This window comes from Pleurodeles waltl, chromosome 2_2 (assembly GCF_031143425.1).
Source record: "Pleurodeles waltl isolate 20211129_DDA chromosome 2_2, aPleWal1.hap1.20221129, whole genome shotgun sequence".
NCBI classification, from domain to species: domain Eukaryota; kingdom Metazoa; phylum Chordata; class Amphibia; order Caudata; family Salamandridae; genus Pleurodeles; species Pleurodeles waltl.
Window position 1 is genome coordinate 372,703,951 of NC_090439.1, and position 144,179 is coordinate 372,848,129.

Genomic DNA, 144,179 nt, shown 5'->3' on the forward strand with positions numbered 1-144,179 from the left:
AGAAAAGCCACCATTACAATACAGCTTTCTTTTTTGTGTGTCAGACATACACAAAGGTACAAGATTCAATTGGAACAAATTATCTTGCTGACATCTGATACTCTCAGGTCTGGTTGATAGACTTGAAGCTATAGCAGTGCTTAGAAGCAGATTTGCAAGCCCTTTCTTGTGCTCAATCTCTCTCTCGTTCTCTATATCTGTGTTGATGTGGCTGAAGATGTTTCCCTTACTTTAATCTGCTTCCTGTACTCTCACTCTATCTGCATTCCTGTGCTTCATGACCCTTCACTTCTATCAGCTCATCTCATGTTCATTTTTTTGAAAGACCATCTCTCTTTCCTATCATCTCACTGTCCATTGGTTTCTATTAACCTTTCATCTCCCTTCTTCGACCATCAAACATTTCTAATGAATATTTCCCCATTTTGATCGCAACAAAATAATAATGTATCTTCACTGGCATTTTCACTGACATTGTCCACTCAGATATTGCAAAACACCAGTTTTTCCCCAGAAAAGTCATTGCAGTAGGGCCACAGTGACATGTTCAATGAAGATGTACTCCGTGCAGGTTAGGGTGCTTATAGAGAGGGGCAAAGTGAGAGAAAGGTGGCAATGGAAGTATTCTGCTTCACATTGGCGGAAGTAATAGTTTGGGAAATAACCCAGCTAACACCAGGAATGTTTTACCCGAAAAGGGAGGAAAGCATATGGAAATAGTATGTCATGGGACAGATTGATGGGAGCTATGGAGTATAGGATTGTTGAAATTTACCCTTTCTGCAGGATCACCCCGAATTGTTGCCTTCTGTAGATGAACCCATTTTGTTGGCTGTAGGACTCTGTACACTTTACACCTGCTAAACTGAGGTTACGTGTATGTGCTCTCCCTTTTAATCATGGTAAAATTGGTATACACCTGATTGGCCCATTTAATTTACTTATGCCTCCCTATCATACGGTACTGCATGTAACCAGGGCCTGTAAATTAACAGCACTCATTGCACTACTCACTTAAGTAGCACTGGAAAACATGTCTTAGGCTTGCCACTACAGTCTCTAGTGTAGTCTTAAAACTGCTATTTTAACCTGGCAAATGAAATATATTGTCAGGCCTAAACCTCCCTAATCATTACTTAAAATTCATCCTTAAGGTAAGTCCTAAAGTATCTTATGGCAGAGTGTATGACATTTCAAAAGTACAACAGGTGCACTTAGGTTTTGCATGCCCTGACAGGGTAAGCCCCAAAGTCATTTTTTCACTGTGGAAAGGCTGGTATTCCATAGACAAACACTGGGTTACCTTACTAAATTAAGTAGGTGAAAACTTCAGTTTGGGAACAACTGGATAAATAGTTTCCCCACTCATTGAATTGCAATTTAAAAACCTCTTTAATGGTAATGATGGATTTTAAATTACTATTTTGAAAATACGACTTATATCATTTCGCTTTCCATACCACATTTGCCTCCTGCCAGTATCCAGGATGTTAGTGAATCCCCCCTAGTGTAATGTACATTCCTTCCACACAGGCGATAAAAGGTCCTTGTGTGGGGGAGGGTATTCTGCTCTTGAGCAAGGCAAGATGGCCTGGTGGGTTATACCCAGCCCCTTCCTGACTTCAGAAGATGCCTGCCTTGTCATTGGCAAATGCTGCTCACATTTATGCCTGCATGCCCTTTGTTTTACTACCCATGCTAGATCCAAGTCCAGGATCCCAGAAGTGACTTAGTTGGGTGACCTCCTGTTTAATCTACATGGGCAAACCAAGCTTCCAGAGGCCTTACCTTCAACTTCCCAGCTGATCAGCACTAACTGGACCTGCCTGGACCCTGCTGCTGGCCTCTGCTGGAGTGAGTCCTATCCCCTAAGAGGAGCTCCTTGGTCCTGGATCCTTTGTGAAGTTAGAGAGTACTCCCTAAATCTTACAATTCGCCTCCTGGTGAAAAACCAGATGGTTGGAGTGCTTTGCATTGAGAATAACTGGCCACAGTCTCCTCACAAATGCACTTCACTGAGGCCATCGCAGAAGCTGCATACGACTGCTGAAGAGACCTTCCCAGATACAGACCCTGGACGTCTCCTGTATGGATCTCTTCATGTCAACAACAACCCTCCCATATTACCTGCTAATGTGAAAATCCATTCATCAACCAGCTCTTTGGGCCAAAAACAACCACCCCACTGACTCCTGCCAAAAAGGAAGTTCCAATGAATCTCCAGGACATTAGCATTTCACCAACAACAAGACCTGTCTGGACCCAGCTTGTAGCTAGCTGCTGTTTACCTCATTGAACCAAGCTTCTTCCAAGAAACTGGACTAAGAAAGAATGTAAATTATCCCTGCATACCGCCTGCTCTTCAATGCATTTGGCCTTAACTTTTAACCAGTCCGGTGTAACCAGATAACACAAATGGCTCTTTGTGCTTTTTGGCACTATTTCTATTGAGAAAATGGAACCTTCATATTTACAGTTCTACTTATTGGATTTTTGTAATTTCACTTACATTCTATATATTAAAATATTCTCTATTTTACTAAATTAGATTTGGAATTTTCATGTGATCTATTTTCAATGTAATACTATTTGAGTGTTGCATAAATACTTTACACATACTAAGTTGAGCTTGACTGTTTCTGTGCCAGGGTACTGGAAGGTTAAGCACATGTTTATTTATTGTCCTTTGTGGTTCAGCCTGAAAAAGATTGTTCTTATAATTTGAATGGGGCTCACACTCTTCTCAAATAATAGCCCTGTTTCTTACACTGGAGATAGAGTGAGCATTCAGTACTTGTGTTTGTGCAGTGCCACTCAGTGAAGTGGATAAAACCAATAATATCTTATAATAATATGACCGAAAAATAATTTCTTTTAATTCTCCTCTTTTTTATTTGAGAACATTTTCCCCATTTCCAAATTTTATTCCCATCTCATACTTTGTGCCGCTGATATTCTTTACTAAACATAAAAGTGGAAAGAAGCCTCATCAATGTGCTTGAATGAGCTGACAAAGTGGTGCAAGGACAGGGGGGGCTAAAGATAGCAAAAGGTTCCAAGAAAATGGAGTACGAAGTAGCCCTCAGAGCCTGGGAGGAGGGCTGCCTGCTGCAGAATACATCACAGAAGCAAGAGGATGATGATGATGTAGAAGGGGAGGATGAAGTAGAGGAAGAAGAAGAAAATATCCAGGGTATGGTCTAGGAGGGTGGAGGACCCACAGGAGTTGAGGCACCTGCCAAATCCACAGCAAAGAGATAACAGAGCTTAGAGAGAACTGAGGCTGCAGCTGGTCAAGATGAAACTGGCTGCAGATGAGAAAAGACTTAGGAGGAGAGTGCTACAGCAGATAAAAGGCTGAAGCAAAGAGAACCTTGGCAGAGAAAAAGGCTGAGAGGATATTAATTGAAAGAAAACTAGCACTGGAGAAGAAGACAATGCTGCTGAAAGAGCTGGACCTCATGAGGCTGAAAGACTCCAGTGAAGATGGTACCATTGACACAGAGGTGCCTAGAGGAGGTATAAGGACCCACATTCCCAAAGATCTAGTGCCTCGATACAAGGTTTGGGATGACATTGATAAATGGTTTGGAGCATATGAGGTAACCATGCATATGTATAGGGTCTTTTAGGAGGATGGGGGCAAGTCTTTGGAAGCACATGACAATTGTTGGGAGGGCTACCCTATGATCCCTACAGGTAGTTAAGCAGATGATAAATGCCTGATAAAGTAAACCTTTATCACAAAGTTGAGTCAGACCTCTGAGAAGTATCACCTGAAGTCTAGGGATAGGTAGACACTGTCTAACCAGTCTTCTGTAAATTCTTTGGATTATTCCAGTAAGGTACAAAATGGCTGGGTGAAGGGCAACAAAGTGAGTGCCTATGAAGGGCTGCCAATATTTGTTTGAAAAGAACACATGATCAGGAGTTTCTTTATAGAGTTGCACCACCACCTTATTGACTCCAGGCTCACTGTACCAAGAGAGCTCTGAATCAGCACCAGTGTCTATAAGAAGGTACATGGGAGTGACACCAAGAATGATGCTTCAGGTCTCCCCCAGCAGAAAAAGGGGGAGATCCAGGGTAAAACAGATCATTCCCAAAAAGGGCTCCAACTAGGAGGAGGAATCCTATGACTTTTCTGAGAATAAGGGGAAGGATCTGCTAGGCGGTGCATCAAGGCAACCTTTTTCAAGCACACATGCTTTGACTGTGTACAGTTAGAGTACAAATGGGGGATGCGGTCTCTACCAAGAAACCATCTACCTGTGGGAATTCTACAGGACTGGCAAATTTGGCCTTGGAGGAGATCATTCGGAGCAGCAGGGGGATAAGCATGTCCTAGTGCCCCTTAGTTAACTATTGCGCCGCGTCATAAAGCAAAACGACATTAACGGAGGGAAAAGGACTCTAATCCGGTTTGCGACGTTGCAAACCGGATATGCGCCATTTTCCACCACATTAGCATCAAAAAGCAACGCAAACACAGCAAACAGTGCTAAGGAGCCCCAAAATGGATCCAATCAGCCAGTCGAAACCCCAGGGAGACCCACAATCTACCAGGAACCAGCCAGGAGGATACAGACAAGACCCAGGGGAGAGACAAGAAGAAAAGGAAGTGTTGTTTCAGTGCAGAGGAGCATGAAATACTGTTCAGAGAGTTGACGGAGCACCAGCATCAACTTTTCATCACCTCAAAATTGCCAATTGGGAGGAGAGAGGCAATTTGGCAAAACTTTGTCGACAAGGTAAACAGTGTGGCAGAGGTCAGGAGAATTGTCACAGAGTGCAAGAAATGCTGGCATGACTGCAAGCGCAGGACAAAGAAAAAAATGGCAAGGGACAGGAAGGCAGCACTGCAGACTAGAGGTGGGAGTCTAGCACCGCAGGAGGCCCTGGACGAGATGGAGGAGATGGTGGCAGCCGTCACCCCAGAGGAGATCATCACAGGAATCGCAGGACAGCGCAGACTACCAGGAAATAACACATATGGAGGGTAAGTTGCATGGGGGACCAAAATGCCTAAATGTTAGTTGCAAGCAGGGGGAGGTGCATACCTACTACACAATGCATGTCAGCCATAGAAATCAGGCAGTGGAAAGGGGGAGGGGGCACAGCATGGGTGCATGGGCTGTAGCAGACCAGGAGGGTAGGGTAGAACATAAAACTGGGCAGCCATCACAGGACAGCTGGTATTGTCAGAACGTGAACTAGGGGACAATTCCCAGTCTCAGGCCATTTCCTCAAGCGGCATTTACCATTGACAAAAGTTACCACTACCACCTGTGCTGTGTGTGCTGGTCAATTAGGAAATGGTAGTTAGGTGCGCATGGAACAAACACACCCAAAATGAGGGTTCAGGATGAAGACGTGATCAATCCCCTTCAATTCCTAAGAAAGTGTAAATCCTGTCAAATGCTCATGTCTATAGGTGCAATAAACATCATGTATTGTTACTTACATTATGAAGGACACAGCAGTAATGTCATACCCATGCTGCCCATTCCGGGGTCTACCCCGTGCCTGTGTTACAATAGGTGCAATGCCACCTTGCAACATCTCAACTGTCATACTGCTAAGACAACAGCATTGAGGGGGAGGACATATGTGTCTAGCTAGTGAAACACACTTGCACAGTCATAAGAGGAAATGGAACACTTCCAGGCCCATCAGTGCAATCCAATGTAGCACACATTGGCTAACATCAACATGACACACTATCAATGTGTCATGCCAATGCATGCATGGTATGTGTTAGGTCTCAGCAACGTATAGGTGCATGTGAAATATCATAGACTGGGTCAGTTTCATATTGGTATGTGTGGTGCAAGTGGCAGTAGAACACCAACAGGCATTGCAAGGCCTCACCATGATAATGGAAGTAGAGGGAGGGTTGAGTAGGACAAAAAGGTGGCAAGACACAATTTTGACAGAACCTACACCTAGAGGATGTGACCCAGACAATTCCCCAAACTGCCCACACTACATGTGACATGCAGGTGGGGCATGGGCCTGTGAGAATGCTAATATTAATGACAGGAACCAAGATTACAATGTTCCACTAATAGGAATTCAGTGATGTCACATTACATCTGCCACAACACAAACACACTAATTGTACAATAGCTCATTGCAGAGGATGATGGCTCTCCTGTGGATATGCCTGTCCTGGACTACCCTGATGACTTGGATGACGAGATGACAACCATTAGCTAGAAAACCCACCAAGATGTCCTGGGAACACTCCAGACCCCACCTTCAGTGGTAAGGAGGAGCACAGATGTAGCAGCCATCACAGAGAGCCCACCCACCACCCCAATAGTACGACCTGCCAGCTCAAACACAGCTGAGGACTCTGATGACACTGGGACCACCTTTGAGAGGACAATTGTGGGAGTCCAGCGGGAGCTGGCCAAGGCGGTGCGGGTGGGGATGTAAAATATGGCAGCCAGCCTTGAGGGGATGCTCATGTGCACGTGCATGATGTCAACAGCAATGCAAGTCCAGCAATCCCTACTGCAAGGACTAGCAGAGTGTGAGGGACTTTACCACTGCAGTTAGGGAGTTGCCACAACACCTGGCATCCCAAACATTTCACTGCATGCATGACTACAATCATGACCCACTCAGGGCCGACCTGGCTGCCTACCACAGCGATGTTACTGCTATACTCAATAACCAGCAGCTCCTCCTTGCTGCAGTTTTGCCCTTAATAGTTCCACAGATGGGAGCTACTGGGAATTCAGAGTCCACTTCTCCAAACACTGAAGTGTGTGTTGCCCCCTCAAACCCACCACTACCAATGGCAGAGGAGACTACACACACATCAGAAGATGAAGACGTGGAACAGATCTCCTTTACCCGTAGGAATACCCAGTAGCACCAGTCCATGCCTCATGGGCAGTGATTTTCCTATGTCCTGTGCTTTATAACATGCCAGTCTTGCTATGGTTGGTAACATGCACTGTTCTCCAACACACTGTTTACCTTACCACTATAGTCTGCAATTGTCTCTCACTACCTAATTGGCAATTAATATTCCTCTGCACTGAATGACACTCCATCACAGCATGTCCAATGACATGACCCTCACCTTTGCACTTGTGTTGCGTCACAATATAATGCGTCACACTAATGGACTTACAATCCTGGGCTATGTAAATATTGCACTACAGCACTTTAAAATCAACAACACCTACACAACCACTTTGTCTCTGTGTAATGTGACACATCAGCTGTGCAGGAGTTTTGTGATGCATGTAACATGTCAATGGCCACAGAATGTTAATACAGTTGTGTAGAAAGAATGTGGGCTGATATCTATGCACAAGCGTATGGATTTTATCAACATCTGTGCTGCTTCTTGCTTATTTCTGAAGCTAACGCATCACAAACAGTATAATGCTGTGTAGAAAATGTGTATGTCAGGCCCAAAGTATCTACAAGATGAATCTCAATTTTGCCCATATCCCCCACAAGGCAATCATTGTGTATGTGACATATGACTCTAAACTTAAATCCCACACCCACACCATAGAGCAGGAATGGATGTGTACGAGTGTTTGGACAATATCGTTACCTGAGAGTACAATGTAAAAAATCATAGGTGTAATTTATGTATACTGAGCTTCATAAGATTATGACACCACTCAGTTTATCAGGGTTCACATGAACATCAGGCTGCAGGCAGATGTCCCACAGTGCCCAAGATTCCAACACAGGACTCAAACGATGACTGCTTTAAAATCAGACCTACCTTTACAATACATGGGAACCATAGTAACCTTGATTAGTGGGTTCAATGGATGGCAGATGCATAGACATGTAGCTTTGTTGTAGCTGCCAATGTAACAGCTCATTTGGAAGTGGGAATAACCATGTCAAGAATGGGATGTGGATACAGGATGGAACAAGCAGGCAAACACAAATTTGACACTGTACACTCATGCAAAGGCCCAGATTCCCAAGCATATGACACATACCGTTAAGGAGTTCATAAAACCGTATTATATATGTATGAAAGGAAACTTAAACTATGTCAAACACCTATACTAACCTAACCTATCCTAACTATACATCACCCAAAACTGGCCCTAACTACCCTAAGCTAAACTTACTTACACATGTAACTAAATACTCTAAACATTAACCTCCCCACCCCCTTATATGACGGGATACATGTAGGACAACATATACTAACCTAAATGCATACTAACTAATCCTAAACAAATATATATTCTTTTGTACTTTTTTAAATATCTTTTTTAAATACACATAAACCCCATCATCAACATACAAACCAACATGTAATATTATAACTCCCCCTACCCCTCAACCCATGTATCCTAACTAAACTAATAGCCTACTCTAACCTATCACTAAACCCCCTAAACCCACTAAAAAACAGTATGAGGAAAGAGGAGGGAGGGGACGGAATTAGGGGTGAGGAACAATGTACTCAAAGGTTTGCCCTCCTCAGAATTTTTTTGATTGACTTCAGTCTCCTGCTGTTGTGGGCCACCTCTTGCTGGAGACGGTCCATGTGCCTTATTATCTGTTGCATGTCCCATTCGAGGTGGCGCAATACTGCCATGTCCATAACACCTGCTGTAGTGGTTTGTGTTGCACTCAATGTTGCAGGTGCTGGTGCCGTGGTTGGAGGTGGTGGTAGAAATGGTGCAGCAGTTGGGCCTTGTGCTGCTGATGGTGAGGGCCCAGCTGGAGTGGCTGTTATCCCAGGATCTCTGTGGCTGCAGTTGGTGCGGTGGCGGCTGTTGTGGCCAATGCTGGCCCCCCTTGGCTAAAAGCCCTCCATGCACCTGTGGCTCTTTCGTGACGATACTGCCTTCCCATCATGCGGTACCCAGCCTCCACATCGAGGATGTGCCTGCACCACACTGCCCACCTCTAAAACTCACAAAGTTCCTGGCCAGTCATGTGGGCAGCTGTTTAAAAGAGACAGGCAAACATTAGTATCATCATTGTGTGATACATGTACAGATGATAATCTAACACTTCCTCACAAATAGCACATGCAGTCCAAATCATAGTACAGATGATAGAATGTCCCTGAGGAATGACATGTCAACGCAGCCTACCCATCAACTATCTAACTGCACAGCAATGCACAACAACGTGTGTACCAAATTAACTGATCTTTGCATATATGTAGTGCTATTGGTCACATTACAAATGCTGCAAGTACTCAACATGTGCCAGGCCAGCTGATCCTTATCTTCTGGATCAACTTCAAGGCACATAAGACCCGTGATTTGTAAATGGAACTGGCAGGATGATATGCAGTTGGTAAGCATAAGGGGTCATTGTAGTTTGGCACACATGAATGCTTGAATTACATGTCTATCATCTACACTTTGACTAGCACAGCTAGCTATATATATTTTCTCCCCCTAACCCTGTGCCTCTGAAGGGGATGGGCATGCAATACATTTTTCAAACGTCAAGGACAACCACGAAGCTTTGTCCAGCTGTACATGGATTTAGTCAGTGTGACACAGGCAGGGAGGCCTGCCAACAAGGAGTGAGTCAACAATTGGTCAATCACATCTACATTCATGTTTCCATTTGTGGACAACCATCAACATCAGATCTGACTGACACATTTCCTAAATGAACCACATTGATGAAAGCACACATCTGACCTTGACCTGCATGCACGCCTATAACATATCACTTAAGTGCCAAATAAATGGAGTACAACATGTGGGGTTAGATGCTGGGGGATAGTCACCCATACAGTCCTACATGTTCATTATATTACAGGGATGCACACGTTTGTGTGTAAAACTGATACATCACTGTTTTGTTTGAATTGGGATATAACTTGCTGACTAAATTATGACACTGGCCACCTCCAAATCAATTGTGGGCCACACATGTGGCTACAAATCACCTTGTTCACCTGCCCATGCCTATTGCACAGCACTAAACTCCCAATATTTGACTCTTTGCCAGTGAATGTCTAACTCTTACATGGAAGACTATGTCGACCTCCAGTCGTCACATCTTAGATCATGTACCATCTCATCATATCTTGCATTGAGTCCAACACACAGGAGTCAATCCCACAACAGCTGCAAACACAACACAGGACAAACATTTTCACACTTACTGGATATGTCTGGATCCTCGAATCGAGCCACTTCACCTATGGTGTAAGGGGCTGGTCCACCTATAAAACATGGAAGGGTGATCTATGCTCAATGTCTGATCACTGTACAAACGTGGGAACAACAAACCACGTCTGTGACATTTCATATGATAGAGCTGCACATCAGGCATATAGACACTCCAACACACATACCACTGCAAACATGCCTTGACACTGTCACTCCAGTGAGTGATAGACACACATATGCACACATGCACTGGCCCTAGCAATCATATGGTGTCAAACCTGACTCCACAATTTTGTGGATAATACATTCCATATGGTACTCCATGTCATCATTTGTTACTGGGAGACAAATGCAATGCCATATTCCTCGTGCACTGCAATACCAGTGACTCAGGTATTGTGGCATGTGCATCAAGGGACAATTAGTAACTGTGTGATAGTCATGTGGTTTGATTTGCTTTCAGGAATTATTTTGCTTTCAGTGGTTCATAATAGGTGTGCCAGTGTTGTATGTAGGTCACATATGCCCCCCTTGTCAGTTTCCCCTAAGCCGTATATGTCCCCTATCACAACATGATGGCAGGGATCCCGAGTGTGAAATATTGACAATGCAGCGCTAAACATGGATTGGCCACTTTTCTGTTCCAAAACTGCTAAATAATGTATGCTGACATTGTCTTATTTGATCATTGTTGACAGAATTCATGGGCACAGGTGTAATCATTGCACCTGAAATGTGTCACTCGCGGCTATGTGTACCTATATGGTGATCAGAGGTAGAACACACCCGAAATGACACTGTTTGCAAATAAAAAATGGGGTAGCAAATGTCCTACTTCTTCAATCATGATGAGGTAGGTCTCTATTTGGAAACCCCTTGGGAATAGCGGCACCCACAGGAATGCTGGCCTGGTGAGCTCAGCAGGCCACCATGTCTGTGACTGCCTTCATACTGAGATCTTTACATTTGTAGAAATGAGGCAATATTTCAGCAGGGGTGAACAGAAAGTAATTTAACAACCTATTTCTTCACCGCAATAGTATTATGGAAGCAGTCAGTGGTCCCTTGCACAACATCATGCTCAAAAATAGTTTGTGACCATGCATTCACAAAGATCAGGGATCCCATGCTGACCCTTTCACTTTCGAAAATGGGTTGGCACCAATGTGACACAGATGGTAACTGCGATAGCTCAGTCCCGGCAATTGTGCCAAAGCAAAAAATGTCGTAGGGCCCTGCTACTCAATGATAGGATTTCAACGCCTAATCCAAAATGCCACTAGGTGACCCTGTTTTGTGATAGTGCAATCTGGTAGCATAGTGGCCCGTTTGGGTTGGAATGAGTATTTGTCCTCACGTAAACACAGAGATAAGTGAACTTAGGCCCAGATGTCTTTTTTATTTTGTGTCGCATTTGCTTCATTTGTTGATGCAACAGCTGCACAAATTCACAAAAGAAATTTGTATGTTGCAATTTTGCGCCCAGAAATTACGCAAATGCAGCATGAAAAAAAGTAGAAATATGGGCCTAAGATAATAGTGCAGGTTATGAAGAGCTTGGTACATATGGCCCTGAATAAAGTTCGGACATTGTTGAACAAAACTAGGGACTGCATTGTTACCATGTATTACCATGTGTAATACATCCCATTCCTGGTACACTTACAGTTTGTTCAACTTGCATTCCACATGTCCACAAACATTGCATGCAGCATGTCACACCCTCTGCTACTGTCAATCCAGAGCATTGTACTGCACACATTAGTCAATTTGGAACTCACCAACAGGGCCACCAATCACCTCACCCAGGTGTTCCAGCAGGCCCTGCTCTCGGGCCACCAGGTCAGCCCAGCGATGCTTCAGCTGGTGCTCATTCCGTTGTGTGTTGAAAATCCACCTCAGATAAAACAGCACCTTTGCCACCTCAGCTGTCTTGCCTCCGCATGATATCCCTATATCACACGGCCCCCAGCCTCCACCATCATGGGGAGGAAGTGGCACACCAGTCACACAAATGCCCCTAGCTCCTCCTCAACCATACGCCCAACCTGTGGCGTTCCCGACATCACACAAAACAGTATTTCAAAAGTAAAGGGTGAAAAACAGGAAAAGGAGGTAGAAAAAGGAAACTTATCTAACCCAATGAAAGCCCAAAACTACCCGAACTAATCTTACCCATAAACAGACTCCCAACAGTACAAATACAAATCTAATTACAATTAAAGACACAAAACACTTACACAGGATACCAAATACACTCACTAAACACCAAAAGACAAAATATAGACCACACAGGAGACAAAATCACAAAATCCACAGAGAAACAATCCAAAACACAGCCACATGTCCAGAAAAATCACAGTCTGCAAAGTGAAAGTGAAAGTACACCCACTGTACCACTTCTGTAAACAGGATATGCTATTAATCACTTCCTGTCTCATTTGCGGCCCATTTTTTGTCTTGCGTGTAACTTTTTGACACTTACGTAGTTTGCGTCAACATTTTTTGAAGGATATGCAACAAAATCCCATGCATTCATGGATCAATACATTTTCAATGGATATTGGCATGCCTAGGGTGAGCTGGTGGAATTAACGCTAGGGACCCATTGATGTGTATTGTGCGTTTGCGTAATATTTTGATGCGTTTGCGTAATTTTTCAAATTTTAACATGCATGCATCCTATAACTAGACAAAGATAGGATGATATGACCAGCAGTGTGTGTTCTAGTGTTTGGGCACATGTGGCAGACCATACTACTGAGGCCTTTAATACTCATATCCTTGTGTAGGATTAGCTCTCTTAACTGATGCAACAGCAGCACAAACTTTGGAAATTAAAATGGATTTTTAAAGTGTGTGCAGGTGTTGCATCAATAGAGGACAGCAAGGCTATGCTACAAAAAAGGAATGAGTAATGGCCTGTGTGTTTTGTGTGTGAATTGACTGTTAAAACTATTTGTGTGCCTCTGTCGGAACGGCATGCAATACATTTGGCATAATGTTCATGTATGAATATGTAACAAATGGGTGTCACCATCAGATACCAATCAATGAGGTACATCAGTCATGATATGTGTCTGTAATATCTGTTGCCTCTTTTGCTGTGTGTAGTTGCTTGACTTTGGGGACAATACATTTCCCATGACAAACAATACACAGGAAAGATTGAGGATGACTGATGAGGGCTATGTCAAATATGTTACCCCTCACATCTCATGAAATGTTGGCTACCACTTCATGGTCATTTGTGTGTATACTCCCCATGAGCCAGGCATTTGAACATGTTAGGTAGGTACAGTGTTTGTGACACAGAGCCTCAAATCCAATCATAACATTGTTATGTACACCACAGTTTCACTAATGCAAATGACCTATGTTCCTCCTGTGGCTGTGGTGGACCAGCAGCCCAGGCTGCGGTGGACCAGCAGCCCAGGCTGCATGTGTTCACATATTTCCAGTGGTTCATTGTACAAAAGCGTCTAGTTCAAGTGTGTGGCCATGTGTACCCTGTGTCAGTATTGGCCTCCATGGTGTAACGGTTACGTGCAGGTCTAGTCATGAGTCTGTGGAGCCATCCCTTGAAATAACAGAGTATCCTTCAAAGCAGATTTGACCTAAAGATCAGCTAACGGCATACAAGGGGATAGGGCAGATATGGTACAGCAGAAATTACAGAAGGGTGACGACAGAGCAACCTTGTTGTGGTCAAATATGTCATGAATCAGTTATAGATGAACAGGCAGGTTTCATCACTACATTTGTACACAGTGTGGGGCTCTGAACTTCCCACAGCAACAGGAAACATCAGTGCCTCGGTGCAGATTAATCTCACAGCTAGTTAACACACAAGACCCATCAAAAGATGGTGACAGAAGTGAATCTGTGTCTGGACCGTCAGAGCACACACATGTATTGTCCTTACATACACATTAGCTGCCCTTGTTTGTTGGGCTGGAGGCACAGTACCAAATCCAGGCAGGCTAAAGCCATAGCACACTGTCACTCTTTGGCACTAATGAATACATGCAAAACCAGACAAAGGATGGGGGCTGGATTTGCCCCCTGGAAAACGTGTCCCGGTACAAAAAAAGATAAGAAAACTATTTAAACTATTCTATACAGTTGAGGACTGATTGTAGACTTGCCAGATACAGTACCCCAAGAGGAAACGGAGGGCATGGAAACCAACTATGAGACAAATGTAGCCACAGGGAATGTCTCTGGTTAACGCAAAGACTGGAACCAGTCTGGCTAACAGGATGCAGGCTCTGTCAAGAACAAACATGAACAAGGCAAAAAAAACATGAGCAGAGTCTGACTGGAACAAGCAGGAACTACACTTTGGAAACGAAGAGCAGTTTAAGGTGTACTCAGCACTGTAACACAACCCAACAAGGGCTCTGGTACACAGGGCAGATTCAAATGGCTGGGCTGCATGAGAGTGCTCACAGATGTGTGCAGCTTCAGTCTCTCACAAGTCCTGGAGTTGAGAATCCAGTATAAGGGGCCAACCGGACCTTTCCCATAGGAAGCAATGGACAGCAGATTACAGGTCTTACCGACTACCAGGCAGTGTATTATGGGACCTGAAGTCCACACAGGCTTATGAAGTAGAACTATGGCATGCCATACTGAAAAGGGAAGCACACTGGAGTCAGAATGGGAGTCTGGGTGAGTATAGATGATGATTCCCAGGGTACAGATAGTCCATTTACAGTGCCCTCTAGAGAAGAGTGGGCAGAGACTTAAAACATGGCAGTGGCAGGACTTATTACCTCGAATGGACTGCGCAGGGCATGTCTTGTGAGCATTGCTTGTCATACTTGGGACACTCGTTCTATCCATTTACAGTATTGATGCTCCACTTGTCACCCAAGCTCCCTCAAAGGTGTGTGCAGCTTCAGTCTCTCACAAGTCCTGGAGGTGAGAATGTAGTATAAGGGGCCAACTGGACTTTTCCAATGGGAAGCAGTGGACAGCAGATTACAGGTCTTACTGACTACCAGGCAGTGTATTATGGGACCTGAAGTCCATGCAGGCTGATGAAGAAGAACTATGGCATGCCATACCAAAAAGGGACTCACACAGGAGTCAGAGTGGGAGTCTGGGTGAGTGTAGATGATGATTCCCAGGGTACAGATAGTTCATTTATACCCACTCCCACCAGAGAAGGGTGTCAGAGACTTAAAACATGGCGGTGGCAGGACTTATTACCTGGGATGGACTGCACAGGGCATGTCTTGTGAGCAGTGCTTGTCATACCTGGGGCACTCGTGCTACCCATGTTCAGGTTTGATGCACTTCTTGTCACACATGCTCCTTTCAGAGATAGCTGATGTCACACTTACTGCTGTCAAGGGTCTTGTCATACATTCCCGTTACTAATGCAGTTTCAAATCCCATGTGTGACTAGTTCTATGCAAACCTGTTTTTGTTCCCTCACCCAGTTGGCTCATGTGCAACCATTCACCTACACTACTGAACTTGCTCCAGGTGAGCTGGCTAACTTGATTGTGGGGATGGATGTTTTTGTGTAGGAAGGTCCATCTCCCTGTACATCTGTTATGTAGATGGGGAATTGTCTCTTTCAATATGTGTAGCAGTGTGCACTTTGCATTAGTGTCACATCAACATGTTTTCATAGCACAGTCCACTTCCTTATTGCTAGCTGGCAATGTCACCCCAGGAGTGATGTGGGATGTTGGTACTGCCTCAATAATTCCATGTCACCTTCATTTGAGTCAGCGTCATCATGCTATGTGTCTCATGGTGTATGACCTGCAGCAACACACATTGCACACCACCTACACAGGACATATTGATTGGAAGGGTGTGGGATTGACTACGTGGCCTTATGTGATATTGAATGGTTAATCTTCCAAGTTGTACTGCCAGTTAAGGCCATGTCATTGTCACTGTGTGGTTTTAAATTAGTCCCTTGTGGCTTTAGAGTGGCATCTATTGTTATTGTCAGCCGTCATTTGTCCATAGGTGTGAATCCCATTGGGTCAGGATATCAAACATAACTACCAGTGTCACATCTCAGTTTCTTCCTACCCACGTGTCAATAGTGTCACACCTCAGTGTCTTCCTGCCCACTTGTCAATGTAGTGGTGTATGTCTTGTGTGTCCTACAGGGTTGCTGTGCTGTGTGCATATTACTAGGTTTCTGGACTTACCAACAAGAAGGCCATTGACATGTCGTCCATCCTGGAATTGTTGATTGATCATGCTGTGGCAGAAGATGAAGAAATCATGTACACTCCCAGGATACTTTGCTATGATGTTAGTGAACAATCCCTTGTGATCAACAATGGCCTGCACATTGATGGAGTGGGTGTGCTTTCTGTTGCGGTATAGGTGCTCGGTTGCAGCAGGTGGCACGATCCGGACATGTGTGCAATCAATGGCACCAAGCACGTACGGGAAGCCTTTAATTTAGTAAAACCCCTGTTTGGTCTCCTGCTGCTTCCGCTGTGTGTTGGGGTAGCTGATGTGGCGGGGTGTGAGGGAGCTGATGGCATCAAGTACCTTGGGAAGGAAGGCAGAGAATGAGGGCTGAGAGACCCTGGCAACCAAGGCACCAGTAGTTTGAAATGAGCCACTTGCCAACATGTGCCTCACAGCTAGCAGCTTAGTCTCCGGTGGAATAATGTGGGGTGTCTGCAGGCTGGCTGTTAACTGTGGCTCAATTTGGTGCAGCAGCTGCTGTATGGCTTGCTAGTTGAGTCTGTACCTCTGGATTATATCATGTTCCCTGAGGCACAGGAGGGTTGTCCTAATCCTGAATAGCCTCTCCTGCCTTCTGCATTGCTTTTAGGGGCCACGTTGGTGTGGTGGTAGCTGCTGCTGTTGGTCCTGTGCTCTGCGTCTTCTGGCATACTGCATGAATAGCACCTCCATGTCGTCCTTCTTCAGCAATGATGTTGCTTGTGTGAGTTTTCCTTAAGTAGTGGTGTGTTTGCCCCATGTTAACGCCTGCCCTGACCCAGGTGTTAATATTTGATGCAAATTGGGATTTGCAGCATTTTCCGGGTCCGCTTCTCAGCCGTGCGTCATTTTTGCCTGGTTGGATAAAAATGGTGCACAGGTGTATGAGTCATTTTCTGGAAGGGAACACCTACCTTACATCTTATTGACGCAAGGCTGTTTCACACATCCAGAAAATTACGCAAACTCTGACATTTTGATGCTAGACGGGTCTAGCATCAAAATAAAAATATTGTGTTAAGTTTGCACCGGATTAGCGTAAAACAAATTACGCTAATCCGGCACAAAGCACAAAGCCTAAGGCCCACATTCAAACCCTGGCGGTCGGTGATAAAGTGGCAGTAATACGGCCAACAGGCTGGCGGTAAATACCGCCAAATTATGACCATGGTGGAAAGAGCTCTGATATACAGCAACTTTACCACACCGACTGCCAGGGCGGAAACAACAGACACCATGGCATAGCCGCCTACAACCAATGTTCTGCCCACCGTACTATGACAACCCAATCTCCCAGCTTTTCTGGGGCGGTACTAACGACATCAAAAGCCTGGTGGAAACAGACCTCAGAAGGAAAAGGACTCACCATTGGAGACACAGGGAAAAACCACGCCACCATGGAGCCCAAGCTGCAGATGATCTTCTACATCCTGCTCCACCACGGATACCAACAACGGCGAAGATGACCACAGTGAGTACAGCCGCCTATTACACAAGGGAGGGGGGAGGAAAAAGAGAGTTACACACACGCAACACCCCTACCCCGAACACCATACACTCAATCAGATGCAGTACTAAAACATATTTACCCTGTACCCCTCAGGAATAATGCAAGGACAACACGACTAGATGAAAGTGATGGTAATAATATAAATATAGTAAAAATACAAACATCCAATCTAAAAGTATATACATGTGTACAAGTCAAGGGACACTGCCCAGTCCTCAATGTGCGTGGGCCAGAGGGTCACATGACAAAGTCCAAGGCCCCACTTGTCTCCTGCACCAACACGGAGAGAACACAGCAGGGGCATCAGTTGGAAAACAGGCAGCCACCTCAGGGGGACAGGGAACAGGGGGGCACCTCAGCCGGCAGATGGAACAACACCACTGGTCCTGGAGGGGGCAACATGCCCTGTGCTTGGTCCTAGGGAGTGCAAGGCCACAGTCTCTAAAGTGGGTGACTTGCCCACTGGCTGTGGAGGGGGCAACATGCCCATTGCTCTCTCCTGGAGAGTGCAAGGCCACAGACTCTCAAGTGGGTGACTTGCCCACTGGCTCTGGAGGGTGCAACATGCCCTGTGCTCTGTCCTGGGGAGTGCAAGGCCACAGTCTCTCAAGTGGTTGACTTGTCCACTGGTTCTGGAGGGGGCATCGTGCCCTGTGATCTTCATCCTGGAGAGAATGGGGTGAGTAGGTTTCTTCCCTCCTGGTTCTGGATGGGGCATCATGCCCTGTGATCTTCATCCTGGGGAGGATGCGGTCAGTGGGTGTCTTCCCCACTGGTTCTGGAGGGAGCATTGTGTCCTGTGATCTTCATCCTGGCGAGGACGGGGTGAGTGGGTGTCATACCCTCTTGTTCTAGAGGGGGCATTGTGCCCGTGATGCACATCTTGGGGAGTGCAATGTCAGAGTCTGTCAGCTGGGTGTCTTAGCCACAGGATTTTGCACAACAGCAAATGGAGGCAGGTCTACAGAATGTCCGCCGCCGGTGACGGCTGTTCAGTGGTGGCAGTGGTGGTGATGCTGCTACTGCTGCTGCTGCTGGTAGTGGTGGTGGGAGGTTCCAGCCCATCCCCTGCACCCTCGGACAGCTGCCCTCTGGAGGTGGTGGTGGAGCTGCTGCTGGTGGTTGTTGGGGGAAGCTCCTGCCCATCCGGGGCAGCCTTGGACAGCTGCCCATTGGAGGTGGTGGAGGTGGTGCTGCTGGTGGTTGTGGGGGGAGGCTCCTGCCCATCCCCTGCAACCTTGGACAGCTGCTCACTGGAGGTGTGGCTGCTCCTGCTGCTGGTGGTTGTGGGGGGAATCTCCTGCCCATCCCCTGCAGCCTTGGATGGCTGCCCACGGGAGGTGGTGGTAGTCCTGCTGCTGGTGGTAGTTGTTGGGGGGACGCTCCTGCCCATCCCCTGCAGCCTCGGACAGCTGCACAACCATGGTTGGTGGTGGGGGCTCCGAATGAGTCCCAGCACCAGGCCCCTTGTCCTACCTGCCTGCTGGTGCAGGCCCCTTGCCCTTCCTGGAAGCAGCTGGGATGGCTCCTTGTCCTTCCTGGCAGCAGCTGGGGATGGCTCCTTACCCTTCCAGGCAGCAGCTGGGGATGGCTCCTTGCCTTTCCTGGTAGCAGCTGGGGATGGCTCCTTGCCCTTCCGGCCAGCACTTGAGGTAGGCACCCTTTCTGTGAGGCTGCCTGTTGTCCTGGATACTTTACCACCACAAATTGCTGTGGACACTACTGGGCTCGTGGACTGGGTGGCTGAGGTGCTTGCCTGGGTTTTACCTGCCCTGGCCAGACATGAAAGACAGGGGGAGTGGTAGGGAAGAGGTCAATGGTGGAGAGGAAAAACTTCTTAGGGACGCTAGGGTGTGGAGAGGGAGAAGGTTTGGGAGTGGAGGAAGAGGGAGTGGTTGTGGCAGGTGTCTGTCTGCTGTGTTTGGGTGCAGGTGCATGGGCTGGATGTAGTTGTGAGGTGGATGGCTGATGGGTGTCTGAGTGCTTGCGTTAGTGTACCTTTGGAGGGGGGACAGACATAGTGGGAGAGGACACAGGGGATGTGCGCATGGCTGTGGGGTTGGTGTCTGCCAGTGAGGTGTGTTCTGATAGGTGTGCTTGTGATGGCAGTAGAGGATGTGGATATAGTGCATGCAAGTGTGAGTGTAGACACAACTGGGAAGGAGGTGGAGGAGGAGGAGGAGGGGGACACAGTGGAGGCAGTGGATGTTAGTATGTGTGCATCTGGATGGTGTTTTATGTGAGTGCCTGTGGGATGAAGTGTGGTGTTTGTGTTTGCCTGTGCCACCTTTGTGTGTTGTCTTGTGTGTATGCTGGCTGTTTGCTTGGGATAGGTTTGGGTTGAGGGGAATGGGACTAGGAAGAGGAAGTTGGAGAGGGGAGGGTGGAAACAAGGACAATGGCTGCCATCAGAGAGGAGGACAGAGCCTGGATTGATCTCTGTTCGGCCGCTAAGCCAGTGTGAATGCCCTCAAGAAATGCATTGGTCTGTTGCATTTGGGCTGCCAGCCTTGGATGGCTTTTATAATGGTTGAATGCCAAACAGAGATGGATCTCAGGAGGTCAATAGCGTCCTTACTCAGGACAGCGGGCTGACTGGGGCAGGGCCTGAGGTGCCTGGGGCAAAGGAGATGCCCACCCTCCTTAGTGAGCGGGCACAGGAAACTCGCTATGGGGCTGCTGGGAGGGCGTTGATGGTATGGGGTGGAGGTTGTTCCTGTAGCTGGGGTGGTCACAGAAGTGTCCACCACCACCAGGGAGCTTCATCGGAGAAGGTATCTGTGTCCGTACTGTCCGCTCCAGTCTCCGCTGTGGTGCTCCCCTCACCCTCCGTCCCACTGGTGCCCTCACCGTCGGTGGACTCTGCCTCCTGGGTCATGTGGGATGCAGCTCCCTCCGTTGCCAGTGCCTCTGCTCCTCCGCCAGATGATGCTAATGCACATAAGGACAGGATGACAAAACAAAAAGAGAGACAAAGGATACACTTGGTCAGTTGCTGCACCAACACCACCGTTGGTGTACACAGCACACTCACACACAGGGAACAGGCGTACGCACTATGCAGTGCACTACCAGTAACAATGCTAGTCACCAGGGCATGGGGAAGGAGACATACCGCCAACTGCAGCATACCTGGGACCCACACAGCCCTGCCCAGTAGTGGATGCCTACAGGGTATGTAGGAGGAATATCACATCAGAACCCTGCCTAACATGGGACCTACTCTACAATGTCAGGCCTGGCCTATGGGCATCCACAGACACACATCCCCCACCCGGATACCAATCCACCAGGATTAGGTAGTAATGATGGGCACTGTACTCACTCCCTTCTGGCTGCTGTGATGCCCTCAAGCGCCCATCCAACTCCGGATAGGCCACTGCCAGTATGCGGGCCATCAGGATGGTCAGGGTTGGACTGGCACCTCTTCCTCATTGGGAGGCCATCCCCAGCTGGGACTCCGCCGTCTTCCGTGCCCAGCGTCTCCGGTCCTCCCACCGTTTCCGACAGTGGGTGCTCCACCTGCCATAGACCCCCAGGGTCAATACGTCCTTGGTGATGGTACACCATATACTCTTCTTTTGATGGACGCTGACCTGCAGAGGAAATACACATAGGGAAGGGCATGATTCAGACCGTCCTCCCTGTTACACTCATGGCCCACCATACCCCTTCCCATCCAGTTATATGTCGGAACCACAGGTGCCTAAACCACCCGTGGCTCAACAACGAGGTCGGAACAACGACCTCGTTCTAAACACTAATGCCTTTACCACGAATGTGTTTACAACAATTTTACCGTTGTAAACGCATTCCTTGTAGCGGCATTACCAATCAGCATGCACAACTCAGCATGCTTCCACCCCAGATACCCACCCCACCCCTTAAACCTAAACCCTGACCCCCAACCCCTAATCACCCCCAGCCCCCACCCCAAAAATTAAAAATACCCCGATTCCTCACCCCGCCCCTAAAACATAAACCCTGCCCCCCTAAACCCTAATCACCCCCAGCCCCCCCAAAACAGCCCCAGACCCAGCCCAACTTACCTCCTCCTTCAGCGCATCCACTCCGATTCCCTTCTGTACCTTAACCACGCATGTGCGTTGTTCAGACATGCGTGGTTAAGGTACCAAAACCAGGGAGTCATGGAAAACGAAAGCGTTGATTCGCAACCTGTGGACCCGGACTCGTTCTTCTGGGTGTCATCCACCTACCCCCATATGAAGGCCTATGGACATTGACTACACAAAATGGCCCCCGACCACATAGCATGGAGGACAAACAAAGACCAATGGTGGCCTATGCAAACACATACACACAGTCAAATAGACACTGGCCAGACAAAGGAGGCGTGGTAAAAATGAAGAAAGCACTACCATTAATTCAGCAATGTCAAAAATGAAAATTAAGTGAGCTATAGAGGTTTTACAACAGCACGGTTCCTCCCAAGGCATCAAGGCCCATATTTATACTTTTTGACGCAAAACTGCGCCAACGCAGTTTTGCGTCAAAAAAATTAGCGCCGGCTAACGCCATTCTGAAGCGCCATGCGGGCGCCGTATTTATTCAATGACGTTAGCCGCCGTTAGCCGCCGGCGCTGTCTGGTGTGCGTTAAAAAAAACGACGTACACCAGGCAGCGCCGGCGTAGGGGGAAAATGGCGTATGGGCGTCCAGAAATGGTGCAAGTCTGGCTGAGGCAAAAAATTTGCCACAACCCGATTTGCGCCATTTTTTTACGACGCCCATCCCCCATTGAAATGACTCCTGTCTTAGCAAAGACAGGAGTCATGCCCCCTTGCCCAATGGCCATGCCCAGGGGACTTCTGTCCCCTGGGCATGGTCATTGGGCATAGTGGCATGTAGGGGGGCACAAATCAGGCCCCCCTATGCCACAAAAAAAATATATATATATACTTACCTGGACTTACCTTAATGTCCCTGGGGTGGGTCCCTCCATCCTTGGGTGTCCTCCTGGGGTGGGCAAGGGTGGCAGGGGGTGTCCCTGGGGGCTTGGGAGGGCACCTCTGGGCTCATTCTGAGCCCACAGGTCCCTTAACGCCTGCCCTGACCCAGGCGCTAAAATCCGGCGCAAATGCGGGTTTTTTAGTCCCGCCCACTCCCGGGCGTCATTTTTGCCCGGGAGTATAAATACGACGCATATGCATCGCAGTCATTTTTTAAGACGGGAACGCCTACCTTGCATATCATTAACGCAAGGAAGGTGTTCACGCAAAAAAATGACGCTAACTCCATGAACTTTGGCGCTAGACGCGTCTAACGCCAAAGTATAAATATGGAGTTAGTTTTGCGTCGAATTTGCGTCGAAAAAAACGACGCAAATTCGGCGCAAACGGAGTATAAATATGCCCCCAAATATTATCACGCCAAATTAATCTTCCTGCAGAAGGAAATAAGGAAATGCAAAAAAAACACATTTGTAATTCAATCCAGTGCTATCCCTGGCCTAAATTATGCTTTAAAACAAAATACCACAGAAACAGCTGTACTGGATGGATGGTCCGGGAGGAGACTAGGTTGCATAGTAAAATAAAAGGAATAATGCACACTTAACAAACATGGAGAAAATGTACTGAACTGTGCAACCTTTTCCCTTACAAAAGATCAATAAATTAAATAAAAAATAATGACTGTGCCCCTACTGAAACTCCAGCCTACCTACCACAACCAAAATCAAATAAAAAAAACAAATACACGCACAACTAAATACTGGTACATGCTCTCTATCAAACAAAGAACACCCTTATACTAAGGTTTTTCAGCTTACTTGTGATGTTAGAAAAACAAAGGCCCGTATTTATACTTTTTTATCGCCGCATTTGCGTCGTTTTTTGACGCAAAAACAGCGCAAACTTGCAAAATGCCATTGTATTTTGTAGGTTTGCGCCGTTTTGCGTCAAAAAGCGGCGCAAATGCGGCGCTAAAAAAAAGTATAAATATGGGCCAAAGTCTTTAACATCCAATGGTAGATATGCAACAGGAATTGCAGACAGAGAGAGCAATTGTTCCACCTCAATATCCAAATAAAAATTGATCAGGAGATGGCCAAAGCACTGGAGGAGGCTGCAGGACAGGAGAAGAAAGTTGGAGTCTCTGGGGCCCTTCATTCCTGTTGAAAAAAAGTTAAATAAAAAAAGTGCCTTTTGCACTAAAAAATAAAGTGAAAAGTCAGCGGGAATAGAATATTCACTCAAAAATGTCTAGTGTAGATTTAGCTGTTTCTTGAGTAAAAATTCTGCTCAAGAAGCAGCCCTCACCTCTCACGCTTGCCAGCATCATGAAAATTTCAACAGAAGGCTCTGTGGCAATTGGAAGTCGCACGAGGGGGCAGCAAATATCATGTGCACTCACTAGCAACTGGCAAATCTGATCATGCTCATCAGCACATGCCAAAACAAGTCCCAAGCACTCCAAAAGAAGCCTCACCATGCACCAACAGAAAATAATTCTACCACATTCCAGATGGACGAATTTAGCAGTAACCCCGTATTATACATGTAGCACAAAGTTTCCAAATTCTGCTAACTTCACAAGTGGATTTTCTGCCCAACATACACAATTCTTGTAACTTTTAGCCATTTGAATAAAAAGGCGCATTTTATTCCCCTTAAAGGAGTAAAATCTGAAAAGAAATGTTAGCAGAGGTCTTCATGCAATCTGTAGTTGTGTTACATGGAATCCTTTCAGTACTTATTTTATGCAGGGGTTCACAATTTAGTTCACATTCCTGGAAATTATTCTGTAGCCTCATTGGTATCGGAGTTAGATCATCTTCCAGTCATCACCTGCAGACATATGGTCAATCTGAGAGAATAAATAAATGTCTCAGGCAATATGTATGATGTCAGTGTCAGAATTTACAGGACAGTACTGATTGGGGCACATAGTTATGAAATGCACAATTTGCATTCAGTAATTCTACTGGCAAATCTTTAGGTTTTTCACCATTTTTATGTACCTCAAAATGATGAATACAAGCACTCAGACACCCCACCTAGTACCTGCAGTTCATGAGTTCCATGATCACCTAATTAACATTCAAACAACTGCTCAAAAATCTAGAATAAGCCAAGGTAAGGATTAAGGAGTTTTCTGACAAGCATAAAAATGTTGAACGTCATTCAACACTGGGGATAAGGTTTGGCTACCTACAATATATCTATGCCTTAGAAGCCACAAGAAATGTCAGCCAAAGTTCATAAAGATTTTCAAGATCCTAAAAGTGATTGATTCTGCTGCAGTAAAGCTAAAGATTCTCACCACACTACTGGTACATCTAGTTTTTCATACTTCACTGATAAAAAGTGTCGCTGAAGGAACCCGCTTGCCAAACACATCTCCTCCAGTGGAAATGGGGGTCATGCTGAGTATGAGATTAAGGCTATGTTCGACTCTAATCTAGTTTCCTAGTATCTAATCTAGTGGGGAGGACCTTATGAGGGGGTCTACTGTCATGACTGCTGTGTTTTTTCTGTGAGCACTCCCATGCAGTCATGACCCAGAAATAGGCAGCCGGACATGGCACAGAATAGTCCTTTCAACAACTTCCTGTCTGCTGGAGGCCATGACGATACTGGAAGACCATGGACTTTGCGATGTTGGTGTTTAGACACAGAAGGAATAAAAGCTGCATCCAGACTCCAGCATTTTGCCTGCTATACATAATACTTGCCTGTACCTACTCACTATGCTTATACGAATATTACAGATACAATTTTGACTGGTAACCTCTAAATCTAGTACTAATTAAATATGGATATATATTCCTCACTGCATCTAGAGCCGTGAGGAAGCCCCAGATTTATGACCGTTAAAAGGGGAAACACCTGTCGGCTGGCTGTTGTTTTTTGATAAATACTGTTAGATCACAAATACGATTCTGTTTATTGATTGGATACTTGTCCCTGAAAATTTGGATCCTTTTGCTTGAACCTGGGTGGGTTCACCAAACTTTTTCTAATATGATGCTCATACATACCTGCTGGATTTCTTTCTTCTAGTTTGTCATCTCACTGTTAGCCTGACCCGGGCTTAGGTGGCTGCTTGCATCCTGATAGCTGCAAGTCTCCTGCCTCTTGTAGATCCCTGGAGCTAACCCATTTCTTTGACCACCTCACCACTCCACAGAAGGAACTTGGGGACCTGCAATAAAAGTTCAAACCCTTACCAAGAGAATACTATTGCTCCTATTTGGTAAGGTGGAATGCACAAGTGTGATATGGAGAAGCACTTATCATAATTTGGTATCTGTTTTGGAGCATGATCATGTCTGAAGTTCCTGAAATTATTATTTTTTTATTTATTTATATATCGAGGGATAAAAAGCCAGACAAACTGTTGTAATAGCAGTTAATTAGTAGGATATTTGTCACTGTAGCTCATGATGCAATGAATTTATTCCTCCGTACATAGCATACAGTAAATCATTAGCATAAATCTGCCTTTAACTCTTTCCTTATTCCCCACCTCCCAAATACTCCAAATTCAATCCATACAAGTGATTGAGCCCATTTTCATTGAATGCATAATTTCTCGAGCACAAATCTTTTCCATCTGTAAAAGTCATTGAGAAGTAGAAGGAATTTCATTTGATTTCCATTTAGCCAAAATTAACAACCTGGCCATGACTGTTGCAATAAAAATCAACCAACACTTTGATATTGAAATCTCAAAACGAGTGAGCACAATACCAAACAGTGCCCCATGCATATTCGGAGCCATATTATACTAAAATATTAAACTTAATTCAGCAAATATGCCAAGCCAAAAATTCTTAAGTACATGCATGTGAATAACGTATGCAGGAAATCCTCATTTGCCTGCTTGCATCTAAAGCAGCAGGAATCTGCCTCTTGAAACATTTTTTTTTTTTACTTTGGTGGGCATATAGTAGAGCATCCATTTGCTGATGAAATCCATCCTTCTTAAATTTGCAGCACACAGTGCCTTCTGGCTTATATGGTTGTATAGCTGCCATTGATTGCTATCTAGTCGCTACCATGTTGAGTCTTCTATACAATGTAGCAAATCTCAAGTCAGTGGCTCTTTCTGCTTTGGCTGCCATTGTCTATACCTATTGCCTATACCCCATCGCTTTGTAAAAAAATGTTTAATCTGAATAAAACTAAAAAACAGGGATTGACTTGTTTTAGGGTTGTTCTCCACCAGCCTATTCCACCTGATAAATTCACCATTAAAATAGAAATCCTGCAATGTCTTGCAGCCTAACGGAAACCAATAAAGGCATGTTGAAATTGATAAATGTAGCCATAGTGAGATAAAATCCATAAATTTAATCTGAGAATGGAGCCTAAGGATCGCAAATTCCTTCCAAATTCTAACAAAATGCTTCATTATTATTATCACGGTCTTATATCTAGTTTTTTAGGAAGCCTCATAATTTCTATAAAAGGGAACAATTATTTTGGGAGCCATTTAACATAAGATTAAGATAAGTATTCCCTATCCTTGAGATGGATGGATGGAGATAATCGAGAAATGCTGCCTGATAATATGTCCTAACACTAGGGAGTTCCAAAACTCCATCTTCCTTATCTAGTTTGCAGTGCATGGACTTTCAATCCAGGCTTCTTTTTGCCAGATAACAGTCCTGATTTCTGAATTCACAGCATGAAAATGGACTGAAGAACTTTTATCATAATATTCACAAACAAAACAAAAGTAATGAAAGGATACTCATTTTGACTAAAGCTACTCGTTCAATAATCTATAAAGGAATGTTCTGAAATTACAAATATACTATATGAGAAATAGAAACATAGATTTTTTTGCAAGAGTGTTTTTCTTAATTCTATTTTTTGACACTTGAGTTCTAATGCAAATTCCTGTATTTATTCATTATTCAAAATAATGAGGCAACAGCAATTTAACTTACTGGTTCATTTGTATGGTTGCTATGTAGTTAAATAGGTAATAGGAGAGTTTTTTTAGGAAAGTCACTTAGCTTACTTGATTTCCTAGAATTATTCAGTGATGGTTTTGTTTGATTTTACAGGGGTTATCTTATGCATACACTATTTGCATAAAAAACAAAGTCTTAATTTGAAAAGAAGGATGTCTTCTGTAATCTGAATTCAGGGAGGTGAATAGGATTGTTATTTAGACCTATCACTTCTTTTCCATTTGTTTGATACACACAGACATATTCTGTAGCGACCAGAGAAAGATCCAATGTGAAGTCCCTGCTTTCAGAATGACCTCACTAATAGAGGGCATTGTTTTTGCTTTTATCTACTTCCCCTTTCATGTGAATATCAGCATGGTTCAAGTCTCCTTCCAGGATTCAGACTGAGTCAATGGTTTCATGAGGTCGGAAACAAGCTGCTGGGATCACATCTCCCTTCTACGTGATTTAACAACATGAAGAAGAACTAAAGAACAGTTAGCTCCATAGTGTTACACTAGCCAACTTACATCTAGGAAGCAAAAGACTGTAAGGATATGTCTGTCTCTCTCTATGACCAACTCTTGACCAATTGGCAAGCTCTCTGTTAAACCTAATTTTGTTGATTGTGCTCTCCTTTCCTTCCATCTTCCTATGGATAGTATTATCATGAACCATGAATCTCTAAGGATACTGTGGGAAGGCTGCATATCAAGTGCTGCACCAATCCTCAATGGATTGCTTTTGGTAAACAAATCAAGGGCACTCTTTACAGGCAAAATGTCCTTCTCGAGTCCCACCTTTTACAGTTTAATCAATGCTTCTTTATGCTTATCTGTCTCTCAAGATTGTCTCCTGGGACTTTGCCATCTGATTAGTGTAATGGAGTCATAAGACTAGAACTGTTGGCCAATGTTTAGGCTGCTTAAATGTCCATCATAAACTTGCAACAACAGAAACATTGTCAGTCGGCACTGAGCACAGTATTCTATCTCCACAGTTTAGCCCTCAGTGGTGTTTGAAGCCTCAAGCACCATAATAAAAACTATTCACTGAAAATATATATTTTTTTATACCCAGATCAAAGCCCCTGGTCAAGGACATTTGAGTAATGGATATTTTTAGGTAGGAATTCCTGACTTACCGTGGAACACTTGACTACATAAGTTAAAGGTATTAGGATGTTTGTTCTGATGATGCTGGTTTAAGTTTCCCCCGCCCACAGTGTCTTTTGGAAAACTCCTTTTTATACTCTTTTTCACCTCTGTTCAAATTAGACTGTTATTACCAATATACATTTTCTCTGGTCTGCCCCATGGGTTTTTCTGGAAAATTTGCTGCTCATCCACCAGCCAGCACCATTGACAAACTCCATTTAGGTTATGGAGCTTGGCATCAACCACATTGCTTACCTTAAATAATCTAATAATTTATTTTAGATCAATAGGCATGTAGCTTCCAAGGTCTGTTGAGACTTTTGGGAACTGCCTGTGAATTTTGTTATATAATTCTTAGGTGCCAGTGTTAACATCTTAATCAGTGCTTCTATAATGTGTGAGTATTGTGTGTGGTGCTAAGAATAATCATGTAAATTAACTTCAATGTCCTTAACAGGTAATGTTCTTGTTACCACCACTCCATTGTGTTCATACTCTGTCTGTGCATAGGGCAATATGCCTCAATTTATTGTACCCAATTGATTATATGACCATGAATGGCATAACTATTTATCACCTATTACATAAGGGTGGGTTTCGGGTTTACCTGTGCCTGCATCCCTCATGAACATGCTGTTGTACTTGTTTCCAATAGGGGCCTTCTGAACCATCATATCAGGTTGCTTCATTTTTCACCAAGACAAATATTTTCTATCCAGAACTATCTGCTTCTCCTCTTGAACCAGGCCAAAGACATCTTATTGGCAGTAAGGATCTATGCAGAGACTCTACTGAAGGCTCTGAAGAGTGAATGGGAAGAGTCCACACTCTGAGGCCCTTATTATGAGTGTGGCGATCTCAAGACCGCCACTCTCGCGATGGCGGTCGGAACGTCGCAGACAGGGATGTCCAACCGCACTATTGTGACCGTGGCAGATGTGCCATGGTCCGACGCCGGCACCACTGCCCAGGGGATTGTGAGTCTCCTTTCTGCCAGACTTTGCATGGAGGTCTCACCGCCATGCAATGGCTGGCAGAAAGGGGGTGTTGGGGGCCCCATGGGAGCCCCTGCACTGCCCATGTACTTGGCATGGGCAGCGCAGTTACCCCCATGGAGAGCCCCATCGCATGTTTCAATGCCTGAATTAGGGGCAGTGAAATGCGAGACGGGTGCTGCTGCACCCAATGCACCAAAGCATTGCAGCTGGCTCGATCATGAGACAGCGTCAATGTTGTGATGAGTTTTCCTTTAGGCCAGCAGGCGGAAGCACTGTTTTCACCCACTGGCCCAGCGGAAAACAACTAATGGGGTGGGCAAAAGACCTCCTGTAAAAAGGACCGCCAAAGTTGTAATGAGGCCCTGAGTGTTTTCTCCATAAACAGCGACTTCTCCTCTTTTCCCAAAAGACCCATATTAAAACACAGCATAATTGACTTGACTGCCTTCCTGCTACAATAAATTATTGTCACTGTGTTCTAGATGATAGTTTTAGCAATCAAAATTCACACCAAGAACGTGTTGAATCAGTCAGAACTAATCTGAAAACTGTATCTACGCAAGGCTCTAGGGTAGTTGGTGCTGCAATCTGGGAGCCTAAGCAAAACAAGTAACATCTGATTATTCATATATAGTGTGGGTTAAGATGACTAAGGCCCTCATTATGATATTGGCAGTAAAAATCACCAACTGCTGCGGCGACGGCCTCCAAAAGACCATCGTCGGAGCTACCAGCCATCCACCGTACCATGACCACAGCCAGATTTCCACCAGAAGAATGGTGTTCTGCTGGTGGACGCTGCTGGTGGCAGCAGCGCCCTGTCCCGTCTCCTGCCGGAGGACCCCCTGAACACAGGTAAGTGGGTGCTCTGACAGGGAAGGCAGTGGGGGTGTTGTGTGTGTGGGGATGTGTGTGAATGTTTGTGCGTGCATGTATGCGGGTGTGTGTTTCGTGTTGAATGTGTGTGCATGTATGGAGGTGTTGGTGGGTATGCAGTGAACTGAAGTGTGCTGCATACCCTTCTTAGCCCTAAAATAAGTATGTAAGGGCAACAAGGGGTATGCACTGCAGTGTAGTACATTGCATACTCCTCAGTGCACTTACATACATATGTAAGGGCACCAAGAAGTATGCACTGGAGTGGAGTATGTAAGAGCACAAGACCAAAATGACAAAAATCCAGTCAGTAGAAATGGAAATATTGGAATTTTAACATTTCAGTAACAATAGCACCAAAAAGCACAAACTGCCAACTGTGGATATTTTGTTACGCCAGATTAGGAAAAAGTCAAAAGTTCAGACTGACCATGGTGGAGTGTGGGCCAGCTAATGGGAACTAGTTAAGTATGCTGAACATATAACTTAAATCCTGTTTTGCAGAGCATTGCAGGGATCTATATAGGACATGTGTTGCACAGCCAAAGGAATGTGTTGGTTCTTAGATGGGGTGAGGCTGCGATGCGAAGACCTGCATCATACTCAAGGATACCATTGAGCGGGTTTGTGATGCGAAGTTTAGCATCAAGAGTGTGGCATACAATCAGGGCACAACATCAGTTCTGAGGACCTCCGAGGCTGTGATGTGGAGTCCGGCGTAGTCACCAAGGCTGCTGTCACTGAGAGATGCAAGGGTCTGAACAGAGGATGTATTGCACAGTGGTTCCAAGGGCAATGTGGGTTCCGGTAGTGATGCTGGTTATTGAAAGACTTTTAATCCGTGCAGCAGCAGAGATGTGTTAGATCTGTTCGGGGATGCAATGAGGGACACAGTAGATGTGTTTTTTCTGCTGAATCCACAGTGACTGACTGAGCATCTTAAGCCCACCTCTGTAGTGGATCCTATTTAGTTTTAATGGGAATCAGGAGTTTGCTTAGCTTTCTGGCTTGCAGACCTGTGCCCCCATCACTTGGTGACTTTGAACCTACTTAGCCTGCTCTGTTTTAGCTCATTTATTTAATTATTTCTTCCAAGATGGCTACTATGTTAATAGTTAGGAAGACGTTCTGATTTCACATCATCAGCGCCACTCTGTGAAGGCATCACTATCATCGTCAAAGACAAGTGATATACGTAGGTATTCACATCATGTTCCTTTCCCACTTACGTGTGACAGAAAAATAATGTACTTTTGGAGGGAATTGTTCATATAATTGCCACCTCAAACATGCCTCCTTATCTATTGTTTATGAACTTACCTGTGTCAGGGATACTACAAGATCTGTATAAATACATCTCATGCAGACAGGGTTATAGGAGGGATTCCAAACAGATGCTATTGATACCATCTACATTGCACGTTGCTTTCATGCATACCAAGCCTCTGTGTCACCACGGAGTCTGAGCTAGAAACCTCATTCCAAGATAAAAAAAGGGTTGGGGGTGCATCTCGTGGACCTGGTTCTGGCAGATTAGGTTTAGCACACCTAGCTCTTTTTAGGTTAGAGAGTAGGTTCTTCACACTAGGGTCTAAGGGATATTTTACATTTCATGTTATTGCAAGATGGTGAAGGTATTTGTTTTCACGACTCGTGATTTTACAATTCAACTTCTTTCATTGTTTGTTGTCCTAATCATTGAAGCTCATGCATTTTACAAAAGATTTCAGTCTTGTGAATAAAACCTATTGAAAACTTTACTGCATCTCCGTCATTGCCTGTGTGTGACAGAGACATGTGAGAAAAGGTTACTCTCTGTTTAAACACAAACCCCAAGATGTTGCCCTCCTGAGTCCATGCGTGAAGGCTGTCAGAAATTACCTTTTTACTGTTTGGGTTTTTGGGGAGGTACTGCTTGTGAGCTGGGAGGTTTGGGCACAACAGTTGTGACTTGTATGATTGGCTTAGTTGCCTACAAACAAAAGTGTTGTCATCCCTAAACCAGCAGTCTCGCCTAGGAGCGAGAATCCAATTACAACACTTCCAAGGGCCCAGGACTGGGGTGGCAACATGATCCAGAGATGGAAGAGTCCAGGTGCAGATGCAAGGTTGTTGAAATCCTGTTGGTGCTTGAGTCTTAAAATAAGAAGGCCAGCTAATTAGCCCTTGAAGTCACTCATGGGTCTGGGTTTAAGAGAAGCATGTCTATTTTTTCTCAATTAGGCAAGGAGGACAGCAGGCAACATATCAGTATAATAGAGATGCAGTCTTTAAGAACAGCAGTCCAGCAGTGTCAATAGTCCTTTCAGCAGCACAGCAGTTCTTCTTCCTGGCAGTGTATCCACAGGTCCAGAAGGGTACAGAAGAGGTGGTGTCTAAGGGCCAGTATTTATACCCAGTTGAGCCTTTGAAGTAGGAAGAAGCTTCTAGAGGCATGCCTTTGATGTGCACAGGTGCCCTGTCTTCCTGGCTCCAGACTACCTACAGGGTGTATGCAGCCGTTTGTATGGAGACAGGACACAGCCTCTTCAAGTGTGAGTGGGCCATATCCTCCCTCCCATCCTGCCGAGTGATGGCCCACCTAGTCACTCCTAAGCTCCCTATTGTGTGTGGTTATCTAGGAGGATTACACAAAGCCCAACTGTTACCCACACCGAGTCATATGACCCAGAGACGAGCTGCAAGCACCAATTGGTTGAGGCAAGAATATGCCTACTTTCTAAAGGCGACATTTTAAAATCCAACTTCATCATAAGTTAGCATTCTAAATTACAATTTCAGAAACACCAAACATGCACAATCACCTGTTCACATATATCACTTAGACAGTATAAACTGAAATAAGATAGCTCCAATATCACCCTCTGGGAGGGATAGGCCTTGCAGCTGTAAAAAATGACTTTAGACGTTTTTCACACCCAGGACAGGTAAAACTTGAAAGTACATGTGCTACTATTTACAAACAATGTACTCTGGGCTGTCCAGATCCTAACTTATGGGTGACTGATATGTATTAAAAAGGAAGGTTTGGGCCTGGCAAAAGGTTTATTTTGTCATGTTGAAAAGGCTGTTTCAAACTGCACAATAGATGCCGCAATCACAGGTCTGAAACATGTTTAAAGTGCTTCTTAAGTGAGTGGCACAATCAGTGATGCAGGCTCACTAGCAGCATATACTTTACAGGCCATGGGCTCCTGTAGTATCACTTCACTGGGGACTTACAAGTTAACTAAATATGCTAGTAGTGTTGACCCCAAACTAACATGTTTTAAGGAAAAAGTATAAGCACTTTAGCACTAGTTAGCAGTAGTAAATTACACACAGTCCTAAAGCTTACTATCAATCAAGTGTTGGTGTGCATCTGGCAAAAAGTTACTGAACATGTGATGTTTTGCAAGTAGATCATGCAGCCCTTTATACTCATTTCTCTAACTGTCCTTCACTCAATCATCCTGTGCCTTGCAAAATTAATCTATGAAATCAACCAAGGAATCCCGGGGCAGTTTTTGCCTGTCCCTGAACTTCTGTCAGTACTTCACTGGATTCAGGTCATACTTTCTGACAAGGGACTATTTCATAGGGGAACCCTCCTTTTACTAGGGCTGTGCTTCAACAGACTAGCCCCACAATCCACTCCAGGGATCCTGTGCATCTGTAAAGGAATCTCCTAAGCCTAGAACCACTTATGAATCTCTTTGCTTATAAGAAAATCAGGCAGCCAACCTTTGTGAATAATGATCCTTTGGTCTCCGGAGGGCACTGTAGAAATGCTGGTACCATTACTCCTCTCAGCTCTCTCCGCCTCAGACTTATTCTCCTCCATGGCCAGTTTCCTTTCCTCCTTTCTTAACTGGGCCATCCTCAGCTTGAATTCCATCTCCTCCCTCCATTCTGCCAGCTCCTGGCAGGCTACAGGAAGAGACACTGCTCCTTGCCCTAGCAGAAGGTTCCACTTCATTGGTCAAAGAAATCCCCCTCACTGCAGGTGGTACCCCAGGAAGGTTCTTTTCAGGCCCTTCCATTTTAGTATCCGCTCCTGTGGTATCAACAAGTAACTGATGGGCTTCTGCCCAGGCCCTCAGTGCCTTTTGGAGCTCTACCTTATACTTAATGCTCTTTGCTTGAAGTGCCCTCTCCTGGCAGATCTCCTTAAGCTGTACCTCAACTAAGACTCCATGCTAGCCAGCTCAATCTCCATATTTGTAGCGGTGGATTAAGGCACAACCGTCAAAGACAGAATTTAGCAAAAAGGCCAATCTGGGATGGAAGTATACAGCAAATCACTGAATGGCACTGCACAAACAACCGTCCTGATCCTCACATCTAATTGCCATTGTGAGAAATTTGGTTGTTGGTTGACTGCGGTGTGAGCCCTGGTCAAGCAGCAACCATAGTCCTTGTCAAGGTGAAGCACAAGTCAACCCTAACTTAACCTGTGTTCAACCATCTGATAGATTGGCACAGAGCAACCAAGCTGAACTTAGAGGCAAAGTATTTGTAGAACACTTAACTCAGTAATAAGTTGAAAACACCACACAAAATGAATCACACACAAGTCAGAAAATAGCACTTTCTGTAATAAATTAAACAAGACCATGGTGCACTACATACCTCAGAGCCGTGACATAAGTATGCAAGGGCACCAATGGGTATGCACTGCAGTGTAGTGCACTGCATACCCCTTGGTGTCCTTACATATATATTTAAGTGTATCAAGGGATATGCACTGGAGTGCAGTATGTAAGGGCACAATGCCAAAATTACTAAAATCCAATTAGTAGAACCAGAGATATTGGTATTTGTGGAAAATGCACAAATCAGAGGTGAGGATTTGAGTGGAAGATGTGTAGTGCAACTGAAGTGATGTGTTGGTTCCGAGATGGGGCAAGGACCTCTGTTCTCATTGAGGTGACAATGACTCTCATCAAGTCTCAAAAGGTCCCCCAGGGGCCAATTACTTTAAGGGAGAGAGGCTGTGTGCCCCCTAAGCCACAAATTGCCCCACGGGCCACATCCCCGGGGCTGGGTCAGTAGCTATGTCTCGGGGGCCCCCTCTCCTCCGGGACATAGCAATTTGTCAGCAGGAAAACCTCTGTTTGTTATTGCTTGATGGGAGCATTTTTTAATTTCCCACTAAGTGATGTCAAAGAACAAGTCCACTTCCCCATGGGTGAAAGCTTTAAAAATGCTCCTGTCTGCCGGGAGCAGACGTTTGATCTGTCTCCTTGTCCACACTTGAGCAGGCAGGGAAACAGATCAAAATATTGTTCCTACCTCCAGGGAGAAGCATTAGTAGGTGCTCTCTGTGGCTGAAGGCATGACTGATGTTCCTGCATGCAGGGAGACTGCTGGGATTAGACAGGCTTTCGGGCATCAGGGCAATACTATCCCTCCTGTTGTGCTGATTGGAGTGGGAAGAGTAAATGTTATCCCTCCACTATCCAACATTTTCTCTACTGTCGTCACACAGGCTAGAGGGGGTACAGTAAACTTCACCCCATCAAAAATTCAACACTTCCTTTTCTGTTGCTCTGATTGGAGTTGGAATAGTAAATTTCATGCCTCCGAAATCCAACACTTTCCCTACTATTGCAGAGTTTTAAGTGGGAATAGCATAGTTAATATTATAGACTGAAATAGTTTTAATAATGTTGGTTAAGTTTACAGCATTAATTGTTATATTTGTTTTTATTTGTTATATTAAAAATTATCTGTTTGTATTTTTAAATGTATTTTAATGTTTACAGTATTTTTTATAAATGTGTTTTTGGACCTTCCCATTTTTAATGTTTTATTTCTTGTGTATAATTACGTATCTATTTTATCCTATTGTTTTATATTTTTGTGTTTTCATGGTATATGTATGTTATATGTATATGTATTTATGTATATGTATATTTATTTATATAGATATATATACGTGAGCAAGGCTGCTTGTCAGCCGAAACGCGTTGTGTTAAAATAAACAATTTTTACTTCTGATCTCCTGAGTGTGCGGCTACTACGGAAGTTTTTTGATGTTCAATATATATATATATATATATATATATATATATATTAACTGTGAAGAACAAACTCCACTGTGCCACAGAGGAATACCTTCACCATTAAAGTACTATATTAGAGCACAGCAGTAAGTCGGGTGCTCCGACAGGGGAGGGGGTGGGGGGTGTTGTGTGTGTGGGGGGGTTTGTGTGTATGTGATTGTTAGCGTGTATGTGGGAGTGTGGAATGCGTGTGTGCATGAATGGGTGTGAGTGTGCATGTATGTTGTGTGGTGTGAATGTGTGTGTGCTAGAATGCATATCAGTGTGTGTTAATGTGTGTGTGAATGAATGTATGCATGCATGGGTGAATGTGGGTATGGGTGTGTGTATGTGTGTGTATGTTGGTGCTTGAATGTGCATGTATGTCGGGGGGTCAGGAGGGGGAGTGGGAGGGTGGAGTTGGGCTCCTTAGCAGGGGGCGGGGGAGACCCCTATGAGTATCAGGGGAGGAATTCCCTGACACTGATAATGCCTACTGCCATGGTTTTTGTGGCGGTAAGATTGCCATGAAATCCATGGCGGTAGGTGGGGTCATAATCCCATGGGTTGGACAGTGACGGCTGCCTGGCTGGAGACTGAAGTCTCCTGCCTGGCGGCTGTTACCGCCCTGGGGGATGGAGGGGTAGATTTGCGGTTTGGCTTGGGTCAAACCTCCAATGTCAAATTTTAGGGAACGGTACCGCCAGTCTGTTGGCAGTACCTTTCTCCAAAATACCCCCATCAGCCACGGTCATAATTAGGGCCTATATTCACTGGCATGTGCTCAAACAGAGCTCATATAATTTCATCTGCTATTATTGCACACCTGCTGTTTTGACAGTCAATTTAATTTAAGAGGATTACTTCTTTATCTGATAGACACAAATACTGCTAACTCAGTCTTTTAGTATGGAATTCAAGATATCTCCCACTGGAAGGACGGTCCGTGCAGCTTGTGCACCGATAAATTTTGTCCCTCAACAATCACCATGGTTACGATGTGGCTTCGGGTATGGTGACACAAGTATTTGTTAGCATTTTCAATAGGCAGCTTCACAGAAGTGAGACTACGTTCAAATACACATTATTTACATGGTGCACCACACAAAACAAATTGTTCATAGGCAGTCATTGTATAAGTGTTTTATCATCTAACATAGGATACTTATTTTATCACCACCAGAATGCTAATAATGGTAGTAACCTCTTAATATGTGGTGTTCACCAACTCTGTTTTGCCATTTCATAGCAATTCGAATAACAGGTGTTACTATTGCCCAAAGCAGTAATATTCAAATGGTTGACCTCAAAAGGATGAATGGCTGAGCTGGTGAAAATCAGATTGAAATAATACAACCACACAAGACGCACACAGATCTGGGCAGTGAAAGGTCATTCAACTTACCTTACCTGTGGATTCATACCTGCAACCATCAGACTGTATGTAGCTCTAATAATGTATGCCCTAAGTTAACTATAAATCATGCTGCCACCATGCACGTTTTTTCTCAATTTTTTTTTACTGCAAATATTACATTGATATTATCAGTGATGTTATCAAAGATGTCATGAGTAACATAATTTGTATGGTAATTAGCAGTGCATGGCGAGGGCGCGAATTATAGTTACCTTAGGGCATGAGTTAAATTTACTTGAGGTAACTAACTGTAACTGGTGAATTATAATGGTCTTGTACGTTTAATTTGTGAGCTTAACTGTAACGTCCTTGTGACCTTTGGTTTTTTAAGTGAATATCTGTTTTTTAAAATTCTATTTCCTACCTATAACGTCCCTGTAACCTTTGTTTTTTTCAGTGAATTTGTATTTTTTTAACGTATAGTAATTTTCATTACTATACGTTAATCCAACAACTGCTGTGCATGGAAGGGCCTGGCTCGCAGCTAGGCCCTGAGGCTAACCCCCTATAAGCATCCCACCTAGCACTGTGCATGGCGTTCACCTGTGTGCAATAGGGGTTACCTGAAAGGGCTAGCCTGCAGCCAGTAGCAGTGGTCAACCCCAGTAGGTGTGTGAGTGGGAGAAAGATATTGAAAGAAAGAGAGTGGGAGGGAGAGAGATAGAGATAAAGACTTTTTTAGGCTTTGTTGTCTGATATACTAAGAATGACATATTTCTGTACAATTTAAAAATGAAAACGTATTTTCTTTAAAACAAAATAAAATCTTCTTTCAATGTATATTTAGACATTTGTAGTTTTTTTTTTTTTTTTTTTTAAAAAGGGAAACAAATCCAGCTGGACTCAAACACTCAGGGGGTCATTCTGACCTCGGCGGTAAAAGGCCCTTACCGCCGGTCAGAAGTCCACCATTCTACCGCCGCGGCCGCGGTAAACCGCCATGGTCATTCTGACCACCAACTGTGAAACCGCCAACAATCCGACATCCAAGGAAGGCCGCCTCATCAGCGGGCCGCGGAAAACTGGAGATGACCAAACCTCCACCGTCACGCCAACACAAACACGCCCATGCCACTCTGACCCACGAATCCACGCGGCGGTCTTTCAACCGCGGTATTCCATTGGCGGTACACACCGCCGCGCTCAAAATACACACACAGCTCCAAAACACAGCCACATTGGACAATTTGAAATACACACACCTGACACACATACAAACAACACTCCCACACATCCAATCAACTATAAAACACACACTCACATCACCCACAAACCCCCACTAGTTGGAAATCGGAGAGAAGGCGATAGAGATAGAGATAGAGAGAGCGAGCACAGCAATCGAAAACCCCAACACACACAGGAACCCAACTTCATCACCTACACCACATCTACGCACACATCACTAAATATCACCACGCACATCACCACAAACACCACCCCACACCTCATCCACACCACCCCATGGCACCCCAAAGACACCCCAGCTTCTCGGACCAAGAACTCAGGGTCATGGTGGAGGAAATTATAAGGGTTGAGCCCCAGCTCTTCGGCACACAGGTGCAGCACACCACTATAGCAAGGAAGGCTGAGCTATGGCAAAGGATCGTAGACAGGGTCAACGCTGTGGGACAGCATCCCAGAAATCGGGAAGATATCAGAAAGCAATGGAACGACCTACGGGGGAAGGTGCGCTCGATGATCTCAAGGCACAACATCGCTGTGCAGAAGACTGGCGGCGGACCCCCACCCACTCCACCCCAATTCACAGCATGGGAGCAAGAGGTGGTAAACATCCTGCATCCTGATGGCCTCGCTGGAGTACACAGAGGAATGGACTCTGGTAAGTCGAATCTCAACTACTTCACCCCCCCCAACCACCAGCATGCCAACCCCCCCCTCACCCCCAATCTCAACCCCCAGCACACAACCTCCCTGCCAATGTCTCACCAGCACAACCCACCCTAAACAACACCAACCCCTGAATGCCAACACAAACCATAGACAGCCACCACCAAAGCATGACCATTGCACATACCCATACACCCCCCCCCCACCACCCTCACAACACCTCCCACAATGGAATGCCAGCACTGGGGGACAAGGGCACTCAAAATGCACGCCATGGCACACACAGAAACAATAACCATACTCCTTTACCCCTGCAGGGCCCGAACGCCAACACACCGCCACGGAGGGTCCAGATTTGTCCATCCCACCCCCAGAACAGGCCCCCAGCGAGGACAGCAGCTCTGTCGACCTAGAACCTGATGACCAGCCCGGACCATCGGGGACCTCTGGACAGTCGGTTCCCCACACACAGACACAGGCCACAGCAGACCCAACCCCCTCTGGGAACACCAGCACAGCTCCCACCCAGCGGGCCCATGCCTCTGTATCGCGGACACGTCAATCAGCGGTGTGTCCGCCACTACAGGGCACCCAGGCTGACCCAACACCCCAACAACAACAGGGACCTGGGGGCAGTGGTAGTGGGCACACCGTCCAGGGGACAGAGTCCCGGAGAAACAGGGCAACTGGGAGGGCTGCTGTGCCAGAGGGGGTTGACCGGCCCAGGGAACCCACTCTCCAAGAGGCCCTCACCACCATCATGGGAGCATACCATCACTCCCAGGAGACGATGGCGACGGTACTGGCCAGGTTCACCGAGATCCAGGCACAGCAGGAGGAACGGTACATGGGGTTCAGCAATGAACTCAGGAACATCGCTACAGCTATGGGGACCATAGTCCAGGCCCTCAACCGGATAGAAACCACATTGCGGGACCATGTGGCACCACAAAGGGCCCCTGTCACTAGCCAGGAACAGCCTACCACCTCTGCCGGCGCTTGTGGGCAGGAGGCCCCCACAGAACGACGGCCCACCAGAACCCCACCTCCTGCTGAAGAACAACCACCCCGCAAGAGGAACCTGAGATCTCAAAGGAAGACAGAGTAGGATGCCAAGACCCCCGACAGCCTAATATCCCCCCGGATGTCATTCCACTGTCCCACAGTGTCACCCTGTCCAACCTTGAACTGCCCCTGCTCCATCCTTCCACAGGCATATGGATAATGCACCTGTGCGACCGAGAACTGGACTCTGCCATGGACATAACTCCACCCTCACCCATCACCGTTTTAATATCATGTACCAATATCTAGCACTAAAAATAAATCACTCATTGCACTGAAATCATTCAGGAGTCAGCCTGTATTATTTACAAATGTATAACACATTACTGATCAATAATGTTCTGTTATTTTTGTGATGACAACATACCGATGTCAATAAGCATTAGACCATGGGCTAACCAAGCAGAAGTCACGCAGTGGGTCAAACAGCACTGAAAAGGGAAGGGAAAATCAAACATCAGTTTAAAAGAACTGGGGGGAAATACACAAAGTAAAGATGCAGGGAGCTTTCAGTAAGTGTTAAATGGCGTGGGTGATTCTTACCTGTGTGCTACTGAAAATACTGTTGGATAACTCTGTCCCTGTTGTCTGGGTCGTCATCTTCGTCTTCCTCCTCTTCACTCTCCGCAGGCTCCACAGCTGCTTCAACACCACCATCTGGACCATCCTCCTGCAGGAAAGGCACCTGACGTCGCAATGCCAGATTGTGAAGCATACAGCAGGCCACGATGATCTGGCACACCTTCTTTGGTGAGTACATCAGGGATCCCCCTGTCATATGCAGGCACCTAAACCTGGCCTTCAGGAGGCCAAAGGTTCTTTCTATGATCCTCCTAGTTCGCCCATGGGCCTCATTGTACCGTTCCTCTGCCCTGGTCCGGGGATTCCTCACTGGGGTCAATAGCCAAGGCAGGTTGGGGTAACCAGAGTCACCAATTAGCCACACACGGTGTCTCTGTAGCTGTTCCATCACATAAGGGATGCTGCTATTTCGCATCACATACGCGTCATGCACTGACCCAGGGAACTTGGCATTCACATGGGAGATGTACTGGACTGCCAAACAGACCACCTGGACGTTCATAGAATGGTAACTTTTCCTGTTTCTGTACACCTGCTCATGGTCTTTTGGGGGTACTAAAGCCACATGGGTCCCATCAATGGCACCAATTATGTTGGGGATATGTCCAAGGGCATAAAAATCACCCTTCACAGTGGCCAAATCAACCTCCTCAGGGAATACAATGTAGCTCCGCATGTGTTTCGTCAGGGCAGACAACACTCTAGACAATATTTTTGAAAACATAGGCTGAGACATTCCAGATGACATGGCCACTGTTGTCTGGAATGAGCCACTTGCCAAAAAATGGAGGACTGACAGAACCTGCACTAGAGGGGGAATTGCTGAGGGTTGGCGGATGGGGGACATCAGGGCTGGCTCCAGCTGGGCACACAGTTCATGTATAGTGGCTCGGTCAAGTCGGTATCGTAGTATGATATGGCGTTCTTCCATTGTCGACAGGTCCACCAGTGGTCGGTACACGCGAGGATTCATCCTTCTCCTCGCAAGTCCCAGCGGACGGTGCCTAGGAAGGAAAACATGGAGCACAGAGTCAAGCAAATCACAGGTACGTTCACCACAGCATGCATAGCACACGATTATCTATGTATTGAAAGGCGTGTATGTGTGGCAATGCAAGGCCTAGGCCTGTGTGACGCAGTACAAATTATGCCATGTGGGCCCTTGAAATGGCGGCTGCCTGACCTGTGAAGTGGGACAATGGGATGTGAGGTCAATGCGCTGGCGTGGCACACCGTGGCGGTAGGCGTGCGAAGACCGCTATACGAATCCGCATTGGCTAACATTGAAGCCTATGGGTTTCAGGAGCCAATGACGAGGTGCGCCGGCGGTCGCGGTACGCACCGCCGCGGGCGTGACCGCCATTTTCTATCTGCTTAATCACTCGAGACCTGATCATCCACAGGAGAGGACCTATACTGCAAGTGCTGCTGTGACCTCGGTCTGGAAGTGACAATGGCTGCTGCGACTGGGGAAAGGGCCTCTGCCTTCATGTCTGAGGAGTTGGAGAAACTTGTGGATGGGGTCCTCCCCCAGTATGCGTTACTCTACAGTCCTCCAGACCAACAGGTAAGTACACTGGGTGCACATTGAATGGGCTATGCCTGTGTGGAGTGGGGTGGATGTAAGTTGGTGGGGTGGGGGGCGAATGAGGAGTGCAACGCACAACAGATGAGAGCATGTGCCATATGGCAAGGTTGGGGAGGGGGGGCCAATCGCATCTAACATGCAGAAAATTGATGAATTTTTCCTTCCCACCCTGTACATGTCAAATCGGTCAGCGCCCATCCGAAAGTGGACATTTGGCGTGCCATCGCCAAGGAAGTCCGGGCCCTGGGTGTCCACGTCAGACGGGGCACCCACTGCCGCAAGAGGTGGGAGGACATCTGCCGCGGGACCAGGAAGACCGCCGAGTCACTGCTGGGGATGGCCTCCCAACCTAGGAGGGGTGCCAGTCATACCCTGACCCCCCTGATGTCCCGGATCCTGGCGGTGGCCTACCCTGATTTGGATGGGCGCTTGAGGACATCACAGCAGACACAAGGGGGCGAGTATCAGCACATTCTGCTATCTCTCTGCGCAGTGGAGGCGTCTGGGTGGGGGAGGAGGGTTGTGGGTGACATTAGGCCAGGGCGCTTTCTGTAGTGTAGTCCTCTCCTTTAGGCATGGCCCTGTGCTCCCGGCCCCCACCTCTGTAGGGTGACAAGTACAGCTATCGATGGTCCAGCATCACACATGTGCGCGTTTGTCGTCTCTAGACCTGTTGTCCTAGTCAGAAGTACTGAATAGTGTACCCCGAATGCGCGGCTTAGTGCATGAGGCTCCTGTGTCTGTCCTCTCCGCCAACGGTGTTGACATTGCATGCACTCAACCTGGTCTTCGTTATTCTCCCCCCACCCTTCTTCTTCATCTTCTTGTGCATGTGTGCATTAGCATCATCAGGCGGAGGAGAATTGGCATCGGAGCACGAGGGAGCTGCAAGTCACAAGGCCCCGGTGGGACCAGGAACAGACACCGAGGGCACCAGTGATCCGGAGGGCGAGGGGAGCACCACAACGGGGACCGGTGGTGACACCAGCGACACCGACACGTCCTCGGATGGGAGCCACCCAGCGCACCAGCCCCGCCCTCCCAGCAGCCCCTCAGCCTACGCTCCGTGCCCGCTCGCCCAGGAAGGCGGGCGTCTCCTTCGCCCCAGGCACCTCAGCCCCTACCCCTGTTACCCCTGCTGCCGTCAGTGAGGAGGTCATTGACCTCCTTCAGACCATCATTGTTGGGCAGACTACCCTTTTGAATGCCATCCAGGGGGTAGAAAGGGAGGTGCATCGGAGCAATGCCTACCTGGAGGGCATTCATTCGGGTCAGGCTGCCCATCAACGATCGTTCAATGCTCTGGCCTCAGCACTGATGGCAGCCATTGTCCCTGTTTCCAGCCTCCCTCTTCTGACTGCCTCCCCCCTGTCTCTGTCTCCTGTTCCTCAGCCTATCCCATCCACACCATCAGACCAGCCTGCACACACCTCAACACCCAAGGGCAGCTCATCCAGACACAAGCACCACAGAACCCACAAGCATTCACGCAAGCAACACCCAGATGCAGACATTCCAACAGTCACTACCACCTCTGTGTCCCCCTCCTCCTCGTCTCCCTCCTCCCTGTGACGTCTACACTCACACCTGCATGCACACCACCATCAGCCAGTGCTTCCATCACCAGCACATCCTCCAGTACAGTCCGCACACGTGCAGTCACCACCCCCACTACCAGTTACACGTCCCCTGTGTCCTCTCCCACTGTGTATGTCACCCCCTCTTCCAAGACACACAAACGCAGGCAGACACCCACCCAACAGCCATCCACCTCACGACAGCCTCCAGCACAAGCACCTGCACCCAAAGAAAGCACACCTGACTCTCCTACAACCACATCCTCTTCCTCCACTCCCATCACCACTTCTCCTACCTTTTACCTTGGTCCTAAGAAAGTTTTCCTGGCTAATCTTGACCTCTTTCCCTCCACTGACCCACCCCCTCCATGTGCAAAGAGTCCCAAGAGCACCTCAGCCACCACCAGCCCAGCTTCGAGTGTCACTGTGGTGCATGGGTTCTGGAGTCCACCCTTTGCCAGCAGTGACACTTCAATCAGCAGCAAGGGGACAGCCAGCCCCCCCCCCAGGCAAGAGGACCAGGAAACAAAAGGGCCGCCGTGAGAGGACTGACACGGCTGCCCCCAAGGAGCAAAGTTCGCCCACTTCACCAGCCACAACATCTAGGGGAGGCAAGGGCCCGAGAGCCCCATTTAAGGAGCGAAAGGGCAGCAGGGTGGAGAAGTCAGCCAGCAGGAGCGCGGAGCAGGAGGGGCCCACAATCCCGATCCCGGGTGTTAGGGAGGACACCAAAGGGCCCAGGACTCCGTCACCGAAGGGTCCAGCAACAGCACGGTCGGAGGGCGACTGAGCAGGGAGTCCAGGCCAGGTCTGGCTCCCTTGACTTACTGGACGAGCACCGCTGAAGAGGGCCCCGCCGTGCAGAAGAGCACCGCTGAACAGGGCCCCGCCGTGCAGAAGAGCACCGCTGAAGAGGGCCCCGCCGTGCAGAAGAGCACCGCTGAACAGGGCCCCGCCGTGCAGAAGAGCACCGCTGAACAGGGCCCCGCCGTGCAGAAGAGCACCGCTGAACAGGGCCCCGCCGTGCAGAAGAGCACCGCTGAACAGGGCCCCGCCGTGCAGAAGAGCACCGCTGAACAGGGCCCCGCCGTGCAGAAGAGCACCGCTGAAGAGGGCCCCGCCGTGCAGAAGAGCACCGCTGAACAGGGCCCCGCCGTGCAAAAGAGCACCGCTGAACAGGGCCCCGCCGTGCAAAAGAGCACCGCTGAACAGGGCCCGCCGTGCAGAAGAGCACCGCTGAACAGGGCCCCGCCGTGCAGAAGAGCACCGCTGAACAGGGCCCCGCCGTGCAGAGGAGCACCGCTCCGCTGGGCCCCGCCGTCTCAAGCACCGCTCCGCTGGGCCCTTCCTGTCAAGCACCGCTCCGCTGGGCCCCGCCGTCTCAAGCACCGCTCCGCTGGGCCCTTCCTGTCAAGCACCACTCCGCTTTGCCCTTCCTGTCAAGCACCGCTCCGCTGGGCCCTTCCTGTCTAGCACCGCTCCGCTGGGCCCTTCCTGTCAAGCACCGCTCCGCTGGGCCCTTCCTGTCAAGCACCGCTCCGCTCGGCCCCGCCGTCTCAAGCACCGCTCCGCTGGGCCCTTCCTGTCAAGCACCGCTCCGCTTTGCCCTTCCTGTCAAGCACCGCTCCGCTGGGCCCTTCCTGTCAAGCACCGCTCCGCTGGGCCCTTCCTGTCAAGCACCGCTCCGCTGGGCCCCGCCGTCTCAAGCACCGCTCTGCTGGGCCCCGCCGTCTCAAGCACCGCTCCGCTGGGCCCCGACGTCTCAAGCACCGCTCCACTGGGCCCCGCCGTCTCGAGCACCGCTCCGCTGGGCCCGCCGTCTCAAGCACCGCTCTGCTGGGCCCTTCCTGTCAAGCACCGCTCCGCTGGCCCCTTCCTGTCAAGCACCGCTCCGCTGGGCCCTTCCTGTCAAGCACCGCTCCGCTGGGCCCCGCTGTCTCAAGCACCGCTCCGCTGGGCCTCGCCGTCTCAAGCACCTCTCCGCTGGGCCCTTCCTGTCAAGCACCGCTCCGCTGGGCACTTCCTGTCAAGCACCGCTCCGCTGGGCCCCGCCGTCTCAAGCACCGCGCCGCTGGGCCCCGCCGTCTGAAGCACCGCTCCGCTGGGCCCCGCCGTCTCAAGCACCGCTCCGCTGGGCCCCGCCGTCTCAAGCACCACTCCGCTGGGCCCCGCCATCTCAAGCACCGCTCCGCTGGGCCCCGCCATCTCAAGCACCGCTCCGCTGGGCCCCACCATCTCAAGCACCGCTCCGCTGGGCCCTTCCTGTCAAGCACCGCTCCGCTGGGCCCTTCCTGTCAAGCACCGCTCCGCTGGGCCCTTCCGGTCAAGCACTGCTCTGCTGGGCCCCGCCGTCTCAAGCACCGCTCCGCTGGGCCCTTCCTGCATGCACTGTTAACGGTTCACTGTGCCCACCATGCCTCCTCCTTGACCAGTGGAGACTGTAATCCACCTGATGGACTGTGGCTTTGCACTCCCCAGGATGGAACAGTGGGCAACCCACCAACTGTAGAGACTTGAGAGACTGTGGCTTTGCACTCCCCAGGATGGCACAGTAGGCATGGTGGCCCCTTCGTGGATCTGGCGTCGTGGACTCATGTGGCTGTGGTGCCCCCCCCTTCCCTTCCCCCTGAGGTGCCTGTAGTTTTTTCATCAGATGCCCCCGGAGTGTTCTCTCCAGAGGACTCAGGTCTCCTGTGTGGGCTTTGCCCTTGTGTTGTTACACTTTGGCCCACGGACACTTCGATTTTCTTTTGATGTGCAGGACTAATTGCCTCGGTTATCCATTGCACTGTATATGGTATTATTTTGATATTGATTATTTGGCTAGTTGACCATTACTTTTCAGAGCCTATTTTGTACATAAATTTTTATTCACAATTTAATTATGTCTTTGCATTTTTCTGGGGGGTTTGGGTGGTGTCACTGTGACTTGTTGCTCTGCATTGGTGTGTACATAGTTTGGGTGGGTGGGGGTCGCATATGTGTGTGCCGTAAGCTTTCCTCCTCCCCCTCCAGTGTGTCGTAGGTGCAGTACTCACCGTTGTCGTCTGCGCCGGCATTTGTACTCGTGGTAGATGAGCAGGTAGATGAGAGCAGGTAAGATGTTTAATTCGGGTTCCATGCTGTCCTCCTTCCTTGTGGAGTGCGTAGAGGTGAGCGTTTTCCCGTTCGTAGTCTGTTTCCGCCGTGTTTTTATCGGCGGTGCTCCCGCCCCGGAAAAGGTGGCGGATTGGCCTGTCATAATAGTGTGGGCGGTACATTGTCTGCCGCCTGTCTGTTGGCGGTGACCGCCGCGCTGTTTGTTTGTACCGCCGTGGCGGTCGGAGTGTTAATGTGGCGGGCTGTGTTGGCGGTTCCCGCCAGGGTCAGAATTCCATTTTTTTGGACCGCCGGCCTGTTGGCGGGTTGGCCGCCGCTTTATCACCGACCGCCAGGGTTAGAATCACCCCCTCAGTCTTCAGTTTGAAAATCCATGACCTTCACTCTGAGCTATTGTTTTTTTTAATTTCTCTTTCTTTAGCCCTTTATGGGCTATCTGGACCACGGTGGAGCCCACAAGGGCTCTCCAGTGGTCCCTACCTGTATTTTTTTATTTGAAACAACCCCTATATAGTCTATCTGGGACTGGAGGGGAAGCCTCAAAGCCTCACCTGCGTTCCCATTGCTTCAGCACCCAAGGAGGTGCTTTAACCAGCCGTGCCTTGGTTGCTGAAGCAAACCTTTCATCTCTGTCCCCTGCACACACCTGCTTGACAGGTCCCACTGTCAAAAATCGGACTGCTTGCTGTGCTGTTTCCTGCAGCTGCAAAGCCACCGGGACCTGGCCCACCTGAGGGATCTTTTAAAAACAAGCTTGGAAATCCTTGCTTGATTTTTTTTAAATTATTTTTACCACAGATTTGGGACCCCACTGTGATTCTGCTGTAAAAAAAAAAAAAAAATGCTTATTAGCCCTGGGGATGTCCTGCTGGGACCCCAGAACCAAGGCTAAGGGGTCAGAGTGTTCTTGCCCTGGCCCTTTTTATAAGTTTTTTTTTTTCTGGGGCTCTGCTCAAACTAAATCCCAAGATGGCTTCCAAAGCTTCCTGGTTTAAAGTGTTGGCAGCCAATCAGATCTCAGCATGAGTTCAGGAGGGGTTGCAAATCTTTTGTGTCCCTTATATACAAATTAGCATTTCCTTTAAATTCTTACAAACTACTGAACGGATTTGCACCAAATAACAAGAGCTACCTTTCTGACAAAACTGGTGTAATTCAGTCCAATTGTTTTTGCACTATCACTGTTCAATTTGGCCATGCCTTTGGCCTTTAGCCCTGCATTGTGGGGGTTGGTAACAGGGCCTACAGCCAAGCCCTTAAAACCATCCATTCCCCTGCCATGCATGGCCTTAGGCCGTGCGCATAGCTGGGTGGCCACGGGGCCTGTCTTTGTCAATGGATGTGAGTGGGTACATGAGGGTCTGAGTGGGTCTGAAAGTGGGTGTGTGAGTCTATGTGTGGATCTGAGTGGGTGCATGAGTGTCTGAGTGGGTGTATGAGTGGGTGCATGAGTCTCTGAATGCATATATGCTGGAATGAATTAATGTATGAATGAGTCTGTGAATGTTTTTTTTAATTGTTAACTGCTTATTTGTGAATATTCTCAAATATTCATGAATATTGTGAATGAAGAAAAATAATTTTAAACCCATATTTGGACCCTCAGACACCCCCATATCCCCCCCCCCCCCCTTGTGTGAGGGTACCTTCACCCTGACCCCTTATGCTACTTTTCCTTTTGTTTTTTAAGCCCAGGGACTGTGTCCCAGGACCTTAAAAGGGCAACCACAACTTTCTGTTCAGGTTGTGGCCAGGAAATTACAGCTGTTCTATTTGCGACTCTAGATATACAAATTTGGATTTTTCTTAATTTCTCCCAAACTACTGAACGCATTTAAACCAAATAGCAAAAAAAAAGCCTTCTGTGGATCAAAAGCTAGTTTTCTGTCAAATTTGGTGTAAACCCATCCGGTGGCTTGGGCTGCAGTCTTGTCTAAAGAGTCAATGGGAAATTAACATTGGAAATGCAACATTTTTGCCACCCACCTTTTTCGTGGCCCCCGCTTGATGTATCACCCTGAAATTTTCCATGCCAGCAATAATCACTGGCACACTTTTTTTGGCATTTTTGTGGCGATTCTTCAAATGGTTCTAAAGATATAGGCAAGTCAAAAAACAATTTTTCTATGGAAACATGGTTCTAACTATAACTACCTATTGGCGAAAACCAGTAGGTAATGTGGGTATGTGTGTATATATATGTGTGTATATATATATATATATATATATATATATATTACCTCCTGGCGATTGCCTGTAGGTATTTATATTTAGGACCTAGGTCCTATAGAAAGTGTGATTTTTGTTTAACCAATAATTTTGGCGCCGCTTGACGAATCTTAATGAAATTTTTAGAACTTATACTTTTTCAGTTCAGCTCCTGTCTTTATTGTTTCAGGGTGATCTGTCAAGCGGGGGTTGAGAAAAAGTGGATTCCCAAATGTGTTTTCCTCATTCATTTTTCCCTAGGGTCTTTCGACACGCTTACAGCCCGAACCGCTGAATGGAATTACACCAAATTTGACAGAAAGCTAGATCCTGTCCCAAATACTGTATTTTCTATGTTTGGTGTAATTCCACTGGGTTGGGTGGTTATAGGAGGTTGGCAGAAGGTTGTGCACAGCAGTGGATGGATTAACGTATAGTAATAAAAATTACTTTATGTTAAAAAACATAGAAATTCACTGAAAAAAAGGTAGGTTACAGGGGCATTATAGTTATTAAATAGAGATAGAAAAAACTTAGAAATTCACAAAAAAACAAAGGTTGCAGGGACCTTATAGTTAGGTTCTGCATTTACTTGCACTTCCTAAGGTAACTATACCTCAAGCCCTCATGACCCCAGATAATACAGCACTCATGACAACCTTTATAGTGTCAATAAAAATATCAATGAAATATTAGAAGTCAAATTATTGAAGAAAAAACTGTGCTTGGCGGGGGCGCAAGTTATAGTTACTTGAAATAACTCCAAAACTGCTTAATTTCTATGGTTTTGTGCGAGTAACCACAGAATCTAACTATAACGTCCCAGTAAAATTGTATATATATATATATATATATATATATATATATATATATATATATATATATATAGATATATATAGATAGATAGATTCACTTAAAAAAACTAATGGTTATAGGGACGTTATACTTAGGCTTACATTTTAAATGTGCAAAACCATAGAAATTCACCTGTTATAGTTCTAGTTATCTCAAATAACTACAACTCATACCCTAAGGGAACTGTAGCTCACACCCTCACCATGCACAGTTTATGGTCAAACATTTTACTCTAAATATTGCTTTGAGGTTATCAATGGTGTTATTAAAGATGTCATGAGTGCTGTAATTTGTGGGGTAATTAGCTGTGCATGGCAAGGGCACGAGTTATAGTTCCCTTAGGGCCCAACACTGGAAGAGTTTTACCGGCTTCACAGATGAGGGAGACAGTTAGGAAAACAGTCTGCACTATTGCAGGTCCTACTCTGCTTTATATCCGCCTGTCAAGGTTCCCTCTGAACAGTTGATCCATCCCAACAGTTACTGGATCCACTTTAAATTGGATCCTCAGTCTTGAGGTGTCTTTCCCCTCTCCCTTTGCTATTTTGGGTAGTGAGGTGCCCACCTCCTCTATCTCTAACTTTGCTAGGGCAACACCTCTTTGACCCACAGAGGTTACCCAGCACTTGAGTAACCCCAGCACGACCAACAGGGTCAATGGGCCCACTCTAGTTTTGTCTATGGGGTCTGCCTCCCAGGCCAAGTGCAGTAATGCTATGAAGGGCAGCACCAAACAGAGGCAATTGACAGCTGTCAGAATCTGGAACCATACCCTAATCTCTCAAATGGCATGTGGGTGAACTGGTTTAGGAGCAACTGTGGCACCGTAGCACCACATCCTATGGCAGACACACTTCCTCCACTGTCCCTTCTGTCAGTGCAGGGTCGACACCCTCTGGCTGAATAGTGGCTTGACTACTTAGGACTTCCTTGGGGTCAGGTGAGGCCATACGAATGTCAACTCTAGGCTTTCCCCTTACTGGGTCACTGGACCTCTCTTTAAGAGTGCCCTACCTCTCCTCTTCTTCCAACCTTGAGAGACCCCTGTCTCCTAACTATAGGGACTGGCTCCCCAGGATCTTTGGTTGGAGGGGTGCCCTGGGCAACCACCCCATCTGGGATAAGACCAACACCTGGGAGGTCATTGCCCAGACTACAATCTAAGGGAAGGTCAGCACTGACCACCAGTTTATACCGGCCAAGGGTACCCTCTCTCTCTAGGGGCACTATGGCTACATGTTTGGTTGTGACCTCACCTAAGACTGCATTTACATTCCTGGCTACTCCTGGCACATATATATGCCTGGGGGCACCAGCCTGTCACTAACTATGGTGTAACCGGCACATGTGTCTCTTAGACCAGTCAAAGGGATCCCATTCACCTGAAATTGCCTACTCCCACCCTCAGAGATCACTAACTTAACATCTGGACTCATCTCCCAGCAGAAGGATATGAGGACCTCATCATCTGAGGAGTCCTCCTCTATGGCTGCACTGGACAGGCCATGCTAACCACCTTCTTGGGACAGGCTGCATCGCCTCTGAAGTGTCCTGTCTGACAGTCAAAACAGGCCCTGTTATCCAAGATCTTATTTAACGCTGGGTCTTCCTGCCTCTGCTTGTCAGAGTAGAGTGGGAATCTAATCTCCTCCTTTTTAGGGTACTGGGATACTGAGGGAATTGCTGTAGTGGGCTTACCACCTCCGTCTTTACATTTTTGTGGACCTCACCCCCCTTCATATAGTCTCACCCTTGCACTTGGTAAATATTCTGGTTTTCCACCACTCATCAGCAGCCTCTCCCATGTCTCTGGTACTAGACAGCTTAGAATGCACTAAATTCTGGTGTAACTTCTCTGAGATACTATTAGTCAAGATGTGTTCCGTCCTGATCAAATTATATAGCCCCTCATAAATGCTTATTTTGTTACCCTGTATCCAGCCCTCCGGTGCCTTAAATGAGGACTGGATATTTACCTTTGGGGTGTTCCTAAACTTCATCCTAAACTGCTCTGGGGTGAGACCAAACTTCTTGACGAGGCATCTCTACATATTGGGCTAGGAATCCATCTAATTCTCCCCTAGGGTCAGGAGCCTACCCTTCCAAGTCACTGGGATCAGTTTCCATAGAAGTGAACCCCTGTGCTGAGGACTAACCCATCTCATCCTGAGAGCCCTCTCAAAGGCTGTCAGCCACTTGTCTAAGTTGTCACCCTCCTGGTAGTTAGGGACAATCCCCTCGGGTAGTGTGGGGCAACACACACCACCCCAGGACACCTCACATTCTACTTTTCTGCCACCATCACTCTGTTGTTCTACTATTGCCCACTTCTTCCCTGAGGAGCAGTTCTGCTTCCTCTTGGGTGGATACCAAAGACCGTCCCCTCCCACTAGCACAAGCCTGGGCCACAATCTCTCAAATAAGGGACAGGTGATCATCATCATCCTCCTCCTCCTCCTGGAGGCTAGAGGACCCTTTTTTCCCCTCCCCTTCTATTTCTGGGGCATCATCTGTTTCAGCTATCACTACTCAGGTTTCAAGGGACCTAACCATTTCAGCCTTACTAAGGTTGTTAGCACTATTTAATCCCCTCTTTCTGCACAGCACCATAAGCTCAGCTGCAGTGAGTATAGGTAGGTTAACCAGATCAAGCTCCATGTGATCTCTAGTTTTGGGTCACAAAAAAAACATTGATACCAATTGATCAGAACAATTGAGAAACATCAAAACAAGTCAATTTGGAGGAATTTTACTTTGCTTCACATAAACACTGTATGAAGATTTTAAAAACACATACTAGATCCCAGCACTGCGCATCAAAAAATTTAGAAAGTTGATTATGAGTAAGGGCAGTTAGGTAACTACACTTAGTAAAAGGCCACAATCCCACACTAGGCCTAATCAAAGTCTCAACCTTGCTCAACCCTTGGCATATTGGCCCACGAGCAGTTAGGCTTAGCTTAGGAGACAGTAATGTAAAGCATTTCATATCAACAAAACAGTAAATAAGTAAAACACAACACACAACAAAAATCCAACAATAATTTATAAAATTAGGAAATATTTTTTTCTCTAAAATGAGACCAAAATGATAAAAATCTAAAGTAGGGAATCAGAGATATCAGTTTCTAAAGATTAAATGTAAAAATGTACTTTCTATTGCCAAAAAGCAAAAAGTGTCAACCGGGGGAACCTGGTCGTGTTTGACCATTGCAAAGTCAAAGATTTAGGCTGAACGTGATGCAGCCCAAGTCAAATACACTGAGTAGTAGTTGTTGGTCAAAATTTTGTCTCGCTTTTGTAGTTTTTTCTCTCAATGTTGGGTGGGTTTCCACCTCAGGCCAGCTTGCGATGCACCTTGGCTCAGCGGAAGGTCTAGGTCAACTCCTGGAAGTCTTGTCGATGAGGAGAATCTCTGGAATTTCAGTGGGACAAACCTGAAATTTAGGCCGGGTAGCGGTTCGATGTTGCCATCTTGTAGACAGGTCGGTCACCCTATCGAGCTTTTTGACAAAGTTGTTCAAAAGTTCTTCACACTTCTGGATCTTCTTCCAGAAGGCCTTTTTAGTCATTGAAGTGTCCAAAAACTTGATCCAAGGTTCCAGAAGCTCTGAGTTGCTCTCAAAGTTTAGAGTACAGTTCCCAGAATGCACCTAGTCAGAATTGTCAAATGTCCACTGGTCTCTGGTCAGATGTCACATTTCTTGTTGAGGCTCATCCAGCCTACAGAACAGAAATATTTTATTCTTGGGTCAATTTTACAACAGTTGATGGGAACACAAACACAATTCATCACTATACACCTACAAACATACCTGCACAATTTAGAGCTTATGCATATTTAGAAATACCTTTATCTTATCAATATGATAACAATTGGCTTTGATGACACCCAACCACATACAATATTACACATTAGGTTAGGTCCTCTGAGCTACGATGGCCTGAACTGGCCTTTATTGGCCACATATACACAGCACCCTGATGCATCAACCTTAGCGGTAGCTGAGGATCAACACTTATATATAGAGCTCACTGAAAATACAGACTGTTAGTACAGTTTGTAATGCAAACATTAAATAATAAGCCAGCACATGCTGCCCCAGTGCAACCATGTACAGTTACACCAGGTATTACATTCGACCATGGGTAAAGCACCCGCCAAGAGGGAAGAAATTCCATTTTAGTTAGCTCAAAAAATAAATGCGCTGGAAGCACTCTTTCCTCATACCGGTCCTCAGGACAAAAATAGAATCCTCAGTATGAACTTGCCATTCGGGAGGGTTCCCACTGTAGATAACTGTGATACATGGGCCACAGTATTTGCCACGCTACCACACACGGTACACCAACACTTGCCAACCTTCCCGCGGTTTTAAAACAAATTCAAGATGACTATGGGGCTGCCCCGGCCCTAGATTTGGGGATGCAATTAATTGGAAATTCTGCCACTGTGTCTTCAATCACACTAAGTAACCTTAAAGGGGAAGCAGTTGCACTAGCAGTGTGCATGGGGCTTCAGGACATTCCTGTACAGGATCAAGAAACTGAGCTGCCAAAGATTATCACTGAGACCTACTCAAATATTGGTCAAGATAGTCTGGGTGCCAGACCAATTAAACCACAATTACAAGGTAGATCTAATAAAGATTCTACTAAGCAAGCACCTGAAGGATCTAAAAAATGCTGGGACATAAAACAACAAACACCTAAGAAAGAAAGGGTAGAATCTCCGCATTTGGAGATCCCTCAAAATAGATATAAGTCCTCATTTTGACTTTGGCGGTCTTTTTCCAAGACCGCCAAAGCCACGGGCGTCAAAAGAATGACAGTGCTGGCGGTCTTCCACACACCAGATCATGAGTACTGAAGAGTTTCTGTCACATTTTGGGTGAAAATCCTCCGATAGTTTTGCTGGCGGTCAGAGGAGCATGGGCGGCTCCACCACCGGCCACATCCCACCAAAGGACTCCACCAGCCCTATTACGAGCTGTAATACGGCCTGGCGGTGTCCTGATGGTGGAGTGCTGCCAGTGGTGGAAGGATCCAACTGTCCTGACGGTACACACTGATAATGTGGCGGTCTTCACCGCCGGCCCATAGGTAGTCCCACTGCTACTGTGGCCCTGGTTCTCAGAAGACCACCTGGGTTATAATGAGGGCCAGAAACTTAGAAAGAGATAATAGAAAAACACCTGACAGATATCAATATACTGATACATGCCAATCTCGTTCTTTTCAAGACTCACCGGAAAAATGCAGTGAGAGAAGTGGGCGGTCAGAGCAGCGAACAGAGTACATGAAACCGAGAAAGGACTCACAATGCTTATCTGATGTTTCTGTGAAGAAAGAAAAGAAACTTCCCCAGCAAAAACCCCAGTTTAAAAAGAAAAAGGTGGCAGCAGTTGCAATATGACATGCCACTCAGGAAGAGGGCTTTACTGAAGAGCAGGAAGTGGGCACTGGCACTGCTAGACAGTACAGCAGAGGTCACAATAGTTTGCCGGAATCTACAAGAGCATCTGGGTGTGAAAGCAACTGATGACTTCTTACAAGTTGAGACTGCAGACACGCGTGTCACCGCACCAGACAGGGTGTACTAAGTAACTCTACAGTTAGAGGGAGACATTGAACGCACAATAGACGCTATCTTTTCAGACCGCGTTGTCACTATTTATGATATTTTACTGCCTAAAAAAGATTGGCCACCAGAATTTGTGCGTGATCTCCCTTATGGAGAAGAGATTATTCAAAAATCCTTCTCACCTCTGTTCCCAGAAATCTCATTGAAATACACGCCATTGATCGGGCAGTGGCGCAGGCACCTGCATATTATCACAACGACGTAGGGTGGGATAAAGATTCCCACTATCATGTAATACCAATTAAATCACAACCTCAAACTCAACCTCAATATCCAATAAAACATGGAGCTAAAGCACCTGTGAGGGAAATCCTTAAACAATTAGAATACCAGGGCGTAATTGAACCCTGTGTCTCACCAATGAATAATCCAGTAGTCCCTGTCGCTAAACCCGACCATTCATATAGAATAGTTTTAGACTAAAGACATTTGAAACAGTCACACATACACATTTGCTATACAAAATGCACACAGCACAGCACAGCACTTATGAACAACATAGTGTGCAAAAAATACAAAACGACCCTGGATATTTCCAATGGGTCCTTCTGCCAAAATATAGGTGGTCATTATGAACATGGCAGTAAACACTGCCCCGCCGGCGGTGGCGGTAACCATTGCCAACAGGTTGGCGGTCCGGACCGTCAAATAATGAAGCAATTGAAAAACAAGTAGCGGTCCATCCACACACCATCATCTTTGTAGTCCTGACGAGGATGGAGGAGGCCGCCCACAGGCCTGCGGAAAGATCCTACCCACCCACCAAATAATGAAACACAAGACTGCCATCAGTTCCAGGGCGGGAATCTCCACCAGGCAAAGCGTGGCAGAAGCGAACAATATAAAAGAACACACTCACTGGAGGCACACAGAACACGCTGATGCAGACATGGAGAGAGAGTTGGAAATAATGCCAGTGCTGCTCCTTGCCATATACCTCCGGGACCGTGACCGACAATGAAGATGATGACAGTAAGTACTGCAGTCTAGTAAACATAGAAAGAAAGGGCACAGTTACACAACCACCCCACCCACCCTGTAATGCACTCCCAGCCCCTCCCACATCCCAAGCCAAACATACCATAACAAAATCTACATACCAGACACAAGCCAACAAAGACCTCCACCAAAGTATACACATGTGCACATCATCCCTCTAATGTGAAACGCTGTACAACGTCACCATATTGTGCCAACAGCAATACTGGGCACTGAAACTTTATTTACAAAGACAGTACTTCATGTCCAAATAAGACTATTGGCCAGTCCATAACAAATAGCCTGAAGGGCCAAAACACGCCGAACTTGACTCCCACATGTGCAAAGGGTACTCCACTCAAAAGGGGCTTCAATGGGGCAGCCAGGCACCTCAGGGAACAGGGGCATGGGGTGGCGTGGGTGGGGACTTACGTCTGGAAGGGGGGCTTGGGCTTAGGTTTGGAAGCATCACAGAGCATCTTCCTCCTTGGAAAGGGGAATGGGAATGAGAAAGGCGGACTGGGGCAGATTTGGAAGTGGAAAGAGTGGACTGGGTAAGGAGATGGCCACATTTAGGGACAAGACGTGGTGGGACAGTGGGTTCGAACAGGTCAACACAGGAGAGGAAAAGCTTCTTAGGGGCAGTTGGAGGGGATTTGGAGGCAGGTCTGTGAGTGGAGGTTGAGGGAGTGCTTGTACCAAGTGTAGATGTGTCAGATGTGGATGCAGGTGTCTAAAGTATGCTGATTTGTGGTGGATGTGTGTGGTGTGGATGTGTGTGAATGTTTGTGTGTTTTGGGAGGAGGGGGAGTGGACACAGTGGGAGAAGACAGGCTGCCAGTGTCTATGGATGTTGTGTGGGTGTCTGTAGGTCTGGTGAGTGTGCTGCAAGTGTCTGTCAATGTAGTTGTGGTGAGTGCAGGTGTGGTGTCTGGGGTGCATGTCTGGATGCCAGATGTTGAGGTGACTGAATGAATGGGGGCAGCAGCAGTGACTGAGGGTGCAGTGCGTGTGGGTTTGCATGGTGAGGTGACAGACAGGGTTGCAGGGGAGGCTTACACACTGGCGGAAGTGGATGTTGTATGTGCTTTGGTATGTTGGGTGTCCTCATGTGTGTGGTGGGAAGTGTGGTGCATGTGTTTGTCAGTGTGATTTTTTTGTGTTGATCTGTGTGCATGGCTGTCTGTATGTGTGCTTGGGATGGGTGAAGGGAGTGGGGTGCTGGAAGGGGTAGAGGTGGTGGGAGGGGGGAACGGAAAGACCAGGGACACTGGCTGCTGTCAAAGTGGAGGCCAGAGCCTGAAAAGATCTCTGTAGGCCAGACATGGCACCGTGAATGCCTTCCAGGTATGTATTGCATTGCTGCATCTGGGATGCTAGCCCCTGGATGGCATTCACAGTGGTTGTCTGCCCTACAGAAATGTCCTCAGGAGGTCAATAGCCTCCTCGGTGAGGGCAGCAGGGCTGACTGGGCAGTGGATGAGATGCCTGGGGCGAAGGAGACGCCCACTCTCCTGGGTGAGTGGGCACAGGCAACTGGGTGGGGAGAAACTAGGAGGGCTGTGATGGCATGGGGGGTGGCAGAAGATGGTATAGAATGGGTGTGCCCAGGAGGGTCCACCACCACCAGGTAGCTCCCATTGGAGGAGGTATCAAAGTCACTACCTCCAGTGGTAGCTGCCTTCCCAGTGGTACTCCCCTTGCCCCCAACCCACTGGTCCCCTTGGCATCCACCGACTCTGCCTCCTTGGAACCGTGGGCTGCTGCATCCCCACTCACCGGTGCCACTGGCCCCTCGCTAAATGATGCAGATGTACACAAAGGACACAAGAGCACAGGGGTGGAGAGACAAAACAAAGGAGAACCTTGTCAAAACCTGAATATATGTATATGTCTGGTTCACCCACACTCCCATCCAGGTCACACACTAACACGCAGCACATACAACATACGTCATGATTGTGCCCCTGACTAGTGGCCATTACCCTAGAATACACCACAGAACTTTCATGAAACACGGATCTGATACACTGTGTGAAGTACACACATGAGAGACCTTGCCCAGCCAATATACTTACAAGTCCATGAGGCCACAAAGAATACAAGAGGACAGAAAGGGGACCCCCCATGGGCCTATAGAGACTGCCCAAACTAGCCCTCACAACATCCCAGGAACGTTGAGGGGTCAGAACTGCAGGAACACACCTGTCCAAGTGCCTGGCACTAGAATGCATACATACCACAGCACCAACATAAATCCACCAAAGTAGTATCACAACAGTGTTGGTACTAAACCCCTTTTGGCTGCTGTGCTGCTGTCAAGCGCCCATCCAAAACTGGATAGGACACCGCCAGAATGCAGGTTATTAGGGGGATCAGGGTCCAACGGGCACCCCTTCCTCGTTGGGAGGCCTTCCACAGCTGGGCCTCTCCAGTATTCCTGGCCCAGCGCCTCAGCTCCTCCCACTGCTTCCTGCAGTGGGTGCTCCACTGGTTGTACACCCTCAGGGTCCGCACCTCCTTGGCGATGGCTTGCTACAGGCCTTTCTTTTGATGGGCGCTGACCTGCATGGGACACACAGTGGCAAAAAACAGACGTCAGTATGTGTTCACCGAATACAGATGATATGTCGTTCCCTATGGAACGGCCATTGTTGAAAGGCATGTTTTCTACTCACATACAGTACATGCCAGGCAGTCTACATCTGGGAAGTTACACATCGAACCCACATGCATACAGGCATCCGCCCCAATCACACACATCTAAGGATGACAGATGCCAACTCACTTGCTCCTCTGGTCACCCATACAACTTCGCATACAAGGGTAGGACCCCGTCCACCAGCTTGTCCAGCTCCTCCATGGTGAAGGCCGGGGCCCATTCCCCTGTAACCCGTGCCATCTCAGGGACCAGAGTCAGGACACAGCTGCACATGCAGTGGAGTACTGCCCTGCACAGGAAACAGAAGTCAAGTGTCAAGGTTCTGATAAAATGGCGTAGCTATCGCAGCGGTGTTGTCTGTCACCGCCAGAGGCGATCATGATTGGCCCAGGTTCCCCATTGACAAACATGTAATCCAATGATCGAGTGTACGGCGGTGAACATCGCCTTCCGCCATGACAACTAACGCCAGCAGAATAAAGCCACTTCCACTCTATCATACCTGGATGGCAGGAGGCTGCCATTTTGCTACCACCACATCATCATAGACTGGCCCGGGGCATCATCCAGGGCCTCAAACTCTCAGCCCAAGGTTGCTTGCTGACATGGGTCTATGATCCTCACATGTACCCTTCTTTGGAAGTGTGTCCACTCTGGGATGCCATTATGACAGAGTTAACTCAGCACACATTTGCCTGACGGTGTACTTCAAACTTTGTGTTTGTGTGTGTCACCTACGTGTCGCACTTATAAAATACAGTGACATCATGGGATGCAAGTGTAAGTTGACACTCAGATTGTGTTCTTTCCTCCCCATAGGTACAGACCCATGTGGCGAGGGAGGGCCCCATCTGTATACAGACCCTTGGTTGATCTGGAAACTATAGAGGAATGTCACATCATTATAACCCACAGACTGAATAGAGCTACTATCCATGACCTCTGTGCATTAATGGATCCTGTACTGAAATCAGAAAATCAAAATCAGCATGCCATCCCTACAACTGTGCAAATGCTATCTGTACTCCATTTTTTGGCTATGGGCTCATTTCAGGTGACAGTGTGCATATGTGTGCAGGGGTCTCACAGCCAATGTTCAGCCTCATACTGTCAAAATTCCTAGATGCCTACGTTCATCACTTGCAAACATAGGTCCAGTTTCCCCAAAGGGCTGAACTTCCCGCAGTCAAATCTGGACTTTATGCCTTTGTTAATATCCCCCATGTAAGAGGTGCCATTGATGGAACCCACATAGCTCTCATACCCCCAAGGGTGAATGAACAGGTGTACAGGAATCGGAAGAACTATCACTCCATGACTGTACAATTGATGTGTACTGCTGACCAGTACATATCACATGTCAACGCCAGGATCCCAGGGTCAGTCCATGATTCTTTTGTCCTGAGAAACAGCAGTGTGCCACACATGATAGAACAACTACAAGGGGACAGAGGATGACTCATAGTTGAGTGTGTATGACACTGGATCAGCATATTGCTGACAGCCAGGCTATATGCAAGAAAAGTCAGTTTGTTAAGGTCCTATTTCACATACTTTTGCAGGTGATTCTGGCTACCCCAACTTGCAATGGCTCCTGACACCTGTGAGGAATCCCAGGGCAGACGCAGGGAGAATTATAATGAGGACCATGGACGTGCTGGGAGGGTGATTGAGCGCACTATAGGTCTCCTGAAGACAAGATTTTGTTGCCTCCATCTCTCTGGGGGATCCCTGTGCTATGTCCCTGACAAGGTGTGTAAGATAGTGGTGGCCTGCTGCATGCTACACAACTTGGCTGTGAGGAAAACTATCCCCCTTCTGGAAGAGGAGGGTGCTGTCCCACCAGCCCAGCAACCTCAGAGAGGAGATGAGAGTGATGGAGAGGAAGAAGAGGGGGAAGATCTCAACTCTAGGACCCAGCTAATCCGCCTGTACTTCCAGTAACTCTAAGGTACTGTTTAATGATGCTGATGTATTCACTGCATAGTTTCAGTCTGACTTATGTGATTGGTAATGTGATGTCTATAGTCAGTGACAATGCTAACTGATGACTGAAGTGGCAGGTGCCAGGAAACCCACTAATATGTACAGTATGACATACTTCAGACACTACAGTCCGTTGAATCCCCTCCTGCAATAAAGGTATGATTATGAAATTGACTGGCTAATGCATACACTCTCACAATTCATGTCTCATACTGACGAGGGACATACGATTTGAGTGCAGACGTGTATTTTTAAATGGCAAAATATACATAAGTGTTGGGACAGTGAAAGGGAGGGGACACATGGTGCACATACATACTCAGGTACATATGCTCAGCTCTTGGTAGCACTAGGTTTTGGTCCATGTGGCCACTGGAAGATGGTGTGATGGCAGCAGCATGTCAACAAGGTAGCACAGTGGCATACAAGGTTCAGGGCAGAGTCACTTCCTAGCGCTGGGCTCGGTCTTGGCTGGTGTTTCAGTGGCATGTTTGGTTCTGAGGGCACGTTTGCGAAGCTGGGCTGCAGGGGTAGGTGTGCTGGTTTCCTGTGCGTCCTCTGCCAGTGTCACCAGTCCAGTAGCTGCAACAGTTGTCGAGGGCAGGGCAGTGTCCTGGCTAGTGGTTGGGGCTTAGAAGTGGGTGGAGGATTCAGGCTGGCTGTGGTACTGGTGCTGCAGCACCCCTGCAATGGAGGCCATGGTGGCATTGAGCTGTTTCCATTGCTCCATGGCCTCCTGGTGGTGTGGTACCTGCAGCCTCTGATTCTGCTCCAAGGTGACCGGGATCTGGCCCATCCTGTCCTGTGTATGGTAGCATGCTCCCAGGACCTTAGATATCACCTCCTGGGCTGCTGCATCCATCCTTTGGCCACCTCCTGGGCCACAGATGCCCTCCCACACGCCCTAGCCCCCGTGCCAGTGTACCCTGCACAGGTCTGGCAGTTCCACTTACAGTTGGTCCTTCATCATACTGCCTGTTGGTGGGTGGAGACTCTGGCCTCTGTACATGTGGGCCGCTAGTCAATGGAAACACTGGTGTGTGATTGTTTGGCCAGGGCTGATGATGGTGACTGGGTGGGAGGGCTGTCAGTAGTATCTTGGGTGGGGCTGCTGAAGGGTGACAGTCCAGGACTGTGTGATGGGCCAGGGAGTTCCTCTATTTCCAGACATCCCTCTGCACTCTCCTGAATTGGGCCTCTATCTTCAGTTGGGGTGCTGGCACTCCTTTGTGTTTCCGTCCGGATGGCATGGGTGGTGATGCTTATGGGGGGAATGGACATGTGGGTGTCAGTTACTTTTTCAGCTATTGCTGCACTGCTCTGCCCTATTTGATGGTTATATTCTCTGTTGTGGCATGCAAGGTTCCTTCGTATACATTTTTTTGCATTTTATGTGGGGGGTGGAGGTGCATTGTGGGTGCTGTAGTGCCACTGGGAAATCCATGCAGGGGTAGGTGACTGTGCACAGGGGGCTACAGGGAGGTCTGTTTGTGGGATAGTGGGCATGCAGGGGAGTTGGATGTGGGTGTTGTGGACTGGGTAGGGGATAGGGTCCTGATGGTAGTTAGACGGGTGGGGTTATACATGCATTATAGGTGGGGTGACTGTTAAGGTATTGTAGTTAACTTACCTGAGTCCAGTCCTCCTGTGAGTTCACTGAGGCCCTCCGGGTGGAGGATAGTCAGGACCTTCTCTTCCCAGTCAGTGTATGCAGGAGGACTAGATGGGGGACTGCCACCAGTCTTCTGTACGGCAATGTTGTGCCTGGATGCTATTGACCGAACCTTCCTGGGCATGTCATTCCATCTCTTCCGGATGTCATCCCTTGCGCGTGGATGGTTTCCCACTGCGTTGACCTTGTTGACTATCGTCGGCCATAGTTCCTTCTTCCTGGCAACAGGTGTCTGCTGCACCTGTGCCCTGAATAGTTGTGGCTCGACCCTGAGTATTTCATCCACCATGGTCCTTTGCTCCCTATCTGTGAAGCGGGGTGTTTAGGGGGTTCCATGGTGTGTATTGTGGGTTGTGGGCTTTGGGTTGTGGGTGTATTGGTGAGGGTGCTGTCGTGTGGTTGTGTGTGTGGCTTATAAAGGTGTTTTGGGGTTTGTATTTGTTTTAGTGGTGTATTTGTGTGTGAGACTTGTATGATGTTGGGTTCAGTGTATGTGTGTTGTGTTGTCAATCTCTGTTGTGCTATTGGTGATGCAAAGGATTGTGGGATATGTGTGTGAGTGTTTTATAGTCTTATGGATGTGTGTCCGGTGTGTGGGTTTCAAAGTTGCCAATGTGCACTTTGGTTGTTGGTGGGTCCCATTACTGGCCGTGGCAGTCCATACCGCCAATAGTCGTTCGGCATTCACTATCCACCATGCTGATTTGTGCTTCATTATTTGGTGGGTGGAGGATTTGTCTGTGTGGCGGTGGCGGGGTGGGGTGTACTGCCTCTCTGCAGTTGTGGGCCCTGGGAGAGGGTGGAGGTTGCAGGATTTTTGGAGGTTTGACTTTTTGGCATCATTATTCGGCGGTGTGCAGTCTACCGCCACTGGCGGTCTTCTGTTCACCGTCGCCACGGAAGTCGGCGTTGATTACCGCCAAGTTGATGATGAGGGCCATAGTGCCTGAAAGTAGGGACTTAAAAAGTTTCAGTGCTTTAGGCTCTCATGAAAAATTCTGCTCACTCCCAGAAGGGTACAAGAACAGTCCAGGACTGTTCTCAGCTCGTGAGGAATTGTCATACATTGATGACATTTATCTTACGGACAACGACCTCATGCAACATATAAGACTGTTAGCCAACATTGTTGTAGGATTTGCCAAATTCGGCTACAAATGTAATTTGCAAAACAGCAAAGATAGCCACCTTCCTTAGTGTCCTGATTTTGGGATACGAACTGTCGGATGAAGGCAAGAGCCTTGCGTCCCAATTTTTTTTAAAGTGCGCACAATTACAATCACCAAATACAATGAAGAAGCTCAAGTCCTTTTTGGGCTTTTTAAATTTTGGCATAACATAGATTCCAGCCTCTGCACAATGCATTAAACCATTATATGACTTAATACATCCGGAATTTACCAGCAAATACTGGACATTCAAACACACACGCATTCTCAGAGCATCACAAAAAGACATGCTTGAAACGAAACACCTACATACAAGGGACAACAAAAAATACCTGGTCATCAGAGTAATTGCTGATGCCCTTGGTTTCACCTACGTAACATGCAATGGGGGTGAGACATTCTGATTGCCTACAAATCACACTTTTACGCTACAGCTGAACAACGCTTTGCTCCCACTGAGAAAATTCTCACTGCTGTATAGTTGGCTGTCATCAAAGAGAGACTACTGGCCCAGGGGAAACGCATCGTTGTTGTATCTCCATCCCAGGCCTTGAGGCTGTTACCAAAGATAGAGTCCCTAACACTAAAGAATTACATCCACGTTGGATTCAATAGGCAATGTCTCTGATGGCCACTGATGGAGACTTTATTTTTGATTCAAAATTACAAACCCAAGAGTTTTTGCAATATGAACTTGAATATCCAGTTCCAGCAAACACATTGCCTATCGAACAATGTCAGACAATTTTGTACACTGATGGTTCAGCCCAATCAGCTATAAGCACCAATCATCAATAATCTGCCACTTGTGCAGTAGTGAGTGGATAAATGAAGGATGGCAAGTGTAATCCACAACATACCTATACTCAGACCGTAGAGGAATGCACTGCACACCTTGCAGAGCTCCAGGCTCTGGTGATGGCACTGGAACCTACGGATCCTGAGCAGATGACGCTGATTGTCTGTGATTCGTACTACTTTGTCCAGTCCTTCAATGAATATATGCATGACTGGCACTAAACTGGGTTCAGAGATTCAAAAGGAAACACCATTAAACACAGACTTCTGTACGTCCATGTTGTACATACACTAGAATATCGGTGTGTTAGAATACACGTTGCAGGCAACACCTTGGTTGATGAAGCAGCCAAATCTGCAGTAGCTACGGTTTCTGTTGCCGCAGTAACTCGTTCTGGATGAAGAAACACTTGCATCTGTGAAAGCTTCAGCTGACGGCACACCCTGACCAAAAGCATATCCTGCTAAAATTCCTACAGTATAGGATGCCTCAATACAGCCCTAGCAGTTACAACAGGGGTGGGAAATCTTGTGATTCCCAATAAAAAACAAAGACCAGAATTGATTAAAGTAGCACATGAGGGAGTTGCTTCTGTCCATGCTGGTGTGACGGCTACAATAACATTGTTACAAGCATGTTATTGGTGGCCAGGCTTCAACAAACAGACAAAGCAATATGTCCAATGTTGTGACATCTGCCAGCAAATTAAGGGGTCCACCGTTAAACGCCCACCTCAGACGCCCCTTCTATTTTCCAACAGACCATTACAATGTGTGTACTTGGACCATTGTTGTCCCTTGACACCAGATGGTGTATACAAATACATTTTAGTCACTGTTGACTCATGCTCCAGATTTCTGAGGGTTTCGTCACAACGCTTGGCTGACCCTAAGCTGTTATTAAAGATTTGCAAGTCTTTATCGACACATGTGCTGCTGCGGCTTTCCACTCGGGCAAGGGCCCTTCTTTTGCCTCAAGGGCTTCCAGGGACACCATGGCTTAATTAGGGGTCCAACAGCATTACTAGTCTTCATTTCATCCCCAGTGAAAGAGTGTTGTGGAATGACAAAACCGAGATTTAAAGCAATCATTAACAGCCAGAGTATTAGGCACTGGTTGTAGTTGGCTTACACTCCTGTTGGATTCCATACAGCACTTCACAATCTTCCCAGAAGTTCCCTGGGCGGGCATACTTCATACGAATGCCTGTTCGGAACACAAATGTATGTTTCAGAGCTTGATGATCCTAGCGTAGAGGCAAAAAAAAACACCTTTTGACATAAATGAACGTGTCACTGTCTTGCAGGACTTACAACAGTTCTGTGATGATAATGAATCTGCCAGTGCTGCCTCCTTGGGAACAAGGGATGTAACAGTAAGATCTACTGGCTGGATTCCAAAAGTTGGGGATCTAGTGCGTGAAAAGATTGCTGTGAATCTTCTTATCATGCACCGGTTCCAGTCCTGGGAATACACAGTATCAGAACTGTCATTCTACCACTGCTGCCCGGTTCTAAAGAATATTGCGTTGTCTCCATTGACAATGTCAAGTTAAACCATATGGCCGATCCTGCTCAGCAGACCTAGGGGACTCCTGGGTAGTACCCAAAACCCTCTCACTATAGACCAGGATGTTCCTCTACAGGTTTTCAGCAGCAACGCTGACACCTCTCTGAGCTTGGGGAGGGTGGAAAATGAGCTTTCATTGATTCCACTACTAACTTCTACTACTACTACAAATAACACCAATAATAGTGATTAATTTTATTCAAATTCTACACAAACTGATGGCATAGTCTACTATGAACCACCGAGGGAGTCTTTTGCAAGTTCTCCTCTTCCAAGCAAGGCTCCAGTTGTTGCACAAACTGCTTCTGGATATTTTCACGACATCATTGCACCTTCATAGACTCATCTGCCTCTAATGCAACTGAACTGTCAAGAGCATGCAAGCTGATAATTTGCCTCAAAATTAAGTATTTCACTCTTCCATGGAACTATCTATGGATTTTACTAACTGAACTTGCCTTTGTCCTTTGGATTGGGTTTGTCATTGTTTTCTTATTTCTTCTACATGGTCATTATGTTACTGTACACTCTACAGTTGAACTGGTGGATGAGGTCTTAAAATCACAATTTTCTACACACAAAGTCCGCAGAGACTTGTTCCTAGTGAACATTTCTGCCATACCAATTCCTGATGAGATTGTTTGGGATAAAGTCTTATTTGATATAAATGGGCTGACTGAGGTCATTCACATTCCATATGTATTTAAACTTTCCATGAACAATGTATTTACACCTGGAGTGGTTTCTGATGATTGGGATGTGAAAACAGTTGATTCTATGATGTCTGATTTGCAGTATTACACAGTATTTGAAAATTAGGATGTGTATCAATCAAACGTAAAATATGAAGATATGTTCTGTTATAATTTTTCTGGACATCATTTCATTCACAGAGCAAGTACCCCAAAGACTATCTCTAATTACACACAGTGGGAACGCTGTCCTACTCTACCAGTGGGGAGTTCTAAAACATATACTAAAAGGTTTGCATATTTCTCTGAGCACATTGTTAAAAATGCGGAGTTGTATTATTTTAAATTGCCAGAGATGGACAATCAACATATTTTATTGACAAGCACAAAATGTATTTATTCTGATTCCTGTGTTTCCCGGTTAGCTATAGAAAGCATTGAATACAGGTTGAAGTCGATAGACTTGAAAAGTGTGTGGGGAACTAAAAATTGGAATATAAGGGGAAAGAAAGCTTTATTTAGAGCATGCCTGATACCTGTTCAAATTATATTTTTAAATGAAACAGTACAACAGACAAGTTGTTTAGGCTTAGCAAAAATTAAGGAATTGAATGTGCTCAGTATTCCTACCCCAAATTTTTACAAATGGCAAAAGTCTAAATGCATCTGAAAATCAGCTTGATGAATGGGTTCTGAATGGAACATTAAACACATAACTTTCACATCCTGGTGGGTGGTTATTGTGGCCTGTAGACACTAATGGGTGCCATATACGTTTTGTAAACTCCATGGGTGGTTTAGAACAAATAGGCCAGACTCTCACTATGTGTCCTCAGAACACTCCGGTATAGTAACAACATACAGCATAGGGAAAGTATGCCAGCAATTGTTGAAAAGTTTCCCACTAGCTGCTGTCATCAGTCTCCTGTCTGATGAAACAGATCTGCAGGATTTCCTGTTAGGCCCCAAAAGACAACACAGAAAATGCTTCGTATATGCAGTTTAGTATGAGATTTGGATACTTTCCCAACAAGAATCAGCTATCCGGACCACGAAAATTTACAGAAAGCATTAGCCATTGTAGATAATGGTATTAACACCTTGTTCGACTAGATATACACTTTAAATAACAGTGTATCCTCTGCAATAGAAACACTACAGAGTGACATGTTATCTTTACAGCATGGATAGAGTCACCTAAACACTGAAAGCAGGTCACGTTACCTGGCAACAGGTTAGTGCACAGGACATATTTTCATCACTTAATTTTACAAGACGACAACAAATAACGGCTAGGAAGGAAGCGACTTATATCATGCTAAACATCAAGAAATTAGAAAAGTTACCTTTTATTGTGGCTGAAATACCATCTGCTATATAGCTAATACACAGGGTTATAAATCTGCCTATTTGAACACTTCAATTTATATGTGGTTTGACACACATTCCAGTAGGCGGATTTGAAAGGCGGGGATATAGCTATATATACCAGGTGTTGTAGCTCCCCTTGTCATACAACTGTTTCAATGGCATGAAAGAGGTCTTTCTTAGTGGTAGTGAATGCAAGACTTCAGTGAGCTATTCAACCATTTGTAAAGAGCTGTCATTGCAGCAAGCTTGGCTTGTTATCTGAAGGGAGTTCCAGTCCCCCTGATAAGATCTGTACTCCAGGTGCTCTCAAATGGCAGCTATGTGCTACTTAACAGTGAGAGCTGTTGTGGAATGGGAGCCGTAATTGCTTTTGTTGTTTCAGTATCCCAAATTGTCACATGTTGCAGGAATGTCCTATTTCCTGCTACACAACAAGAAGGAGTAGCAGACATTTGGCCCCATATTGCTACTTCAGATGTGAATTTTGACAAGTTGAGGAGACTCAAGGCTTAATTGTTTCAAAAGAATGTGGCATGTACATCTGCGTGCAAGACCTGTGTGCTTTAAGTTGCGAGCTCATCGGCAGAGATTCATTCCTTTTTAAGCACAAATTTTCCAGGACACTTTGGTGAACTCATGGGATGAATATGCAATGCGTCCAGTACTACTGGAATCACAAATTTCTTTAAGGCTGTTGGTTCTGGTTTCGTTCACACATTATCCTCTATATTTGGCTTAATACCTTCAGCCATCCACTCAATATTTTCAAGTGTTTTCAGGGGATTTCCGATTACTGTGGCTATATTAGGTGGCATCTTGCTGTTGCTAATTTTTCTTCTCAACGACTGTCCTATCCGACAAAGGAGGACTGAAAGCGCTTCCACCCTCGCAACTGTGTCGTCAACGCATGATGCAGTATTTTGGAGCACCACTCCTGGAACAACCGGAGTGTGACTGGTCTTTGTCATTCAGACCAGTTTTGATGGTGCCTTTTTGAATGTGCACTGAAAATCTGTCTTTCTACGCAGCGCCTAATTTAATTGGACACTGATCTGTGTATGTTCTCGAAGAAAGCTCATTACCAGACATGCGCTTTGATGGTGAGTTTGCTGCAAGAAGTTGTCTATGAGTTGCCCTTTGTGGACAATGCAACTCTTGACTCAACATTGGGCACAACACGGAATGCTGCTTCCTCAGCTAGAGGTCAGGCTTTCGTACACGAGTGCTCTATGGTTTTCCTTGGCAACGATTTGGATACTCTACCACCTGTCAAAGTGGAACATTTCCTGGCTTCAATTGCCCTAGATATAATTGGCGATTTTAAAAATGACACTGACTTTTGATTTTTTTTTTTTTTTTTTTGGCACCAGTACTGAAGCTTAAAATTGACTTTATTTTTAATTCATGCTCCAGTGTCTTTTCAACTTGTCTTTCTTGACATGTGTAGAAGGCTGGCCTGGCTTATAGTGGGTACCTGATGGTACTTACACCTTGTGCCAGGTCCAGTTATCCCTTATTAGTAGATTAGTAGTGTTCTAGCAGCTTAGGCTGATAGAGGTAGCTATAGCAGAGCAGCTTAGGCTGAACTAGGAGACATGCAAAGCTCCTACTATACCACTTATATCATATGGCACTACATCAAAAGAATCACAATACTCAGAGTTCCTAAAAATAAAGGTACTTTATTTTAGTGACAATGTGTCAGAAATATCTCAGAGGATATACTCCCTTAGGAGGTAAGTAAAATACACAAAATATACACACAAACTAAAATCAGGTAAGTAAACAGTTAGAAAAGTATTGCAAACACTGTAGAATACAATAGTATGCAATAGGCCTAGGGGCAACACAAACCATATACTAAGAAAGTGGAATGCGAACCACTTAGGGACCCCAGGCCTAGTGTAGTGTGTAGAGGGTCACTGGGAGTGTAAGAAAACACTAAGGGTGTCCAAGATACCCCACCGCAAAACCCTGAAAAGTAGGAGTAAAGTTACCCTACTTCCCTAGAAACACACTAAAGTTGTGATAGGATATTCTGCAAAGACAACAACTGACTGCAAAGCACTGATGACGGATTCATGGACCTGAGGACCTGTAAAGGAAGGGGACCTAGTCCAAGATTCACGAAAGTGTCCGGGGGGCAGGAGCCCACTAAACCCCGGATGAAGGTGCAAAATGGCAGCCTCTGGGTGGAAGAAGCTGAAGATTCTGCAACAACAGAAGATGCCAGGAACTTCTCCTTTTCATAGAAGATTTCCCATGGCGTGCTGGAGGATACAGAGTTGTTTCCATGCAGAAAGACTGCAAACAAGCCTTGCTAGCTGCAAAGGTCATGGTTGAAGAAAATGGGTGCTGCCCGGGCCCAGGAAGGACCAGGAGGTTGCCCTTTTGGAAGAGGAGATAGAGGGGGCGCTCAGCAGCACAGAGAGCCCATGCAGAAGCAGGCAGCACCCTCAGAAGCACTTGAACATGCGTTCAAGAAATCTGAGCATGGCGGTCCTCTCAACACTACAAAGGAGGGTCCAACGAAGCCGGTGGTCAACTCAGCAAGTTGAGCAATGCAGAACAGAGTGGTGGGGACCTGGGCTATGCTGTGCATGAAGGATTCCTTGCAAATGTGCACAGAAGCTCTAGCAACTGCAGTACACAGGATTACTGTCTGGCGTGGGGAGGCAAGGACTTACCTCCACCAAATTTGGACAGAAGGACAACTGGACTGTCGGGGTCACTTGGATCCAGCTCCTGTGTTCCAGGGACCACGCTCGTCAAGATGAGAGGGGACCCAGAGGACCGGTGAGCAGAAGTTTGGCGCCTGCATTAGCAGGGGGAAGATGCCGTCGACCCACAGGAGATTTCTTCTTGGCTTCCAGTGCTGGGTGAAGGAAGACAGCCCTCAGAGCATGCACCACCAGGAAACAGTCGAGAAAGCCGGCAAGATTAGGCGCTACAATGTTGCTGGTAGCCGTCATGCTACTTTTTGCACGCGTCCTGGAGCAGTCAGCAGTCGATCCTTGGCAGAAGTCAAAGAGGGAGATGCAGAGGAACTCTGGTGAGCTCTTGCATTCGTTATCTGAGGAGAAGCCCACAGGAGAGACCCTAAATAGCCCTCAGAGGAGGATTGGCCACCTAGTCAGGTAACCACCTATCAGGAAGGGTCTCTGGGGTGGTGATCTTGTACAGTTTCACGCCAAAGCAGAGGCTGGAGGATCCCTGAACCAGTGTGGACTGGTTTATGCAAGGAGGGCACCGTCTGTGCACTTCAAAGCATTTCCAGAGGCCAGGATGGGCTACTCCTCTCAGGCCCTTAACACCTATTTCCGAAGGGAGAGGGTGTAACACCCTCTCTCAGAGGAAATCCTTTGTTCTGTCTTCCTGGGACTGGGCTGCCCAGACCACAGGAGGGCAGAAGCCTGTCTGTGGGTTGGCAGCAGAGGTAGCTGCAGTGAAAACCCCAGAGAGCTGGTTTGGCAGTACCCAGGGTCCATGCTGGAGCCCCGGAGCTGCATGGGATTGGCACCCCAATACCAGATTTGGCATGGGGGGACAATTCCATGATCTTAGACATGTTACATGGCCATATTCAGAGTTACCATTGTGAAGCTACATATAAGTATTGACCTACATGTAGTGCACACGTGTAATGGTGTCCCCGCACTCACAAAGTCAGAGGAAATTGCCCTGAACTATGTGGGGGCACCTTGGCTAGTGCCAGGGTGCCCTCACACTTCGTAACTTTGCACCTAACCTTCACCAAGTGAGGGTTAGACATATAGGTGACTTACAAGTTACTTAAGTGCAGTGTAAAATGGCTGTGAAATAACGTGGAAGTTATTTCACTCAGGCTGCAGTGGCAGTCCTGTGTAAGAATGGTTTGAGCTCCCAATGGGTGGCAAACGAAATACTGCAGCCCATAGGGATCTCCTGGAACCCCAATACCCTGGGTACCTAGGTACCATATACTAGTGAATTATAAGGGTGTTCCAGTGTGCCCATCAGAATTGGTAAAAATAGACACTAGCCTGCAGTGACAATTTTAAAGACAGAGAGCGCATAAGCACTGAGGTTTTGATTAGCAGAGCCTCAGTGACAAAGTTAGGCACCACACAAGGAACACATTCAGGCCACAAACTATGAGCACTGGGGTCCTGACTAGCAGGATCTCAGTGAGACAGGCAAAAACAAATGACACACAAGTAAAAATGGGGGTAACATGCCAGGCAAGATGGTACTTTCCTACAACATTTATGTATATATGCTTTTTTAAATAGATGTTATTACATTTTATTTTATGTTAGGCTTTAAAACCACCTTTGAACCGGCAAGGGGAAGGTGTTGTATAGCAATTTTAGCCATAATTTAGACACATTATTTAAGCAAACTAGGCCTGCCTTTGTGTACTTTAGCCCAGTTACATTTTATTCAGCATTGCTTTATTTTTTTAGCAATACCCACATTTGCGCTGTTGTTTTATTTCTTCCATGTAATTGTTCTTTCACCTAGGAAAGCATCAAGTTCATAGCATTTCACTTTGTGCTTTCCTCAAGGCTGCAGTCAGATAGGGTTGCAAGCAGAAATGGTACGCTTTGTCTCCAAAATTCACAGAAACATACACACTCATATGTGGGGAAAATTTCTTAGAATGCCAGCTGTTCGATTAAAAAGGCACTCCTTTGTCTCATACACGTTAGAGAGAGATTCCCTCCAGATGACCACGTCTGCATGCTGATTGCCTTGCTACAGCTGCTTGCTTAGACGGTCAAACCCTTGGCTTACATGGGGACGGTGTCTCTCTAGACTACAGGCTTCCTTACTCAGGTATGAGGGATGATGTCTTCCCGGGGGGAAACCTGAAGGGTGTATTATGCTTATTATGCAATGCTCTAACATAGCTAAGGGAGGAGAACTATATATCACTCCTAGTCACAGTATGGTGTGACTATTTTTGTGTTTCACTCTCCTTGTCACAATTTTGCTTTTATTGTGTTTTTTCATCCTAGTTACTGCAATAAATTCCATTTTATCAGGGATGCAGTTACTTCAATAAACCCTTATTGATCTATACTCTGCCTCTGCTTGTCTTTTCCTGTATGAGACTAATGCACATGCGAGAAAGGGCTGTGATCTGACCAACCACAATTCCTCTGAGGAGTCTTTCTTGTCATGCGCCCGGTTGCCACAATTATCCCTCCATTGAGTAGCGATTAGGCACTGCTAGTTAGCAAGAAAACCCGTATTAGGCTGACAGGTGACACATGGGGGCATATTTATACTCCGTTTGCGCCGGAATTGCGTCGTTTTTTTTTACGCAATTTCGACGCAAAACTAACTCCATATTTATACTTTGGCGTTAGACGCGTCTAGCGCCAAAGTCCATGGAGTTAGCGTCATTTTTTAGCGTGGACACCTACTTTGCGTTAATTATATGCAAGGTAGGCGTTCCCGTCTAAAAAAATCGACTCCGAGGCATGTGCGTCGGATTTATACTCCCGGGCAAAATTCACGCCCGGGAGTGGGCGGGTCAAAAAAAATGACGTACGTCCGCTTTTGCGCCGTTTTTTAGCGCCTGCAAAAGGCAGGCGTTAAGGGACCTGAGGGCTCTGAAGGAGCCCAGAGGTGCCCTCCCATGCCCCCAGGGACACCCCCTGTCACCCTTGCTCACCCCAGGAGGACACCCAAGGCTGGAGGGACCCATCCCAGGGACATTAAGGTAAGTTCAGGTAAGTGTTTTTTTTTTTTCTTTTGTGGCATGGGGGGCCTGATTTGTGCCCCCCTACATGCCACTATGCCCAATGACCATGCCCAGGGGACAGAAGTCCCCTGGGCATGGCCATTGGGCAAGGGGGCATGACTCCTGTCTTTGCTAAGACAGGAGTCATTTCTATGGGGGTTGGGAGTGAAAAAAAATGGCGCAAATCGGGTTGAGGTGAAAAAATTGCCTCAACCTGACTTGCCCCATTTCTTGACGCCCAAGCCCCATGTCCCCCTACGCCGGCGCTGCCTGGTGTACGTCGTTTTTTTTTAACGCACACCAGACGGCGCCGGCGTCTAACGCCGGCTAACGTCATTCAATAAATACGGCGCCCGCATGGCGCTTCAGAATGGCGTTAGCCGGCGCTAATTTTTTTGATAAAAAACTGCGTTAGCGCAGTTTTGCGTCAAAAAGTATAAATATGGGCCTTGGTGTGGAACTGTACTTAGTACCTACAATCCATACGATCCTACTGCCCATATCCAGTAGCCTTTTTCACCGTCTATAAATTCAGACAAAGGCCTCGGAAAACTATTTCTGTGATACATACTAGCAATGACGTAACGAGAAACCTTTATGGATATATGTGTACATTATAACTCCCTCAAAATATATCCCTTGTCTCCACGTCTTGTTTTATAAAGTACAAATGAAAGAAAATTTAACTTTACTTCATTTGTCACAGTAATCAACCCCCACTTTCTTAAATAGTTTTGCCACAGTTTTTTTGCTTAGTGACTCATAAAATGAGCATAGCATATTTTCTTTATTCCTGCAAATGTATGGCATTTTGGGGGAGATTTAATAATTTATAGAACAATGCAACACTGCAAGCAAACTCATTTCACTGCATTGCTCTAGGAGAAGCGAGCAGGGCAGAGACATATCTACTGAGCTACAATGCTGCTGCTCTCCTTTACTGAGTTGACACATTTTCACACATCCTTGCACAACAGTACTGAGAGAGAGTAGTTTAATTATTACCTATTCTAGATGTGAAATGCTTATATTTAACAAATGCTGTATTAATAATATCATTCATTGAAACGTATTTTAAACGTGGAGAATTTTCACATGCGTAAACTAATGTCGACTGTAAGTAATAATTGTTTGTATTATGATTAATTGAAAACATTAAAAGACTGCATTTATTAGAATTCATAAGCCTTAAGTTAGCGTGAGTCGAAAACTGGCTGTGTAGCTCTCATATTAAAGTGTATTTTTCTGTTTCTCCAGTGTACTGATTTGCAAAAGGCCATGAACCAGCAATTGTTCTTTTCTTCACTTATTTGCAACAATGCTAAATTTTCTCATCCACATGCTAGCAGCTTTAGTATAAAAATTATAAGCTTTGCAACAATTATGGACACTTTCAAGGACATTGAATCACGGAGAAGAGAACTCTTGACTCGAAGTGTGTGCCAGAAAATGAAGTAACCCCGGATGTGCCACCTACGAAAACGTCAATTATAAAGACCAATTAGAAGCACGAGCAATATCATAGAATGACAAATGTATTACTTAATGTATAAATTGATAGGTTACAGATAGTGGGGTATAGTGACTGACCAATAGGATTTTGGGGGAATGTATTTCGAAAAAGGGATAAAAACTCATGACACAAGGAACAAAGGGCATTAGGTAGGGAATGATATCGATTGCATCCAGAAACTCTGTCACTCTATTTGGTGATCTGAGACTTAGACAAAACTATCCTCATCCATAGACTACCCTTTACATTTTCCTCCTTATGAGGGAAGTGTCCCCTGCCCTTAGCTTAGATAGACTGACGGCGATTTAACTGATGTCCTGAAGACGAAGACTGAGCCAGTATGCTGACCTATTCCGAGGAGGGTAATTATACCGTTGCTAATGGAAATTCATTTATTTTGCCTTTCCTTTCTAGGTACCAACTGCTGCGTGTTTTGATTAGAGACCTTAGTTAGACGTTTTCCAAATTGATGTTCTAAATTGTTTTGCATGAAGCCCAACATGCTAATGCTAATCAGTGGCTAGATGAGGTGTTCATCTTAACTGACGTAACTGACGTGACTGACATGGTGTTATGCTGAACTAAGACCTTTAGGAGGTTCTATGTATTTTGATTTGTTATCTTCATATGGTTATCTTATATTTGTGATCTTTGCATTGATGAAAACTTACCATAGTCGCCGCTTTGTGATAATGTTCTTTGCTTCTTGGTTTTGAGATTAATACATTTGCTATTAGATTGTAATCAATAGGGAATAAAATTCACAAAACTTCAATAAGGTGTGGTTATTCATGACTGAAAGGTCATGGTTGCGTCGAAGATTTATTAATGTCTAAAGTGAAATATATTGTGGTGATATATGTTAAAAATATTATTAACATATGGTTTGATGTATTGATCAGTTGTCTCGTCTAACGGTGTCTCACCTCTGGGTCCAAAGATTCATCGACTAAAAACGAGTCCCGATGTGTATAAATTAACATAGACGGACGCGTTAGCAGTACAAATGTGTGTGTGTGTGATGTCTAGCTGAGGTTTTGTACTGGAAGGACACCTTCCAGTACAAAATACTTGGACATAATTTAAACTTTCCCCACCTTGTATTAGGCTGCACTGTGAAGAACAGATGTCATGATGCAAAAACCAGGTACAATGGCAGGAAAGCCTGCTTTGTTCAAATCATTATTTCGATCCTCGAGTTAATGGAATGTAAGATAATTTCTTCTCTCTAGATAAATTAGAAATTATAATGTGTGCAGATACATTGACCAGTTATATTTTTCACAATCAGGTCTCACCTGTTCTCCAAGATTGGCTGCTAATATCTGTCCTTAATGTGGCGAAACACAGGGTAGGAATGTTATAATCTGATTTAGGTCCTGAGTCATAAACAATTTAGAAAATCCAAAAGTGCAGATATTTTGTGTGTGTATATATATATATATATATATATATATATATATATATATATATATATATAGAGAGAGAGAGAGAGAGACACACACACACTTAGGGACAACTTTACAAAAAAGTGGTGCATCGGTCCCGATGTGCCACTTATTCTAGGACTCCATGGCTGCACTGTATTTACAGCATGGTGCACCAAGGCAGTAGTTAGGACAATAGTGTCCAAATTTGTGCGAGTGCAGCAAAGCACAGGGAGGCCATTGATTAAAATGATGGAAAAAATGGTGCATTGAAATGTAAATTTCACTGCACCATTTTTTCAGGTCTCCCTGCATTGAAACGCCCCCTTGCATACAATATGCCCGGCGCAGGCATAATGTGGCGGAAGGCTTTACAAAGTTGTGCAATGCGAGCATTGCCCCACTTTGTAAATATGGCGCAGGAGAAAGGCCTCCTGGCACCTTAATGCTGCCTTAGCGTAAAACAAATGATGCTAGTGTGGCCCAAGATGACGCTAGGGGCTTGTAAACATGCTCCTTACTTTTATGTCTCCTGTGACTATGAGGCTGCCATATTTCGGTTATCACCTGCAGCTTTCAAGCTGATTGTTTGAATCATTAACATAACTCCATTGCTAACCTCTCAATATTCAGATTAAAGTGACCCTAAGTACACTGACTGTCCATAGTATCTTCAGTAACCGCCTACCAAAGAACGTTTAGACACACATCTCCATCATAAAAACTTCCTTAGCGCCAACTCCCTGTCAACTTCAATGTCTGTTGTGAGAAATATAAGGCTCCCAGTTTTCAATTTTTACTGCTTTTTTCAGATAAACACAGACATGAAACAATGTTTCCTGTCTGCATTTACTTATAAAAGTGGAAAAATACAGATAATTAGGCTTCTTTTAAGTGACGTTTAATGTTGTCTTTTATTTGTTCGAGGCTAACAGCTCGAATGATAGTCAGCATGGGTAGTCAAAAAGGAGGACTAGAACTCCTTAAATAACAGCACGTCAGCTAATATTTGAAGTTAATGCTAATATTTACCTGTGGATGTATTGTTTTGTTATATTTGATTCCTTACTTTTTTTAAAACCATCAGGCATCAAAGTATGAGTGCACGATTAGCAGTTAAATAAACTGAGAAACATACAACTGTGTGTATCATTTATTCAAAAAGCACAAAAATAACGGATAAATACCGATAAGATATCAAACAAATATGGATCAATACAGACAGAAATGTTAAAAAATAACTTCAATAAAACCGGGAGCCCTTGTGATTTATAGCACATTCCTCTGGAGTAAACCTGAATAGCACACCCAAAGTTAAAACAAATGTGTTTTGTGGTACTTACATTTCAATTAGACTATCCTCTGCAGGCCAGAAAATCTGAAAAAAATGGAAACATGCACATGATATCATGGTGTTCTCTGTATTTGGAGCAAGGTTCTGGAAAAAAATATTTTTGAATCTACATGCTTGTACCTTTTTCGATGAAATTGAGGTAAGGTTTTGATATCCACCCCTTGATAATCCTAATACCATCCAAGACTGTATCTCTCCCTTCCACCACCTCATCATATCACCGTACCGATCTCTTCTGGTTATCTAGGCACATATTATACTCCATTTTCATTATAATATAGGCGTGTGTCTCTCTAGTCTCCTAAGTTGGCCATATAATGTGTTGCTAGGTATTTTGCTGTGCTGTCATTTGGTTCTAGGTTTGCACTTTACAAATAATCCGAATACAAAAATAAATAATGTATGTTCTTACCAATCTGCATACATTTACTGGATTTTGGGATTCAGAAAAGTTAGACCTACATTGTCTTATTTTTCTTTATTTTTTTTCTAACTTTGGCAACACTATTTTGCCCAGCAGAGAAAACTCCTCTCCTAAACTGTGATCAAAGGCGATGGTGTTGAATGTTTTGCAAATTTGTTCCTGGCATTTGTGGAACACGAACTACACGTGCCAAGAGGTTTGAAAAAGCAATGGGAAGTTTTGTGAATACCCAAAAGTTTATAATTGTGTGGGTGCCTACTAACCTTCCAATGGCCACCAAACCATACTTGGCAGGTTGATAGGTTTCAGAAAGTGTAGGGCACACTTTGCGATATTTTTCATCATGCAGCTTACTAATAGTGACACATGACATAAGCCATTCAACATTATAGAAATTATGCTACATAAAATAAATTAAGTACTTTAGAAAACATCTCTATTATGAATAATTTTTGGTTAATCTTTAGCTCACACAAAAATAAATGATATTGCACTATTGAAGTCTTGAAGCAAACTAAACCATAAAACTTTAGCAAATGAACAAAGCACAGTTGTGGCTTGGGCAGCTGGCCTTTGAAATGTTACTTGTGTGGCACATCTCCTGAAAACAGCTTCTTTCTCGAAGAAAAAGTGAATATATTCTATTTGAAACTTCTACAGCATCATGAAAATTAAATATATTTGGTTTTATTTTCTGATACAGATAAAAAACCGGCTACAAAGTGAACGCTCTTTCATGGACAACAAACACAACACATTTTCTTTCTTAAAAATGGATGCCTGCAAGCAATCTTAGTCAGTAAGGTCAATTTGCAGCCTATTTCTGCTAACCTCTAGCAGTTAAATAAACATTATTCATAATTGGCAAATAATCTCTCATTTGCAAGAGGCTAAATGTTAGCACGCTCTTTATTCTAACCTCTCTCAGAAGTAAAGGAAACTATTCATTACATTTCCTGACCACAGTTAGCCTACTGGCTGCCAAAGTGCTAAAAATAACTGAGAAGAATGAAATCTAAAGGCTTCTTCTGTGTTTATAGTTGGAATTTGGTGGTGTACATATGCCATAAAATGTAGAATGAGACTGGAAGTGAGTTACCTCACTATCATTGGCAAAAGTGCAATTTATTGAATAAATGCAACAATTTGACCTCCCTTCGACGAATTCTTGCATTCACCCCCTTGACATTCCACAAGACCGCACACACAAACTTATCAATCAATGAAGAGCCATTTTTAATTAAAACCTGAACTATTGCCTTGGAGATAAAGGTATTGCATGATAAAGAAATTAGATAACTTCATAAAACAAGGTACTCTTCATTATCTCCTTCCTTCCACCTTAGTCATACCTGCTGCCAGAGCTACAAATGTATCAATGAGGGGAAAGATGTACATTGAGGACATTTTCTGAATTCCAATAACGGTGCATTTGATGTCCAGAATAAACATTTAAGCTAATTCAAGACTTTTAGGGGCATATTTAAGTAAAGTGGAGCTGCACTTATTCACCCATATGAATATTATTTGTATAGTAAAGTACTGTGTTTAGAACGTTATATTATTGATTGTTTTGAAGAAATGATGAACATTAATTAATTTTATATATCAGTCCAACATCCACCACCTTTATGAGTAATTATGCACATGAGCAGTTCAATTTAAACTTTTATGAACATCATTGTGTATCTCCATTTATTAATTGGAGTTCCTTTACTGTACTTTACATTTTTAGATGATTATTGGAAATTTAATGACATGTGGAACATGAGGACGAAACTTGAAGCAGTGCAGGTGGCGGTGCTGGCCGCAGTGAAGGTGCCGGAGCTGCCAGTGGTGTGGTGAAGCTCTGGCCCTTCTCCTGCAGCCTCGATTGGCTGCCACTGGGGCTTCTGCTGCTGACAGTAGTGGTGCTTGTGGCAGTGCAGGTGGCGGTGCTTGCGGTTGTCCTTACAGCGGTGCAGGTGGCGGTTCTGGCGGTTGTGCAGGTAGCCACCAGGCCTTCACCTGCAGGCTTGGACGGCTGAAGTGCCTTTTCTGGTGTTTTGTGCCCCTTCCTGCCCTTGGCAGATGGTGGTGTCACCTTGGGTCTGGCAGCTGGAGTCTTTGAAGTGGCCTTGATGGGTGGTTGTGGCTCCTTCTCCTTGCGGGATGGTGTCCCCTTCTTGACCTTGCCAGGTGATGGAATCTTCTTGGCCTTGGCAGGGGTTGGTCGCACACTGGCTGGGCTGATGGGTGCCCGATTAGAGCCTCTGACAGCTGCAAAAACCATGGCAGACGTGGACTTGGTGGCTGAGGTGCTGGGCTGAGTTCTGGCCACCCTGGCCTGAGGTGAAGGACGGGAGGAGGGGTAGGGAAGAGGTCAGTGTTGACAAGGAAAAGCTTCTTAGGGACCATGGGGCGGAAAGAGGGTGAAGGTTTGGGAGTGGAGAAAGAGGGAGTGCTTGTAGGAGGTGTCAGTCTGCTGTGTTTGGGTGCAGGTGCATGAGCTGGATGCTGTTGGGAGGTGGATGGATGTTGGGTGTGTGTGTGCTTGTGTTTGTGTACTTTGGGAGGAGGGGTCACAGACACAGTGGGAGAGGACACAGGGGAGGTGTGCATGGATGTGGGGAAGGTGACTACCAGTGAGGGGTGTGTAGTGATGTGCGTGCCGATGATGGAGGTAGTGGATGAGGATGTAGTGCATGCAGATGTGAGTGGAGACACTACTAGGAGGGAGGTGGATGACGAGGAGGAGGGGACACAGTGAAGGCAGTGGATGTCGGTGTGTCTGAATGGGGATGGTGCCTGTGAGATGAAGTGTGGTGCTTGTGTTTGCCTGAGCCACTTGCGTGTGTTGATTTGGGTGAATGCTGGTCTGAAGGTGTGCTTGGGATAGGCTGGGGATGAGGGGATTGGGACTGGGTAGAGGAAGTTGGAGGGGGGAGGCTGGAGACAGGGACAATGGCTGCCATCAGTGCAGAAGCCAGAGCCTGAAATGCTCTCTCTTGGGCCGCCACGCCAGAGTGAATGCCCTCCAGGTATGCACTTGTTTGTTGCAAACGTCTCTTGACACCCTGGATGGCATTCAGAATGGTTGACTGCCCAACAGTGAGGGATCTTAGGAGGTCAATAGCCTCCTCACTCAGGGCAGCAGAGCTGACTGGGGCAGGGCCTGAGGTGCCTGGGGCGAAGGAGATGCCCACCCTCCTGGGTGAGCGGGCATGGGAAACACACTGAGGGGCTGCTGGGAGGGTGGTGCTGGTAGTGGGGTGGTGGCTGTACCTGTTGTTGGGGTGGGCACAGAGGTGTCCGCCACAGCCAGGGAGCTTCCATTGGAGGAGTCCCTGTCTGTAGTGTCCCCTCCTGTCTACGGCCTGGAGCTCCCCTCACCCTCTGTCCCACTGGTGCCCTCACCGTTGGTGGATTCGGCCTTCAGGCCCATGTGGGATGCAGCTCCCTCCGTCGCTGGTGCCTCTGCTCCTCCGCCTGATGATGCTACTGCACACAAGGACAGAGTGACAAAACAAAAAGGGTGGAAGAGACAGAGGATACACTTGGACCATGCCAGCAACAACACTACTGTTGGTGTACACAACACACAGGGAGCAGCCCTATGCACTAGGCCATGAACTACCAGTTACAAAGATAGTCACCAGTCCATGGGGTACATAGCATAACGCCATCAGCTGCACACCTGAAACAAACAGGGCCCTGACCAGTAGTAGATGCCCACTAACACCATTGGGGTTGGAGTGCTTCAGAGCCTGCCCAACAAGGGACCTACCCTGCCATGTTCGCCCTGGCCTAGGGGCACCCACAGTCCACATCCCCACCCAGGTAAAACCTTAATGTGCGCACAGTCATGATTCTGAATCTGTACTCACCCCCTTGTGGCTGCTGTGATGCCCTCAAGCGCCCATGCAACTCCGGATAGGCCACCACCAGAATGCAGAACATCAGGGGGGTCAGGGTACGACGGGCACCCCTTCCTCGTTGGGAGGCCAGCCATAGCTGGGCCTCCGCCATCTTCCTTGCCCAGCATTGCAGGTCCTCCCACCATTTGCGGCAGTGGGTGCTCCGCCTGTCAAAGACCCCCCAGGGTCCACACCTCCTTGGCGATGGCACGCCAAATACCCTTTTTCTGATGGGCGCTGACCTGCAGGAAAAATACAGCAGAAAAGGGATTAGTCATACCATCCAGACTGTCATACTCATGTCCCACCATATCCCTCCCATCCCCTTATGTGCATACATTGACCACCATACATGCAGCACTCTGCCCAGGACACCTCAGCCCCCCCTCACACGTGGCTTACACACACAGCACTCCATGCATTCATGCCCTACACATAATGCTCACAGTGTACGCACCTGTTTGTCTGGAGGATCATAGAGTAAAGTGTACTGGGGTAGGACCCCATCCACCAGTCTCTCCAACTCCTCCGAAGTGAAGGCAGGGGCACTTTCCCCAGACACACAGCAGACATTGGCACATCAACTGACTCTCAGATTCCACATACTGGTTCTGTAAAGGAAAAGATGCATCATTATTTCAATAGATATGTGAATATGACCCTCTGCTCACCGTTTTCCTGCCTAGACTTCAACCGCTGAGGATGAATATGAGATGGAGACATCCTCCTGTGTGCAGACCCCTGGTGGACCTGGCGACAATGGAGGACAGACACATTATCCTATCCTAACCTGCAGACTTGAGAGGCCACAATCCAAGAACTGTGTGCCCAATTGGAGCCAGACCTGATTTCAGCTATCCTCCACCCCACAGGTATCCCCCCCTCCAGTGCAGGTCCTGTCAGTGCTCCATTTCATGGCAAGTGGTTCCTTCCATCAGGGATGTCACAGCCTATGTTCTCCAATGTGTTGACCAGGGTGTTGTCTGCCCTGCAGAAACACATGTGCAGCTACATCATATTCCCACAGGTGGAGGATTTGGCAACAGCGAAAGCTGACTTCTGTGCCCTGGGACATATCGCCAGCATCATTGGTGCCATTGTAGCATTTGTCCCCCCCAGAGAAATGAACAAGTGTTCAGGAAAAGCTATCACTCTCTGAATGTGCAGATGGTGTATTTGGCAGACCAGTACATATCCCATGTGAATGCCAAGTATCCTGGCTCTGTGCATGTTGCCTTCATCTTGAGGAATAGTAGCATTCCATAAGTGATGTCTCAACTACAGAGGCACAGGGTGTGGCTAATAGGTGAGCCCATGGTCCCCACCCAGTTGATGTAGCTATATGGGTGTGGGGCTGTCCCTAAGGGTGAGTGTATGTCTAACAGATATCCCTTGAATATTTGCAGGTGACTCTGGTTACCCCAACCTCTCATGGCTACTGACCCCAGTGAGGAATCCCAGGACAAGGGCAGAGGAACATTACAATGACGCACATGGGCGAAGAAGGAGGATCATTGAAAGGACCTTTGGCCTCCTGAAGGCCAAGTTCCGGTGCCTCCATCTGACAGGTGGATCCCTGTACTACTCACCCAAGAAGGTGTGCCAGATCATTGTTGCATGCTGCAGAGCCTGGCATTGAGACGCCAGGTGCCTTTTCTACAGGGAGATGGTCTTGTGGCAGCGGTGGAGTCTGTGGACAGTGAAGAAGAGGAGGCAGAGGAAGAAGATGTGGACAACAGAAGATCACTCATACAACAGTACTTCCAGTGACACACATGTAAGACACTGTAACTTCACTTTCCATTGCAGTTGTGCGTTTGACATTGAACATGACAGCCTGATTTCCAAATTTCTATGGCCACTTGCTGTACCCTTTGGCATCTCTATTTTCAGATCTCTGTGCCCCACTCTGGCTCCTGGTGTGTTTACTGATGCCCACTACAGGTTATACCTATGTTAATATTACAGTGCAATGTTTACAGTTTGTGAAAGTAATACATTTGTCATATAATCCACAGACTCAATTCTCAAATTTGTTCAAAGGGTGTTCATATAGGTGCTAATAAGTGGAGCGGGTATTGCAATGGACTGGGTTGATGATGGAGGAAAGTCCAGGGTAGAGTCCAGTCTATTGGTATTACAGGTACATTGTCCAATGGGGCATAGGAAGGGGAGCAATAGCAGTTCAAGGTGGTCAGGGTGACAGAGTGGGACAAAAGGGTGACAATCAGGAGAGTCTTATTTCCTGGTGGTGGTCTTAGCAATGTTTTCTGGCTTCTGCCTGGATCACAGGGACCGTTTTGTTGGGTGGTTCTCCTATTGCAGGGGGGGTGCTGGTGGCCTGTTCGTCCAGTGGCGGGGCCTCCTGTCCACTAGCACCGGCGGAGGTGGAGGGCTGTTCATCGGTGTGGCCAGTGTCAGGGGCCCGTTGGTGTGCCACTGCCTCCCTCATGGTGTTGGCCATGTCAGCCAGCACCCCTGCAATGATGACCAGGATGGTATGGATGTGTTTGAGGTCCTCCCTGATCCCCAGGTACTGTCCCTCCTGCATCCTCTGGGTCTCCTGCAACTTGTACAGTATCTGGCCCAAGGTCTCCTGGGAATGTTGGTATGCTCCCGGGATCCCTGCAAGTGCCTTGTGGAGAGTGGGTTCCTTGGGCCTGTCATCCCCCTGTCGCACAGACGTCCTCACAGTGTCCCTGTTGTCCTGTGTCTCTGTCCCCTGAACCTTGTGCCCACTGCCACTGACCCCACGTCCCTGATTGTCCTGTGTTTGTGGGGTTGCCTGGGGTCTCTGTAGTGGTGGACACACTGCTGATTGACGTGTCCTGGGGACAGAGGTATGGGTTCTCTGGGTGGGTGCTGTGCTGGTGTTTCCTGAGGGGGGGAGTCTCAGTAGTGGTATGGGACTGTGGCAGGGTAACCGACTGTCCAGAGGTCCCTGATGTGCCATGTTGGTCATCAGGATCCAGGCGTGCAGAGCTGCTGTCATCACTGTGAGTCTCTTCAGGGGGGGCTGGATGTGGCTGGCCCCTCCTCTCCGGTGACGTTGAGTGGGGGTCCCGTGGGGATGTAAATGCAGCGTTATTGTATCTGTGTGTGCCATCTTGTGCATGGGTGTGTTTCCCTGTATGGTTGTAATTGCCCTGTCAGCTTTGCCTTGTGTGAGTGGTGATTTTGTGGGCTAGGTGATTATCTCTAATGTGCATGCTTTAGTTATGGGTGTCCATGCAGGTCTGTGATGGGTGTCCATGTATTGGTGTGGCATGCAGGGCTTGGTTTAGGGATGGGTGGGTTGTGATAGTGGGGTATATGTGAGGTGGTGGAGTGATGGAGATGAGAGTAGTGGTAGGAGTTTGTGATGGCATGCAGGTAGGGTGGGGGATATAATAGTAAAGATTTGACTTACCAGAGTCCAGTCCTTCTGCTACTCCTTCGAGGCCCTCAGGATGCATTATTGCCAAGACTTGCTCCTCCCATGTTGTTAGTTGTGGGGGAGGAGGTGGGGGTCTACTGCCAGTCCTCTGTACGGCTATTAGGGGCCAGATGTAGGAAAATTGCAAATTGCGGTATGGGGTCGCAGAGACCCACCTCATTAATATTAATGAGGTGGGTCGCAAATTGCGGCCCCATACCGACTATAGGCACTCGCAAACATGGAGGCCTGCTGTAGTCAGCAGACCTCCATGTTCGTGACTGCTTTTAAATAAAGCATAAAGGAAAACGAGCTGCACTTAAAAAAAAATCCGAAACCTTTAGTTTTGGTATTTTTTCAGGGTAGGTAGTGGTCCCTTGGACCACTACCTGCCCTGAAAAAATAATTTGGGGTCCATTCACAAAGAGGAAGGGGTCCCATGGGGACCCCTTCCAATTTGCGAGTGGGTTACCATCCACTTGAAGTGGATGGTAACTGCGACACCATTTGCGACCGCATATGCGGTCGCAAATGGTATTGCATACCACTAGGAATCGCAAATAGGAAGGGAACACCCCTTCCTATTTGCGATTCTGAAATGCATTTTGCGAGTCGGTCCCGACTCGCAGAATGCATTTCTGCATTGGAAACAGGCATTTGCGAGTCGCAAATGGCAGATTTTGCCGTTTGCGACTCGCAAAGTGTTTCCTGCATCTGGCCCCTGGTGTCTTGCCACCATGGAAAGCACCTTCCCCGTAGGTCATTCCACCTCTTCCTGATGTCATCCCTTGTTCTGGGGTGGTGTCCCACGGCGTTGACCATGTCCACGACTCTCCGTCATAGCTCTATTTTCCTTGCAATCGACGTCTGCTGCACCAGTGATCCGAATAGCTGTGGCTCTACCCGGATGATTTCCTCCACCATGACTCTTAGCTCCTCCTCTGAAAACCTAGGGTGTCTTCGGGGTGCTATCGATGTGGTGTGAGTGGTATGTATGAGGGTGTGTGGGTGATGTGTTGGGGTGTGTGCTGTGAGGTGCGTGGATGGTATATGGGTGATGGTGTTCTGTGGCTCAGAATGCGTGGGAGCTCCTGGCTTGTCTCTCTCTCTCACTTAGCAATCTTTATTTTGTTGAAAGGTTTGTGGGTAATGTGGGTGTGTGTTTTATATTGGATTGGGTGTGTGTATGTGGTTTGTGTATGTGTTGCAGGTGTGTGTATTTTGAATTGTCCAATGTGGTGTAGTTTTGTTATTGTGTGTGTATTTTGAGTGCGGTGGTATGTATCACCAATGGTTTACTGCGGTTGAAAGACTGCCACGGTGATTCACGGTCCTGATACTGTGGGCGTATTTCTGTTGGTGTAACGGTGTGGGTTTTGGTACCGCCAGTTTATCACTGACCGTTGGGCTGGGGGACTTGTGTGTGTATCTGGAAAGTGGCGGATTTCTTTGTGTGGGTGACAATACCCATATTGGTATACCGCCGCGGTCACGGTATGTTGGCGGCCGTCACCATGGCGGTAGGTGGCATTTACCGCCAATATTGTAATGAGGGCCAAAGTCTCACACCCAGAGACCCAGTCTGACACTCATCCTCATATGGAGACATACAATATCACATTCACTCTCACAGCAGAAGAGACACTGTCACAGCTGTCTCACAGATAAATATATGCTGTAAAACCCAGTATCCAGACAGACAGTACAAAATGATCCTACGGGCACTCCTGCATATGAGTGAGTTAGGGTATGAGTATTATTTTAAAATAAATGTAAATTAATATAGCACCTTGAAAAAAAATGTGTACAGGATGTTAGAAATAGATTTTTATATTTGGGGATTTGCGGGTGGATCCTCAGATCTATATGACTTTAAAAAAAAGTATTTTAAAACCAAGTATTTATGTATGATGGATGTACTCGCTCTGAGAAGAGCCATTGTGTTTATGATGTGTGGGTGACTGCTACTGATGATGGACGATGCAGTCTCTCAAGTTATGCAGGAACACCTTTTCACTTTTCTAGTTTAGGTGACCTCTGTCATTTATGTATATACCCTCCATGTCAAATCATACGTTTTTGTGATATAGAGCACATATTATGGTTCCTGAGGATTCCAGATACAGTTTTATTAACATGTTTCCTGGATTTGTCTATTTATGGGCAAAACTGAGTTGACCAGTTCCACTCCTGTCTTTGGCAAATGTTTGAAAATACAAAGACAGTGTGTGGAAAAAGTGTCATTAATTTTCAAAGGAATCCTTCTTTAGGATTTCCAAACTAACCCCAGTAACTGTGCCTAGGTCATTGCCACAACAGTGCACAATCATAGGTCTGAATGTTGGCAATCCTTAATGGTTTCAACCAAAGGGAGTAATTGATGCCACTTTAACCCTCTCTGGCAAACCCAAGTAATAGCCACATTAGATAAACCCAGGTCCCTGTCAATACCTCTTCCTTGTGTACTTTGTCTGTCCCAAAACACAAAGGGGCATATTTATACTCTGTCTGTGCCAAATGTGCGTCAAAACTTTTGATGCACATTCAGCGCAAACCTTGCCCCATATTTAAACTTTGACAACTGATCCCACGGACGACAAAACTCTGCCATGTGTGTCATTTTTTGGATGCGGCAACCCACCTTGCGTTAATGATATGCAAGGTAGGCGTTACCGTCCAAAAAATGACTTAAAGGGCCGTGCGTTGTATTTATGCTTTCGGGCAAAAATGACGCACGGACAGAAGGCGGAGCAAGAAAATGACACACAGCCCGTTTTGCATCAAAATTTAACGCCTGGGTCAGGGCAGGCGTTAAAATGGGGCAAACACACCTGTATTTAATCAGAACACACAGAAGCAACAGCAGAGCAGCAAAAGGAAGACATGGAGGTGCTTCTCATCCAGCGTGCACGCAGACGCAGAGCCCAGCAGCAACAACAGCAGCTACCACAACACCAGCAGGGACCCCAAAGGCAGCGCAGAAGGCAGGAAAGGATATTCCTCTCCAGAACAACCCTTCATGGCCTCAGGGAACATGACATCATCCAGAGGTACAGGTTGAACTGGCAGGCCATTCAGCAGCTGCTGCGCAACATTGAGCCACAGTTGGCGCCCACCTTGCTGACACCCCGCACCATCCCAACAGAAACCAAGCTGCTTGCCGTACTACACATGCTGGCAAGTGGCTCTTTTCAAACAACTGGTGCCCTGGTTGCCGGAATATCACAGCCATCATTCTCTGCCTTTTTGCCCAAAGTACTGGATGCCATCATTGGACTCACACCCGCCACATCTGCTTCCCTAACACACTGCAGAAGCAGCAGGAAACATAACAGGGGTTCTACCTCATTAGTGGCTTCCCACACGTCCTTGGTGCAATCAACTGCCACCTGCTACAACTGAACACCTCTATCGTAACAGGAAGCACACACATTCCATCAATGTGCAGGCCATTGTCAATCACCAAGGATTGATCACCAACATCGTGGCCAAATATCCTGGGAGTGTCCATGACTCATTCATCTTTCGTCACAGCACCATCAATCAACACTTCCAGGATGGACGGTATGGCAATGAACTACTTGTTGGTAAGTCCAAAAACCTACTTATATACACACTGCACAGCAATCCTCTAGGACACACAACACACACACCACAACAGCAACATGTCGACAGGAACACACTGAGGTTGTGACACCGCTAGCCATGTTTCTTAGGTCACCATTGAACCTGTCACACATCTGAAATTACTGTACAGCCTAATGTTAAGACATCAATGATCACAACGTTTGGAGTGGGTTGCCTAAATGTCACCTTGCAAATTGTAAGTGTCTCAATTATGTTTACATTAATCCATTGCATAAGTCTAAAGGTATGGGATGTCCAGGGTACATTGATATGAACATGTTACCACCACTGTAAATTTTAACCTGTGTATGGAACTATCATCTCACCCCCAGTGAAGACACAGGGACACATGTATCACAAGTCACAATGCTAGGGAGGGCACACTGTACTGCAAATCCCTAAACATACTGCTGACAACTGGTTAGCAGCCAAACACTCGTTCAGCCAAGGAAACAACACAATGTAGATGGTACATCCTACAAGCCTAGGATGCAACATAATAACACAAAAGAGTCACAGACAACACAAGACAACTACTGCCATGCAAGGTGATTTCAATGGGGCTAGCTACATCAACATGATCCCATTCATTTTCTCTTGCAGCTGATCAGGGGTATGGCATCCAGCCATGGATAATGACACCTATTGGCAACCCGAGTACTGCAGCAGAGCGTGCCTACAATGACGCACATAGGAGGACACGCACCATAGTCAAGAGGACCTTCGGCATCCTCAAGTCGAGGTTCCGGTGCCTCGACATCACTGGTGGTAGCCTCCTATATTCCCCGGAAATAGTCTGTAAGATCAATATAACGTGCTATTCTGCACAACATTTGCATAAAAAGGAACATTCCCCTCCTGGAACCCGAGCCACACATGCCTGAAGAGGAGGAAGAGGATGATGGTGGCCTGCAACATGAGGGGGAACAACAAAACAAGGCCGCTGGTTTACGTAGGCGGCAACATATAATGAACAATTTCTTTTCAATATAATCACCATCACCACTTTATGAACTAATTTAAATAAACACCTATAATAATCACCATATCATGGTTTGGCTATTCATTTTGCACACCTTTATCTCTAACTATCAGATTAAGAGTGTTGCCTAATGGAGCATTGCTGATATACCGATTAGGACACTGAAAATCCTGAAAAAGGGCACTAGCAGAGGACCACACCTATTTCAAACATACATGTTGGAAACATGGTTCATTGTAGAATATGGCACACACGTAAGACATAATCACTCAATAAGGGGAAAACAAGCCTCATACATGAGGCAGTTGATGTGCTTTTGCATCAGTAACAGGAATGTATGACCAGACCCTTGACAGCAGTAAGTCCAACTGCATCCAATCTTTGCAAGGACTATCTGTGACTAGAGTTCCATATAAGCAGAACATAGACAGCACAAGTGCCACACATATGAGCAGCATTGCGCACATGACATTCCATGTACATGTCAGCCCATTTCCTAACTCCTGACACACCCATACACCTGGTCACAACCCACCTGTCTGAAGAGGTCCCTGGAATAGTAAGATGTGTACCCTGATATTCCCTCCTCTACACACACACCTTGTCAATAGCAATCCAGTGTGCTACACCCTTTCCTATGGTATACCATTGTCATAGAACATCTGACTGCATAGACGCCAGGTCAATTAATACACTGGCTTCTAATTTCTAAGCCCTGTTAGCACTGTAGATTGCTTCCCGTGTGAAAATGTCTGTTGGCCATTAGAATGCAAATCTCACCTACAGGACTTTTGAGAAACTGATGCAGCCCACACCTGTGATCACCTCCATGCACACCACCCATTTCAACAAGCACTGCCCCTGTTGATGCATGGAACAGCATAGGAGTTGCCATTTTGTCAAATATACCGTTAAGCATTGCTACTAATTAAGCTGTGTATCACAGCCCTTGGGTTCCTTTGTCACCTTCAAACACACAGGACATACACAGTTTTACATGTCAACTGCCTAGTTGGTCCTCCAAACAGTCTTAGTCAGACCACTGATTATGTAACTTGTGAAATTGCTGGATCCTGATTCGCCCTCCATCCTGTCAGTCTGACTGGCATCTGTCTGTGCGTCACCCTAAAGTTTCCCTGTGGCTACATATGTAGCCACACTTGCGTTAGCAAACCTCTCATTCCTCAGAGGGTATTTGGGCATGTGCTTCATCAATGCATACCCAAATACATTGTATAGCATTATCTGCCTTTTAATTGTACCATATGAGTTAAATCCTCTGTGAATACCAAAATTCATGACCCATCCCTTGTCTGGGTCTCATTTATGCATGAACGACAAAGTGTGACAGTGTCCCAGGGCCGTATGCAGGGATTGGGTACGGGGCCTTCAGCAGAACCAGCAACCTCTGATAATGTCCATGAAAAATCCACACGTCAGGACCCTGACAGTTCACACACAGCATTACATTGCTCACAACATTTTGATGGGCCGTGTGTTGTGAATAGCTGCAAGAATAATCAGCACAGAGGCTATGATGTTCCCAGATGCAGTGGGAGTTGCAGAGGCTAACCTGTGTACCACTGTTGTAATGACACCTGCCGGAACATGACACCTGAGATATTATCTCACTCAGCACACCAAGGTTGCCCTGTTGACAGTCTCATTACATGTCTTCAGTGTTTGGGTGGGACCATCCCCATGTAGGTTCTCATGTCCTCATCCACTTTACTCACATTGATCAACAAAGGATACTCAGTAGATACAGGAATAGCTGCCACTGACTCATGATGAGATCTGGACCTAACTGTGACAAATTACACCCCTAAAAATATACAGGATCAACATTGGACCATACACATGAACAGGACACCTCTGTGCAGTTGATCACTGGAAATATGTGGACACTTGCTGCCTCGTATGCTGGTCCACCAAAAGCCACTGGAGAGTTGTGGCTCGGTTATATGACCTCAACTGTGGTGTCATCATACATTTGTGGTTCACCTTTGGCTGAATGGGACAATTACATGGTACCCACTTCGTCAAAGCATGTGCCTGACTCACTGTGGGATTCACCAACAAGTGCCTAGGAAGCTGTTACCAAAAATCTAGGACATAGGATGGTGAAATTGTGGACCATTGACATGAAAAAGCATCTGCCATCTATCTGGTGGGTGCTTTGTCATCTGTGGTGTCTACATTACCCACAATCTTGGAAGTGGACATAATGGATGTTGCTACGTGTATGACTAACACATGTCCTCTCTTATTTCCACAATGACTTACATATAGGGTATGGACACATTGACTTCACATTCATACAAGCATATGTTCAATAATGCATCATGTGATGCACACACACACACTCGGTCAACAACTACATCAGTTGCCACTGCACACACATTGAGCCATAGACATTGAGGTATTGTACATATGTGCGTCACATTGCTATCCTCTCCTGATGCCAAACATGCCCAAATTGTGCAATACATATATGTAGGCCACACATATGGCCATCTAGTGCGTCAGCCAACCGTCAAAATCCTGTTAAGGAAGTAGCGGGTCATGGTCCGCTGCAGTATGATGTCTCACATGTGAACATACACCATCAACACCATAGTGGGTGCCATCAGCCTATCTCTGATGTGTTCCAAATGTAACATAACATAAAAACAGAAAAAATGCGCAAAACCAGTTCATGCACTGAAATTTTGACGTTGCTAGCGTTATGCGCCATTTTTTTCCACCAATACAGATTGTGCGTCATATTTTTGGACACACAGGAGTGAAAATTAGGCCGCATCCAAATAATTGTACAGACTATTTACTATTATTTGGATGTGGGCTAATTTTCACTCCTGTGCGTCAAAAAATATGACGCACAAACTGTATGTGTGAAAAAAAATTACACATAACGCAAATAACGGCGGCCATGTTATGCAGGAAGTGATGTAATAGACTATCCGGTTTACAGATTATGTACAGTGGGTGTACTTTCACTTTCACTTTGCAGTCTGTGAATCTTCTAGGCTGTGTGGCTATTTTCTGAGTGGTGTCCAGTGATTTTGTGCTTTTGTGTCCTGTGTGCTATCTCAATTGTCATTTTGTAAAATAAATATTGTTGGTGTATAGTGTCCTACTGTGTTTTGTTTACATTTGTCCAGTATTCTAGTGTTTTTGTTGTTTGAGGGATTCTGTTGTGGGTAGTGCTAGTTTGGGGATAGTTGGGCTCTTTTAGTGGTTAAGTTTACTTTTCATCTGTTTTTGTACCCCTACTTTCCCCCTTTTCCCCTTTCTACTTCTTTAACCCGAATTCCACTTTTCATTCGCAAGATATCTGGTAGGTCACGTCTTGGCAGGATGGGTGAAGAGGAGTTGGGGGCTTTATATGGCTTGTGTGTCATTTCCTACCACTGATGATAGAGGCAGGGGCAGGGTGATACAGGGGTATCACACTGAGGCGGGCAGAATCCAGTGGGAAATGGTGCTGCATCACCTGCAGCACGTGTATGCCAGCCAGAGGAGTGACCACCAGCTGGAGCACCTGTGGGCTGACCTCATCACCAGGGAGCAGGATCTCTTGGACCACCTGGGAATTGTGATTGGTGGCCCTGTTGGTGAGTACTAATCATGTAAATGTGCACGATTAAATGCTCTGTAGTGACATCAGATGATTTGTACAATATCTGCCAGCTAACTTGCTGACTGTGTGTAATGCTGTGGAAACATACAGGGTACTTGATGCACTATGTGAAGGATCACAATTGCTAGCTGTCAGGAAGCACGTGCTCTGCAAACTTACAGGATACTTTTCCGTTAAGTAAATTGGTGCTGCCTTTGTGTCAGACAACCAAACAAAATAGGAGCCAATCATGTCTATATAGGCCACATTTGCCAGAGAAGTAAAGATGTACTAAAATATTGGCTAACTTTGTTGACGCAATAGCTAGACTGACTTTAGAAACACTACATGATGCAGAAAATGAGTGCTGGCTTCACGTCACTTGATGATAGCAAAGTGGCCAAGACATATGTCTCATGTGAGTCTGGTGAGTGTGGAAGGAAAGCGTTCACGGAAGTTCTATGAATGTTAGGGATTATTGTGGTCCTTCATCTTTTTGGATACATGTCAGATCAGGGTTTGAAAACATCGTGAAAAGGTGTAAGGTGCCCTCAGCTAACATCTTACACTGGTATTTGGAGTTAGTTGTGCCACATTCCAATTAGGGATGGCAGTCCAAAGGTATGCACATGGCTTCACATCTCCATGGTTGGTGCAAATCACCATTGCAGGGCCACATCAAATGAAGAAACTGTAACAACAGGAGGGCTTACAAAAGTCCCTGCCCCTCTGTACATTGTACCTATGTGTATGAAATGTGTCATGGCCACATAGGCTTTTTGACTGGTAATGCAGTCCTCAAGTAACCAGGCTTTGGATGTCTCTCTTGGATGCACATGGTGAGACGATTCCATTCCATTATTATTTCTGATCACTAATGACGGGGCATGTTTGCTACCACATGATAGTTAGGGCCAACACATGTGTGCAGATGTGTGTAACTGTCACAGGAGACCCATGCTATGTACATGTTGACCGTGATATATCAGATGCAGTATCATCATGTCTGAATGGCTGTCATTTCGTTATTGAGCTTACACATTGTATTTGTCTTTGAAATTGTTGGTCAGTGCACAGATTTTGAGCACATTTCTTCCTTCCATGCCTTACAGGTGGACCACCACCCCACACTGTGGGAGAGGTGGCTACATTTGTGGACCCCGACCACTCCAGTAAGTGTTGATATGTCTGTTATGTGTTGTGTTTGCTGGTGATGTGTGATGGACTCGTGTGTGTTGAACGCATAGCAAGGTGTGATGCTCTGGCTTATAATTTGTCTTGTTCCATGAGTGGGATTTCAGTTTCTCAAAAGTTTTGAGTTGGCCAATGCTTATCCTATTGTATTATCTAGGGATTGTAGGTCATTCCTGTCGGCCCCACAATGAGTATTGGGGTGAGTCATGTGATGGACACTTGTATCAACAAGAATCGCACTGGAAGTCAGCTCAGATTTAGTCAGCCTGTCAGACCACATTCTCCCAGATTGGTACTGCAAATCACTTTCCAACAGACTCCTGCTTCCCTATTCACCAAAGTACTTATTAAACTGTAGTTAGAACTTCCTAGTAGCATGTACTTCCACGTGTAGTGCTACAGGTATGTAGAACTTGAGTGCAATGGCCTAGGTGTGCATGCTGATCATGATCATGGGTGTTCTTGCAACTTTGTGTCTGGTGCAAGTCATGCCTTACTGGAAGTACATGTTGTGTACCAAGCTCTGCATGTCCTGACATGTGTGGCGCTATGATTGGTCAAGGGTTTTCTAACTCCTAATTGTTGATAGACCTTACCTGTGGTGTGTGTGTAGAGCCAAACATGTATGGAGTTTTCTATACACTCCTCGGTGTCCATGTTGTTTGGAATTGGTAGTTGTTTCTCCCCCCCTCAAACACAGGCATGGGTTTGTAAATAGGGTACCTAGGACTGATGCTACCAGTATGTTACACATACATGTGAATAAGTGACTGTTTGGTCGGAACATAGTATACACACTCAGGTATGGCACATGGGTACTATACTGGCAAGTCCAGTTACAACTTGCAGACCATGTGGCTTTAGTTTTGCATTCCGTACACTGACATTTGTAGCCCAGGTATTGGCGGAGGATATGCAGCATGATTGTTAGCTGATAACTGGCAGAACTCAGATGGCAAGTCAATGCCAGTTGTTACCCATCTTGTACGTTTTGGATGTGCTATGTGTGAAGTGATCTTTATAGGCTGGCCTGCCATGTACTTCCTCAGGGACATTCAATGATCTGTATGGTGATATGAGCTGTTACAAGTACATTAGATGTATTGTCTGATTAACTTCTTGTGCCTTTCACACAATGCAGTTCCTAATGTAAATTATTTGCATTTGAATTCACAGCTGCAAACATGACTCCCAACCATGTCCGTGAGTTCCAGCGGCGGGCCATGAGATACCAGCATATCCTGCGGGTAGAGTCGGGGGTTCAGGAGGATGGCCCGTCGATACCGCCATGAACGGGCCTCCGGGGCATGGAGGGCTTTCCCACAGGGTGGCCCTACTTTGCCCACCACAGCCACCACCAGCACAACCACCAGTTCTACCCAGGTGGCCCCACCCACAGCTGGGACTGTTGTCCCTACGTCTGCTGTAGTTCCAGGCCCCAGCAGTGCAACAGCATCAGGACAGCCCACTGGCCTTGGCTCCACACGCCCACAAACCTCCTCCGCCGGTACCCAGACTGCCCCAGCTCCAACAGTGGACCCTGCAGCATTCCACTAAATGGAACGGAAGATGGACCGTGTCTTGAGGAAGATAATCAATCTGAGCCGGGATGTTCGCCACATTAACAGGCGTGTGAAGTCCATAAAGCGGACCCTCCGCAGGGCCAACCTCTAGACTTTGGTGACAATGGACGTGATTTCCTCTCCTCTTTCCTTGTTCTCATACTTAGTGGGCTTAGGGGGCTTAGTGTTAGGTTAGTATAGTCTGTTAGTTTAGTTAGTGTTAGTTGGTGGGGGTTGAGGGGTCCTGATTCTTTCTATTTTTACTTATTAGGTGTGTGGGTGGGTGGGTGGGGGACTATGATGTGGTTCTTGTGTGTTTAATAAAAAAAAAAAGAATAAAATAAAAAAATACAAAAAAATATATATTTGTTTAGGATAGTATAGTATGTGTTTAGGATTGTATGTGTTGTCCTCCATGTGTCCTGTCTCATAAGGGGGGTGGGAGTAGACGTTTAGAACGTTTCGTTACATGTGATAAGTAAGTTTAGCTTAGGTTAGTTAGGGACAGTTGTGGGTAATGGGTAGTCAGGGTAGGTAAGACTTTTCCCTCAGTTTCCTCTTCTGTGATTACCATTTAATAAATATATAGTTAACCCTTTACAGTATGTGTTAAAAGCTACTTGATCATGGCCTTGGCATTAGTATACATGAATTTTGTTCTATTACATTTGTGTCCTATGCTACGAACAAATCCAAACTGAGCTGTAAGATTGGCAGCTATCCCAGAGGTACCTTGCAAAGATTCCACCATTCGTTTCAACCACCAATCACAGGTAATATGGATCCCAATGTGTTTTTGTCGATAAGTATGTTTTCTATGTCACAAGCAGTGCTTCCAGACTTGGTATTGGGGGAACAGTTTTAGGTCTGACTGTAGTGTGATGTTCAAGGACACCCTTATAAGATGAGTTGTCGTAAGCACTCTTGTATTCTTGTCTTCATGACTCACATCGATTATTGGTGACACTGTTCAGCATGATTACGTATTTGGATGTAAACTCAGACAGCTTCATTCATGCAGTGTTTGGAGTGTTAGCTTAGATTTGTGTGCACTGTTATATGTGTTAGTATTGCATGGTGACAACATTTTGCTGCCACTATTTTATGACTTAGATATCCCTTGAGGAAGCATTATTCTGTCCAACACAGCATGATGGTGTATGGTTTCTCACTTCATCAGATATTACCCTCAGGAAGGGCAGAGTATGATGCAATCATGGCCACTGTGCAGATTTATCTGACTACATAATATCAGGACAGTTGTATTGACAAGCTACGTAATTTGACAGTAGGCACATTTCAGTTATATACTGCACAGTTGATGTGTCACATTACCCAGAGCCAGATTTGTTGTGTAAGTGCTATTTATTGAAAAGTGCTGTAGTGCTATCTGTACATTGTCCATGATTGTGAGCCCATTACAGTGACATCTTACATTGTGATCCTACACAAGGGGTTAAGGAAATGCTTTTGACATGCTTGGGTGATGTTTCAGACAGTGCAGAGGGACAGGACTTGCCAAAGAGTAAGAGAGAGAGATAATCACTGGGCAGGCTGACAAGATATACAGTGGTTAGCAGAACAGTGCTTGAGTAGAGTTTTTGTAAGACTGGCATGTTACAAAATGCAGGACCCTGGTAATAGTTGGGCATGTGGCAGGGGCTAATGCTTCCGGGTACTTTTCCGTGTGAATATGATCTGTTCCATGTCTTCTTCTGATGTGTGTGTTGCCTCCTCTGTCCTTGTTGGTGGTGGTTGTGAAGGGGCAACACACACCTCAGTGTTAGAAGACGTGGAGTCAGACATCCCGGTCACTGCTATCTGTGAAGGTCTTAAGGGCAGTACTGCAGCAAGGAGGATCTGCTGATTCTTAAGAATAGCAGCCACATCAGCCCTGAGGGGTTCAATGTTGCATTCGTGCACACGTTGACGGGATTGCTGTTGTAGGTGTTGGGTCAACTGTATTACAGCTGTGCTGATTTCCTTCAGGCTTTTTTGCTGTTCCTGCGAGATAGATGTTAGCACTTGCATAGCTGCTGCCTGATCTGCAGATGACATCATGCATGAACGCACCCCCTCAAGGCTGGCTGCCATAGTTTGCATCCCTACTCACACCTCATTGGCCAGCTCCCGCTGTACCCCAACTACAGTTCTCTCAAAGCTGGTGCCTGTGTCGTCTGAGTCCTCAGCTGTATTGGAGCTAGCAGGTCTTACAAGTAGGGTAGTGGTTGGGTCCTCTGTGATGGCTGCTTGTTCTGTGCTCCTCCCTGTCATTGAAGGTGGGGTCTGAAGGGTTCCAAGGAGCTCTTGGATTGTCTCCTGGGGAATGTTTGTCAGCTCGTCATCCATGTCATCAGGGTATTCTGGGACAGGCATGTCCGCAGGAGATCCATCTTCCTCTGCAATGAAACGGGGTACAATTACTGTGTCTGTGTTGTGGCATTAGGGATGTGACATGCCTGCCTTGTGATGATTTCACATTGTGATCTTGTTTCGTGTTCATTGCTCCAGTCTTTCAGATGGGCATTCTCCCAGGCCTATGGCCCATCTGCATGTCACATGTATAGTATTAAGTTATTGGACTTCTCAGCATCATCTCCTCTAGTATTGTTTTAGGCCAAATAGTGAATTGACACTTTATTGTCCTACTCAACACTCCGTCTACATCCATTCTCATGGTGAGCCTTTCACTGGCTGTGGGTGTTCTGATGGCATTGGCAGCACACTTGACAATCTGGACCTGCCCCAGTCTCTGATCTTTCACATCCACTTAAATATAGTTGACATGTAGCATATCCTATGCACGGCATTGTTATGGCACGATATGGATGTTGGCATTGGTAATGTGTACAGCTGATGTTGGGAATGTGTGGTACATTGGATTGCCCTGATAATCGTAGCAGTGTCCTATTTCCTCCTCTGACTGTGCAGGTGTATTTCAGTGACCAGTTACATGTGTCCTCCCCCTCAATACTGTTGTCTGAGCAGTATGACATTTGGGATGTTACATTATGACCCAGGCACAGGATGGACCCTGACATATGCAGCATGGGTATGTCTTTAGTGCTGTGTAGCTCCTATTGTTGTTGACATTTTCTGGTGTTTGTGACAACTATGGGCATTAACATTTGACAGTACTGAGGCCTTTGTCTTTTTTCAGGGGATTACTGGAGCTGTCATCCTCAACCCTCTAATTTATGTGTGTATGATCCATGGGGAAGTTACTGCCATTGGCTACTTGAGCTGCACACAGAGCGAAGGAGGTATTGGCAACTGTTGTCGCAGTTACATTCCAGTTGTCGGTATGGCCAGAGGTTGTTAATAGGGCCCTAGTTAATGTAGGGGGTATGGTGGCTGACGTGTGCAGGGATGTCAGTTTGACGTTGTGCCCTTCCCTCCTGGTGTGGCTTTACCTTTGCTCCATCGTTGGCATGGCAGCATGCCCCCATGCAACTGTTGTTGGTGTAGTGTAATGGTGTGACCCAGCTTCTGTCTGTGCAGGCCATGCCCCCATGTCATCCCCCTTTACCCATGCCACTCCATGTATATGATGACTTCCATGCATTTTGTGTCAGTATCCCCCCCCAGTTATAGTTGACATTAGTGCATTTTAATTTCCCATGCGACTCACCCTGCATGTGCGTTGTCTCGTGGTAGTCTGGCCTGTCCTGTCCTTGAATCCCTGTGATGATCTCCTCAGGGATGACGGCTGTGACCATCTCCTCCATGTGGTCCAGGGCCTCCTGGTGTGCTGGACTCCCACCTCCAGTCTGCAGTGCTGCCTTCCTGTTTCTGGCCATCCTTTCCTTGGTCCTGCGCTTGCAGTCATGCCAGCGTTTCTTGCACTCGATGACTGTTCTGCGTACTTCTGCCACACTGTTGATCTTGTCGACAATTTGTTGTCATATAGCCTCTCTCCTACTAATTGGCAATTTTGAGGTGACAAACATTTGGTGCTGGTGTTCCGTCACCCCTTTATCCAGAATTTTCTGTTCCTCTGCAATAAAGCAACACTTTCTTTTCTTCTTAAAAGTGTCCTGGTTCTTGTGTGGGTCCTCCTGGCTGGTTCTTGGTCTGTTGTCATCTTCCTGGGGTCTGTAGAGGCATCTGGGATCCATTTTGACTCTCCTCTGCTGAAATGGCTTTGTTTGCGGGGATTTTTGATGCTATTTGCGTCAAAAAACACTGCATATCGGGTTTGACGCTGTGGTGTGCGTCAAAAATAATGACTCACACCTGTGGTTTGTGCCGCCGTGTGTCAAAGTATAAATTTGACGCCCGCAAGGCGCACCAAAATGGCATTAACCGGTGGTATTATTTTTGACGCGAAACTGCGCCGGCGCAGTTTTGCATCAAAAAGTATAAATATGGGCCAAAGTTTTGTTCCACAATCCACACTCTGAGAGTCTTGGAGGTAATCTGGAGAAGCACACAGTAGATAACTGCAGCTGAATGAGGCTGGTATGAAATGAAATTCAGCTCAAATGGAAGATACAGGGTAGGATCTGAAAGAACAAATTGAATTGTCTCCTGTGTTTCTTGGTGGATTTGGCAGTAAGGTTATGTGGACTGTAAGTAAATGTTGGATTGCCTTTAAAGAAATTTGAAAACAGTTTTATTACCTGTGAAATGTTTGTGGTGAAAGCTTCAATTACACTTGCTGAAGATAGTATAAAAGTGAGTATGCTCCAGTCAGAAGCTGTTAGGAACTTGTGACCTTCTGCAGCAAAATGTTAAAGACTATGGTGGTCATTACAACCCTGGCGGTCGGTGTTAAAGTGGCGGTAAGATCACAAACAGGCCGGTGGAAAAAAAATGTAATCATGACCGTGGCGGAAACCGCCAACAAAGACAGCCAATTTAGCACTCCGACCGCCACGGAGGTACAAACAAACAGCGCAGCGGTCACCGCCAACAGACAGGTGGAGGACAATGTACCGGCCACAGTATCACAACCTACCAATCCGCCACCTTTTCCGGGGCGGATTCCCCGCGAACAAAAACACGGCGGAAACAGGACTTCGAAGGGAAAACGCTCACCTCTACACACCCCACAAGGAATCAGGACGCCTCTACCAGGAGCACGAACGCCGGCGGCGAAGACCACAGTGAGTACTGCACCTATGACACAGGGGAGGAAAAAAAAACAGGGACACACACGTAATACGCAACACCCCCACCCTCACCCACGACAACACACACACTTATACATATTGATACATAACAGTTACACCCCACAACCCACCGGAAGAATGCAAACACAAAAGGAAATGATTGGAAAAGGGGAGGGTCCTGACGAATTACTTCCTGTTAAGAATGCTGTTTTATGGGGCTGTGGGAGCTAAAACCGGAGGGTCTGGACCCCTGTCCTCCTATTGACAAAATTACTGTAAGTTGGTAAGATCCCACATATGAAATATCTTCTAGCTGAAAACACTAAGTGCGCAATACACAACAAAAGTCCAATTCAGCAGTCTTTAATTATAATGTAGGGGGAAATGACATCAAAGAAAGGCAGTCTCTCAGTTGGTGTATTTATACGTTGAAAGAAAAAGTAATTTCCTGCTGCCCAATTAGTACATTAACAGTTCAGAGAAAATAAGTTCCAAAATTCAACGAAGTTGCAGCCAACACGTGTTTCGCCCATTAGTGCTGGTACGCCAGGGCTTTCTCAAGGCTGAAAAGAATGTTTATAAACAAAATTAGACTATAGGTTAATCACTCAAGCGGGGTGCTACCAGGAAAGTGAGTATCATAAGTGCAGACGGATAAACCATGCATCCTAGTCTGCTGTGCTACCCAACAAGTGGAAAAACCTTAAAGAAAGGAAAAAATAGTACAAGTGAATCCCCTTTATTGGGGTTCACTACAAGGGATCAGTGGTTATGAAAAGCCCCCTGATAGTAACAGCTTATTGAGCAGTGAATAGTAATATAATTAAAAATAAAAAAGTAACGCGCAAATTGCTATGCTCAACAAAGGAATAGAAAAAAGGAAGGATAAAAGCCAAGATGGAAGACCCCCTATAGAGATACTAGAGTAATATAAAAGATGGGGTTATGTAAGTGAAACAGAATTCACTTAAAGTTAATACTGTCATGTCAAGCAGATGAGTACATGCTGGCACTCACGTGATGTTAATAAAGGCATAATCAGAGCATGCTGAGAAATTAGCTAGATAGACTAACATACCACTTTACATAAAATAGGAGAATCTTCTGACACAAATGTCACAATTGTAGAATCAAATCTGGACACAGAAATGTAATTAACATATAAAGTAACCACAGAACTAAATATTTAACAGATAGTAATTAAACCATACTATGAATGACTAAAAAATATTGCATTCCATTTTCACTTCATTCATGGTGTAATAGAATACTAAGAACATGTTGAAAAGTTTAACCGGAAAGAGTTAATCACGAGCGAAATACTAAGGAAAGCATCTGAAGACCGATATTCTGGCTGTTTTCAAAAATGAAATGTATACGGATAATGGCTCAGACGAGGTCAGGAAAGGTGAAATATGGCCTAACAAGGGCAGTTAAGAGCTTTGAGAAAAGCTAATAAGAAGCTAACTAAAGTATACGCTTACCGGAATGAAGAAAAGGCAAGAGAGACGTTCCAACACGTCCTGCGGTTAATCGCACAGGACGCGCCTGGGGAGACCGCAATAAATAGAGGTAGTCCTTCCTCTGTTCTGAAGTGCAGAAACAGAGGAAGGACTAAAAAATATATTGGTGTCATCGCAGAGTAGCGGCTCCATTTTGAAAAGGACCAAATGAACGCTAGATTAACCTGAGGTGGTGGTTAAAAGAACGATGAGAAAAGCGGTGGAAAAAACAATGAAAAAGAATAAAAATGGGAATATAGAAAAAGTATGGAATATTAGAAGAGAGAGTAAAGCAATATACAAGAATGTATAGATTCAGCTGGAATTAGAAACTGGGGGAAGTATCAAAAAGGGGGGAGAGCAAGAAAAAGGAAAAAAGGAAAAAAGGAAAAAAAGGAAGAAAAGACAGAGGAGCGAGAAAAATAGCAAAACAGTAACATACAAGCAACAAACAAACAGCAAGAAGCAAAAGGCGTAAAAAAGTAACCCTAAATTGGATTCAAGGGTAAGGGTTCCCTACAAGTGAAAAAGGAAAAGCATGGATCAATAAAAAAAAGAAGGAAGAATAAAACATATACAATAATGAGAATAATGCAAAGGAGCCAATCCAGAGGGAAAAGTATGCATACACCACAACAGTCATATTATAGTAGCCAATAATGCCACCCATGATCCTTGTTTAAACCATTATTAACTATGTCATAATGGATGATCATCCGGCTTTCTTCTTGGCATAGGCGTAGGTGTAAGTTGCCCCCCCTTGGAGACGAAGTGATGCGTTGGAGACCACAGAAAGTAAAGTTCAGTTCATTAAAATGAAATTCATGATAATGTTCCACTAGAGGTGCCTTGGCCTCCAGTTTGAGGACATTGCGATAATGCTCTTGGATTCGAATTTTTAAGGGACGAATAGTGCTTCCAATATAAACTTTTTGACAGGGACAACGTATCAGATATACAACATTCATGTTCTCACAGTTAATGAAGTCTTTAATCATGAAATCCTTGCCATTATTGTTAATTGTGGTAGATCTATTGAGACCTAATTTGCAAGTCGAGCATTTGGTACAGTGTAGAATCCCTTTGGTTTTGGGAAAAAGGGTCCGGAAGGTTTTGAATGAAAGAAGGACGGGCAGAGTTTATCCCTGAGATTAGGGGCTCGACGGAACCCTATTTGTGGATGATGGGTAATGTATTGGTGAATGGAAAGATTATTGTGCAGTAAATACCAGTATTTCTGTAGACATTTTTGAATAGAATGATGACCATTATGAAATTCAGTAATCAGACGAACAGTTGTGTCCTCTTTACGCCGGTGTGATGTATTAATCATCCTATTGCGGTCCAATTTGCCTTGCTTTTCCTTAGATGTGTTCAGGAGCATTTGGTTGTACCCCCTAGCCAAAAGTCTCTCTGTGATTTGAGAAGAAAACAAGTTGTAGTCACTAAGATTAGTGCAGTTCATTCTTGCCCGTCTGTACTCGCCTTGTGGAATATTTTTAATTATGCTAGGTGGATGGCAGCTGGTGGCATGCAAAATTGAATTCGCCACTGTATGTTTCCTGAAGAATGTAGTGTGTAATTTGTCATTGTCTACATATATCAAGAGGTCAAGGTACTCAACCTGCGAATCCGAGATATGATATGTAATGCCTATGTCCCATTTATTGGGTACTAAGGACTGTAAAAATAGAGTCAATAGATCCTTTTGCCCTTGCCAAATCAGCAAAATATCATCAATATAGCGTCCCCAATAGATGATATGATGAGAAAATTGTTCATTCCTATCACTCCAGAGCCATTCTCGTTCTACTGCACCCATAAGAATGCAGGCATACGGAGGCACAAATTTGGCCCCCATAGCTGTCCCCTGTAATTGTAAATAGAAGTCACCATTAAATAAAAAGTAGTTATTTTCCAAGCAAAACCGTAACATATCAAGAATCATTAGGTTGTGTGTGGTAGATGTCACTGGTTTAGTCAAGATAATTTTTTTGACTGCTTCTAGGCCATCCTGATGTTTAATGGAGGTATAAAGACTAACTATGTCGATAGTGACAAGAAGATAATCAGATTGCCAATCAATGTCTTGAAGTTTTTGAATTATGTCCTTAGGCCCGTATTTATACTTTTTGACGCTAAACTGCGCTAACGCAGTTTAGCGTCAAAAAATGTTGCGCCGGCTAACGCCATTCTGAAGCGCCATGCGGGCGCCGTATTTATTGAATGGCGTTAGCCGGCGCAAGCAGACCGGCGCTGCCTGGTGTGCGTGGAAAAAAACCACGTACACCAGGCAGCGCCGGCGTTGGGGAAAATGGCGTTAGGGCGTCTTAAAATGGCGCAAGTCAGGTTGACGCTAAAAAATCGTCTTAACCCGATTTGCGCCATTTTTAACGACGCCCAGACGCCATTTACATGACTCCTGTCTTAGAAAAGACAGGAGTCATGCCCCCTTGCCCAATGGCCATGCACAGGGGACTTATGTCCCCTGGGCATGGTCATTGGGCATTGTGGCATGTAGGGGGAAACAAATCAGGCCCCCCTATGCCCAAAAAAAAAAAAAATGTATACTTACCTGAACTTACCTCAATGTCCCTGGGGTGGGTCCCTCCAGCCTTGGGTGTCCTCCTGGGGTGGGCAAGGGTGGCAGGGGGGGTCCCTGGGGGCATGGGAGGGCACCTGTGGGCTCATTTTGAGCCCACAGGCCCCTTAACGCCTACCCTGACCCAGGCGTTAAAAAGTGGCGCAAATGCGGGGTTTTTTGACCCGACCACTCCCGGGCGTGATTTTTGCCCGGGAGTATAAATACGACGCATTTGCGTCGCCGTCATTTTTTTAGACGGCAACGCCTTCCTTGCATCTCATTAACGCAAGGAAGGCGTTCACGCAAAAAAATGACGCTATTTGCCCATACTTTGGCGCTAGACGCGTCTAACGCCAAAGTATAAATATGAAGTTAGTTTTGCGCCGAATTTGCGTAGAAAAAAACTACGCTAATTCGGCGCAAACGGAGTATAAATATGCCCCTTAGTGTCTCTCACAAAAGATGGTAAGTTGATCATAAAAGGTTGTAGTACATGATCTATTAGAGTCCCTAGTTTTGAGCAGATTGAGTTTACTCCCGAGATAATTGGCCTGCCCTTCTGAGGAAATTCCTTTTTGTGAATTTTTGGTAAAAGATACAGAGTGGGAACCGTGGGGTGGGATAAGAACAGCGCAGATTTGTCTTTGTGTGAAATTACTTGTCGGGAAAGCCAATAGTCAAGGAGGACAGATAGTTTCTGTTGTATTAGTGTAGTGGGGTTGGAGGCTAAGCGTTTATAACACTTAGGGGGTCATTCCAACCCTGGCGGTCGGTGATAAAGCAGCGGCCAACCCGCCAACAGGCAGGCGGTAAAAAAAAAGGTATTCTGACCCTGGCGGGAACCGCCAACACAGGCCGCCACTTTAACACTCCGACCGCCACGGCGGGACAGACAAACAGCCAACAGCCAGGCGGCAGACAATGTACCACCCACCCTATCACAACTCACCAATCCGCCACCTTTTCCGGGGAGGGAGCCCCGCCGATAAAAACACGGCGGACACAGACTACGAACGGGAAAACGCTCACCTATACACACTCCACGAGGAAGGAGGACAGCATGGAGCCCGAATTACACATCCTACCAGCTATTGTCTACCTGCTCATCTACCACGAGTACGAACGCCGGCGCAGACGACAACGGTGAGTACTGCACCTACGACACAGGGGAGGGGGGAGGAGGAAAGCTTACGGGCACACACATATGCGACCCCCCCCCCAACTATCTACACAACAATGCAGAGCACCAAGTCACAGTGACACCACCCAAACCCCCCGGAATAATGCAAAGACATAATTAAAGTGAGAAACAACATTTATGTACATAAGAGGTTCTTTGAAGTCATGGTAAAATAGCAAAATGAATTGTAAAAAATCAAGTAAGAACATTGCGAAACCGATAAACATAGGCAATAAGTACTGCACAGTCACTTAAATTTCCACTGTCCGTGGGCCAAAGTTTATCAACACATGGGCAAAGCCCACACAGGAGACCTGAGTCCGTTGGAGAGAACACTGCTGGGGCATCAGATGACAAAACTACAGGCACCTCAGGGGGAAGGGAAGGGGGGGCACCTCAGCCACATGAGTCTACGACGCCAGATCCACGAAGGGTCCACCATGCCCACTGTGCCATCCTGGGGAGTGCAAAGCCACAGTCTCACAAGTCTCTACAGTGGGTGGATTGCCCACTGTGCCATCCTGGGGAGTGCAAAGCCACAGTCTCACAAGTCTCTACAGTGGGTGGGTTGCCCACTGTTACATCCTGGGGAGTGCAAAGCCACAGTCCATCAGGTGGATTACAGAGACCACTGGTCATGGAGGAGGCATGGTGGGCAGAGTGCGTCGTGAAGGCCTGCCCGACACAGAACCGGGACTGCCAATGGGCCAGCAGTGCTTGACAGGAAGGGCCCAGCGGAGCGGTGCTTGACAGGAAGGGCCCAGCGGAGCGGTGCTTGACAGGAAGGGGCCCAGCGGGGCGGTGCTTGACAGGAAGGGCCCAGCGGAGCGGTGCTTGACAGGAAGGACCCAGCGGAGCGGTGCTTGACAGGAAGGGCCCAGCAGAGCGGTGCTTGACAGGAAGGGGCCCAGCGGAGCGGTGCTTGACAGGAAAGGCCCAGCGGAGCGGTCCTTGACAGGAAGGGCCCAGCGGAGCGGTGCTTGAGACGGCGGGGCCCAGCGGAGCGGTGCTTGACAGGAAGGGGCCCAGCGGAGCGGTACTTGACAGGAAGGGGCCCAGCGGAACGGTCCTTGACAGGAAGGGCCCAGCGGAGCGGTGCTTGAGACGGCGGGGCCCAGCAGAGCGGTGCTTGAGACGGCGGGGCCCGGCGGGGCCCAGCGGAGCGGTGCTTGACAGGAAGGGCCCAGCGGAGCGGTGCTTGACAGGAAGGGGCCCAGCGGAGCGGTCCTTGACAGGAAGGGCCCAGCGGAGCGGTGCTTGAGACGGCGGGGCCCAGCGGAGCGGTGCTTGACGGGAAGGGCCCAGCGGAGCGGTGCTTGACAGGAAGGGGCCCAGCGGAGCAGTGCTTGAGACGGCGGGGCCCAGCGGAGCGGTGCTTGACAGGAAGGGCCCAGCGGAGCGGTCCTTGAGACGGCAGGGCCCAGCGGAGCGGTGCTTGACAGGAAGGGCCCAGCGGAGCGGTGCTTGACAGGAAGGGCCCAGCGGAGCGGTGCTTGAGACGGCGGGGCCCAGCGGAGCAGTGCTTGACAGGAAGAGCCCAGCGAAGCGGTGCTTGAGACTGCGGGGCCCAGCGGAGCGGTGCTTGACAGGAAGGGCCCAGCGGAGCGGTGCTTGAGACGGCGGGGCCCAGCGGAGCGGTGCTTCACAGGAAGGTCCCAGCGGAGCGGTCCTTGAGACGGCGGGGCCCAGCGGAGCGGTGCTTGACAGGAAGGGCCCAGCGGAGCGGTGCTTGAGACGGCGGTGCCCAGCGGAGCGGTGCCTTTCTGCACGGCGGGGCCCTCTTCAGCAGTGTCTTTCTGCACGGCGGGGCCCTCTTCAGCTGTGTCTTTCTGCACAGCGGGGCCCTCTTCAGCGGTGTCTTTCTGCACGGCGGGGCCCTCTTCAGCGGTGCCTTTCTGCACGGCGGGGCCCTCTTCAGCGGTGTCTTTCTGCACGGCGGGGCCCTCTTCAGCGGTGCCTTTCTGCACGGCGGGGCCCTCTTCAGCGGTGCCTTTCTGCACGGCGGGGCCCTCTTCAGCGGTGCCTTTCTGCACGGCGGGCCCTCTTCAGCGGTGCCTTTCTGCACGGCGGGGCCCTCTTCAGCGGTGCCTTTCTGCACGCCGGGGCCCTCTTCAGCGGTGCCTTTCTGCACGGCGGGGCCCTCTTCAGCGGTGCCTTTCTGCACGCCGGGGCCCTCTTCAGCGGTGCCTTTCTGCACGGCGGGGCCCTCTTCAGCGGTGTCTTTCTGCACGCCGGGGCCCTCTTCAGCGGTGCCTTTCTGCACGGCGGGGCCCTCTTCAGCGGTGCCTTTCTGCACGGCGGTGCCCTCTTCAGCGGTGCCTTTCTGCACGGCGGGGCCCTCTTCAGCGATGTCTTTCTGCACGGCGGGGCCCTCTTCAGCGGTGCCTTTCTGCACGGCGGGGCCCTCTTCAGCGGTGCCTTTCTGCACGGCGGGGCCCTCTTCAGCGGTGTCTTTCTGCACGGCGGGGCCCTCTTCAGCGGTGCCTTTCTGCACGGCGGGGCCCTCTTCAGCGGTGCCTTTCTGCACAGCGGGGCCCTCTTCAGCGGTGTCTTTCTGCACGGCGGGGCCCTCTTCAGCGGTGCCTTTCTGCACGGCGGGGCCCTCTTCAGGGGTGCCTTTCTGCACGGCGGGGCCCTCTTCAGCGGTGTCTTTCTGCACGGCGGGGCCCTCTTCAGCGGTGCCTTTCTGCACGGCGGGGCCCTCTTCAGCGGTGTCTTTCTGCACGGCGGGGCCCTCTTCAGCGGTGCCTTTCTGCACGGCGGGGCCCTCTTCAGCTGTGCCTTTCTGCACGGCGGGGCCCTCTTCAGCGGTGTCGTTCTGCACGGCGGGGCCCTCTTCAGCGGTGCCTTTCTGCACGGCGGGGCCCTCTTCAGCGGTGCCTTTCTGCACAGCGGGGCCCTCTTCAGCGGTGCCTTTCTGCACGGCGGGGCCCTCTTCAGCGGTGTCTTTCTGCACGGCGGGGCCCTCTTCAGCGGTGCCTTTCTGCACGGCGGGGCCCTCTTCAGCGGTGCATGTCCAGTCATTAAAGGGAGCCAGACCTGGCCAGGACTCCCTGCTTAGTCGCCCTCCGATCTTGCAGTTGCTGGACCCTTCTGTGACGGAGTCCTGGGCCCGTGGGTGTCCTCCCTCACACCCGGGATGGGGCTTGTGGGGCCCTCCTGGTCCGCGCCCCTGCTGGCTGACTTCTCCGCCCTGCTGCCCTTGCCCTCCTTCGATGAGACTCTCTGGCCCTTGCCTCCCCTGGATGTTGTGGCAGGTGACGGCCCAGGACTTTGCTCCTTGGGGGCAGCCGTGTCAGTCTTCTCGCGGCGGCCCCTGATTTTACGGGTCCTCTTTCCAGGGGGGGGGCTGGCTGTTCCCTTGCTGCTGGCCAATGTATCTGTGCTGGGAAAGAATGGACTCCAAAACCCGTGCACAATGGTGGCACTTGAAGCAGGGCTGGTGGTGGCTGAGGTGCTCTTGGGACACTTAGCAGATGGAGGGGGTGGGTCAGGTGGGGCAAAGAGGTTAAGTTTGGAGAGGTAAAGTTTTTTAGGACCAATGTAAAGGGTAGGTGTAGTGGGTATGGGAGTGGAGGAAGAGGATGTGGTTGTAGGAGAGTCAGGTGTGCTGTCTTTGGGTGCAGGTGCTTGTGACGTAGGCTGTCGTGAGGTGGTTGGCTGTTGGGTGGGTGGCTGCCTGCGTTTGTGTGTCTTGGAAGAGGGGGTGACGGACACAGTGGGAGAGGACACAGGGGACGTGTAAATGGCAGTGGGGGTGGTGACTGCACGTGTGCGGACTGTACTGGAGGGTGTGCTGGTGATGGAAGTACTGGCTGATGGTGGTGTGCATGCAGGTGTGAGTGGAGACGTCACAGGGAGGGAGGAGGGAGACGAGGAGGAGGGGGACACAGGAGTGGTAGTGACTGTTGGCATGTCTGCATCTGGGTGTTGTTTGGGTGAATGCTTGTGTGATCTGTGGTGCTTATGTCTGGATGAGCTGCCCTTGGGTGTTGAGGTGTGTGCAGGCTGGTCTGATGGTGTGGATGGGATAGGCTGAGGAACAGGAGACAGAGACAGGGTGGAGGCAGTTAGAAGAGGGAGGCTGGAAACAGGGACAATGGCTGCCGTCAGTGCTGAGGCCAGAGCATTGAACGATCGTTGATGGGCAGCCTGACCCGAATGAATGCCCTCCAGGTATGCATTGCTCCGATGCACCTCCCTCTCTACCCCCTGGATGGCATTCAAAAGGGTAGACTGCCCAACAATGATGGTCTGTAGGAGGTCAATGACCTCCTCACTGAGGGCAGCAGGGCTAACATGGGCAGGGCCTGAGGTGCCTGGGGCGAAGGAGATGCCCGCCTTCTTGGGCGAGCGGGCACGGAGCGAAGGCTGAGGGGCTGCTGGGAGGGCGGAGCTGGTGCGCTGGGTGGCGGCTGTACCTGTAGAGGCGGGGGGCCCGGATGTTGCCGCCACCGCTAGGGAGCTCCCTTCCGAGGACGTGTCGGTGTCACTGGTGTCACCACCGGTCCCCGTTGTGGTGCTCCCCTCGCCCTCCGTATCACTGGTGACCTCGGTGTCTGTACCATGGCCCACCGGGCCTTGTGAGTTGCAGCTCCCTCGTGCTCCGATGCCAATTCTCCTCCGCCTGATGATGCTAATGCACACATGCACAAGAAGATAAAGAAAAAGGGTGGGGGGAGAAATAAAAACAGGTTGAGTGCATGCATCGTCAACACCGTTGGCGGAGAGGACAGACACAGGAGCCTCATGCACTACGCCGCGCAATCGGGGTACACTACTCAGTACTTGTGACTAGGCCAACAGGTCTATGGACAACATATGCGCACATGGGTGATGCTGGACCATGGATTGCTGTACTTGGCACCCTACAGAGGTGTGGGGCGGGGGCACAGGGCCATGCCTAAAGGAGGGGACTACACTACAGAAAGCGCCCTGGCCTAATGTCACCCACAGCCCTCCTCCCCCACCCAGACGCCTCCACTGCGTGTAAAGATAGCAGAATGTGCTGGTACTCACCCCCTTGTGTCTGCTGTGATGTCCTCACGCGCCCATCCAAATCGGGGTAGGCCACCGCCAGGATCCGGGACATCAGGGGGGTCAAGGTACGACTGGCACCCCTCCTACGTTGGGAGGCCATCCCCAGCAGTGACTCGGCAGTCTTCCTGGTCCCGCGGCGGATGTCCTCCCACCTCTTTCGGCAGTGGGCGCCCCGTCTTGTGTGGACCCCCAGGGCCCGGACGTCCTTGGCGATGGCACGCCAAATGTCGACTTTCTGATGGGCGCTGACCTATTTGACATGTACAGGGTGGGAAAGGAATTTTCAACATTTTTCTGCATGTTAGATGTGATTGCCCCCCCCTCCCCAAGCCTGCCATGTGGCACATGCTCTCATCTGTCGTGCCTTGCACTCCTCATTCGCTCCCCACCCCACCATCTTACATCCACCATACACAACCCAGGCATAGCCCATTCAACGTGCACCCTGTGTACTAACCTGTTGGTCTGGAGGACCGTAGAGTAGCGCATACTGGGGCAGGACCCCATCCACAAGTTTCTCCAACTCTTCTGAAGTGAAGGCAGGGGCCCTTTCCCCAGTCGCAGCAGCCATTGTCTCTTCCAGACCGAGGTCACAGCAGCACTTGCAGTATAGGTCCTCTCCTGTGGATGATCAGGTCTCGAGTGATTAAGCAGATAGAAAATGGCGGTCACGCCCGCGGCGGTGCGTACCGCGGAGGTGCGTACCGCGACCGCCGGCGGACATCGTCATTGGCTCCTGAGACCCACAGGGTTCAATGTTAACCAATGCTGCTTTGCGCCGCGGTCTTCGACCGCCTACCGCCACGGTGTGCCACGCCAGCGCAGTGACCTCACATCCCACTGTCACACTTCACAGGTCAGGCAGCCGCCATTTCAAGGGCCCACATGTCATGATTTCTACTGCGTCACACAGGCCTAGGCCTTGCATTGCCACTCATACAAGCCTTTCAATGCATAGCGATTCATGTACTGTGCAAGCTGTGTGAACGAACCTGTGGGTTGCTTGACTCTGTGCTCCATGTTGTCCTTCCTAGGCACCGTCTGCTGGGACTTGCGAGGAGAAGGATGAATCCTCCCGTGTACCGCCCGCTGGTGGACCTGTCGACAATGGAAGAACGACATATTATACTTCGATACCGACTTGACCGAGCCACTATACATGAACTGTGTGCCCAGCTGGAGCCAGACCTGATGTCCCCCCTCCGCCAACCCACAGGGATTCCCCCTCTGGTGCAGGTTCTGTCAGTACTCCATTTTTTGGCAAGTGGGTCTTTTCAGACAACAGTGGCCATGTCATCAGGGATGTCTCAGCCTATGTTTTCTAAGGTTTTGTCCAGAGTGTTGTCTGCCCTGATGAAATACATGCGGAGATACATTGTTTTCCCTGAGGAGGGTGATTTGGCCACTGTGAAGGGTGATTTCTATGCCCTTGGACATATCCCCAACATCATTGGTGCCATTGATGGGACCCATGTGGCTTTAGTACCCCCAAAAGACAATGAGCAGGTGTACAGAAATAGAAAAAATTACCATTCGATGAATGTCCAGGTGGTCTGTTTGGCTGACCAGTACATCTCCCATGTGAATGCCAAGTTCCCTGGGTCAGTGCATGACGCGTATGTAATGCGAAATAGCAGCATCCCTTATGTGATGGAACAGCTACAGAGAAACCGTGTGTGGCTAATAGGTGACTCTGGTTACCCCAACCTGCCTTGGCTATTGACCCCAGTGAGGAATCCCCGGACCAGGGCAGAGAAACGGTACAATGAGGCACATGGGCGAACTAGGAGGATTATAGAACGGACCTTCGGGGTCCTGAAGGCCAGGTTTAGGTGCCTGCATATGACAGGGGGATCCCTCATGTACTCACCAAAGAAGGTGTGTCATATCATCGTGGCCTGCTGTATGCTTCACAATCTTGCATTGCAACGCCAGGTGCCTTTCCTGCAGGAGGATGGTCCAGATGGTGGTGTTGTAGCAGCTGTGGAGCCTGTGGAGAGTGAAGAGGAGGAAGACGACGGGGACGACACGGACAACAGGGACACAGTTATACAACAGTATTTTCAGTAGCACCCAGGTAAGAATCACCCACGCCATTTTACATTTACTTCTGGCCTCCTGCATCTCTACTTTCTGTGTTTCCCCCCAGTTCCTTTTCACTGATTTTTGACTTTCCCTTCCCTTTTCAGAGCTGTATGACCCACAGCGTGACTTCTGCTTTGTTTGCCCATGAACTAATGCTTATTGACACTGGTATGTTGTCATCACAATGTAAATGAACATTATTGCACCGTTATGTGTAATACATTTGTAAAAAATACAAGCAGACTCCTGACATTTGAAGTGCAATTGGTGATTTATTTTCAGTGCTGCGTATAGGTCCATGATAGTGAAACAGTGATGGGTGGGGGTGGAGTAATGTCCATGGCAGAGTCCAGTTCTCAGTAGCACAGGTGCATTGCCCATATGCCTGTGGAAGGATGGAGCAGGGGCAGTTCAAGGTTGGACAGGGTGACAATGTGGGACAGTGGGATGACATCAGGGGGTATCTTAGGCTGGCGGGGGTCTTGGCATCCTACTCTGTCTTCTTGTGTGATCTCAGGTTCCGCTTGCGGGGTGGTTGATCTTCAGCAGGAGGTGGGGTTCTGGTGGCCTGTCGTGGTGTGGGGGCCTCCTGTCCACTTGCGCCGGCGGAGGTGGTAGGCTGTTCGTCGTCCGGGCTGGTGACAGGGGCCCTTTGGGGTGCCACATGGTCCCCCAATGTGGTGACTATCTGGTAGAGGGCCAGGACGATGGTCCCCATTGCGGTACCGATGCTCCTGAGTTCGTCTCTGAACCCCATGTACCGTTCCTCCTGCTGTGCCTGGATCTCCTGGAACCTGGCCAGTACCGTCGCCATCGTCTCCTGGGAGCGGTAGTATGCTCCCATGATGGTGGTGAGGGCCTCTTGGAGAGTGGGTTCCCTGGGCCGGTCAACCCCCTCTCGCACAGCAGCCCTCCCAGTTGCCCTGTTTCCCCGGTCCTCTGTCCCCTGGACGGTGTGCCCAATACCACTGCCCCCAGGTACCTGTTGTTGTTGGGGTGGTGGGTCAGCCTGGGTGCCCTGTAGTGGCGGACACACCGCTGATTGACGCGTCCTGGAGACAGAGACATGGGCCCGCTGGGTGGGAGCTGTGCTTGTATTCCCAGAGGGGGTTGGGTCTGCTGTGGCCTGTGTCTGTGTGTGGGGAACCGACTGTCCAGAGGTCTCCGATGGTCCGGGCTGGTCATCAGGTTCTAGGTCGACAGAGCTGCTGTCATCACTGGGGGCCTGTTCTGGGGGCGGGATGGACAAATCTGGACCCTCCTGGCCGGTGTGTTGGCGTTCGGGCCCTGCAGGGGTAAAAGAGTATGGTTATTGCTTCTGTGTGTGCCATGGCGTGCGATTTGTGGGTGCCCCTGTCCCCCAGTGCTGGCATTCCCTTGTGGGAGGAGTTGTGAGGGTGGTTTGTGGGGGGGGATGGGTCTGTGCAGTGGTCATGCTTGGGTGATGGGTGTCTATGGTTTGTGTTGGCATTCAGGGATTGGTGTTGTGTTGGGTTGGGTTGGGTGGGTTGTGCTGGTGAGACATTGGCAGGGAGGATGTGTGCTGGGGGGTTGGGGGTGAGGGTGGGTGTGTGGGTTGGCATGCTGGTGGTTGGGGGGGGTGAAGTAGTTGGGATTCGACTTACCAGAGTCCATTCCTCCGCCTACTCCAGCGAGGCCCTCAGGATGCAGGATGTTCAAGACCTCTTGCTCCCATGCTGTGAATTCGGGTGGAGTGGGTGGGGGTCCGCCGCCAGTCTTCTGCACAGCGATGTTGTGTCTTGACACCATCGACCGCACCTTCCCCCGTAGGTCGTTCCAGCGCTTTCGGATGTCTTCCCGGTTTCTGGGATGCTGTCCCACAGCGTTGACCCTGTCGACGATCCTTTGCCATAGCTCCGCCTTCCTGGCTATTGTGGTGTGCTGCACCTGTGTGCCGAATAGCTGGGGCTCTACCCTAATTATTTCCTCCACCATGACCCTGAGTTCTTGGTCCGAGAACCTGGGGTGTCTTTGGGGTGCCATGGGGTGGTGTGGGGTGGGGTTTGTGGTGATGAGTGTGGTGTGTGTGGTGGTGTGTGGTGTTTTGTGCGTGGATGTAGTGTGGGTGATGATGTTGTGTTCCTCTGTGTGTTGGGGTTTTCGATAGCTGTGCTCTCTCTCTCTCTCTCTCGCCTTCTCTCCGAATTTCTAGTAGTGGGGGTTTGTGGGTGATGTGGGTGTGTGTTTTATAGTTGATTGGATGTGTGGGTGTGGTGTGTGTATGTGTATCAGGTGTGTGTATTTCGAATTGTCCAATGTGGCTGTGTTTTGTAAAGGTGTGTGTATTTTGACCGCGGCGGGGTGTACCGCCAATGGAATACTGCGGTTGAAAGACCACCGCGTGGATTCGTGGGTCGTAAGGGCATGGGCATATTTGTGTTGGCGTGACGGTGGAGGTTTGGTCATCTCCACTTTATCGCTGTCCGCTGATGAGGCGGCCTTCCGTGGATGTCGGGTTTTTGGCGGTTTGGCAGTTGTGGGTCAGAATGACCGTGGCGGTTTACCGCGGCGGGAGAATGGCGGACTTCTGACCGGCGGTAAGAGCCTTTTACCGCCGAGGTCAGAATGACCCCCTTAGTGTCATGAAGTTGTCTGTAGGCCTCTTTTAGGTAATCCGTACTGTTTAGGATAACAATATTACCTCCCTTGTCAGCTTCCTTCATAATGATATTGGGGTTACTCCTTAATTTAGCTAAGGCTATTGCTTGTTGGTGATTGAAGTTGGAAGGGAAGTGTTTAAGCTTATGGCAATAACGTGACTATTCTTTGTCAAGGTCTCTCAAAACTGCTGTAGAGAAGAGATCGATAGAGTTCCCGGCTGGGAGAGTAGGAGTAAAAGTAGGCTTGGGTCTCAGATCCGTAGGATGATACTGGTTGATATTCAACTCTAATTCATGGGCTAGTGAGGAAAGAGGAAGATCTGGTTCAGAGGTATTAGACAAATTACACAAGAGTCCTATGTCTTCAAGGTCTTGAACGGAGATGTCACTCGAGTTGGCAGTGAGAGAAGATGGGGGGGAAGAAGAAGAAATGAAGGTAGAAAAAAAGGACTTAAGCTTAAGTTGAATGAATTTGAAAAAATCAATTTTGGTTTGTGTAATGTTCCAAATATTAGTCGGACAGAAGGACAAGCCTTTATTCAGGATATGTAATTCAATTGGAGACAGTTGGTAATCAGAAAGATTAACTACTAGTTGGTCATCATGTTTTAAGATCGGAGACTCTTGCTGCGTGCCCTTGTTTGAATACCCAAGGTGCCCGGTGTGGCTGTTAAAGTATCTGGTGGTTTGGCTCGAGTGTCTTGTAAGGTCCCTAGGCGATGTCGCTGTGCTTCTTCTAAAAAATTTACCCTTGGTCTGGTGGATAAGTCCCTGTCTGAGTCTTCAGAGGTTTCTATTTCAGAAGAAGGGATAGTGTCTGGACAGCTAAGTGTGTCAGAAGAGGGGTTAGGCTCCTGTATATGACCGTATTTTTTGCTAAATGTGTAAACTCTCCCCTGTTGGTAATCACGAAGGTCTCTTCTAAATTTTCGGTTCTTTCTTTGAATTATATCAGACTCATAATTATCTATTATGTTGTTAAGAATGGCATAATTCTTGATGGTAATGTCTCCCCAAATGGCCTCTTCAATTCGTTGGGTAAGTTGATCCACCTCTTGTTTGTGTCGCTCATACTGTTCTTGGGATATTTCTATAAGTTGTTGAATCATGTTCACAGAGGCCATTTTAAGATTGGCTTCCCCTTTTTGAAGACATTCCTGTGAGGTAGTTTCATTGGGTGGAAAAATCAATATACGAAGACCTCGGAGGATGCGGTCATTTTCCAAATATTGTTTGAGGGATGCCACCTCCCACCATTTGGATGTTTCCATTTTAAGTGATTTTTCCAGGGCTTGGAAGGTGCTTCTTGCAGATGTAAGATTAGTATTGGCTGAATTGAGAGTGCCAGCTTCCGACGTATTGAAAACTTGATCCAATTTTGAATTACGTTGTTCTCTTCTGTTCGAAGTGAAAGACATCATGGAGAAAAGGCTTGGACAGGAAGTTAATTCGTTAGCAATGAAGGCATTGGAAAAGGGGAGGGTCCTGACGAATGACTTCCTGTTAAGAATGCCGTTTTACGGGGCTGTGGGAGCTAAAACCGGAGGGTCTGGACCCCTGTCCTCCTATTGACAAAATTACTGTAAGTTGGTAAGATCCCACATATGAAATATCTTCTAGCTGAAAACACTAAGGGGGTCATTCTGACCTCGGCGGTAAAAGGCGCTTACCGCCGGTCAGAAGACCGCCATAACACCGCCGATGCCGCAGGAAACTGCCACGGTCATACTGACCCGCAACAGGCAAACCGCCAAAAACCCGACATCCACAAAAGTCCGCCACACCAACGGCCAGCGAAAAACTGGCGATGACCAAACCTCCACCGTCACGGCAACAGAAATACACCCATTCCATTCCGACCCACGAATCCACGCGGCGGTCTTTCAACCGCGGTATTCCATTGGCGGTACACACCGCCGCGGTCAAAATACACACAGAGCTCCAAAACACTGCCACATTGGTCATTTTGAAACACACACACCTGATACACATACTAACACCACTCCCACACACCCAACACAATATAAAACACACACCCACATCACCCACAAACCCCTACGACCCAAAATTATTGACGAAGGCCAGAGAGAGAGCACAGAATAGACAGTTCCACCACACAGAGGCACACAACACCATCACCCACACAACAGCCACGCACAAAACACCACACACCACCACACGCACCACACTCATCACCACAAACGCCACCCCACACCTCATCCACACCACCCCATGGCACCCCAAAGACACCCCAGGTTTTCAGACGCTGAACTCAGGGTCATGGTGGAGGAAATAGTTCGGGTAGAGCCCCAGCTCTTCGGGGCACCGGTGCAGCACACCACCATTGCCAGGAAGATGGAGCTATGGCAAAGAATAGTGGACAGGGTCAACGCTGTGGGAGAGCATCCACGAAATCGGGATGACATCAGGAAGCGGTGGAACGACCTACGGGGGAAGGTGCGTTCCATGGTATCCAGACACAACATCGCGGTGCAGAAGACTGGCGGCGGACCCCCACCTCAACCCCCAGAATTTACAACATGGGAGGAACAGGTCTTGGCGATCCTGCATCCTGAGGGCCTCGCAGGAGTAGGCGGAGGAATGGACTCTGGTAAGTCGAATCTCAACTACTTCATCCCCCCTCAACCACCGGCATGCCAAATCATACCCCCGCCCTCCCCCCCACCCCCATCACACATCCTCCTTGCTAATGTCTCACCATCACAACCCAACCATCCCAACACCAAGCCCTGCATGCGATCACAAACCATGGACACCCATCACCTAAGCATACCCACTGCACATACCCATCCCCCCCAAACCACCGTCACAACAGCCCCCACAGGGGAATGCCAGCACTGGGGTACACGGGCACCCACCCATTGCACGCTATGGCACACACAGAAGCAATAACCATACTCTTATACCCCTGCAGGACCCGAACGCCACGACACCGCCCAGGAGGGTCCAGAAATGTCCATTCCACCCCCAGAAGAGGCCCACATTGATGACAGCAGCTCTGTCTCCCTGGACCCAGATGACCAGCCAGGCCCATCGGGGACCTCGGGACAGTCGGTTCCCCTCAGACAGCCACAGGCCACAGCAGACCTACCCCCCTCTGGGAACACCAGCACAGCACCCACCCAGCGGGCCCATGCCTCTGTCTCCAGGACACGTCAATCAGCGTTGTGTCCACCACTACAGGGCACCCAGGTTAACCCACCACCCCAACAACAACAGGGACCTGGGGGCAGTGGTAGTGGCCACACGGTCCAGGGGACAGAGGCCCAGGGAAACAGGGGAACTGGGAGGGCTGCTGTGCGACAGGGGTGGGACAGGCCCAGGGAACCCACTCTCCACGAGGCCCTCTCCTCCATCATGGGAGAATACCACCGCTCCCAGGAGACGATGGCGACGGTCCTGGCCAGGTTCCAGGAGATCCAGGTACTGCAGGAGGAACAGTTTATGGGGATCAGGGAAGAACTCAGAATCATCAGTTCCGCAATGGGCACCATCGTTGTGGCTCTCAATCAGATTGTCAGCACATTGCGGGACCATGTGGCACCACAAAGGGCCCCTGTCACTAGCATGGACCAAGAACAGGCTACCACCTCCGCCGGCGCTAGTGGACAGGAGGCCCGACATAAGAACAGGCCACCAGAACCCCACCCCCTGCAGAAGGAGAACCACCCCGCAAGTGGTGCCTGAGATCTAGGAAGAAGACAGAGTAGGATGCCAAGACCCCCGCCAGGAAAGGATACCCCCTGATTGTCATCCCACTGTCCCACATTGTCACCCTGTCCAACCTTAAACTGCCCCTGCTCCACCTTCCACAGGCATATGGACAATGCACCTGTGAGACTGAAAATCTGGACTCTGCCATGGACATTCCTCCACCATCACCCATCACTGAATTGCAACCATTTCCCAAAATTTTACACTTTAATAAACACACTTATTGCACAAAAATAATCTGGAGTCTGCCTGTATTTTTGAACAAATGTATTACACAGAACCGTGCCAAAATGTCCAGTTACATTGTGATGAAAACATACCACTGTCACACAGCTGTAGTCCATGGGGAAACAAAGCAGAGGTCACGGAGTGGGGCCCACATCTCTGAAATTGGAAGGGAAATACACAACTCAGTGAACATACACTGGGTGGAAACTCAGACAGTAGAGAGGCAGGAGACTTTAAGTAAATGTAAATTCCGGTGTTTATTCTTACCTGTATGTTATTGAAAATACTGCTGTATTACTCTGTCCCTGTTGTCTGTGTCGTCTTCTTCGTCTTCCTCCTCTTCACTCTCCGCAGGCTCCACAGCTGCCACAACACCACCATCTGGACCATCCTCCTGCAGGAAAGGCACCTGGCGGCGCAAAGCCAGGTTGTGAAGCATACAGCAGGCCACGATGATATGGCACACCTTCTTTGGTGAGTACATTAGGGATCCACCTGTCATATGGAGGCACCTAAACCTGGCCTTCAGGAGGCCGAAGGTCCGCTCGATCACCCTCCTAGTACGCCCATGGGCCTCATTGTACCGTTCCTCTGCCCTTGTCCTGGGATTCCTCACTGGGGTCAGTAGCCATGACAGGTTAGGGTAACCAGAGTCACCAATTAGCCACACACGGTGTCTCTGAAGTAGTTTCATCAGGTGAGGGATGCTGCTATTTCGCATGATGTACGCGGTCATGCACTGACCCAGGGAACTTGGCATTTACATAGGAGATGTACTGGTCAGCCAAACAGACCACCTGGACATTCATGGAATTATAACTTTTTCTGTTCCTGTACACCTGTTCACTCGTGCTGGGGGGGACCAAAGCAACATGTGTCCCATCAATTGCACCAATGATGCTGGGAATATGTCCAAGCGCATAGAAATCACCCTTCACCGTAGCCAAATCGCCCACCTCAGGGAAAACAATGTAGCTCCGCATGTATTTCAACAGGGCAGACAACACTCTGGACAACACCTTGGAAAACATAGGCTGTGATATCCCTGATGAAATGGCCACTGTAGTTTGGAATGACCCACTTGCCAAGAAATGGAGTACTGACAGAACCTGCACTAGAGGGGGAATCCCTGTGGGTTGGCGGTTGGGTGACATCAGGTCTGGCTCCAATTGGGCACACAGTTCCTGTATAGTGGCTCTGTCAAGCCTGTATGTCAGTATGACATGTCTTTCTTCCATTGTCGACAGGTCCACCAGCGGTCTGTACACGGGAAGATTCCTCCATCTCCTCGCAAGTCCCAGCAGACGGTGCCTAGGAAGGACAACATGGAGCAGAGTCAATCAACCCACAGGTACGTTCCCACAGCTTGCACAGTACACGATTCTCAATGCATTGAATGGCTTGTATGAGTGTTGATGCAAGGCCTGGGTATGTGTGACGCAGTAGATTTTAAGCCATGTGGGCCTTTGAAATGGCAGCTGCCTGACCTGTGAAGTGCGACAGTGGGATGTGAGGTCAATGCGCTGGCGTGGCACACCGTGGCGGGAGGCGGTCGAAGACCGCGGTGCAAAGCCGCATTGGTTAACATTGAACCCTATGGGTCTAAGGAGCCAATGACGATGTGCGCGGGCGGTCGCGGTACGCACCGCCGCGGGCGTGACCGCAATTTTCTATCTGCTTAATCACTCGATACCTGATCATCCACAGGAGAGGACCTATACTGCAAGTGCTGCTGTGACCTCGGTCTGGAAGAGACAATGGCTGCTGCGACTGGGGAAAGGGCCCCTGCCTTCACTTCTGAAGAATTGGAGAAACTCGTGGATGGGGTCCTCCCCCAGTATGCGCTTCTCTACGGTCCTCCAGACCAACAGGTAAGTACACTGGGACCATGCTTTGTGGCCAATGCCTGGGTTGAGTGGGGTGAATGAACGATGGTGGGGAGTGGAGCGAATGAGGCATGCATCAAACGACAGATGAGAGCATGTGCCACATGGCAAGGGTGGGGATGGGGGGCCACTCACATCGAGCATGCAGAAAATGATTGTTTATTTTTCTCTCCCTGTACATGTCACATAGGTCAGCGCCCATCAGAAAATCGACATTTGGCGTGCCATCGCCAAGGACGTCCGGACCCTGGGGGTCCACAACAGATGGGGCACCCACTGCCGCAAGAGGTGGGAGGACATCTGCCGCGGGAGCAGGAAGACCGCGGAGGCTCTGCTGGGGATGACCTCCCAACGTAGGAGGGGTGGCACTCGTCAATTGACCCCACTGATATCCCGGATCCTGGCGGTGGCCTACCCCGATTTGGATGGGCGCGTGAGGACATCACAGCTGACACAAGGGGGTGAGTACAAATACATTCTGCTGACTTTGCGCGCAGTGGAGGTGTCTGGGTGGGGGAGGAGGGCTGTGGCTAACCCTAAGCCAGGGCGATTTCCATAGGCTAGGCCCCTCCGTTAGGCATGGCCCTGTGCCCCCGCCCCCCACCTCTGTAGGTTGCCTAGTACAGCTAATCATGGCCCTGTGTCACCTATGTGTGGATTAGTCATCCATAGGCTTGTAGGCCATGTCCCACGGATTGAGTAGTGTACCCCAAGTGGGCGGCGTAGTGCAGGGGGCTTCTGTGTCTGTCCTCTCTGCCAACTGTGTCGCCAATCCATGCACTCAACATGTCTTTCTTTCTCCCCCCCCCCTTTTTTTGGTGGTCTTCCTGTTCATGTGTGCATTAGCATCATCAGGCGGTGGAGAAGTGGCATCGGAGCACGAGGGAGCTGCATCTCACATGGCCATGGAGGGCCATGCAACCGACTCGGAGTTCACCAGTGAGACGGAGGGCGAGGGGAGCTCCACAGCGGGGACACGTGGTGACACCAGCGACACAGACATGTCCTCGGAAGGGAGCTCCCTTGTGGTGGCGGCAACATCCGTGCCCACCGCAACAACAGGTACAGCCGCCACCCAGCGCACCAGCTCCACCCTCCCAGCAGCCCCTCAGCCTTCGCCCCGTGCCCGCTCACCCAGGAAGGTGGGCATCTCGTTCGCCCCAGGCACCTCAGGCCCTGCCCCAGTTACCCCTGCTGCCCTCAGTGAGGAGGTCATTGACCTCCTGAGGACGCTCATTGTTGGGCAGTCTACCCTTTTGAATGCCATCCAGGGTGTAGAAAGGGAGGTGCACAGGAGTAATGCATACCTGGAGGGCATTCATTCGGGTCAGGCTGCCCATCAACGATCGTTCAACGCTCTGGCCTCAGCACTGACGGCAGCCATTGTCCCTGTCTCCTGCCACCCTCCTCCAACTTCCTCAACCCAGTCCCACTCCCCTGTACCTCTGCCTATCCCAGACACACCTACAGACCAGCCTGCACACACCTCAACACCCAAGGGAAGCTCATCCAGACATAAGCACCACACATCACACAAGCATTCACCCAAGCAACAGCCACATGCAGACATGCCAACAGCCACTGCCTCCTCTGTGTCCCCCTCCTCCTCATCTCCCTCCTCCCTCCTTGTGACGTCTCCACTCACACTTGCATGCACAACATCATCAGCCACTACGTCCATCACCAGCACACCCACCAGAACACTCCGCACACGTGCAGTCACCACCCCCACTACCATTTACACGTCCCCTGTGTCCTCTCCCAGTGTGTCTGTCACCCCCTCTTCCAAACCACACAAACGCAGGCAGCCACTCCAACCAGCACCTCAGCCACCACAAAACCTGGACCTACAAGGACAATAGTCCAAGGATTTTGGAGTCCAACACCTTCAAGGCCAGCTACTTCGACTAGCAGTAAAGATACAGCCAGCCCACCCCCTGGAAAGAAAGCCAAAAAAGCCAGTGCCCGGCGCGAGAGGCCAGAGACAGCAGGCTCCAAGGGCACTACCGTGGCACCGTCAGGAAGTGGGGTGCCACCTGGCACACCGACAAAGGGAAGAAAGGGCCACTGAGGAGCAGAGAAGGGTGGCAAGGGCAGCAGGCCCGACAAGTCCGGCAGCAGGCGAGCTGCCCAGGAGGGCCCCACCGGCCCCATTCCAGGGGTGAAGGAGGACACCCACGGGCCCGGGACGGCAGCACAGGAGGGCCCCGCAAGCGAGAAGACATATGTGCACGAAGGGCACGGCAGCCACATGTCGGGTGGCGAGTGAGATCCATGTCATGGCCGGATCTGGTGCCCTGGAGACACATGTCAAGCACCGCTGAACAGGGCCCTTCAAGTCAAGCACCGCTGAACAGGGCACCGCCGTCTCAAGAACCGCTGAACAGGGCCCTTCAAGACAATCACCGCTGAACAGGGCACCGCCGTCTCAAGAACCGCTGAACAGGGCCCTTCAAGACAAGCACTGCTGAACAGGGCACCGCCGTCTCAAGAACCGCTGAACAGGGCCCTTCAAGTCAAGCACCGCTCCGCTGGGCCCTTCAAGTCAAGCACCGCTCCGCTGGGCACCGCTGTCTCTGCACCGCTCCGCTGGGCCCTTCAAGTCAAGCACCGCTCCGCTGGGCCCTTCAAGTCAAGCACCGCTCTGCTGGGCACCGCCGTCTCTGCACCGCTCCGCTGGACCCTTCAAGTCAAGCACCGCTCCGCTGGGCCCTTCAAGTCAAGCACCGCTCCGCTGGGCCCTTCAAGTCAAGCACCGCTCCGCTGGGCACCGCCGTCTCTGCACCGCTCCGCTGGGCCCTTCAAGTCAAACACCGCTCCGCTGGGCCCTTCAAGTCAAGCACCGCTCCGCTGGGCACCGCCGTCTCTGCACCGCTCCGCTGGGCCCTTCAAGTCAAGCACCGCTCCGCTGGGCACCGCCGTCTCTGCACCGCTGGGCCCTTCAAGTCAAGCACCGCTCCGCTGGGCACCGCCGTCTCTGCACCGCTCCGCTGGGCCCTTCAAGTCAAGCACCGCTCCGCTGGGCCCTTCAAGTCAAGCACCGCTCCGCTGGGCCCTTCAAGTCAAGCACTGCTCCGCTGGGCACCACCATCTCTGCACCGCTCCACTGGGCCCTTCAAGACAAGCACCGCTCCGCTGAGCCCTTCAAGTCAGGCACCGCTCCGCTGGGCACCGCCGTCTCTGCACCGCTCCGCTGGGCCCCTCAAGTCAAGCACCGCTCCGCTGGGCACCGCCGTCTCTGCACCGCTCCGCTGGGCCCTTCAAGTCAAGCACCGCTGGACAGGGCACCGCAGTCTCATGCACCGCTGGCCCATTGGCAGAAGGGGCAGGGCCGGATCTGTGTCGGGCAGGGCTGCACGAAGCACTCTGGGCACCATGCCTCCTCCAGAACCAGTGGAGTCTGTAATCCACTTGATTGACTGTGGCTTTGCACTCCCCAGGATGGCACAGTGGGCAATCCACCCACTGTAGAGACTTGTGAGACTGTGGCTTTGCACTCCCCAGGATGGCACAGTGGGCAATCCACCCACTGTATGGACTTGTGAGACTGTGGCTTTGCACAACCCAGGATTGAACAGTGGGCATGGAGGCCCCTCGTGGATCTGGCGTCGTGGACTCATCTGGCTGAGGTGCCCCCTTCCCTTCCCCCTGAGGTGCCTGTAGTTTTGCTATCTGATGCCCCTGCAGTGTTCTCTCCAATGGATTTGGGTATCGTGTGTGGGCTTTGCCCATGTGTTTAGGCCCATTGGCCCACGAACAATGGCTGAAACCCAATTTGCACAGGACAATTTACATTTGTATATATAGTTATAGATGTTGGATATATTTTTTAACTTAGCCGTTCAATATACTTCAAAATTCATGAACATTTTATTTTGTCGTTGCATTCTTCCGGGGGGGTTGGGGGGTGTCACTCTGAGTTGTTGCTCTGCATTGATGTGTATGTAGTTGTGGGTGAGGGTGAGGGTGGGTGTGTCTCGTATGTGTGTGCCCGTAATTTTTTGCCTCCCCCCACCCCTGTGTCGTAGGTGCAGTACTCACCGGTGTCTTCTGCGCCGGCGTTCGTGCTCCTGGTAGAGGAGCAGGAAGTCAATAGCTGGTAGGATGTGTAGTTCGGGTTCCATGCTGTCCAGATTCCTCGTGGAGTGTGTAGAGGTGAGCGTTTTCCGTTCGTAATGTCTGTTTCCGCCGTGTTTTTATCGGCGGGGCTACCGCCCCGGATAAGGTGGGTTGTGATAGGGTGGGCGGTACATTGGCTCCCGCCTGTCTGTTGGCGGTGACTGCCGCGCTGTTTGTTTGTCCCGCCGTGGCTGTCGGAGTGTTAAAGTGGCGGTCTCTGTTGGCGGTTCCCGCCAGGGTCAGAATTGCATTTTTTTTACCACCTGCCTGTTGGCGGCTTGGGCCCCGCTTTAACATCGACCGCCAGGGATGGAATGACCCCTAAGTGCGCAATACACAACAAAAGTCCAATTCAGCAGTCTTTAATTATAATGTAGGGGGAAATGACATCAAAGAAAGGCAGTCTCTCAGTTGGTGTATTTATACGTTGAAAGAAAAAGTAATTTCCTGCTGCCCAATTAGTACATTAACAGTTCAGAGAAAATAAGTTCCAAAATTCAACGAAGTTGCAGCCAACACGTGTTTCGCCCCTTAGTGCTGGTACGCCAGGGCTTTCTCAAGGCTGAAAAGAATGTTTATAAACAAAATTAGACTATAGGTTAATCACTCAAGCGGGGTGCTACCAGGAAAGTGAGTAGCATAAGTGCAGACGGATAAACCATGCATCCTAGTCTGCTGTGCTACCCAACAAGTGGAAAAACCTTAAAGAAAGGAAAAAATAGTACAAGTGAATCCCCATCTTTTATATTACTCTAGTATCTCTATAGGGGGCCTTCCATCTTGGCTTTTATCCTTCCTTTTTTCTATTCCTTTGTTGAGCATAGCAATATTCATGTTACTTTTTTATTTTTAATTATATTACTATTCTCTGCTCAATAAGCTGTTACTATCAGGGGGCTTTTCACAACCACCGATCCCTCGTAGTGAAGCCCAATAAAGGGGATTCACTTGTACTATTTTTTCCTTTCTTTAAGGTTTTTCCATATGTGGGATCTTACCAACTTACAGTAACAAAAGGAAATGAGTGTAACCATTGTAATATATTAAAATCCAGGAAGCAAAAATATATATAAACACTATAAACAAAATATACACCAAGAATAGTAGTCCAGGTAGTGCTCCATCGAAGTCCGTGGAACACTGGGCCCACACGGTATGGGCGAAGCCCACACTCAATCCCCGAACATGACGGAGAGAACACTGCAGGGGCATCAGATAGCAATAAAACAGTCACCTCAGGGGGAAGGGAAAGGGGGGGCACCTCAGCCGGTTGAGTGCACGACGCCAAATCCACGAGGGGGCCACATGCCCACTGTACCATCCTTGGGAGTGCAAAGCCACAGTCTCTCAAGTCTCACAAGTGGGTGGGCTGCCCACTGTTTAATCCTGGGGAGTGCAAAGCCACAGTCGCTCAAGTCTCTACAGTGGGTGGGTTGCCCACTGTTCAATCCTGGGGAGTGCAAAGCCACAGTCTCTCAAGTGGCTAACAGTCTCCACTGGTTCTGGAGGGGGCCTTGTGCCCAGAGTGCTTCATCCTGCCAAGCACTGAGATAGTGGATGCATTTCTCCACTGGTTCTGGAGGGGGCTTTGTGCCCAGAGTGCTTCATCCTGCCAAGGACAGAGGTAGTGGATGGCAATATCCACAGGTTCTGGAGGGGGCTTTGTGCCCAGAGTGCTTCATCCTGCCAAGGACTGAGGTAGTGGATGGCAATATCCACTGGTTCTGGATGGGGCTTGGTGCCCAGAGTGCTTCATCCACCCAAGGACTGAGGTAGTGGATGCCTTTCTCCACTGGTTCTGGAGGGGGCTTTGTGCCCAGAGTGCTTCCTTCTGCCAATGACAGAGGTAGTGGATATGATACTCCACTGGTTCAGGAGGGGGCTTTGTGCCCAGAGTGCCTCATCCTGCCAAGGACAGAGGTAGTGGATGTGATACTCCACTGGTTCTGGAGGGGGCTTTGTGCCCAGAGTGCCTCATCCTGCCAAGGAAAGAGGTAGTGGATGGCAATATCCACTGGTTCTGGAGGGGGCTTGGTGCCCAGAGTGCTTCATCCTGCTCGTGACGGATTCAGTAGTGTCAGTGCCCTTGGCGCTCATGGGCCAGCGGTGCTAGTGGCGGCGGTGCCCTGTTCAGCGGTGCTTGTGGTGGCAGCATCCTGTTCAGCGGTGCTTGTGGCGGTGGCGCCCTGTTCAGAGGTGCTTGTGGCGGCGGCGCCCTGTTCAGCGGTGCTTGTGGCGGCGGTGCCGTGTTCAGCGGTGCTTGTGGCGGCGGCACCCTGTTCAGTGGTGCTTGTGGCGGTGGCGCCCTGTTCAGCGGTGCTTGTGGCGGCGGCGCCCTGTTCAGCGGTGCTAGTGGCGGCGGTGCCCTGTTCAGCGGTGCTTGTGGCTGCCGGGTCCTTTGCAGTAACTCAGCTGCTGGCGGTCCTGTGTTGCCCAGCGGGGCTGGTGGTGGCGGTCCTTCATGGCCCAGCGGGGCTGGTGGTCCTTCATGGCCCAGCGGGGCTAGTGCTGGTGGAGGCCTCCTGGGCAGCGGTGCCGGTGGCGGTCGGCCTCCTGGGTAGCAGGGCTGGTGGCGGTCACCTCCTGGCCAGCAGGGCTGGTGGCGGTCGCCCCCCTGGGCAGCAGGGCTGGTGCTGGCGGTGGCCTCCTGGGCAGCATGGCTTTTGGCGGTGGCCTTTTGGGCAGCAGGGCTGGTGGCGGTCGCCTCCTGGGCAGTAGGGCTGGTGCTAGCGGTGGCCTCCTGTGCAGCGGGAATGATGGCGGTGGCCTCCTGGGCAGCAGGGCTGGTGGCGGTGGCCTCCTGGGCAGCAGGGATGATGGCGGGACTTCTCCACCGTGCTGCTCTTCCCAGCCTTGCTGACTTTCTTGTGGCCCTTCCCCACCTTGGAAGGTGTTGCAGCTGAATCCACACTCCCACCTGCACCCCTGGGAGTGGCTTTGGTGGCTGGAGTCTTCCCCCTCTCCCGCCGGGCACTGGCCAACTTCTGATGCTTGACAGGTGGGGGACTGTCCGTGCTGTGGCTCCGTGCCACACTGGCTGCCCTGGTGGCCGGTGCACTCCAGATTCCGGTGACTACAGGCACCACTGGTCCCAGAGATGTTGTGGCTGAGGTGCTAAGTTGGGACCTGGAGAGTCGGGCCCTAGGAGACGGACAGGGTGGGGGAGGTGTGGTAAAGAGATCAAGGTTGGACAGGAAAAGTTTTTGGGGAACACTGGGACGGGTAGCTGGAGGGGGTTTGGGAGTGGAGGAAGAGATTGTGATTGTAGGAGGTGTTCGTTTGGTGACTTTGGGTGAAGGTGCATGCACTGGAGGCTGTCGTGAGGTGGATGGCTGTTGGGTGGGTGTGTGCCTGCGTTTGTGTATCTTGGGAGTGCGCGTCACAGACACACTCGGAGAGGACACAGGGGATGTGTGAATGGCAGTGGGGGTGGTGACTGCACGTGAGCGGGATGTGGTGGTGGGTGTGCTGGTGATGGAAGTAGTGGCTGTAGATGTAGTGCATGCAGGTATGAGAGTAGACGAGACAGGGAGGGAGGAGGGAGACGAGGAGGAGGGGGACACAGTGGAGGCAGTGGATGTTGGTGTGTCTGCATGTGTGTGATGCTTGCGTGGGTGCCTGTGGGATGTGTGGTGCTTATATATGCCAGAGCTTCCCTTGTGTGTTGACGTGTGTGCATGCTGGTCTGAAGGTGTGCTTGGGATAGGCTGAGTTAGAGGGGATTGGGTCTGGGTGGAGGAAGTTGGAGGGGGGAGGCTAGAGACAGGGACAATGGCTGCCATCAGTTCTGAGGCCAGGGTCTGAAAAGCTCGCTGAAGGGCCACCTGACCAGAATGAATGCCCTCCAGGAATGCATTTGTTTGTTACAACTGCCTTGCTACACCCTGGATGGCATTCAAAATGGTAGACTGGCCAACAGTGAGGGACCTGAGGAGGTCAATGGCCTCCTCAATGAGGGCAGCAGGGGTGACTGGGGCAGGGCCTGAGGTGCCTGGGGCAAAGGTGATGCCCACCCTGCTGGGTGAGCTGGGACAGGGCTAAGGCTGAGGGGCTGCTGGGAGGGCGGTGCTGGTAGGTGGGGTGGCGGCTGTACCTGTAGATGCGGGGGCACAGATGTTGCCGCCACCACAAGGGAGCTCCCATCAGAGTACGAGTCTGTGTCACCGGTGTCAGCTCCTGTCCCTGCCGTGGAGCTCCCCTCGCCCTCCGTCCCACTGGTGAACTCTGAGTCCATAGTGTCGCCCTCCAGGGCCATGTGGGATGCAGCTCCCTCCTGCTCCGGTGCCACTGCTCCTCTGCCTGAAGATGCTAATGCACACAAAAATAGGGAGACCACAAAAAGGGGAGGCACGACAGGAGAAAGACATGTTGAGTGCATGCATTACCGCTACCGTTGGTGGACACGACAGACACAGAAGCCCCCTGCACTACGCCGCGGACTTGGCCTCCACTGTTCAATCCCTGGCACATGGCCTCCAAGGCTATGGACGACATCTGCACACATGGATGACACAGGAGCCTGGCTAGGTGTACTTGGCACTGTACAGAGGTGGGTTTGGGGTGCCACAGGGTCTGCCAGAACAAGGGGACCTAACTAGCACACTCGCCCTGGCCTAGGGAAACCCAAAGCCCACCTCCCCCACCCAGACACCTCCACTGCACGCAAAATCAGCAGAATTAGAGTTTACTCACCCCCTTGTGGCTGCTGTGATGCCCTCAAGCGCCCATCCAACTCCGGGTACGCCACCGCCAGGATCCTGAACATCAGGGGGTGCATGGTGCAACGGGCACCCCTCCCACATTGGGAGGCCATCCCCAGCTGGGCCTCCGCTGTCTTCTTCCTTCAGCGGCGAATGTCCTCCCATCTCTTACGGCAGTGGGTGCTCCATCTGTGGTAGACACCCATGGTCCAGACGTCCTTGGCGATGGCACGCCAAATATCTTTTTTCTGGTGGGCGCTGACCTACATGAATTGTTCAGGGGGAAAAGAAAAGGTATTACCAAATGCACCGTCACAGTCATTGGCCCCCAACCCCTACCCTTGCCATGATGCACATGCACTTACTGTCGTTTCATGCACGCCTCAATTCCCCCCCATCTTTCATCCACCCAACTCCACACAGGCATAGCCCATACAGCATGCTCCCAGTGTATTTACCTGTCTGTCTGGAGGACCGTAGAGTAGCGTGTACTGGGGGAGGACCCCATCCACGAGTTTCGCGAACTCCTCCGATGTGAAGGCAGGGGCCCTTTCCCCAGACGCACGAGCCATTGTCTCTTCCAGACCGAGGTCGCAGCAGCACTTGCAGTGTAGGTCCTCTCCTGTCAAAGATCAGGTATCGAGTGATAGAACAGATAGAAAATGGCGGTCACGTCCGTAGTGGTTCTACCGCAATGGTGTACAACGCCAGCGCAGTTACCTCACATCCCATTGTCCCACTTTACATGTCAGGCAACCGCATTTCAGGGGCCCACATAGCTTAATTTTTAACTGCGTCACACATACCTAGGCCTTGCCTCAACACTCATACAGGCCACATATTGGATTATGGTTTGTGTTCTGTGTAAGCTGTGGGTACGTACCTCTGAGTTGGTTGACTCTGTGCTCAGTGTTGTACTTCATAGGCACATTCCGCTGGGACATGTGAGGAGATGGCGGCATCCTCCGGTGTACAGACCACTGGTGGACCTGTCAACAATGGAGGAAAGACGTGATCATCACCTACAGGCTTGACTGTGCCACAATCCTGGAACTGTGTGCCCAGCTGGAGCCAGACCTGATGTCAGCTATCCGCCATCCCACAGGAATTCCCCCTCAAGTGCAGGTGCTGTCAGTACTCCATTTTCTTGCAAGTGGGTCATTTCAAACAACAGTGGCCATAGCATCAGGGATGTCCCAGCCTCTGTTGTCCAACATGTTGTCCAGAGTATTGTCTGCCGTGCTGAAACACATGCGGAGCTACATCGTTTTCCCTCAGGTGGAGGATTTGCCTACAGTGAAAGGTGACTTCTATGCCCTGGAACATATCCCCAACAACAGAGGTGCCATTGATGGGACACATGTGGCTTTGGTACCCCCCCGCAGGAGGGAACAGGTGTACAGAAACCGGAAGAGTTATCATTCCATGAATGTGCAGATGGTGAGTTTGGCAGACCAGTACATCTCCAATGTTAATGCCAAGTTCCCTGGCTCAGTGCATGACGCTTACATCCTGCAGAATAGCAGCATCCCTTATGTGATGGGTCAACTCCAGAGGCAACGTGTGTGGCTATTAGGTGAGCACATGGAAGCAAGTCTGTGGGAATGGTTGTCTGGGTCTGGGGATATCTCTACAGGTTAGTGCGTGTCTAACAGTTGTCCCTCGCCATTTGCAGGTTACCCCAACCTGTCATGGCTACTGACCCCAGTGTGGAATCCCAGGACAAGGGCAGAGGAACGCTACAATCAGGCACATGGGCTAACTCGGCGGATAATAGAGCCGACCTTCGGCCTCCTGAAGGCCAGGTTCAGGTGCCTCCATATGACAGGTGGATCCCTATTCTACTCACCAAAGAAGGTGTGCCAAATCATCGTGGCCTGCTGTATGCTTCACAACTTAGCTTTTCGACGACAGGTGCCTTTTCTGCAGGAGGATGGTCCAGATGGCTGGCGATGTTGTTGCAGCTGTTTAGCCTGAGGAAAGTGAAGACGAGGAAGCAGAAGAAGAGGACATAGACAACAGGAACTCGGTGATCCTGCAATATTTCCAGTGAGACACAGGTAAGAATACAAACCTGCCTACTACATGTATTTTAACACTACTACCTCTCTACTGTCTGTCGTTTTCACCCAGTGTATGGTCACTCAGTTGTCACTTTCCCTTACGATTTCACAGATGTGGGTCCCACTGTGTGACATCTGCTTTGTTTCCTCATGGACTAGAGCTGTGTGACATAGCTATGTTGACATTACATATCAAAGAGCATTTTGACACTGTAATTGCTAATACACTCTTTCGAAATCACAGACTGACTCCAGATTGTTTTGTGCTTCAAGGGTGTTTATTTAAGTGCTCAATATTGGAGGGGGTTGTAAAATGGTGAGGGGTGATGGTGGAGGAATGTCCATGGCAGAGTCCAGTCTATTAGTCTCACAGGTGCATTGCCCAAATGGGCATAGGAAGTGGAGCTGGGGCAGTTTGAGGATGGACAGGGTGACAAAGTGGGACAGACAGATGACATTCAGGGTGGTCTCATTTCTTGGGGGGCTCTTGGCATCGTTCTCTGTCTTTGTCCTGGATCTCAGGGACCGCTTGCGGGCTGGATCTCCCTCTGCAGGGGGTGGTGTGCTGGTGTGGTGGTCCTGTGGCAGTGCCTCCTGTCCACTAGCACCGGCGGAGGTGGTGGGCAGTTCATCATCCAGGCTAGTGTTAGGGGTCCCTTGTTGTGCCACAGTGTCCCTCCTGGTGTTGAGTACTTCCTTCAGCACCCCTACGATGGTGCCCAGGGTGGAATTGATGGCTCTAAGTTCCTCCCTGAGGCCCAAATACTGTTCCTCCTGCAGGCGCTGGATCTCCTGAAACTTGGCCAGTACCGTTGACATCCTCTCCTGGGAGTGGTGGTAGGCTCCCATGATGTTGGAGAGGGCCTCGTGGAGAGTGGGTTCCCTTGGCCTGTCCTCCCCCTGTCGCACAGCAGCCCTCGCAGTTCCCCTGTGTTCCTGGGCCTCCGTCCCCTGGACCGTGTACCCACTACCACTGCCCCCAGGTCCCTTTTGTTGTTGGGGTGGTGGGTTAGCCTGGGTTCCTTGTAGTGGTGGACACACTGCTGATTGATGTGTCCTGGGGACAGAGGTATGGGCCCGCTGGGTGGGTGCTGTGCTGGTGTTTCCAGAGAGGGGAAGCTCTGTAGTGGCCTGTGACTGTGTGAGGGGAACCGACTGTCCCGAGGTCCCCGATGGGCCGGGCTGGTCATCTAGATCCAGCTGGACAGAGCTGTTGTCATCACTGTGGGCCTCTTCTGTTGGTGGTGTGGACATGTGTGGACCCCCCTGTGCGGTGATGTTGGGTAGGGGTCCTGCAGGGATATAAAAGGATGTTTATTACATCTGTGTGTGCTATGGTGTGCAATAGGTGGGTGACTGTGTACCCCAGTGCTTGCATTCCTGTGTGGGACCTTGTGTGATGGTTGTTTAGGGGGGAGTATGGGTATGTGCAGTGGCCATGCTTTGGTGATGGGTGTCCATGCTTTGTTGTTGCATGCAGGGCTTGGTGTTGGGATGGGTGGTTTGTGATGTTGGGACATTTGTGAGGAGGTGGGGTGATGGGGGTGAGGGTGAGGGTGGGGGTACGTGATGGCATCCAGGTAGGGTGGGGGTGTAATAGTTAAGATTTGACTTACCAGAGTCCATTCCGCCATCTACTCCTGTGAGGCCCTCAAGATGTAGAATCACCAAGACCTGCTCTTCCCATGTTGTTAGTTGTGGGAGAGGAGGTGGGGGTCCGCCGCCAGTCCGCTGAACCTCAAGGTGGTGTCTTGAGACCACGGAACGCACCTTCCCCCGTAGGTCATTCCACCTCTTCCTGATGTCAACCCGATTCTTGGGTGCTGTCCCACTCCGTTGACCCTGCCCACTATTCTGCGCCGTAGCTCCATCTTCCTAGCTATAGAAGTGTGCTGCACCTGTGATCCGAATAGCTGTGGCTCTACCCAGACGATTTCCTCCACCATGACCCTGAGCTCCTCCTCAGAGAACCTGGGGTGTCTTTGCCGTGCCATGGGGTGGTGTGGGTGATGTGTGGGGTGGTGTGTGTAGTGAAAACTGGGGTGATATTTAGTGGTGTGTTGTGTGAGGTGCGTGGAAGTTCTGTGGGTGATGGTATTGTGTGCCTGTGGATGCTAGTATTGTTGATGGTGGTGTCTCTGTGCTTCTTTCAGAACTTTCAGAACTTTTGGTAGTAAGGGTTTGTGGGTGATGTGGGTGTGTGTTTTATATTGTAATCGGTGTGTGGGAGTGGTGTGTGTATGTGTATCAGGTGTGTGTGTTTCGAATTGTCCAATGTGGCTGTGTTTTGTAAATGTGTGTGTATTTTGAGCGTGGCATTGTGTACCGCCAATGGAATACCGCGGTTGAAAGACCGCCGCGTGGATTTGTGTGTTGTGATAGTGTGGGCGTATTTCTGTTGGCGTAACGGTGGAGGTTTTGTTTTCGCGAGTTTATCACTGACCTTTGGTGTGGTGGACTTGTGTGGGTGTCTGAATTTTTGCAGATTCCGAGCTGTGGGTCATAATAGCTGTGGCGGATTTCAGCGGCCGCGGCGGTGTGTTGGCGGTCTTCTGCACGGCAGTAAGCGGCTTTTACCACTAATGATGTAATGAGGGCCAATGTAATGATGGTAACACAGCTACAGGAACACAAGGGAGAAGGTTATACAAAAAAAGACTAGACTGTGACTTCATCGTTGTAAATGTAGAAGCAGTAATGATTTCCAGTAAATATTTGCTACTCAGATTTGCTTTTGTGAAAAAAAATGTTGATATGGACGTGTGTTTTGTAATATATTAAAAAAAACATTTTCTGATTTCCCCACGGATCCATCCGTGGATTAACATGGGGGGATGCACTGAGCTCTGTGGTGGATCCACGGAGCCGGTGAAAACTCCTACCAAATTGGGTTATCTGTTGAGGAGTGTTTGAAACGGTTATGTATAAAAGTCATTCATAAGTGGTAGAACATAAGTTTCAGATGAAAGGGAGATTGTGATGGGGTTTCTGATTGAGTAAGCTTAAAAGCAAAGGTGAAAAAGTTGCAGTTTCATGCTTGCCTCCCATGACAGTGGGTTTCCATTCTTGTGGTTGGTTTTATGTACAGTGTTCAGTGAGAAATGTTTTAAAAATGTTATACTTAGTATTAAAAAGTGAAATGTCTATGCCCACAGTTATATAGATATTTAATGATTATATATGATTTTTTAAAGAACAAGTTGTTGGCACTTGCTACAATGGATCACCATCTCCTTGAGCTCACTGCAAACTTGTGAAATAGATATATTTTGCAGAGTTGGAGCACCCCAAGAAAAAGATGGACATGGAACGGATGGATCAGCAACTTTATTTCTCATGTAACAGAGATACATTTGCTCATGGTGCAAGTACCATAATTGTACTTTTTCTCTGTGCCTCTAGAAAGGTATTTTCCATATAGAGTGCACTCCACATATCTAGCATAGGCTTTGTTTTCAAAAGTAGGGATAGTGAATATGTTTATATCATAAATAGTGTCATAAATAGTAATGTTTATTTAACATAGCATGCTATGTACTTATGTTTTTTTAAAGGCAATGTGACTGTTCCCCCACCACTATTCAAGGATGAGTATCTATATGCACTTAATTTGTAGTGCAAAACTATAGAAGATGAGAACAGTGTTAGAAGGGAATATGAGATCCCTAAGCAAAGTTTGCCATTTTCTATACAGAAATATGAACCTTTTCTGTCTCGCAATTAATTATATTATTTTTATTACAGGTTGACAATTTTTAATACATAAGTTCTCAATAGTACTCAAGGTATTGAGTGCTAATATAAGTAACTGTACTTTTTTTCTGTGCCTCTAGAAAGGTATTTTCCATATAGAGTGCACTCCACATATCTAGCATAGGCTTTGTTTTCAAAAGTAGGGATAGTGAATATGTTTATATCATAAATAGTATCATAAATAGTAATGTTTTTTTAAAATAGCATGCTATGTACTTATGTTTTTTTAAAGGCAATGTGACTGTTCCCCCACCACTATTCAAGGATGAGTATCTATATGCACTTAATTTGTAGTGTAAAACTATAGTAGATGAGAACAGTGGAGAAGGGAATATGATATCCCTAAGCAAATGTTTCCATTTTCTATACAGGAATATAAACCTTTTCTGTCTTGCAATTAATTATAATATTTGTATTACAGGTTGACTATTTTTAATACATAAGTTATCAATAGTACTCAAGGTACTGAGTGCTAATATAGGTAACTAGTTTTATATGACACACCCAGACACACACTTATTCATACAGTAACACATCCAGGCACACACTGATGGATATACAAACACATTCAATCAGACACTCTGGCATACAGTGACACAGCCAAGTGCACACTGATGCATACACACTACATCCAGGCACACACTGATACATATTTTATCACAACACGGCACACACTGATGCATATACTGACACTCAGGGATACACTAATATGTACACAAACCCATTTGTGCATACACTGATGCATAGAGTAACATATGCAACAACACACTGATGTATACACTGACAGATCCAGGCAAATACTGATGCATACACTGCCGGATCCAGACACACACTGATGCATACACTGACACAGCCAGGCATACACTGCTGTATTTAGTGACACACCCAGTGACACCCTGATGGATAAAATACCACACCCAAACACACACTGATGCATACAGAGACACACCCACGGACAGACTAATGCATATTCCAACATATCCACATACACATTGTTTTATACAGGGACACACCCAGTAACACACTAATGCATACACTGTCACAGCTAGGAACATACTGATGCATACACTGACACAGCCATGTACACAATGATGCATACAATAACTCATTCAGGTATACACTTATGCATACATGACTATGGTGGTCATTACAACCCTGGCGGACGGTGTTAAAGCAGCGGTAAGACCGCCAACAGGCCGGCTGTAAAAAAATGGGAATTATGACTGTGGCGGAAACCGGCAACAAAGACAGCCACTTTAACACTCCGACCGCCACGGAGGTACAAACAAACAGCGCAGCGTTCACCGCCACAGACAGGCGGAAGACAAAGTACCACCCACAGTATCACAACCTACCAATCCGCCACCTTTTCCAGGGTGGATTCACCGCGGATAAAAACACGGCGGAAACAGGAATTTCAAAGGGAAAACGCTCACCTCTACACACTCCACGAGGAACGATGACACCATGGAGCCGTAATTCCATATTCTTCCTGCACTAGTCTTCCTGCTCCTATACGACGATCATCGACGCCGGCGGCGAAGACAACAGTGAGTACTGCACCTACGACATAAGGGAGGGGGAGGGAAAAGACAGGGACACACACACGCAACACCCCCACCCCCACCCGACCCTCACCCACTACAACACACACACCAATGCATATCCAAACATTACAATAACAACCCGCAACCCCCCCGGAAGAATGCAAAGCCAAAAGGAAATAAGTGGAACCATTGTAATATATCAAAATACAGTAACCAAATAAATACATATATATATATATATATATATATATATATATATACACATTAAACAAAATATACACCACGATTAGTAGGGCAGGTAATGCACCATTCATTGTCCGTGGACCACTGGGCCCAAAATGCATGGGCGAGGCCCACACTAGATACCTGATCAAAACGGAGAGAACACTGCTGGGGCATCAGATAGAAATACAACAGGCACCACAGGGGGAAGGGAAGCGGGGGCACCTCAGCCGGATGAGTGCACCACGTCAGATCCACGAGGGGGCTCCATGCCCATTGATGTATCCTATGGAGTGCAAAGCCACAGTCTCTCAAGTCTCTACAGTGGGTGGGTTGCCCACTGTACCATCCTGGGGAGTGCAAATCCACAGTCTCTCAAGTCTCACAAGTGGGTGGGTTGCCCACTGTACCATCCTGGGGAGTGCAAAGCCACAGTCTCTCAAGTCTCACAAGTGGGTGGGTTGCCCACTGTTCAATCCTGGGGAGTGCAAAGCCACAGTCTCTGAAGTCTATACAGTGGGTGGTTTGCCCACTGTTCAATCCTGGGCAGTGCAAAGCCACAGTCTCTCAAGTCTCTACAGTGGGTGGGTTGCCCACTGTTCAATCCTGGGGATTGCAAAGCCACAGTCTCTCAAGTCTCTACAGTGGGTGGGTTGCCCACTGTTCAATCCTGGGGAGTGCAAAGCCACAGTCTCTCAAGTGGCTAACAGTCTCCACTGGTTCTGGAGGGGGACTGGTGCCCAGAGTGCTTCATCCTATGCAGGACAGAGGGAGTGGATGCATGTCTCCACTGGTTCTGGAGGGGGACTGGTGCCCAGAGTGCATCACTCACCCCATGACGGTCCCAGTTGCGTCATTGCCCCTGGCGCCCATGGGCTAGCGGGGCTTGAGTTGGCGGTCTTTGCCCTGTTCAGTGGTGCTTGCCATGGCGGTCTTTGCCCTGTCCAGCGGTGCTTGAGTTTGCAGTTTCTGACCTGTTCAGCGGTGCTTGCCCTGTTCAGCGGTGCTTGAGTTTGCAGTTTCTGACCTGTTCAGCGGTGCTTGCCCTTTTCAGCGGTGCTTGAGTTTGCAGTTTCTGACCTGTTCAGCGGTGCTTGCCCTGTTCAGCGGTGCTTGCCATGGCGGTCTTTGCCCTGTTCAGCGGTGCTTGAGTTTGCAGTTTCTGACCTGTTCAGCAGTGCTTGCCCTGTTCAGCGGTGCTTGCCCTGTTCAGCGGAGCTTGCCATGGCGGTCCTTCATTGCCCAGCTGGGCTGGGGCTGGCGGTCCTTTATTTGGCAGCTGGGCTGTGGCTGCTGGGGCCCTCCTGGGCAGCTGGGCTGTGGCTGGCGGTGGCCTCCTGGGCACTGACTCTGGCGGTGGCCTCCTGGCCAGTGAAGATCGTGCTGCCCTCCTGGGCACTGACTCTGGCGGTGGCCTTCTGGCCAGTGACGATCGGGCTGCGCTCCTGGGCACTGACTCTGGCGGTGGCCTCCTGGCCAGTGACGAGTGGGCTGGCAGTGGCCTCCTGGGCAGCGGGGATGATGGCGGTCTTCTCCGTCGTGCTGCTCCTCCCAGACTTTGGCGTTTTCTTCTGCCCCTTCCCCACCTTGGGAGGAGTCACAGTTGAGACGACACTCACCCTGGGACCCTTGTGAGATGCTTTGCTGGCTGGAGTCTTCACTCTCTCCCGCCGAGCACTGTCCAACTTCTGGTGCTTCACAGGGGGGGTACTTGCTGTGCTGTGGCTCCGTGTCACACTGGCTGCCCTGGTGCCCGGTGCACTCCACATACCTGTAACAACAGGCACCACTGGTCCCAGAGATTTTTTGGCTGAGGTGTTAGTACGGGACCTATGAACTGGAGGGGGGGGGAAGAGGTCAAGCTTGGTCAGGAAAAGTTTCTTAGGAACACTGGGACGGGTAGCTGGAGGGGGTTTGGGAGTGGAGGAAGAGGTAGTGGTTGTAGGAGGTGTACGTTTGGTGACTTTGGGTGAAGGTGCATACGCTGGAGGCTGTTGTGAGGTGGATGGCTGTTGGGTGGGTGTGTGCCTGCGTTTGTGAACTTTGGGAGGGGGCGTCACAGACACACTGTGAGAGGACACAGGGAACTTGTAAATGGTAGTGGGGGTGGTGAGTGCACGTGAGCGGGGTGTGGTGGTGGGTGTGCTGGTGCGGGACGTAGTGGCTGTAGTGCATGCAGGTGAGAGTGTAGACGAGACTGGGAGGGAGGAGGGAGACGAGGAGGAGGGGGCACAGTGGAGGCAGTGGATGTTGCTGTGTCTGTATGTGTGTGATGCTTGCGTGAGTGCCTGTGTGATGTGTGGTGCTTATGTTTGCCTGAGCTTCCCTTGTGTGTTGACATGTGTGCATGCTGGTCTGATGGTGTGTTTGGGATAGGCTGGGGTACAGGGGATTGGGAATGGGTGGAGGAAGTTGGAGGGGGGAGGCTAGACACAGGGACAATGGCTGCCATCAGTGCTGAGGCCAGAGTTTGCAGGGTTCGATGAAGGGCAGCATGACCAGAATGAATGCCCTCCAGGAATGCATTTGTGTGTTGCAATTTCCTTTCTACACCCTGGATGACATTCAAAATGGTAGACTGTCCAACAGTGAGGGACCTGAGGAGGTCAATGGCCTCCTCACTGAGGGCAGCAGAGGTGACAGGGGCAGGGGCTGAGGTGCCTGGGGCGAAGGTGATGCCCACCCTCCTGTGTTAGCGGGCACGGACGAAGGCTGAGGGGCTGCTGGGAGGGCGGTGCTGGTAGGGGGGGTGGCGGCTGTACCTGTAGAAGTGGGGGGCACAGATTTTGCCGCCACCACAAGGGAGCTCCCATCGGAGGACGAGTCCGTGTCGCTGGTTGCAGATCCTGTGACCGCAGTGAAGCTCCCCTCGCCCTCAGTCCCACTGGTGTATTCCAAGTCCGTGGTGTGGCCCTCCATGGCCATGTGGGATGCAGCTCCCTCGTGCTCCGGTGCCACTGCACCTCCGCCTGATGATGCTGATGCACACAAGAACAGGGAGAGCACAAAAAGGGGGAGGCCGCAGAAGAAAGACAGGTTGAGTGCATGGCTTACCGCTACCGTTGGCGTACAATACAGACACAGCAGCCCCCTGCACTACGCCGCGCTGTTGGGCTCTACAGATGCAATTCCTAGAATATAGCCTACATGGCTATGGTCGACATCTGCACACATAGATGACACAGGGGCATGTATACCTGTACTTGGCACTCTACAGAGGTGGGGTGGGGTGGCACATGGCCTGCATTATGGAGGGACCTAGCCTACGGCACTCGCCCTGGCCTAGGGAAACCCACAGCCCTCCTCCCCCACCCAGACACCTTCACTGCACGCAAAGTCCGCTGAATGATGTTGTAGTCACCACCTTGTGTCTGCTGTGATGCCCTCAAGTGCCCATCCAGCTCAGGGTAGGCCACCGCCAGG

General features: G+C 48.3%; 1 long non-coding RNA gene across 1 annotated transcript; it reads right to left on the reverse strand.

Annotated features, from left to right (window-relative positions):
- Positions 1-1,366: 1,366 nt before the first annotated feature.
- Positions 1,367-105,047, reverse strand: LOC138282384 (uncharacterized). Its single transcript, XR_011200944.1, has 4 exons — positions 104,976-105,047; positions 79,645-79,679; positions 25,867-26,030; positions 1,367-8,948 (listed from the first exon to the last, which is right to left on the reverse strand). It is a non-coding gene; the product is annotated as an uncharacterized lncRNA (long non-coding RNA).
- Positions 105,048-144,179: the final 39,132 nt, after the last annotated feature.